Source organism: Peromyscus leucopus, chromosome 4 (genome assembly GCF_004664715.2).
Source record: "Peromyscus leucopus breed LL Stock chromosome 4, UCI_PerLeu_2.1, whole genome shotgun sequence".
NCBI classification, from domain to species: Eukaryota; Metazoa; Chordata; class Mammalia; order Rodentia; family Cricetidae; genus Peromyscus; species Peromyscus leucopus.
In genome coordinates, this window is record NC_051066.1 from 104,411,037 (window position 1) to 104,555,215 (window position 144,179).

General features: G+C 48.2%; 2 long non-coding RNA genes and 1 pseudogene across 2 annotated transcripts; 1 reads left to right on the forward strand and 2 right to left on the reverse strand.

Annotated features, from left to right (window-relative positions):
• Positions 1–387: 387 nt before the first annotated feature.
• Positions 388–945, forward strand: LOC114709523 (annotated as a pseudogene).
• Positions 946–43,760: 42,815 nt separating this feature from the next.
• On the reverse strand, positions 43,761–45,387 carry LOC119087892. Its single transcript, XR_005091402.1, has 2 exons — positions 44,373–45,387; positions 43,761–44,060 (listed from the first exon to the last, which is right to left on the reverse strand). It is a non-coding gene; the product is annotated as an uncharacterized LOC119087892 (long non-coding RNA).
• Positions 45,388–57,363: 11,976 nt separating this feature from the next.
• LOC119087890 lies at positions 57,364–114,921 on the reverse strand. The gene is made up of 2 exons (XR_005091399.1): positions 114,258–114,921; positions 57,364–57,668 (listed from the first exon to the last, which is right to left on the reverse strand). It is a non-coding gene; the product is annotated as an uncharacterized LOC119087890 (long non-coding RNA).
• Between the last annotated feature and the right edge of the window lie 29,258 nt (positions 114,922–144,179).

Below are 144,179 nucleotides of genomic sequence, written 5' to 3' on the forward strand. Positions count from 1 at the left end.
CTTCTGGCCTCCACAGGTACCTGCATTCAAGTGCGTGAACACCCGCCTTCCTCTCTCCCTCCCTCCCTCTCAAAAAATAAATCCTTTGCCCTTGGCAAGCTTTAATCCAGCACTCGGAGCAAGCAGCGATCTTTGTGAGTTCGAGCCAACCTGGCTACCAATGATTCAGAAAGCGCAAAGCTACACAGAGAAACCCTTTCTCGAAAAACCAAAAAATAAATAAATAAATAAATAAATCCTTTACTTTTAAAAAATATGATGGAATGGAAAGCTCATTACACAAAGAACGTGGGTTTTTCTGAATGGAGAAGCAATTCCTACAGGTAAAACCATCTATAAGAACACCATCCCCTGTCATCCCCCCCCACCCCCCATACTTGCGGGTGGGGGGGCCGCACTCCAGCTGCTCTGCACTTGCTCTGTCCCCAGCCGCCACCAAGACCTCATCAGCCATGACAAGCTGTTTTCCAACATCTTCAAGATCCGGGAGATCATGGACGGGCTGTGCCTGGAGGTGAAGGGCAAGATGGTCAGTAGGACAGAAGGTAACGTTGATGACTCGCTCATTGGTGGAAATTCTTCCGCTGAAGGCCCAGAGGGCGAAGGTACTGAAAACACAGTAGTTACCGGTGTGGATGTCGTCATGAATCACTACTTACAAGAAACCAGCTTCACAAAAGAGGCCTACAAAAAGTACTTCAAAGATGACATGAAATCACTCAAAGGCAAACTTGAAGAGCAGAAACCAGAAAGAGTGTAAAGCCTTTTATCACTGGGACTGCAGAGCAAATTAGGCACATCCTTGCTAATTTCAATAACTACCAGTTTTTTATTGGTGAAAACATGAATCCAGATGGCATGGTTGCTTTCCTGGACTACTGTGAAGATGGTGTGACTCCATACATGATTTTCTGTAAGGATGGCTTAGAAATAGAAAAATGTTAAAAAAAATTGGATCTGTTCCCTGTCACTATACCTGGCTGCTGCTTACCAACCATAAGACACTAGGACTTAGGACAAAGGAGACCGATGTCATCTTGAGCTTTTATTTTGACCATGATTTATTTATTTAGAGTGGAGACACTGCTTTTTTCTTTCTTCCTTTCTTCTTTCTCCCTTTCTTTCTTTCTTTCTTTCTTTCTTTCTTTCTTTCTTTCTTTCTAGAAAAAAAAAACATGTCATGTAGGTTGTCTAAAAATAAAGTACATTTGAATTAAAAACAAAACAAAACAAAAAACAAAACCCCAAAAAAAAAAAAAATGCTATTTCTCAGCTGGTTGGTGGTAGTGCACACCTTTAATCCCAGTACTTGGGAGGCAGAGGCAGGCAGGTCTCAGTAAGTTCAAGGCCAGCCTGGTCTACAAAATGAGTTCCAGAACAGCCAGGACTATTACACAGAGAAAGCCTGTCTCGAAAAACAAAAAAAAAAAAAAAAAAAAAAAAAAAAAAAAAAAAAAAAAAAAATGCCATTTCCAATCTGGGGTTCTAAGCTTAGGCATTGCATGTAATTCCTCAAAAAGCACCCTTTTTCCCAGAGGAGAAAACCCAGAGACGAACTGCGCACATCCACAGGCCGAGCCCAGGTGTTATTCGAAGTCAATGAGCAGAGATGGACTCTTTGGTGAATTACGGTAATGGGACAATGGGGGCTAGAAAGAAGAGTACAAACCACACATCCCATAGACAAAGCTGGCCCAGACCCAATACATGATGCGAGAAATGAAGGAACTAGAAGAAAATACAGTTTCTCGTTTTGTAGGGAGGAATGTTTTTATATGGACACGCACAAAAATGTAAAACTGGAAAGGGGAAAAACTGATGAAATGAGTTGCATTTGAAAAATGAAGCTTTGGGCTGGGGAGATGACTCAAGTCCAGCCTGAGGGGCAGAGCTCAGACCCCAAGCGCCCACATGTGTGTCGGTAGGTGAGGTAGCCCGACTAATCTCAGCTCCAGGGACAAGCTGGCTGGCTAGGCTGCCTGTGACGGAGAGATTGGGTTCAGAGAGAGACCTTGCCTCAGGAGAGCAATGGATGAGGGTTTCATTTAGCTCAGGATGTGAGAGGGTGGGGTCCATCACGGAGGGGAGAAATGGCAGAGGTCACAGACCGCTGGGACTCCCCGCGTGTGAACAAACCAGGAGACAGACAGAGGGAAATGCCAACGAATCTCCCTTCCTCCTGTCCCTCTTTTTATTCTGTCTGGCGTCGGATGGTGCCACCTACAAACTGGCTGCGTCTTCCTTCTTCAGTTAACCCTCGCTGGAATCACCCCAAGTCCAGTCATGTTGACACTGAAGGTTTTAATCAGTACAGTCCTCACAGCCAACCCTCCCACAAACCCACCCAAACCCACCTGCGAAAGTTACTTAAAATCAATAGCTCAGACAACGGGCGAAATCCCTAGCTTAAAGGCTGTAATACATCAATTAAAAAACAAACCACCAGCAACCTAAGCGTCCCATGCCAACACAGGCAAAGAGCAAGAGCTGACGGGATGTGAAGACAGAGGCTGGCATCTTAGATCACGTGGCCATCCTGGCACCCGAGGTGTAGAGACCGAAAGACAATATCATATGCATTTGAAGAGAGGCTTAACACCACCAAATGGAAGCAAAAGACAACAGAGATCTAAACCAAGGTTTTACCATTCACGTCCGGGACTGTCACATTTTCCTCACACGCTGTATCTGAAACATGTCTGGAAACTGCATCCCCGCACCTGCGGCTTGCTTCTTAAACAGAGCACTTGTGCCAGGGCGCGGTTTGACTGTCATCTGTCAAAACTACAAGGGCTTCTCCACTACCTGAGAGTCCAGCCTCTGAGAACTCACAGACAGGGATGCTCAAGCAGGTAGGAGCCATGGGCACCCATACAGCTCTGTGGGCAGCGTCGCTTGTGTTCACTGAAGACTAGACACAGCCTCGAGTGTCTGACACTCTGCAACTGACTGAATAAAGAGTGCCGCAGCACACCACCCTTCACCATGTGACGAACTACAGTGTCCCACCTTGTGTGTGCCAAAATAGCTCCGTGGACTCCTGGGAAGTACCACAGCAGTGGAAGAAAGATGGTTTGCCAGAGGCAGGGGCCAGCAAAGTGGCTCAGCAGATAAAGGTGCTTGCCACCAAAACCTGGGGATCTGAGTTCGAGGGCCCAGACCCATTTATAACTGGAAGGAGAGAAATGACTTCACAAAGTTTTCTTCTGACCTCCGCATGTGTACTGTGGCATAGGAACCCCTTCCCCCATGTCATACACACACACACACACACACACACACACACACACACACACACACACTCACACACACTCACACACTCACACTCACACACACTCACACACACTCACACTCACCTATTTCAAAATGACAGACAGAGGCAGGAGGGGCCGTTCTCTGCACACTGCTTTGGATCTTTTATTCGTACAGCATGTGCAGGTTATCCATTAAAATACATTTTAAGGGGCTAGAGAGGTGGCTCAGAGATTAAGCACATTGGCTGCTCTTCCAGAGGTCCTGAGTTCAATTCCTAGCAACCACATGGTGGCTCACAACCGTCTGTAATGAGATCTGGTCCCTCTTCTGGGATGCAGGCACACATGCGGACAGAATACTGCACACATAATAAATACATTTTTAAAATACATTTTAAAATGTAAAACTTAAAGCCCAGGCCCTTTTTCCTCAGTGGCAGGCAGATTCTAAAGGCAAGTAATTAAAACACTCAAGCACATTCTATCCACTTAGACTTTTGGCGGGTCACGCTGCCGGGTGAGTGCCCCAGGGGTGGGGACCGTGGAGGAGCGCCTTCTCCGCTGTCCTGGCAGCACACCTTGGCCCTGTATTGACTAAGTACACACTAGCCATCCTGCAGCTTCCTCTCCATCCTCGTAGGGAGAAGCAGAAGAGAGCGTGCTGGTGAAACTTGAACTGACCAAATGTGCCAGCTGCTCGGCCAGCCTCAGGACTCGGAGGTGTTAATTGATGATAAATGCGTTTATGACCGGGGCTCTTTTCACAGCTTGGGGTCACCTCATTCTACTTCTCGGTTCAGGTTAAAAATAAAACCCCCACCATTTGTCCTTCTTGCCCCACTCCAATTAAAAACGGCACCCTCGGAGGCTGGGCTCCCGAGAGAGGATGAACTCACTGCGGCCCCAACAGCTTTGGTCGGCCATTGTGGCTTTGTGCTCTGTTCCAGCACCGACACACTGGCTGCTGGCCTCTGGATCTGCCTTCGGACTCCAGAGCACTTGTGGGTGACTGCTCTGTGCCAAGCCCCAAGCAGGATGGGCTTGGCACACCCTTTTTGGTTCCTCCAGCAGAAGCCTAGAATGAAGACCAGAGCCATTCGGGGTTTCATGGAGGGGTCTGGCTGATCAAGCTTCCAGCTGTCATCCTGTGATGGAGGTGGCAGCCTGGCTGTCGGGGGCCTGGCCAGCTGCCTGCGGGTGTCAACAGTAAATTCCCTTGCCCCTGGGCTCAAGCACTGGCTTTCCTGGCCTTCTAGGGCTAGCTGGTGGGTCACTGTTTGTTTCTTCCTTGTCCACCTTCCCTCGGGATCCTGCTGAGAGGCAGGTGGTCAGGAGACTGACCGAGAGCTGGCTGGCGCTGTTCTGCTGCTGAGGCCTGAGTAGCCAGCCAGGAGGCAGGAAAGCAGTAGAGGAAATTCCAGAGATGAACACACAAAAGGCTGTGGGGAAAGACTTCGGCCTTTAGCCTACCTGAGCTTTGTTCAGCCAGGACAGCACACTCTGAAAAGCCCGTTTGCTCCCTTACTCGGAAGCGGAGGGTACTAGGTTAATGACCCATAAAAAGTCAGCAGAGACCTCACCTCAGTCCCTGGGCCGCAGGGGAAACATGGCACACCTCCAGGCCTCCTGTGTCTCCACTTTAATAAACTTTCTCCATCCCTGTGACTATTTGTGGGTCTCTGTACAGTTCACTGTAAAGAGGAGAGACCCAAGAACCCGGACACGGCAGCATCTGCCCTCTAGTCCCACATCAGCCAGCGACAGGCACACAGATGCAATGGCTTGGTTACTTTTCTATTGCTGTGATAAAACACCATGACCAAGGCAGTTTATAGATGAAAGCTCTTCACTGGGATTACAGTTGTAGAGCCTGTGATGGCGGAACAGACACAGCAACAAGGAGAGCCGAGAGCTCACATCTTGATCCGCAAACAGGAAGCAGAGAGCAGGCTGGAAACGGTGTGAGTCTTTTGAAGCCGCAACGCTCATAGCACACCTCCTCCAACAAGGCCATGCATCCTAATCCTTCCCAAACAGTTACGCCAAATGGGGACCAAATATACAAACCTTAATCCTAAACAGTCACTCAAGACTTTTAAAAGATGAATTGCCCCATTGACACGGTAGTGCACGCTTTAATCCCAGCATTGAAGAGGCAGAGGCAGAAGGATCTCTGTGAGTTCAAGTAGTTCTACATAATGAGTTCCAGAAGAGTCGGGGATACATAGTGAGGAAAGGGGAAAAAAAAAGGGATGGAAGGAAGAATGAAAAAAGATGAGCTACTAACAAATTCCAAGAGGCCTGACCTGAGATGGTTCTAATGAGTCTGCAAGCATGTTGTGCCCACTGGAGACTTGGTGTGTGGCTATCCTTGTGTGTGTGTGTGTGTGTGTGTGTGTGTGTGTGTGTGTGTGCGTGTGTGTGTGTTCACACTTACAAATGCATGTCTGAGTGCCCATGTGTTAACAAGTGTGCACACACTTGAACCCCAGGCAAATGAGAGCACCCCATGGTAGCTCATGTCTCTCCTGGTCTGCCTAGAATCCTATTCTGTGACTGGACCAGTACTCCCATCTTTTAGACAAAGGAAGACCAGGAGACAACAGCTGCCAGCTGTGTAAGTCCAAACATCTGGGTGCCCAGAGTGGCCATCTATCTGAAGCAGAGGTGTCACAGGTGGGGTGTGTGGCAGATCCCTCAGTGGACGTGGAGACAGCTTCCCATTGTTCTTGGATTCTGTGGGCATACTGGATTCCCGGCTCAGCACGGGCGTGGGGGTGGGGAGGTGGGCAGCTCATTGGCTTTGGCTGGGCAGAGAGCAGCTTCCAGCATTTCTGGTTAAGCCCAGAGGAGAGAGAGCGCTCTCTGAAAGGAAGGAGAGGCGGGGGAGGGGTGTTAAAGGGACCTGGGAGAAGCCTTAAGAAGCATACGCAGAAGTCAGAGTGCAGAACACTCAGCTCACGGAATTGTTTCTTTCCTGGAGGCTAAAGCTCATGGGCAGGTAGCCAGCAGCCACATTAGGATACGAAATGTAATCTGTTTATAATAAGTTTGCAAACTGCCCCTCATTGGTGCAGAGCATGTGGAGGGCATCACAGCCTATGGTGTGGGGACCCTTGCCTGCGGTCCGCAGCAAGCTCACACACGCCAGCAGGTCACTGTGTGTGGAGCCCAGCCTCCCGCACACCTCCTTGCTCAGCCATCTATATGCCTCTGGAGCAGATAAACACGTTACCAGAGACGACAGCTGGAGTGGCTGAGCGCCAACCCCAGCTGCCTCTCCCTCCACCGCGGCTGGCTGCCGGAGGGCAACTACAGAAGCAAAGAAGCAAATTGACCCCTGCAGGTTGGGAGGCACCCCCAGGTCACACAGTCTCACTGATACAGGAAGTTGGGTCCCTTACACCAATATCCTCCTTCAGGGCCTGGCCCGAGCAAGGCGGCAGCCTGGGCAGCTGCTGGCCACCTCTGCCCCCGAAAGGCATTGTTCTTCTGGTGTCTGTCCTTCCCGGTGCCACTGCATCTTGCTTTCCAGAACAATGGTGAGCGAAAACAGCAGCCAGGACTTGTTAGGCATTTTGCTGTGGGCCTGATAGCGTCCAAACATCTCATGTGTTTGTCTTGGTGTACTTACCCAGCAAATCTCCAGGGAGCTGTTAGGCACCATTTTGTAAATGTGGAAATGGGAGTGTAGAGGGCTTCAACAATATGCTCAAACTCTCAGGGTCGGTCAGTCAGTCGGTCGAGTCTGGATTTGAGCCCAGGCGGTTCCAGTTCCAGAATCCAAGCAGCTATCATACCCACCACCTTCTCCTGCCTTGACCCCCTACGTCTTCCATGTGGAGGTCCACAGCCTGAATCCTTCCTAGAATCCCAGCCCCAGAACTGACACTGGACTGTCTCCTCCCACATGTCTTTCTTAGAAACCAAAGAAAAGATTGATTCTAGAACCTTCTTCAGACCTCTTCAAACTGATCCCCAGAGAATATTCTTCCCCTCTATTCAAACAATAAACCTTGTAGCCAAAAGGAAGGGGAAAAGCAAGGGAATTGGAGCTGCTCTGTGGTGGTATTGTGTTCCCAAAATATTGTGTACCCTAATAAACGTATCTGGGGTCAGAGAACAGAACAGCCATTAGATATAGAGGCCAGAAAATGGTGGCACACAGGCCTTTAATCCTATCACTTGGGAGACAGAGATCCATCTGGATCTCTGTGAGTTCAAGGCCACACTGGAAACAGCCAGGCATGGTGACTCATGCCTTTAATCCCAGGAAGTGATGGCAGAAAGCAGAAAGGTATATAAGGCGTGGAAACCAGGAACTGGGGGAGGGGGGGAGCAGAATTAGGCTTTTAGCAGCCATTCAGCTGAGACCCTTTCTGGATGAGGACTCAGAGGCCTCCAGTCTAAGGAAACAGGATCAGCTGAGGAATTGGCAAGGTGAGGTAGCTGTGGCTTCTTTTGCTTCTCTGATCTTCCAGCATTCACCCCAATACCTGGCTCCAGGTTTGTTTTTATTAATAAGAACTTTTAAGATTCATGCAACACCGCCCAAATCTAACTGACCATTCTGTGTTCACCTCTCACCGACTTCAGGCCACCCGCTGCTCATCCTTTCTAAATCTCCAGTGTCCCATCTAGAAGCAGAGAGTCCTAAACCACCCACCACAGTGGCGGGGTTGCTGAGAGAACTAAATGGGATAAGCCAGGCCTGGTGGTCCAGGCCTGGAATCCCAGCCACTCAGGAGGTGGCAGCAGGGGCTCCTAGTAAGCTCAGGGCTTGCCTGGGCTACAGAGTGAGTTCGAGGTTAGCCTGGGAACTTAGTACTCTTCTGTCTCAGAAATCAAAGTAAAAGGAGGATGGGGAGGCAGCTCCTGGGTCCCCAGTACTACGAAAAGTTAAATGGGATAAAACCTGAAGCATGGCTGGGTCCGGGTTTGCACATGACTTGCAGCTCTACTGAGGATGTGGCAACAAACGAGGTATAGCTCAGAGAACACTTGGGCTGATTAGCCATCACCAAGCTCTCAGTTACAGAAAGAGAACGCCCATGAGTCCCCGCTCCAAGAGGAGATTTGGCCTACAGCACACAGACCTGAAGCTCTAGGGACCACATGTGGCTGTGTGTTTCTAAGTCTACTGCTATTTCTGGTGGGGTGGAAAGGGGGGCTGGAGAAATGCAGGGTGTGGCGGTACTGACGGAGAGGGCACATCCCTGTAAGCAGGCAATGAGACTCACCACGAAGCCTTGGTCAGAGGCTCTTTCCCCGGGGGCCTTGGGTCTGCCCCACCTTTCATGGAGGGTGTGTGAACCACCTCTCAGGTACACTGTTTTCCCAGGAATGAAGACATTTAAAGACATAGGCTTACAGGAAAAAAAAAAAAATCCAGTGTCTTCCTCAAACCCAGCACTCTCCAGGAGGCCTCCCAGTCCTTCCCCCAATGGGTCTGCCTTCTATTCCTCACTCCAGTACTGAAAGGACATCTTGTCTACCACAAGGCTACCCGACACACTCTCTCCTTCATCCAGCTTTACTCACCTTTGTAACACGCGTTGCTGATGTCACTTGACCGTTCCTTGTTTATAATAGTGTCTTTGATCACTTGTCAGCTGCTGTAGGAGAGATCTTTATCTCCCCTCCCTGCTGACAATCATCCCCAAAATGACTTCTAATTTAGAGAATACACTCACTAAATAGAAGCTGAGTGAAAAGAAAAAAAAATGAATGGATAAAGGAAGAAATTTACAAACTCAATGTGTGTTCTTTTTTTTTTAATTTTTTTTTAATTTTTATTTTTTGGTTTTTTGAGACAGGGTTTCTCTGTGACAGGGTTTCTCTGTGTAGCTTTGCACCTTTCCTGGATCTACCCCTGTAGACCAGGTTGGCTTGAACTCACAAAGATCCGCCTGCCTCTGCCTCCCGAGTGCTGGGATTAAAGATGTGCACCACCACCTCCCGGCCTCAAGGTGTGTTCTAGTGAGCTCTAAAAATTTTCTTTTTAGATTTAGTTATTTTGTGTGTATGAGTGTTTTGCCTGTATGAATGTACACCATGTGCCTGCCTGGTACCTGCAGAAGTCAGAAGAGGGCATCAGATCTCCTGGAACTGGAGTTATAGACAGTTGTGAGCAACCGTGTGGGTGCTGGGAATTGAACCCAAGTCCTCTGCAAGAGCAACAAGTGCTTTTAAGCTCTGAGCCAACTCCAACCAACTGGGTTTTAATTGTCAACTTGACATAGCCTCGAGTCACCTGAGAAAGGAGTCTTAATTGAGGGATTGCCTAGACCATGGCCTGAGAGCATGCCTGTGGGGGTTGACTTGTTCATTGGTATTAGAGATCCCAGCCCACTATGGGTGCCATCATTCCCTGGGCCTGTGCTCCTGGGCTGTGTAAGGAAGCTAGCTGAGCATGAAGCTGAACAAGCCAGCAAACAGCATTCCTCAGGATTTCTGCTTCAAATTCCTGCTTGAGTTCCTGCCCTCACTTCCGTCAATGATAGACGGTGATCTGTAAGAGTAAGACAAATAAACCCTGCTTTGGGTCAGAGTGTTTAATCACAGCCACAGAATAAAACTAGGACAGCACGTCAGAAGTAAATGGTTTATTTTGAAACATTGTGATTACTTAACTGTATGTTTGGAGGAAAGCTTATGGGGATCACTTCATTAAAATAACTCTTCTTTGCTCTATTCATAATAACCCAAGCCCAAGCTCAGAAACTACTCAGGTGTTCATCAATAGGAATATGGTCAAGTTGTTGTGTGTCTATATACAACTTACAGACACTCAGCAACAGAAAGGGATGAACTATAAAACCTGAGTAGACTCCAAACACAGCATGCTGAGAGAGGGGTTCAGAGACCAGTACACAATTCCTATTTCCATTCATCACATGGCATTCAAGAGCAGCCAAAGCTAATCTAGGATTTTTTTTTTTTTTTAAAGAAAAGCAATATTTGCATGTACCCATAAGAAAGATGAAAACTTTCAATTTCAGGAAGCTGGAGCAGATAATCATGTCCCTCCCTCCTGCTGAGCATCGCTAGGAAATCTGGATATTATTATGTAGGGAAAATACAAAAGGCTCTGGAAGGAGGAGAGAAGACAGACAGACTAGCAACCTCCGGACCAGAGGAACACAGTGGCAGAGAGTTCTCTCTGTTCATTTGTCACATATGGCATAGACGTAGAGCTGAAGAATGTGAGTACCAGCAGACTGCCAGTCCAAACCTACTCTCTCTAAGACCCTAGGAAGGGGTGGCCTAGAAGACAGAGTCTTAGGCAATCGTGTTCCACTCCAGGCTCCACTCCAGAAACACACCCCACAAGCCCAGCCCGTGCTAAAGGCTAAGTGGGGGACCCAGCTTTCCGCTGCCACCAGGGGAACTTCTCTGCTCACCCACCCCTCTCCAGGTTGGTATTGAAGAAGACTGAGTGGAGAGCTGAGACCTTTCATCCATGTCCAAAGGTAACAGGGTTTCCTGGTGTCAGGTGACAGCATCAGGAGCCTAGACTTCTACCCACCAGGAATAAGGAGACCGCCCTTCAGATGCCAGCAGAAGCTGGTATAGAACCTGGGCTTCCACCTACCTGGCTCTAATGAGCTGGTCCCCACTTCCCTACCTCCCCTACGTGAGCTCTGTGTGCCACCACACTCAGCTCCATGTGACAAAAATTTTAAAACATCCATCATAAAGTGAATGGAGGCCCGAGGACCTGTGGGAACAGAACCAAAGCCTGCCTCTTAGGGCACTGAGAGGGTTCTGAAAGAAGGAGGAAGGGCCAGAATAAAAATACACAATGAAATAATGTCTCAAATGTCCCCAAATTTAATAAAAGACATTAGTTTATGGATCCAAAAATCTAGGCAACCAAATCATTTACAATAATATCAAAAAAATATAAAATATGGACCAGTGAGACGGCCCAGTGAGTAAAGGCACTTACTGCCAAGCCTGACAATCTGAGTTCCTTTTCTAGGGCCCAACCCACAGTGGAGAACCAACCAACCAACCAACCACACACACACACACACACACAACACACACACACACTGAATGTAACTTTTAAAAACAGAAAGAAGAGAAATATTTAGGGCAAATGTGACAAAAGATGAACACTGACGTGTATTGACAACCACAATGAGATGCCACAATGTACCCCGGGCTGGGGACAAACCAAAGCCAGCATCTAGACTAAGTGCCAGCCAGGACCCAGAGCAGAGGGACTTTCCTCCAAACCAAGGGGGTTCAGAACTAACAAACCCCCACTGTTCCCCTTTCCCAGGTCCCTCTCCCCTGAGCCTCTGGGACGTCAGTTGTCAGCTGCTGCCTCGAGCAAGAGCAAGCGCTGCTCTTTGGAGAGCGGGGGAGGCTCCCGTTTAGAAATATCTCCTGGACCATCCGCTGCTCAGTGCTCTGGGCTTCCTTTCCTCCTTTCTACTGCTGGGAAGGGTGCCTAATTGAAAGAGAGCTAGAAAACACCAGGCCCAGACCATCAGCATCTACTCTGAGAATCCTCAGAGGACCACACCTCTGACTACAGGCAGGGTAGGGTCGGGCGTGGCTAAGTAGGATGCTGTGTCAGTGAGAAGCCAATACTCTGTGCCAGGAACCCTGAGGTTTTGTGTCTTTGGAGGCAACAGGGCTATGTATACATCCTCCAGGTGGGACAGTAGGGAAGAGAGTCCCTAAAAAGTACTCTGCACCTTAACTGCCCAGGTTCCCATGGGAGACCCTGAACACCCAGGTCTATGTGAGCTTTCTATTATTATTATTATTATTATTATTATTATTATTATTATTATTATTTTAATTTGGAGCATCAGTTCATAAACAGAGCTGTTGGCCTAGAAGCCCTTTGTAAGCCCAGAGCTCCACTACATCAATTAGTATTTTTGCTTTGACTGGCTGGGATTCTAGCTAACAGACCAGGATGCAGACTCATGGCCTCGAGCACAGGGATCTACTCCAGAAGGAGCTAAACTGATTCAAGACACCTAGTTCAGCTACCTACAGGAGGTCAGTTCTCACTGTCCTCAAAGTTTAGTTAAAATTAGAAGGGGGGAAGGAGAGAGAGAGGGAGGAGGAAGAGAGGGAGAGGGAGGGAGGGAGGAGAGGAAGGGAGAGAGAGGAGGGAGGAGGAGGAGGAGGAGGAGGAGGAGGAGGAGGAGGAGGAGGAAAAGAAAGACTCTAAAGATAGAAGTGCCCCCAGGGAGGAATATTACTAAAGATTCACAAATGGAACAATTTTCTAATACCAAAGTAAACATTATTAAATTGTCCTTTAAAGGTGGCAAATTGGTAGGAGAGTATTTTGTTATTCTTTTCAATGAGCCTTGGCTGGGGGTGTGCATTAAAATACACCCTGTGGGGGCTGGAGAGCTGGCTTAGCAAGTAAGAGCACTGGCTGCTCTTCCAGAGGATGTGGGTTCAAGTCCTAGCACTCACACGGCAGCTCACAACTGTCTGTAACTCCTGATCCAAGGGATCCTACACCCTTACACAGATACACATGCAGGCAAAACACCAATGCACATAAAATACAAATAAATAAATTTAAATGCACCCTGTGATAATGTATTATTTATTTCTGCACCCTATCTCCCTGCCTACTTGCCTGGCTGGCTTTTCCTTCAGACTGCAGGTGTTATCCACCTCCTTCCTCTGCTCTGTCTTCTCCGGACAGGGTCAAGAATAAGGGAGACAGACCTTCCTCCCATGCCTGGGTGTTGGGACTCAGCTGTACTGTGGGATGTAAGTGGTGCATACTGGCCTGGAAGTCTCCTCCTGGGGATGAGAAAGGTGTTGGATGCTGTTGATCTGGGGGTCCCTTTCTCTCCTGCCCCTCCCTTTGCTTGGCTATGAAGTTAAAGATAGGGTTCAGCATTTGTGAGTCATGTTTTAGCTGGCTGGGTTTTTAGTTTTCAAAATTGCTGTGTTGTAACACGTAAAAGTGACCATTTATTTGGGGGGTGTGGGTACCAGGGTGTTTGTTTTTTTTTTTTTCATCTTGAAGATCTACTGTTCCATGCAAAGAAAAGGCCCATCTGAAACCGGGTCCCTGCCCACCGGTGGGAGTGAGAAGGGCAGCCAGCTTTTTGGTGCTTCTTGCTCCTTTCGCTGTAGAAATCATCCAGAACCCACAACAAGGGCCTCCCCTCTTTGTTCAGAGCAGCTGCTGTTCGCCCAGTCCTTAGGTTTGCTGGTGGGGTGGGAGTCTCCTGGGTGAAGGCAGGTGAGTCCAGAATGACGTCACTTCCTGCCCCTGCAACCATCCCACCTGCACCAAACAGAAAAGGACACCTGTGAGGAGAGAAACTGCTCCCCGATGGCCTTAAAAGTGAACCCGGTGAAACAGATCCACACCGGTCTCGGGTTTGACACGAACGTGTCACTAGAGAAAACCCACGGTGGCATCGCCGCTCCTCACTTAAAAACAGCCAAGCTAAACTAAGTAACAACAACAACAACAACTTGTTTCCCACACCGCTTGCCCAGCTTCTACCACCAGGCTTCAGCCTGAGCCAATTTCCATGCTTGAGTTATTAACTTATGAAAATAGGCACAAAAGGGGGGAAATGCACAGATCCCCGGCTGCATTATTACTCATCGCCATGGCTGAGTGGGTTCCAGCACAAAGGCGTGTTAGTCTGCCTGCCACTCTCTCAGTTTTGAACAAAATGCAGCTCGCTAATGGGTTCTGCCTCATCTACCTTTCTGTAATCATTACGCGGCCATTCTCTGTAATTTATCCTGGTTTTTTTTTTTTTCTTTTTTTTTTTCCACAAAGAATGTGTGCTTTACTCAGGCGGGCACATGTCTTGTAAGTCCCCTTCATTTGTGGCTGGAAAGAAAGGTCACGAAGCTGCCATTCACTTGGGGTAATGCACCCATTATGCTGATCTTGGCAATATTTGGAAATAGTAATGGATGGCCATGAATAGATTCTCAAAACCCGGTGAATTGGGACAGCGATGTAAGTGATAAAGGGGATCTAGAAGCAGCCAAGAGAAGACAGAATGAGGGGGAGTTTTCCACCCATCCCAGACTGGAGTCGGCTTGGGGATCATGATGGACCACAGCTCCCTGGGCCAGTTGGAGACACCTGCTCATGAGCTGAATGGTTTCAAGTTCCCCGCTTGATCTCCTATACCGCCAGCTTTAGCCTACATTTTGGCAGTATCTAACTTGTGCTCAGAAGTGCTACTTCAGGGCTGGGGGGATGGCTCAGTGGATAAAGTCCTTGCTACTCAAGCATAACAACCTGACTGCAGATCTCCAGAACACCCACGAAAAGCCAGGTGTGGCCATGGAAGGAACTCAATGCTGAACTCTGGATCTTATAGGTGCATAGATAAGTGCATGCATGCATGCACTGGCACACATGTACCATGTGTACATGCATGCACACACACACTTGTTTTTCCCCCTGAGACAGGGTTTCTGTGTATAGCCCTGGCTGTCCTGGAACTCAGAGATCCACCTGCTTCTGCCTCCTGACTGCATGTACCACCACACCCAGGCACAAACTTTTTTTTTTGGAAGAAGACCTATCCTATACTAGCATGAGCCAAGTGCGTAAAGGAACTGAGTGGCATCATGCTTCTGGAATCTCCAAAATTGATTGTAGAAATCAAGGCTTGTCAATGTTTATTTTGGGGGGGGGAGGACAGCCAAAATCGCCAGTGAAGAACACATTAGGCAAAAACTTGAGACTAAGGACACTGGGAAAGCTGGGCCTCACGTAAGGTTTTCAAAAACCAAGTCTGAATCGCTAAGCCGGTGACATGGGTTGGGCACCTCGCAAGCTGTTGCCCTTAGAGCAGCCAGAGAGAAGCCTGTGGAGCCCCCTCCCCCCATCGGGATAGCGGAATCCTCCACCAGATTCTTTCCCAGTCAGCTCCGCAGCTCCCCGGAGGCGGTTAGTATAAGAGCAAGTGTGTCCTTTCATCTTCCCGGAAGTGCTAATGAATGCTTTGGTTTTGTTCTTTCCCCCTCTTTAAGACAAATGCGTTCTCTTCTGCCCTCAGGAAGCTGCTCTCATGCCGAAAGCCAGCCGCTCTCCTTCCCGCTCTGCGGATCTCCAGCCTCTCTCTAAGGGACCCTGTCTTGTCAGGGGGCCTAAGGGCCTACCTTGCCTAGTTCAGACTCAGCCTCAGGGCCTCTCCATACTGCTCATTGCTCTTGGAGCCCATGGCCCACTGCCCTGGGACCCAGCAACATGTCTGAGGTTATCTCAACTCTGGAAGTCCTGGCAGGCACTACAAAACACAAGCACATTACATTTCCATGCCAATGTGTCCTGGGGAGGCTGCCAGGTTCGACAGAATTTAGGCCGACAGCACCCACAAAGGATCTTTAGAGACTGTGCAGCCAAACCCTGTTCACCTTAACTTTGAGTCAAAATCTCTCACTGGCCTTGAACTCACCAAGGGAGCTACAGGGATATCTGCCTGTGTCTGCCTCCCCAGAACCCGGCCTTAATCTAGGTGGGTACTCGTGTGACAAGTACTTTAGCTCCCCAGCCCTGAAACAAAGCAAAGTGATGTGTGTGGACCCACATTGCCAGGGTAGTGGACTAAGGCTGGAAACAGTGTCCCTTCACTCTGCTGGCCCACTGTCCACACCATCGCTACCTAAGGCCTCCATTCCCCTTCCCAATGCTGGCTCAGAGCCACCAGATGCCACTGACCAGAGGACAACACCAACTCGGCTTTACCCAGAGTCCACTGAAGGTAGAAAACAGGGCCCTCATGCAGCTGCAAGAGAAAGGTAGGCCCCTGGAAGACAGCTCTGTGCTCCAGAGTCACGGTGACCAGTGAGGACACATCACAGATGGCCCGATATGCCTGCAAGACCTAGGAGGTTGCTAAACCGTCAGAGGAGAAGAGTGAGGGGTCACCTGAGGACAGTTCTTGGGGACTCAAACCTGAGCAAGCATAACCCACCTTTCCTCACCCCACTTGAGTTATGGCCAGTGTGAGCACCAGGCCACACCTTACTCAACCATCTCTAAGTGATGGTGGCTATAATCAGTTTGACAGCTAGAGCCCCCTGAGAGACAAGCCTCTGCATAAAGCCGGCCAGGGATTCTCACTGAGGTGGGAAGATGCCCCTTAACTGTAGGCAGCCCCCTGCCATGGGCTGGGGGCTTGAGTTGAAAACAGAAAGAAGACAAGCTGAGCATCAGCACTCATCACCCTCAGCTTCCTGAGTGAGTATGCGATGTGACCAGTCACTTCAAGCTCCTTCAGCCAGCCCTTCAGTCCCCCCAGAACGGACTGTACCCTCAAACTGTAAGCAAAAACAAAAACAAACACAAAGCCCATCCTCCCTTAAATTACTGCTTGTCACGTGTTTGGCCCTAGCAACAAGTAAAGTCAGTAATGCTGGTGGCTATCTTGATGAGTTCCTTTCATTAGCTGTGATCTTATCATGTTTAGCTGGTTCCAGATGAACAGATCTAGGTGTATTTTCAGCAGACATCTCTGGAGCATTAACTGCCTTCCCACCACTGTGCAACACACTCTCCAGGCTTCTATTTCACTTGCAAAAATGGAGACTCTCTAGCCAATGAGCAGAACCTGTCCACTCCCCTCCCCTCCGGCCCTGACAGCTGCCACTCTTCATCTCCACAGGAATTTAACTGCTCTAAGTTCTTCATGTAAGTAGAGTCAGACGGTATGTGCTTTCACATGCAGCTAATTTTCATTAACTGCATCTGGACCCAACTAAAACCCCAGCTGCTGGGCACTCCTGTGTGGCGAAGAACTTTCTCAAGCCTCGGGTCAGAGGATCTGTAGTTCTCGGCGGAAGGCTGGCACAGGTGCAGGGGACTAGAGTGTTTGGCTTGCCACCACCACCCCATCCCACTGCCAGCCAACACCGTCCACCAAACATCTCCTCTGTTCTCAAGGTCTCATGCGCCGGATTGCTGTTTGGAAACCATTGGCAAAACCAGGCTGCACAGAACCCAGAAGTGTGTGACACCCACTTCAAGAGTTATGTTTTTTTAATTCTTTCCCTCTTCAAGGAAGGGGAGAGAGCTAAGGCTGTTGATGGAAAAACACACTTCCATGGATCAGCACTGGGTAGCCATGTGCACATCTGTTCTTAACAGGTTTCAGCTGAAAATATACCTAGATCTGTTTATATGGAACCAGCTAAACATGATAAGATTACAACTTGGAGGGTAACCATGCAGTTGGGGGGGGGCTAGGGAGGGGGAGGAAAAACCCATCATCCACACTCAGTCTGTGTATTCGCTCCTCACACTTTATCACAGCCGCGTTGACTGGGCCGGGTTTGCTGTGAATTTGAAAAGCCAGAATGGCTCAAGATTGGTTACAGACAAACTCAAGATGTTCCCACAGCCTCCGGTGTGAGCCTGAAAAGAGACTGCACCTGGGAAGTCACTTGAATTTGAGGAGTTCTGGCCCAGGAGAAAGGCAGCGTGCTAGCTACTCACATGGAGAGGACACGGCACACCTTAAGAAACGACTCAAAAAAAAAAAAATGGGGAAGAAAGATTTCCTTTGAGTCAAGGTTACAGCTAGCTCATAATTGACTTGCTCTGTTGGTTGTTAAGTCTGTGGCAAGAGCATCACGTGGTAGTGGGAGCATGTGGCTGACACCTCTTGGCAGGCAGGAGGGAGAGGTGGGAGGGGGGGTTCCCTTCACTTCCCACTAACGGCATCAAAATTCTGTACCCATCAGAATTCCATTCATGGAGTAGGTCAGAACCCTCAATCACCCAATAACTTCTCAATGATTGGATCCACCAGCTGGACTTTGCCATGAGAGACGTCTCGGGAAGACATTTCACGTCCAAACCATTACAGACACCAAAGCCGCCCAGAGGAAGGGCAGGCGTGTGCCAAGGCCTCTTTCTGCTGGCTCTGTGCTCTCTCAGGGAGGGGTCTTTTGACCTTGACCCTACAGCTATGCTCTGAGGCCACACTGTCAGCCCCAGCACGGAGCTGAGCAAACTGGGCTCCAGCACGGAGCTGAGCAAACTGGCTGGGGTGATTTCTTCGAGTCCTGGTACTCTAGGGGAAAGACTTTCCCTTCCACCAGACTATCCCTGGAGGTGAGGCTGAGATTTACATGCTCACAGGGCCCAGCAGGAACCGAAGGAATGAGGACTAGTGGATGGCTAATAATGGCTTCAGCAGACTAACACCGGGGAGGAAATAGACCCCATAGACCCAGCTTTTCTGAATTGCACAGGGATAGTAATCACTGGGTTTTTACATGATGACTCCACTATTGAAGGCAAATTAAAACCATGGCCCTCCTGTGGCTTGTGAGCCCCTGTGGGTTTTTTTGGTGTCTCCACAAGTGGGAGGAAGGGACCGCATTGGCTTTGCCTGCTCCAGGCTCTGCCCACCAGGATTCCCATCTCCCAGTGCTCGAAGGCCTATCTTGGGCAAAAGGTGTCACAGTGTAGTACCCTTCACCATTTTCCCTATGAATGTCACCAGAGTCCATATCTTGGCTCCATGCTTGAAATAGACAGTCATCTGCAGACATCTACCCGTAATTTATCTCTAAAAATTAATATCAATCTATAAAATGCACCACAGGACACAGGAATAACAGTCACACAGCCTCAGAAACAATCAGCTGAAATTGACATCTGAAAACGTACCTCCCCCTGCGCTCATGCATGCACCCCCCCCCGGGGGGGGCGGGGCTGTGATGGGTAAGGGCTTCATTTCTGATAAGCCTCATGCTGAGAGCGCTCACCTCATATAATTCATCAAAAATCACTTCTTTTAATAAGCAGCCCACAGGAAAACAATTATTGACGTCAGTTTCATGATACTCGAAGTTCTAGAACAAAGAACATATCGCCCACAACTCTGGGACCTCTTAGCTGATACTGAATTTTAATTTAAAAAACATTAATATGTTCAGTTGACGGCAGGGAGGGTACTGCTCCACGGCGTCGGAAAGAAACCGGGAAGGCAAAATATGGCTGACAGGTTGTCTGGATGAACTGTGCAATGTGCTAACATTTGTCTTCTGTGGCTTTTTGTCTGAGGCTTTCAGTTCTGTTTGCTTTTGAAGACAAGTCTTTGCTGTGAGGCCCTGGCTGGCCCCAAACTGGCAGCGATCATCCTGTCCTGCCTCTGCCTTCCCGGAGCTGACATTACAGGTAAGCAGCAGCACCATGGACGGACACTTTAGTCTGGGTAAAGTAGAATCCAAGCTGTGAATAGCCACACAAGGTAGGGACTCGGGGAGGGAGTTTTCTTCCCCTCTGAGTACCCCAACAGCACATCCTTGAAAGAGAACCCAGAGTTAAAACCCCGCACCTCCCCACATGGCTACTGCCCCAGGTTGTGCAAGACAAACCCTTGAAAGGAAGCTTTTGGTTTTTTTTTTTTCTTTTCTTTTCTTTTCTTTCTTTCTTTCTTTTTTTTTTTTTTTTTTTCTGAGCAAGAAACTTGACGCTATTTCCAGGCGATTAACTTAAGAAAGCCTTCTGCAGTGAGGCTAAGAAATGGAAACAGTCTTCTGAAAGCAGTAGATTAATAATATAACCACAGGCAAGGATGTCCAAGTCACCCCCACCAATTCTAAGAGCACTGGCTTCTGAAGGGATGCGTCAACAGAATAGGAACACCAAAACACTCCAAGCCTGTTGACACATGGCTTCAGGAATGGACTGCTACAGCAGGTGACTGTCCCACACCCTCTCTGGACAAGCCTCTAAGCCGTGCTGTGTCAGAGCAGGCCCAACGTTCTGTGAAAGAGTGGACACTTTGCCCCAACCACAGAGCACTGAGCTGTGGCCAGGACCTCTGGGGAAGACACCGGCTTCTGTCCAAGGAGGAAGTAGCTGCCTGGGTCTTGGGAGCCCACAACAACCAGCTTTATGCCCGGGCCAGAGAGTATATGCAGGGGGCTAAGTGAGGCCCGCCACATGTTCTGAAGGAACATCCTGGGATGCGGAGTGTCAGCCCCACAGCATGGGAGCTGAGGCAAAGGCTTCTGTCCTGAGTGGGGTGGGGGTGGCCTAGGGCAGGCTACCGAGTTAGCCACGGGCTAGCAGAGTACCTCCACTTCCTCCAAGGAAGACAGCAGAATGCAGTCTGAGCCCAGGCCCCAGCCCGGCAACAGTACAGCTGCTGAGGCTGGACGAGGCCAGTGTAAGGTAGCGGGCACAGCTGGGACCTCGGGACGGTGCTCACGGCCGTGCACGGGGAAGAGGTAGGTCTGGGTTTTCAGACAGACAGGAGGGCTGGAGTGATAACTCAGAACATAAAGCAAGTTCAGTTCTCAGAACACAGAGTATAAAAAGGCTGGCTCAAATGATGCTTGCTTGTAACCTCAGCACGCGGAGGGAGAGACAGGTGCGTCCCAGGGCTCACTGGCCGGCCAGCCTGGCCTACTTGGTCAATGAAGAGACCTTGTCTCAAAACAAAACAAAACAACAACAAAAACACAAGATGATTAGTGCCTAAGGAAGGATGCCTGAGGTTGTCCTCTGCTTTCCACATACACAGGTATATACACACACACACATACACACACACACACACACACACTCACACACACACACACACACACTCACACACACACACACAAATGCCATACTGTAGAAAGAAAGAAAGAAAGAAAGAAAGAAAGAAAGAAAGAAAGAAAGAAAGAAAGAAAGAAAGAAAGAAAGAAAGAAAAGAAAAGAAAAGAAAAGAAAAGAAAAGAAAAGAAAAGAAATCACCATTGGGTCCCGAGCTGGAAAGGGATGTGGTTGGCGCGCACTTCCCAAAGACCAGGCTTGACTACGTGATATCCTAGTTCATGTGTTCCTGCTTGTACCTTTAGACACTGTCAGTGGACCACTCCCTTGTCCCTCCCCTATCTTCCACACTGTGTCAAGGTCAGTGGATAAACCATGGAGGCCCCTGGCTCACAACAGGTACCCAGGCAGGATAGGTTGGTGTTACTCTTTCTGGGAAAATAGGTGCAGCTCCACTGAGGAGCAGTACATAATGAACATGCCGTATCTTGAAAATAGCATGGTGATTCCAGATTCCAAAGGGAAACTGACAGAGGACCCCCACAGGGAAATCCACTGTATCCCCGAAATGAAGCAGGTGAGCCACATTGGAACACTGACCTCAAGCCAAGACCCCTCCCCAAACATTGGGATGGCAGGTAGCAGAGGTCCCAGAAGAGCTCAAGTGTGCACTTTTGAGACAGTGTGGCTCCTGGACATAGTGCCACCTCAGTCGTCACCCATGTGGGAAGGTGGTGGGGATATTCAGGGAAGCTGAGTCTTGCCTATGTGCCCTTCCCCCAGGCTGGGAGGGCTTCCTGGAGAAGAAGGCGTGCCAAGGCTGGGTAAAAATGGACAGCAGGGCTCATGGGGCAGGGTTCACTGTGCCCTACTTGGGCTGGGGCACATGACTAGTTTTCTCTGAGGCAGCACATTTTCCATTCTAAAAATAGCCCACGATGACCCAAGACATCTTCCCCTCCCAAGGAGTCCCATGGTTCTGGGTTGTTGTTTTCCCAGAATTTTTGTGATTTCTGAAAGCCATGCACAATAAAACCATTATGGCTGTCACTGCCTGTCCAGTGATCCCCCAGACACAACAACCTGAGTACCAACATTCAACCCTTCACTGAAGGAAGAACTTGCCCTGGGAGGTGAGGGAAGCTCCCTTTGACAACTCTCTCTAGTCAGCCTGCCTTCTCCCGCCATTAAGGGATACAGGGGTGCTGTTGAACCAGAAAGGATCAGCTGCCACTCCCCTCCCCGCCCCTCCATGCACACAGGTTGACAGCAGGACATGTCTATGAACCCTGAGGGTTTTGGCCTCTGCCTAGGCCTGAGCTAGCCACAGCTGGAGGAGCTTTTAACGGGACACCGACCGGATTTCTGTCTGCCCTGAAAACCTCCCCATCTCGATTTTGGTGGTATTTCTGGGACATTTAGGACACAATCCTTTTGAAGAGGAGGCACCCACTACTGGTCCGGTGACTCCTGGGATCCGAGTTCCTTGACTGCCAGTTTGCAAGCAAGGGGCTATTTTTACACATCTGAGCGGGGCCCTACTAACTGCTGCACAGGCGCTTCTAGGGAAGTTCACATTTTCCCCCTGGCCAGCTGTTAACTCCAACAGCGCCAACCGGGCACTGGCAGTGGGGGTGGGGGAACTCTGTGGTTTGTTTATGAGACACACAAAATGCACCCACTTTCTCTAAAGGGTTAACGGCTGCAGACAAGACAGTCATATTGAGTTATACATGGCAAAGGGTGATCGGTGGGTGAGCAATGCAGACGAGCAAAAGAAAAAAAATGTAAAAAGGGGAAGATAGGAAAAAGAAAACCGCAAGGATATACACCATCCTCCCACCCCCATCCCCCACCCCCCACCCCGCCGCCCCGTCCACCCCCACCCTCGCGCCGAACATTATATGTACAGGCCACAGATTGGAGCGAAGTTAAATTTGGCTCACAGGAATACAGGAAAGAAAGAAAACAGATCAAGTTACACAGAATCCTATTCAGATTTGGGCTTGGGCCTCAGCACACAATGCCCGGCTAAAGAGAACAAGGCCGCGGTGTGTTGTGGAAAGCTCACACCCACCGGCTTCGCCTTCTCTGTAGTCATCTGCTGGCCTGGCCCTGGGCTGCAGCCCTAATTCCCTGCTCTGCAGGTGGAGACAGATAAAACAAACCAAAATGGTGTAATGGACTGCAGGAAGCCTTTCTTCGGAACTTGATCAGCCTCCAGAAAGGAAACATGCATGGACTTTTCTCCGGACAGCAATCTGTTTTCTTAGGGTGCAGAGAGAGGCCTGGTGGCCAGGGTAAATAAGGTAACCGGTGGCAGGGTTTTTGGCAGGCTGAGTTGCGCAGGAAGTTCGAAAAGACCGCTTCCTACGCTCTGATTCCAACCAAAAGTGAGCTGTCAATCTTGCAGGATGGAGGTGCTTGGAAGGCACCAGCCAGGAAAGAGCGGCAGTAAGGGGGAAACCTGAGTCACAGGTGCGTGCCTGGAATCCTCCCCAGCTCCCTCCGGCTGGTTCACCTGGCTAGAACCCAGTCCCAGAAGCTGGATTCTGCAAATTCACTAACTGGCGCCAAGCAGGGCTGCTGGGATTTAAAAAAAAAAAAACTCCAGGTAGATGTTGGCTGCTCCTGTGAGCAGCTGGGCAGGCTGGCTGGGAAAATCAAATTGGCCGAGTGACCCCTGCATGTAAAGCCAGCCATGAGATGGTCAGGTGTGTTTTAAACAGTAGAGGTCAGACCTTCCAGCAGACACTCAGGATGCAACATGGAGAGGAGAGACCCACCAGTGCTTCCCAGGGAGGGCGGCACGATGGCCTGAGAATAAGGGCCCATATTGCTGTAGTGTGGGGGTCTTTTCAACGCCATTCTATCTTATCCTATTTGAGTTTCTCCTGACCCTAGGTGGGCCAGACAGGGAGAATATAGTTCTCATTGTACAGTGGACGATGCCTAAGTAGGCTACCCTTTGCCTCGGAGAACATTGCCTGGGCTCTGGACAGCACATGCCAGGTCAGGCTGGGTGGCACAAGGTCCTCCTACCTGGGTGTACATCACAGTCGCCAGCCTTCATCAGCTGGTGCCGACTACTTTCCTAAGAATGCTGCCCTTAGGGACTGGAGAGATGGCTCAGCAGTTAAGAACACTGACTGTTCTTCCAGAGGACCCAGGTTCAATTCCCAGCACCCACATGGCAGCTCACAACTGTCTGTAACTCTAGGATCCAGCACCCTCACACAGACATACAGGCAAAACACCAACAAAATAAAAATAAATAAATTAAAAAAAATAATGTTGCCCTTAGTCTGGTGGTGGTGTTGGATGCCTTTAATCCCTGCACTCAGGAGGCAGAGGCAGGTGGATTTCTGAGTTTGAAGCCAGCCTGACCTAGAGAGTGAATTTCAGGACAGCCAGGACACAGAGAAACCCTGTCTTTTGTGTGTGTGTGTGTGTGTGTGTGTGTGTGTGTGTGTGTGTGTGTGTGTTGTTGTTGTTGTTGTTGTTGTTGTTGTTGTTCTAGGGGCTGGAGGAATAACTTAGCAGTTAAGAGCACCAGCTGCAGTTACAGAAGACTCAGATTCAATTCCCAGCACCCACGTGGCTCTTCACAACCATCTGTAACTCCAGTTCCAGGGGATCCAATGGCATCTCCTGGTCTCTCCAGGAAATGCATGTGGTACACAGACATACGTGCAGACAAAATACCCACACACATAAGAATAAAAATTTCAAATTAAAAATACAATAAAGAATCTTACCCTAGCCTGGACCTCAGCAGTGGAGTGAGCATCCAGAGTCCTCAGTTCTCACTGAGCTCTGCCATGGTGTGAGCTCAGCCTGCATTTGAAGTGTGGGGACAGTGTTCAGAGCATCTCCAAGGCTGATTCAGTGAGAGAGCCCATGCATTTCATCCCCTCTTCGGCCTGCGATGTGGATCCTGAAACCTGTGTAGGGCAAAGGTCAACATGAGAACTGTGTCTCCTGCTGTCCGACTTTGCTGTCGGTTGCTGTGATAAAATGCTCACAACCAACCGGGAGAGAAAAGGGTTTGTTTGGCTCACAGGCCACAGGCCACCATCGAGGGAAGCCGAGGCAGGAACCGGGAGAGGGCAACTGAAACAGAGGCTTCGGGGGAGGAATGCTGCTTACTGGCTTGCTCAGACACCTTGAATAGCCCAGGACCATCTGCCCAGGCATACTTCTGCCCACAGTGGGCTGGGCCCTCCCGTGTCAATCATCAGTCAAGACAATTCCCCACAGACACACCCAGGCAAATCTGAAGGAGGCAGTCCCTTGATGGATGTTTCTTCTTCCCAGATAAGTCTAGGTTTGTGTCAAGTTGACAAAAACTGTAACATCTACCGAAACCCATGCATTCAAATCCAATCTCTAGCACTTCAGAATGTACCTGTATGTGGAAATTGGGATGCTATGGATATATCCATAATTAGTTAAGATGGAGTCACTAGAGTGAGCTGGAATGCAATTTCACTACGGTTCTTATTCAAAGGAAACTTGGACACCAAGGCATATACTCAGGATGAATGCTACATAACAATGATGATAGATAGAGATCGGATGTAGCTGTGATGAGCCAAGAATGCTAACAGTTGCCAGCAACATTAGTGGTGTGAACAAATTGACTCCTTCAGCCCATACCAGTTTTGAACTTCGACATATATTTCTATCCTGTGAGCCCTGGTTTGTGGCCGTCTTTATGGCAAGCCCTGCACACCAAGATGCTGAGAGACTAGGCAGGAAAGGGTTTCAGTCTGTACCAAACGCTCATCCGGAGCCGACATCCAGTCCCCACACCAAGCTCTGAAGACATTTACTCTGTCACCAGGAAGGGTCTCTGCTCCCTTGGGAGTGAAGGAGAGACAGTCTGCTCTTTCTCTTTTACATCTCATCCCTATTTGTTTCTCAACAGAATTCCTCTGAAGTGTCTCGGACGTGAGAGCAGCACGCACTTCCTCTTTAGGACACAGACGGCTCCCATGTGAATTGTGGTGCAGAGGAATACCTTTGTCCTCAGCAACTTAAGACCTGGCTGCTTGGTAACTTCCCTTTTATCCCGATGGCTTTTCTAGAGAAATCTGAAAACCATATTCACAGGACTACAGGACAAACCGCAGTCAGGAGCGTGAAGCAGAAGCTCTCTTCATGGGAATGAGGGTGCAGGATGCATCCACAGGCAGGCTTGTGGGGGGTCCCCAACCCCAACAACACACATGCTCATAACGTGAAACTTCTCCCACATGGTGGGAGTGCTTCCCCACCCACCCACACCAGTGCCCTCTGCAGTGCCCACCCACACCAGCACCCTGTGCAGTGCCCACCCACACCAGTGCCCTGTACAGTACCCACCCACCCCAGCACCCTGTGCAATACCCACCCACCCAGCACCCTGTGCAATACCCACCCACCCAGCACCCTGTGCAGTACCCACCCACACCAGCACCCTCTGCAGTGCCTACCCACACCAGCGCCCTCTGCAGTACCCACCCACACCAGCACCATCTGCAGTGCCCACCCACACCAGCGCCCTGTGCAGTGCCCACCCACACCAGCGCCCTGTGCAGTGTTGGTTAGCCCTCAACTTCCCCAGGGCAGCGTGGGACTCCATTTCTGTTCTTCAGAGCCCAGTGACAGTACCATCCTCTTGGCTTGGGGAAACCTTACATAATACACCACCAGCCTTCGGACTCAGGCAGCCTTTCCAGATGCAGGAGGTCCTGGAACTTCAGCACACCTGATGTGGAATGCCACTCTTTCTCTTCCTGATATCAGAAATCTACCTCTTGCTCTGTAGTTCTAAACGCCCTCCCTTTCTTCCTTGCCTCTACCCCAAACTCTTTACTGTCCACCCGAGTCCAGAGTTATTTTCCCTTACTAAGCATTACTTAATGTATCAATTTGGGAAATATTTTTTTTCCTCAATGGAGACACTAGCTTGTCCATGGCTTTTGTTGCTAGATTCACAACAGCAAGGAGATGGACCCAGGCTAGGCATCCATCAATGAACGAGCGGAACGGATCCTTTAAGTGTGGTATATATACACATTATTCAGCAGTTATATATATATGTGTGTGTGTGTGTGTGTGTGTGTGTGTGTGTGTGTGATCTATAGGAAAATGGATGTATCTTGAATGTATAACACTAAGGTAACACAAAGTCAAAAAGACAAAAAATACATGTTCTCCCTTATATGTAGATCCTAGTCTATAATGTATTCTTGTATACATGGAAACAGGTATAAGTGTGGGTAGTCTAAAATCTAGGAGGCCAAGAGAGGGTAGTATTAGATGATAAGGAAGGATAGGGGTGGGTGCTGGCTATATTTTTATCAAGTTTAGACAGGTTAGAGTCATCTGATAGGAGGGGACCTCAAATGAGAAAATGCCTCCATAATGTCAACTTGTCAGCAAACCTGTGGGGCATTTTCTTGATTGATGACTGATGGGGGAGGGTCCAGCTCTCCGTGGGTTGTGCCAGATTCTGGAAAGTTCCTTCAGTTGGTTCCTGAACATTTCAGTTTTACATTCCCATGCTTTCAAGAGAGTCCAGACATCTCCATTCCATCTGCTCCACAGATATCCCCGGCAGTGAGCTGGAGTGGAGTGCTCCACTCCAACAGAACAGGTGGAGGAGCAGAGACCTTGCTTCCTGCCCTGTCTCACAAATCCGCAGCCGCCATGGTGACTTCCATGGAGTGCTGCGCAGCTCTCAGAGACAGATCTGTTTTCAACCCCCGAAGAAGCTTAAAGCGGCAAGTCTTCCTGGCACAGAAGGCAGCCTCATTGTTTTCAAGTCGAACACATGTTTTACATCAAGAGGAGGGCTGTGGTCGGGGTAGGGGAGCTGAAGGGAGATTCAAAGGTTCCTCGGTTCTCATCGGTCTCAGCCTCTTCAAAGCTTCATCCCACTCGACAGGAGTGCTTCTGCCCACACTTGGGTGCTGTGGTGCATGCACAGGGACTAGTCTGCGGGCCAGAGAGCGGATAACAGACACAGACAGCAACCTGCATGCACGTGCCTCCCCTGCAGAAGGGACGGTTCTCTTTGGAGTTTACTGGGCTCCCTAAGGCATAGCTGAATGCATGGAGCGTGAGATCCTGACTGTTCACAAGGCCATCTCAAACAGTGCTGATGGGTGCAATGGGCTCAAGCTAGCAGGAGTGGGCAATTCTACTAAGGATCTTTGCAGGTATCAAGGTCAACAGAGGTTGGGGATATCTGCCTGTCTGTGAACTGGAGTGTAGTGCATGTATCACCAGGCTTCAGAATAATGCACAGGGAGACAGGTAGAAAATGACAAGGAATATTTGTATGATGGTGTTTCTGAAAGAAAGGAGTACAGGGTGAGAAGAGGGGGGAAGAAGAAGAAAAGACAGGGAACAGGAGAAAGAGTGGAAAGGAATTACCTTTATTTACCTACCTATTTTAATTTTCCAGAAAAACTGACAAATGGTCCAGGGACTCTCCCTGTACCTCACACCTAGTTTCCCTGAACTGGTATATTTGTCACCATTAATCACATGCAGTTGAACTGAAGTCTGTAGTTCATTCAGACTTCTCCAGTTTTTTACATAAATGTCTCTTGGTATAGTACCCAACATTTAGTTATCACATCTGACTAGTTCCTCTTGGCCTCGGCAATTTCTCAGCCTTTTTTGTTTTTTTTTTTTTTTTTCTTTTTCTTTTTTTTTTTTTTTTTTTTTTTTTTTTTTTTTTTTTTTTTTTTTTTTGAGACAGGGTTTCTCTGTGTAGTTTTGGTGCCTGTCCTGGATCTCACTCTATAGACCAGGCTGGCCTCGAACTCACAGAGATCTGCCTGCCTCTGCCTCCCGAGTGCTGGGAGGCACCCACCTGGCCCAGACTTTTATTTTTGAAGCCTGTGGCCATCTTCAGCACTCTCTATGAGTACCTGTTATCGTGACACCTCTCTGGACCACCTGACTGTGATGGCGTCTGTGGTTCCCCCCCACTACGAGACTCCTCCCACTCTCAGGTCTGTGGGCCCTCCCCACTACGAGACTCCTCCCACTCTCAGGTCTGTGGTCCCTCCCCACTACGAGACTCCTCCCACTCTCAGGAAGGAAGTCATCAGGCCCCGCCACATAGAGTGGGGAGTTATATTCCATCTATCAGGGTGGAATGTCTAGAAATTATTTGAAATTCTGTTGCAGGCTGGACATTTTCCCATCTTCTTCCATTCATTTAATCAGATACATCTGTATCTAGCTCTCTAGCTCTATGTGAAGTGCATGTTAATTCTGAGTTTCTTAGACTGTATACCATATTACTGCTCAAGTTTCTCTGTCTCCGGCTGCTGAAAACTCTAATGACTCTTGTGCCCCCTGACACGTGACACTGCTTGTTTTTCTAAGCACTCTCTTCCTGGAACACTCCAGTGTACCACGCTCAACCTGTTTATTGTCGGCCTGTCCTCCGGTCAGCCATGGTATATGACGTGGTGTTAAGGCTGGGGTTGTAAACTAAAATCTGACGTAAGGGAACTGGAGGGATGGCTCAGCTGTTAAGAACATTGGTTACTTTTGCCGAGGACTCAGGTTCAATTCTTAGCACACACGTTGCCACTCCAGTTCCAGGGGATCTGACGCCCCCTTCTGGACTCTGAGGGCACTGCATGCGTGTGGTGCACAGCAATACATGCCGGCCAGACACCCGCACACATACAGTAAAAATGAACATACAAAAATCCAGAGATGAAGTGTGTTCTTTGTTACTGTAATAGGATTTTTTTTCAGGCCTCCTCAGCTGACAGAATAAGGAAATACACATGTCTTCATGAACTATCTTGTAGCTAGAGTTTTCCTGCCTTGCCCACAGTCAGGACAAATCTCTGTCACCCGCCAGTCCCACAGCCACTCAAACAAGTAAACACAGAGACTTATATTGGTTACAAACTGTATGGCTGTGGCAGGCTTCTTGCTAACTGTTCTTATAGCTTAAATTAATACATTTCCATATATCTATACCTTGCCACGTGGCTCGTGGCTTAACGACATCTTCACATTCTGCTTGTCATGATGGCAGCTGGCAGTGACTCCCTCCGCCTTCCTGTTTTCTCTGTTAGTCCCGCCTATACCTCCTGCCTGGCCACTGGCCAATCAGTGTTTTATTTATTGACCAATCAGAGCAATTTGACATACAGACCATCCCACAGCACTATCTGGATATTTTGTGTGTAGCCATCTGTATCTGTAGGTAGCTAAAGCTGATTACATACTGATTTCTCTAACACTGAGCTGCTGCCGTGTGAACAATCCCAGCCTCCTCCTCATCTGTAATTCTCACTCTAACAGTGAGAAGCCTGACTTTCACCCTCCACTGTCCAGTCACGTCTCTGTTGGAATACTTAACTCATAGCCTCCAAATGTACACTCTCAAGGAAAACAATTACTTTAAATTTTATTTTTAAAATTGTATGTGTATGGGTGAATAACACCTCTGAAAATCATGTTGGCATTTGATCACTATTGTGAAGCATGAGGAAGGTGGAAGCTTCGTGAAAATGTAGTGTTTACAGGCAGGATCTTTAAGAGAAAATTGGGATAAGGAAGTCATCATCGATTCCTGGTTGGCCTTATGACAGAGATGAGAAAGTGCTCTCTCTCTCTCTCTCTCTCTCTCTCTCTCTCTCTCTCACACACACACACACACACACACACACACACACACACACACACTCCCTTTCACTACGTGTTCCTCTATGTCATCTTGGGATTCTGCCAACAAGAAGGCTATTACCAGTGATGGCCACTTAACACTGAACCATTACTGTAAGACATATAAATGGCCCATGTTATAAGCAACTGGTAGCAGGGAGCATGCCGTTGTCTTGAAACCCTATGCAGCCAGGATGGTAGTGGACCTAAGACAATAGTTTCTCCATGTATGATGGCTAAACTTCACTGAAAACTTGATGGGGTTGAGAATTACCACAGAAACAATCCTCTTGGCATATCTGGGGGGATTTCCTGGATTGAGTTAATTGTGGGCTGGAGGGGAAGGCTTGGCGGTTAAGAGTACTTCTTGTTCTTACAGAGGACCTGGGTTCGATGACCAGTATCCTCCTGCGGTTCACAACTATCCGTAACTCCTGCTCTAGGGAATCCAATGCCCCCTTCTCACCTCAGTGGGTAGCTAGCATGCACGGGGTGCACAAACATGCAAGCAAAATATTCATACACATAAAAGTGAAATACATCTAAAAGAATTTAGGTTAAGTTAGATGAGGTGGGAAAAACTGTGGCACCGATCTCTGGGCTGGGTGCTGGGCTGAAGAAGGGAACATGAGCTGAACACCAGTTCACATCTCGCTGCTGTCTGAGTGATGGCCTGCTGTGACCAGCTGCCCACACCCTCAGCGCTGTGCCTTCCCCGCCATGACGTGCTCAGAACCTTTCTTAAATTGGGCATGGGAATAAACCCCTCTGCCCTTCCCTTCCTTATTCCCACAGAAGAGTACATCACACCCAGGGCCAGGCCGGGCCGCAGATGGCCCAGCTGGGCCTGGCTTCCCCACACATGCAGAGCCAGGTTGCTTGGTTGCTCAGGATTAGGGGCCGGTGCTAAATCAGCTCACCCTGGGGCAGGGTTTGTCAGCTCACACGCTTCCTCCCATCCTCCCCTCCACCACCCTAGCTGAATACTCACGCCACTCCTCCAGTGTCTGACACTCAGGTGCTGAGTCCCTGCCAAGCCTGGAGGGCCCCCCCTCCCCCACAGCATGCATATATCCACAGAAGGGTTTCTGTCAACATGCCCAGGAGAGAAATAACTATTCCATTACAGATCTCATTTTTGTTAGAATTCATCCACATCTCTACATTGTAGTCATAGAAATCCAGGAGGAAACTTCCATCTATCTATCTATCTATCTATCTATCTATCTATCTATCTATCTATCTATCTATCTATTTATTTTAGATGTGTAGTTAAAAGGAAAAAAGACCACTCGGCAGAGACTGAACTTAGAGACTGAGAGACCCAGAGCAGAAGAGACATAACAAACCAAGGAACAGACAACAGCACACAGAACATACACCCCAGGGAGACGACCCCAGCTGCCGTGAGGGACAAGGGCCTGGGCGCTCCTGTCTGAAGATAAAGATCGGCAGTTGGGCAACTGTGTAACACAATGGAGGGTCTTGCCTGTGCAAGGCCATGTGCATGGGTACCAGCTGGTCGGAGCCCCAACCTGGAGAAGAACCGCTGCTTGAAGAGCTAGAAGCTGGCATCGGGTTTCCGAGGTACAAGAGCCCAGCCTACTTTGTGTCCCTACAGGTCTGTAGCTCTGGCAGAGGTGGCCCTCTGTAACGTCACCCGGGGTGTAGTGTCCAGGAGAGGAGGAGAGACGCTTTTAATTTTTTTTTTGGAGGTTAGCTCCTTAGCCAGTTGGGATACTCAACCTTGAGGTCCCAGTTGGCTTTTTATTGGGCAGTCTTCTTCTGATCGCAAACATGATGGACATTTATTGCATGAATTTTGGAAATAGAGAAAAGCAAAAGAGAAATTAAAATGGACCAGCGTCATCCTTCCAGCTAACTAAATTCATATATCAATCAGACATTTTTATTTCCCAGCCGTTGGAAAAATACAGACTGTAAAGAGGAGAAGGAGAGAAAGTGCTTGGATATCAGGACATCAGGGCAGGGTAAGGGGTGACCCACCACCCGCACAGCCTGGGAACACAATGAACACATGGAAAGCGACCCTGCCACCAGAATCCTCAGTACCTCTGAGGAGAAACTGAGGTCCAGACGGTGATGTAGAGGGAAGAAACAGGGGTGAGGCCCTCAGAATTTTAACACCAAACAGAAGTACGCGGTAAAGCTTGAATGTCCAGCCCACAGGAACATTTCCATCCTCTTTTCCAAGTTCAACACTACACACAGTGACAGTCTCTGGCTCTGGGTGGACACTCTTTTTCTGATCTGAGCTATGGTGGTAGTGGCTGAATCTACATATCCGGATGGGGGACACTAATAGACAATGTCCTTGTCATAGCTTTACTGGCAGCATTGGGAATAGGCACCATGAACCCCCAATGACCACATTTTGTCATTTTATTTTTCCTTTGTGTGTGTGCACATGTCAGTACTACAGTGTATCTATGGAGGTCAGGGGATCATGTCAGTACTACAGTGTATGTATGGAGGTCAGAGGATCATGTCAGTACTGTAGTGTATGTATGGAGGTCAGAGGATCATGTAGTACTACAGTATATGTATGGAGGTCAGGGGATCATGTCAGTACTATAGTGTATGTACAGGTGTCAGAGGATCATGTCAGTTCTACAGTGCATGTATGGAGGTCAGGGGACCATGTCAGTACTATAGTGTATGTATGGAGGTCAGAGGATCATGTCAGTACTATAGTGTATGTATGGAGGTCAGAGGATCATATCAGTACTACAGTGTATGTATGGAGGTCAGAGGACCATGTCAGTACTATGTATGGAGGTCAGGGGATCATGTCAGTACTATAGTGTATGTATGGAGGTCAGAGGATCATGTCAGTACTATAGTGTATGTATGGAGGTCAGGGGATCATGTCAGTACTATAGTGTATGTATGGACATCAGAGGATCATGTCAGTACTATAGTGTATGCACAGGTTTCAGAGGATCATGTCACTACTACAGTGTATGTATGGAGGTCAGAGGATCATGTCAGTACTATAGTGTATGTATGGAGGTCAGAGGATCATGTCAGTACTATAGTGTATGTATGGAGGTCAGAGGATCATGTCAGTACTACAGTGTGTGTATGGAGGTCAAAGGACCATGTCAGTCCTGTAGTGTATGTATGGAGGTCAGAGGATCATGTCAGTACTGTAGTGTATGTATGGAGGTCAGGGGATCATGTCAGTACTGTAGTGTATGTATGGAGGTCAGAGGATCATGTCAGTACTATAGTGTATGTATGGAGGTCAGAGGACCATGTCAGTACTATAGTGTATCTATGGAGGTCAGTGGACCACCTCAGGTGCTGGTCCTTGCCTTCCACTGTGTTTGAGTTAGGGTCTCCCTGCTATTTATCTGTACGTGTGTCAGTCTGGCTGGCCCTTGAGCTCTTTGGAGTCTCCTGCTTCCACCTCCTATCTCCCCACAGGGGTGCTTGGATTGCAGACAATCTCTGTTATATTTCCAGCTTTTCTATGGGTTTTGGGATTTGAAGTCAGGTCTCACATCTGAAAGTGCTTTCCCCTACTGGATCATTCCCTCAGATGCCCAGCCCCAGGAGCCCCTTTGTGTGTGTGTGTGTGTGTGTGTGTGTGTGTGTGTGTTCAAGTGCATGCATGTGTAGAGGTCAGAGGTTGATCTCAGGTGTCATCCACCACAGGAATTAATTAAATTACCAAATACAGTCATGGCCATCAGTTCTGTTGACGATGACAGGAAGGGATTATTGCCTTAAGTTGGGGCTTAGCCCCCTTTTTTACATTGAACACCATTCATAAAACAATACAAAGTGTTTTTGAATGTCTTCTTTTTCAACCAGTGATATAGCCACACTGAGCTGTTGTTTTTAAACTAAATCTCAATCTTGCGACCTCAGAGAGGCCAAGGAGCACCCCGCTAACCTTTCTCTTTAGCCAACTTTCCAGAAAAGGGAGTTCTCTTCTGCTGTCCCAAAACAAAAGACCGCCAAACTCAAAGTCCCTCCCTACTACTTCCTATGCACTTCTCTTTCCATTTCCTTGACTCCCTCTTACCCTCTCTGGCTACTTCCTGTCATGTAGTTGCTGGCTGCACCCCTTGACTCAAGGCTGATTTTATTTAATTAACGCAATCTCAGGGTTCACAGTGTGGTCAGCTGTCCTGCAACACTGAGTCCTCAGGGAGGGTCTCAGACTCATTTTAGGACTCGGGGGTCCAAGGAGAGGATGGAGAAATATCATGGGAAATCTGGCATAGCTTTTAAAATAGAGCTGTTGGCTCATGGCTGAGCACAGCCTCAGGGGGCCTTCTTTATCATCTAGATCAGGCTCAGGCTGTGCCGTGAGGTCACAGGACACTAGCCACAGGGATGCACCACTGTGACACAGACAAGCCACAGTTCCACGGGGCTGATGTGTTTTGACTTCCCGCTCCTCACTTCTACACATACCTTCACTCTCACCATGAACATTTGCTGCAAGTTTATCTAGTCAGGCTCCTGGCTACAGAAAGTCCCCTGTTGGAGCCCTGGGGTGCGGGGGAGACTTCCCAAATGAGAAAGCCAAGGTCAAAGCTGGTGAGCGGCTCATGGCTTTAGTGCCACTACCTACAAAGGCTCAAGCTGCCTCATGGTTTGAGTCCAAAGCGGCCTGTGCAGAATGAAGAGGGTTTTCTTTCTCCAAAGAAATCCTAGAATTTTCAGGGGAGAGGGAAAAACTCATTGCCTTTATTTTTGAGGAAAGGAAACTTCAGGGAAATCAGGTCTGCTCTGATTGGCCCTCATGGAGTTTTCCAGATTCCAAGCATTTCTCCTAATTCAAAGTGTGAAGCTGGCAGGCAGTAAGGGTGAAAGTAGGCTTCATAGGAAAAACAGAAACAAAAAAAAAACAGCCTTCAAGATAAGGGTTCAGGGTGGCACTTGAACTTTACAATGTGAACATATTCATTTTCCGGAATTGTAAGTATAACAGAAGAATAGAAGCTGGAGTGATGGCTCATGTCTTTAATAGACTGAGACAGGAAGATTTCCATGTATCTGAGGTCAGCATGGACTACATAGTAAGTTCTAGGCCAGCCTGGGCTATAGAATAAGATTCTATCCCAGAGAAACAATACCATAAACAAAAAAGAGCCATTGTTAGTAACAATGAAAAGTAATTATATAGACATCTTGTCAATGAAAGACAATGCAGAGGCCCAAACCAATCTGGTAAATATATGTGCTCCAACATCCCCACCTAGACAGCTGGGCAATTGTGTGTGTAGCACCAGCATGATATGTGAAGGTATATGCTGTCCAGGGCTAGATTAGTCAGAAGCAGCAGTCCTTTCATCCTATTAGTAACCTGGAGTTTATTGTCTTTAGAAATAGGAATGTACAATGAACAAAAGAAATCAAGCAAAATTATAGTTATAAAAGCAACAATGATTCACATGTACAATGTGTCTTCTGCATGCAAAGAATTACTTAAGAATTTCATATACTGCTGTGGAATAATCCTTTCCTCCACTGTGAAGATGTGTTGCTCTCATTGGTTTAATAAAGAACTAATGGCCAATAGCTAGACAGGAAGAGGTTAGGCGGGACTTGAGGACAAGAAAAAAGAGAGTGTGGGATGAAGAAAGGTGGAGTCATCAGAGGACAGGCAGAGAAACAAAATGAACTTTCCTTACTGAAAAAAGTTACCACCATATGGAAGAGCATAGATAAAAAACATATGGATTAATTTAAGTCATAAGAGCTAGTTAGTAACCAGCCTAAGCTATCAGCCAAGCATTTATAATTAATAATAAGTCTCTGTGTGGTTACTTGGGAGCTGGCTGATGGGACAGAAACTTGTGCTGACAATATACAATAGCTAAAATACTAACACGTGTGTTTAACAGATGAGGAATGTGGGTCCCAGAGAGATTAGACAAGGTACTTGAGGTTCTACAGCTCATGTGCATTGGAGTTAGGACTCAAACAGACTCTTCAGTGAGGAAGTTGAAGCTGTAGTGATTCTCACAGATGAGGGCAGACATGATGGTGAAGTTCAGATGGACTGGCTTCAGTGTCTGCATATTTTCTACCTCTAAACTATAGATCCAAAGCATTTGGATCTTCAAATCATTTTATTTGAAGAGCTCAAAGGAAAGAAAAGGCATGATGTGGGGTTGGAGAGAAGGCTCAGCAGTTAAGAGCACTTGTTGCTCTTCCAGAGGATGATTCAATGACTCGTTTCAGTTGTCAACTGGACGTAATCTAGGCTTACTTGGGAAGAGAGTCTCCATAATGGATTGTTAGATCAGGTTGGCTGGTGGACATGGTTTGTCTTGAGGTGAGAAGACCTTCCCTGAATGTGGGCAGCATGATTTTACCTGGTGGGCCCTGAACTAGGTAAGAGTGAAGAAGGGGCACCAGACAGACGAGCAAGCAAGCAGGAGCAATGCATGTCTTCATTTCTCCTTGTTCCAGGATAGATGTGACTAGCTGTCTCAATTCTTCCTTCCACCTTGACTCTCCATCAGTAATGACACGGAACTCCAAGCCAAAGAAACCCTCTCCTCCCCTAAACTGCTTTTGGCCAAGATATGTTATCACAGCAAGAGAAAGGAAACTAGGAAACCTCAGTAAATAAAAGAGTACTTTGAAAGATCTTGACTGTCCATTCAGCTCCAAACCTTCTCCAAGGTGTGCTTGTTGAGTCCATCGTTTTCTCTTTCTGTCTTCCTTCCTTCCTTCCTTTCTTTTTTCTTTCTTTCCTTTCTTCCTCCTTCCCTCCTCCCCTCCCTCCCTCCCTCCTTCTTTCCTTCCTTCCTTCATTCCTCCTTCCTTCTCTTTCTTGCTTTTTCTTCCTTTCTCTTGGTTTTTCAAGACAGGTTTTCTTTGTGTAGTCCTGGCTGTCCTGGAACTAGATCTATAGACCAGGCTGACCTTGAACTCACAGAGATCTGCCTGTCTCTGCTTCCTTTGTGCTTGGATTAAAGGTGTACTCCACCACCATCCAGCTCTTTTTCTTTTTTAAAAACATTTATATTTTTATTTGTGTGTGTATTGTGTGTATGTGTGACATGTGCATGCCAGTGCCCAAGAAGGAGGCCAGAAGGAGGCATTTGATCTCCTGCAGCAGGAATTACAGGTGATTATGGGCCACCTGATGTAGATGTTGGGAACCAAATTCAATCATCTGGAAGAGGAGCAAGTGTTCTTAACTGCTGAGCCATCTCTCCGTTTCTTTTCTCTCTAAAACATGGTGGATTTCAGAATCACTCCTTCCCAGACAGAAGGTGCAGCTGAGCTCAGAGCACAGTCTAATGTTGGCTTTGATCTCTGCACTCACAGTGGGAGTCAGTCTGTGAACTCTGGGCAGCTCTTTCATGTCTTTGGGCTTCAACAGTGCTTATGGACATGGACGGAAACAAGGAAGAAGTCCTGTTATCTAGAGATTTTCTCATTCCCTGCCTACAATGCCCAGGACCACGAAGAACTCATCAGATCAACTCACCCTGGGAGTTCCCAACATCCCAACACCAGCATCCCACTTATCAGTAAGAATGACGTTTGCAAGTTTGGGTTGATTTTCAAGGAGTGTTCCCAATAAGCAGGAGAAAACTGGTATCTCCATGAGAAAGAAATAGGAAACAAATTCAACCCAAAGTAATGGTATTTAAGGCTTGAATTATGGAAACTGCATTGTATCTTTGCACAAAGTACTGAAAACATCTGAAGATCATTCTTCCATCCCAAATGACCTTTATATGACCTTTGGGTGCTCAGGTGTCTTTAAACAGCTAGGAAGTAGCAGGCCTGGTATTCTCTAAGTTTACGGCTTCCTGAAATAGTTGTCCTGAGAAACCCTAGCTACAGACAGGGAAGGCTCAAAGAGCTATCTCCTACTATAGAATGTTATACAGAACATTTTTTATGGAGGTCAATTTTAGAATATATATAATTTCAAAACCTTAAAATGGGTACAGAAGATCTAGCTCTGATGATGGTGGAGTGAATTGGTTCCTAGTGGTCAAGTCCTCTCTAGGAGACTTTTAAACTCAGAACAAAATGTGGAAAAAGCATATATTTGGAAGCTTTGGGGACAACCGAAGCAGAGAGAGAAGCTGGGATCTGACTTTTGGAAGGAGGAACCCCATTGGGTAAGATCATGTCTGTGCTGCCCTTCCCAAGGCTCCTCCAGTCTGTCAGCAGGAAACTGCCATGAGATGACAGGGGACAGCGCTGGGACCACAGTGACTAGAAAGGGGGCAGGGGGATTTCTGGAAGTACCTAAAAGTTTTAAAGGTGAATAGAGATTTCATCTTCTGCCCCCCCCCCATTAGGAGACAAAAGTTAGAGTTTGAATCCTGCCAACTTTTCCAAAAGAGCCTTTGAAAGGCCCCAGGAAAGTCATAAAATCGTAGGGTGTGTCACACTAAGGAGCAAGGACCATGTCCCAGGGATTAAATTTCTTCTTTCAGTTTAAGGAGAAATGTTAAACAAGGCTACATTAAAGATTACAAAACCAAACTTCTAAAACTTCAAGGTAATGGTCCATAAATAACCACCTGATGTTATCAAAGAAGAACAGAATCCAGAATCTCTGAAACCATCATGAGAAACAGTAACAACAGAAGTTTTAGACAGGCAAGAAAAAATGTAAAGTGATTTGTATCCAAAGGGAAAACACAATGACACAAAAGCCAAAGTATATCATATGTTAGAATAACTAGACAAGGGCATTTGTTTTCCCTTGGTGCTGAGGTTTAAATCCAGGGCCTTGCACGTGGTAGACAACAACTCTAGCACTGAACTAATTGCCCAGCCCCATAAAAACCTTTAGATAGCAATTATATGTTCAAAGGACATAAGTGAAAACATTGCCGTAATGAGTGAACAGATGGAGAATTGCCAGACAGCAATGGATATATATGAATGTACACACACACACACACACACACACACACACACATATATATATATATACATACATACATACACACACACATTCATTTTAAGGTTGTCATACAAAATAATGGGTTTCATTGTGGCATCACCATTCATATATTATAGGCATTATCCTTTGTTCTCATTTGTCCCCCCTCCCCCACTGCTTGCTCCAGCACCTCCAGTTGGTTCCTCTACTTCCCCCACAGTTTCCCATCTACTTCCTCATCATGTGTGTTCCACTATCCTCTTTCTTCCCCACTTTCTTAGCAATACATTTTTAAAGAGTCAAATGGAACTTCTAGAGCTGACAAGACAATAAAACATAAAACAACAGTAAAAATGTTAAATCTTCAAATGAAAATTAAGTAACACTGACTTAGAAGTAACAGTCCTAAACTATAAAACACACAGAAGAAGACCTGGGAAATCCTGGCTGTCTTGGAATAGGCAAAGACTTCTTAGAACATGAAAAAACACTAATCACAAAATTTAAGTGATAAACTGACCATATCAATAAAAATAAAAAAGACATAGATGGTGTAAAAACATTCTAACTCTGTTTAGTCAGTAAAGGATTTATACTAAGCATATATAAAGATCTCCTACAAATTCTTGATAAAGACTATCATCTTTTCCATCATGACTGAATTAATACATGCTGGGCATTAGTGAAGCTCAGCTTTGGCCTTGCCTCTAAAGGATTTCCACAGAAGGTCAACAGGAGGAGGAAAACCCACCCCTATTGTTGAAATTATTAAGTCCACTCCATGTAGTTAAAAGGAAAGTTTATTAGTGGCGTAACTTACAAATGAAGGGATAGGTAGGTCGCAGGATCTGAGGAAGGTGTATCACAGTCCAGCGGTATTCTCTCGAGCTCTGCTCGGTCAACCTCCACCGTCCAGGGTCCCAGAACAGAACAAGAAATGGCCCATCTAGATCTGGGGTCCTCCTTTGGTCCCGCCTTATAGGCGTGACAGTTGCCGAAGCCTCAATGGGGGTTGGAACTTCCAGATCAAAGCTGGAATGGCTACCCACCACATCTCCCCCTTTTTGTCTAAATAAGAAGGTTCTAACCTAATACAAGACTATATACAAAGGAATGGTTATCAAATATTGTCCAGGAATAATGAGGGATAATGACCTAGATAAGATGGAACTACAACCAATGTGTACTCACTGGACATGCTGCCTGTCTAGAACACCCCCAGTGCGATGATACGAGGTCCTTTCTGCCTCTTAGCAGGCAGGGCCCTGAGAAGCTTGCGGAAAACTGGTGGGCTCCTCTGAGTGGAGCATAGGGTGAGTTGGGGGTGCAGCAGGGCAAAACTTAGGGTCGCCCTGAGGGCTGGTCAAGGTCAGAGCCTGGGCTGACGGGTAGCCAAGAGAATGGGAGTTCTTAGAGAGACTCCCGAATCCCTCTCAGACTGGAGGCCTGGGCTCTCTCTGAAGTCTTCTGTGCGTGCTCAGAAGGTCCCTGTTTTCTGCAGTTATATCACTGCCGCGATTCATCTTTGCTAGGGTGTAGTGGTATTGTGATATCGCTCTGTATAAATAAACACTGATTGGCCGGTAGCCAGACAGGAAGTATAGGCGGGACTAACAGAGAGGAGAATTGAGGGAACAGGAAGGCAGGGAGACTGCCTGGAGCCACTGCCAGGACGAGCAAGATGTAAGGTATCAGTAAGCCACAAGCCACGTGGCAAAGTATAGATTAATAGAAATGGGCTAAATATAAAAGTAAGAGTTAGACAATGATAGGCCTGAGTTAATGGCCAACCAGTTTAAATAATATAAGCATTTGTATGTTTATTTTATAAGTGGGCTCCAGGACTGGTGGGACTTGGTAGGACCTGGAGAGAAAAGCTCTCCAGCTACACACCCCTGAACGTGAGCAGTGCCACCCATGGACTGAAGTCCTGACCTGAAGAGAAGAAGAGGAAACCATGTGGGTATCAGCCTTCCTCTCTCTCTACTCCTGGGTCTGCTGAGATGTGAGCAAGCAGCCTCACATTCCACTTGCCACAGCAACAGGGCATCTCAACACTGTGCCTTTCCCTCCACAGTGGGTTGTACCTCCAAAGTGTGAGCCAAAATAAACCCTTGAGTTGCTTCTTGCTGGGTGTTTCAACAACAATAAAAAGTAATACAGGGATAGAATGGACACTTTACCAATGGCCAATAAGCCTGTGCAAGGTAGACAACACAATGTATAATTAGGGAAAAGCAAATCAAAATCACAATAAGATCCCATGTATTAAATGGCCAACATGCTCAACACCACAAGTCCAAAATGATGGTGAGGATGTGAAGCAACCAGAATTCGTAGATTGTCAGCATATGTACACTTCATCCACAAAGTGAAATACTTTATAATTACTGACTAGTAAGTCAACCTATGCTACTTATGACCTGTTGTTAACCTCTTCCTGTGTTTTTAGATGCTCTGTGATGGACCATGAGAACAACAACCTGTGAGAAGATGTCATTTCTCATTGTTGTGACAAAATATCCAACAAAGGCAACATAAGAAAGGAAAGTTTTGATCTGGGCTCACAGATCAGGTGCAGACTGTCATGTGAGACATCAGCTTCTCCAGCCTCCAGTCAGGAAGCCAACATTGGACCCCAGCCCATGAGATGATGCCACCCACATTCAAGGAGAGTCCCCCTGTACTTCCAAGGTGATTCTAAACCCTGTTCATTTAACAAGATTAACCATCACAGTGGAGACTCCAGAGGTTGAGGCCCCGAGGACTCTCCATCCAGATGTTCATTCAGCTTTTTACCTAGGTGTCCCTGGTGATGAGACATGCTGCCACAGTCTTCATTGAGTCATCTCCAATCAAGTAAATTCTTTCTGTAATTCACACTTATTCCAGTGCCGGTTCCCCTAGAGAAAGAATACTTTCCACACTGACGCAGTACCAGCTCTGAGAAGCAATGTGTCTGTATTTTGTCAAATATTATAATTTACTGTTAAAATAAAATCCCACTCTTCTCATTAAACCCTAAAGGTTTTTGAGTGCTTGTTTTCCACTTCCCAGTCCAAAATCCAAGGAAAGTTCTGGCCTCTATTCTGAGAGAGAGAGCAAGCCCATCACCCCATACCCATCACCCCACCGCCACCAACACCTCCAACACACCAAGAATAACCAGCGGGGGGGTCCCTACTCCAGTGGTCCAGGCTCCAGACAAAGGGGAGTGATGTCCTTTCACAGCCACACAGCTCTAGAGGGAGGGCCTGGGATAGTCATCCAGGTTTCCCCGGGGGTTGATCTGGCTTTAGTGCCCAAAGCCCTTCATCCCAGGAGATCCTCAGCCCTGAGCAAACCCGGATGATTGCCCACCTGGCAGAAAATCAAGAGCTGCTGCCTGGAGGCCTGTGTCACCGTCAACCCCCAACTCTCAAGCTGCCTCTGGAGACCTTGGATGTCACAGTTAATACCCTGTCTGCTCCAGCCATTTCTCCCGGATTGAGTATCAGCCTCCCCACCCAGACACATAAGACATACACAGACACACACAGATTCTCCTGGATTGTATTATCTTTGCTATCAGCCACACACACCCCACACACAAACATATAGAAATACACACATACAGACATACACAGACACATAGAGACAAACACAGACATACACACATATACAGAAAAGTAGGCATACAGACATGCACACTTATACAAGAACATACACAGACACACAGATATACAGAAACACACAGACACACACACACACAGCCAGCTGCCCACAGCCCATATCTTTTTAGATTTCCACCACACTGTGGTGTTTTGAATGACAATGCTCCCCATAGTCTCTGTTATTTGAATACATGGCCCCTGTAGATGGGACTGCTTGGGGAGGCTCAGGAGGGCGTGGCCTTGCAGGGGGAGGTATGCCGCTGGGGGCAGGCTCTGAGATTTCACAGCAATGAACCTGTCCCTTTGCTCTCTGCTTCCTGCATGTGGCTTAACCGTGAGCTCAAAGCTGTCCTAGCTGCCACGTCTGCCTGCTGCCAAGCTTCCTCACCATGGCGGTGATGGACTCCTATCCCTCTGGAACCGTGATCCCGAAGAAACCCTTCCTTTGAGTAAGACGCCTCGATCATGCCTCTTTGTCACAGCAATATAAACTTAACTAAGACACATATTCTCCGCTGGACTTGACGGTGCACACCTGTAATCTTAGTGCATAGATCTCTCAGACAAAACAAAAAAAACAAAACACAAAAACCAACTTCGGACACACCGTGTATCTTGGCTTTTCTTGGTTTTTCTATCCAGTGATGTCAGGACACTTCCCATATGGGTCCACAGTTTAAAAGTCTTTGAAACACTTGAGCTATCTGTGAATTTCCTAGAGTTAATTTTGTTGTTTTATTTCCATTGAGGCAGGCTCTCACTGTAAGCCCAGGCTGGCCTGGAATTCCCTATACAAGGTTTTGTAATGGCGAAGCTGACCCAGCACCTGGAGTTATTACTCTATACAGCAAAGGGGACTTGGAGCTGGAGAGATCACTTTGCACTCCAGTCCCTAAACCCCACTTTGTCGTCATCCAGGCCCTCATTAAATGGAGACAAGAAGCCAAAGGAGGAAAGGTGGAGATTGCAGTCCTCCTGGAAGATGGAGGAAGGGTTCCCCAGCCAAGGACTGCCCGCATCTGGGAGAAAACAAAACAGGCAAACCAGAGTTACCCTCGGGCACCCCGGAGGCACCGTGAGGCTCGCTGGTGAAGTTACTTAAGCCCCCTGAACTGTGACAACAAACCCTTGTGCCACCGGAAGCTTCCAAGAGTTGAGGGCAGCGTGGGGAAGAGGAGAAAAGCAAGAGCTAGAGGAACCAAGTGGGTTAGGCCGTGGGGAAAATCAGACTGCCTCCTGCTGGGAAACAGCCTCCAAATCCCCCAGCCTGGAACCCTAAAATCCCCTGGGCCAGACACCCTCTCCCCGCCCCCAGCGCGCCCCAGACCCACCCTCCCGGTCCCATGGAGACATCCAGCACCTGCCCTAGCGTGCCCACTCTCAGCCTGTATCACTTGGGAATCCTGTAAGGCAAAAAGGACGTAGCACCCGCCACGGCAGCTGCAGTGCATGCTGGGAACAGGGCCAGGCCAGCGGTCAGAACAAAGAGGGCTGCTGGGCACCCATCGAGAGTGGGCTCCTGGGAAGAAGCACAGACAGCAACTTCCAGATCAGAGTAGGAGTTGCTGAAGGCTCCTGAGGGGCGATGCTCTGAGGGCAGCAGGCCACCGAGGCATTTACGTCACAGGATGCATGTGTGTGGGCGCGGGTAAGAACTGGGCACTGGATCTTGGGTCACGGGTGTCCCAAGCAGGTGTCCCTCAAAGGATGCTGAAACAAGCCTAGGTAGACTTGAGACGTTTCTTGCTGGCTCATTTCATTCCAGCCCGAAGGACAGGGTGTGGTGTGGGGGAGGGGGAGGGAGGTCCATTTGGTCTTGTTTACTGAAATGGCTTCTCCTGACTGAGGGGGGAAAAAAAAGTCCCGGAGTAAAGGGGGGGGGCGGGGGAGCAGAGGGGCTGTCCTTGGCTTCCTTCAGCTTGTTTGATGACAACAGTCAAAACTGTCCTTCAGACTTAGTCCCCAAAGGCATCAGAGGTTGACAATGACGAATAGAGAGCAGCTGTCCCTTGGCCATCAGAATCACAGCTCCTTCCTCCCCGTGTGGGCTGTGGGACACAGACAGTGTGTTCCTGACAGCTCCGAGGCCAGACAGGCCAGACTCTGGTCACCAAAGTTTGGGTTCAGCCACTCCGCGATAAGCGGTGATGGCCCAGGCTTTCCCTGATGCAGTTGAGCAACTTGAGGCTTGTAACTGCCTTGGGAATTTGGGTGTGCCTCGAAATGAGGAACCGAGATAGGCTCTCACTTCCCAGTGGGGGGCACAGCTCTACTCAAAGAGTCCTTGTTCCCAGGCTGGGGAAGCAGGCCAACGGAGCTTCCTTGAGCCAGGAGCGCCTTTGCAAGGGTTGGACTCCAGTTGGCTCTTCTGCCTGGCTTGTCCTTCTCATTTTCAGGGCATGGAGAGACGACAAGGGCAGTGTCCACCTCTAGTCAGCGTCGCCGCCACCCTCCTCCTCCGCTGCCTCTGCCCAGGGCAACCCCTGGCTCTCACCGACCGCATCTGCCTTTGAATGTCCAGGGACCTTGGGGAGCTGAGGGTCTGAGGGGGACCAATGACTTGAGGATGTCATTCTCAGGGCAGCTGGTACTGGAGGCACAGGCGTATCCCACAGAAAGCCTGGGCCTTGCCACTGTTTCCTCCACACTCAGAGCACCTACCCTGCCCAGCCAAGTAGCCGGACCCACCAAGACCTGGTGTGCACTGGGTCCAAGATATCAGTGGTTAGGAGGGACCACTCAGGCATTCACCCGCCGGCTTCAAATCCTAGCACCAGGACTTTCCTCCATGGATTGTGGCCTTGCTTAAATTCAGTGCCTCAGTTTCCCCCATCCCTAAGTAGTGAGGAGTTTGGAACTTGTTGTAACGCTGTGTATGCGTGTTGAATAACGCGGGAGAGCCAAGGGCCGCACCTGGCATGAGGGATATGAATGAAGTTGGGCATGGTCCTCAGGCATCAGAATCTGAACCAGAGGGCGAGGTTGCTTACCACCAAGTGAGTCAAGGCCCCTTTTAAATAGCTTGCCAAGCTCCCCTGTGCTCTGGCATTGGTGCCCAGGCATGGGCAGATGGCAAAAGCCTTTCCTGGTACCTCAGCTTAGAGGCCCCTTCCCTGGGGGCTAGCCTTACCCAGGTCCTTCTTCTCTACTCCCCTATATCCCCATGGGGCAAGGGTCAATCTTGTCCCCCATATACCAAAGGGGAAACTGAGGCTCAGAGAGGTTGGATGAGTTGTCTTGGGTGGTTAAGTGAGTCAGAGTTGCACTGTGAACTGTCCCTTGCCTGCCTGTTACCTAGTCTGCTCACTGTGGTGAGAGGTGGCTGGATGTCTTTGGCTGCATGGGCCAGGTAAAGGCAGGGCCAGGAAGCAGGCTAGGTACATAAGGCACTGGGACCAGGCTCTCACATCACCATGTTCTGTAGACTGCTAGGCCTGGGTTACCTGCAGGGTAAGTGACAGCACTGTCCCAACACTTCTCCCTGACTGCAAGGGCCCTCCCCCCCATTTCACTTCTGGTAGGGTTGGGCAGACCCTATGTCTAAAATGCTAGGGTACTGGTATTACTTTTAATGATGTCTTGAGATGAAAATAATGGTGTCTTAAACTATTGCCCATTGCCCCAAATGACTAGGCTACCCCATTTTTTTTTATAACATTTTATTAGATCACAGTGGCTCCCCTCCTGTGCATCACCTCTGGCTGTCTATGCTCCAGCGGCACAGTGGAGCAGCTGTAACAGACCGAAGGCCCTACCCAGCTGAGATCATTACCAGCTGGCCATTTTGAACAAAAATTTGCTGAAAAATCAAAATTCACTTGAAAGCTTGGTTCTATAAAGCCTTGACAGCATGGGGAATTTATATTCTAAATCTCTACCGTTTGAACCAATCCAGGTTCTACTGAGTGTACATCCACGGTTGATGCAAGTGTAGACAAGGGTGCATGTGTGTGTATATGTGTGAGAATTAGCAGTAGGTAATGGGCGTGACCTAGCAGTAGGTCTATGGATTGCTAATACTGAACTTGAAGCCAGAGCTTGAGTCAATGGGACATTTTGATTTCCCAGGGCAACCTGGAGCAGATCCAGGGGCAACTGTATGATTCAGCGCCCTCCAAAGTAGAGAGTAGCGAATATATATGGGATTTATTAGATAGCTTACAGGATGCAGTCCAGGTAATCCAGCAGTGGCTTTTTCACACTGGGAAAGACCAAGAATCAGGTTGTTCAGTCCATGAGGCTAGATGTCTCACTGTCCCAATGTAGGGTCCTGAAGAGACACTGACTTCAGTCTGTACTGAAATCCCAAAGAAGTCAGTTCTAATATTGGTGAAGAGATGTCATAGAAAGAGGGTAGATGGCCTTGCTAGAGGAAGTGAGGCCAGGTAGACAAGAGGCAGGTTTTCTTCTTCCATGTCCTTATGTGGCCTGCCACCAGAGGTCCAGATTTGGGGTGGGTCTTACTGCCTCAAATAATCTGGTAAGAAAATTCCTCACGGGAGTGCCCCGAGGCTTGGGTTTTAGCTGAATCCCAGATTCAGTCAAGTTGACAACCAAGGTTGGCCATTATAGCTCCTTCCATCATTCCGAAAGCTTCAGCTCGCTCACAGCGGGGAGCATGGAGATAATGCCACTCACCACCCAGGGCTGCTGTTGTCCGCAAATGACGTCAGATACGAAGAACTCACCATCTGGGGCCTTTCCAGAGCCCCGCAAACCATTCCCAGGAGCACCATGGCAGTTCTTGTGAGGATGCCTAGCATGTGTTAAATGCTCAGTCAGTTCACCCCCACACCAGAATCATCTTAGGCGCCCACCATCATATTTGGAGTACAGATATTATTTTAATAAGATAATCCCCTTTTTTTCCGAGGCACAAATTTGGGTCATCTCGAGACTGTGACCTTCTACCAGCTTCAAATATGCAGCATTGGTCACTTTACCTGCAAACAGGACACTCTGGTGCTCTGTGCAGAAACCAAGGACAGTGGCCTGGGAAGCAGATGGTCCTATCTGAATCCCACAGACTTTCAGTGACCCCTGGGCAAAAGGCAAGGTGTGCAGGACGCCTGCTGGAGCTAACAATGGGACATTTTGATTCCCCAGGGCAACCTGGAGTAGCCCTGCTTTCTGTCATCAGAGCTCTGCCCAGAGACAAAGGGGTTTATCTGCCACGGCCTATAGTTTTTATTGCAGTCAGTTGCCTTGTATATTTAATGGGGTGGGGGGATTTGCCAAAATGGTTACTGAGCCACAGGGGGAAAAGGGGGGGGTTGGGAAGCTGCTCTTTGACCCCGAAGTTGGCGAACTTGCCTCATTAATCAGACCTGTGCTGGAATACAATGTTGTTCATGTTCAGGGAATTAAAACTTGAAGCTAAAATTGTAGCAGGAGGTAACCTGAGTGGAGGCAGTCTGTCTCCCACGTAGATTTATGGTGTTTACTCAACAGTGGATGGGAACTTTCAGGGAAAGAACACCTCTCCTCCCCTCTTTTTTCAAAACACATCGTCAGCCGGCCCTGAGCGATCAAGTTCCCGATTCTCAGCGTGCGGAGCGCACACTGGATTTGATCTTCCCCGTTCTGAACCCAGTTGAAGGGGAAAGTGCGTGGCTCCCACTGGAGGGAGTTGCCTGGGCGGGCTTTCCTTGTCAGAGTCAGCTCCAAGGGCAGCACTTGCGTGGCCCAGGCAGCTCCAGACCGTGCCACCTGCACGCTGTCTGATGGTGAACCAGGAACACTGGTCACCTTGCCGTGCCACATGGTCACAGGGAATTCTTCAGAAAAGCCTCCATGGCTCTTGTTTTGCTTTCAGGTCCTCTGTGGTTTCAGTTCTGAGCACTGATGGCCGGTGACTTCAGAAAAACAAGGGATCCCATTTTTTCAGGCTTTCCCCACAATGGCCTCACCTGCCAGTCCCCGTAAATGTCTCCTGAGTCCTGAGGTTTGAAAGGGAAGTCCTTTTTTGGAAAAGATTCTTTTAAGACACAAGGAGTTTCCTACCACTATGGTGAGTGTGGGAGCCTACAGTACTTCCAGCTCATCTTTGCACCCCCTCTACAGCCAGGCAGGAGGGGGATTTCCCACTTGCTACCTCGCCCTCTGGTTGCCTTGGGCCTGGGGTATTGGAGATAATCATCCAGCTGTTTCAAATTAACTTAACGTTTTGAGCCTTCTTCTTCAACAAACCCATCCCCTGCAAAGCCGTTACAAAAGCGTTTTATGAACACGGACTTAAAAATGCATCCTCAGGCTTACTGGTGTCCAGAAATTTCACATTGCCTAATATTCAGTGTCAACAAGACAGGACCCAAGTAGGAAAATTTTATCTCTCACAGCGGTTCTCACCTCCTTTATGTGGGGAGCCTGGTTGTTGCAGGGTGCAGAAGAGTTTGCCAGCGAAGCCCAGATCTCTTCCCCAAGTGAACTGCAGAGGATCAGAGACCTCACAGTAGCTAGTTTTCCTTCGGGGCAGACTCTTCTGCTTCTGTGCTCCTGGACCTGGGGAGCAGGAATGAGGATGCTAATAATTTACAAGCAGAGATAAGACAGCATTTAGAGGAGGAGGTCAATCAGATAAAAATGCCACACACATACTAGGAATTTAGTCTGTTCTGAAAGGGAAGGACAGGAGGATGAAGGTGAAGATGAGCAGCAGCAGCAGCAGGCTTCTGGCAGTCTGCCTGTTTTTCACACACTTGTGGTTGAGTTCAATCCATCTTTAAACAAGGTAGAGTGACTCATTTCATCTTTTCTGCTTCCTTTTTCTCTTCTGCCTCCATCAAAGGCTTGAAAGCTGTGTTCACGTTGCTCTCAGTTTACCTTCCAACAGGAACATTCTTTGAAAAGCTGACTCTGCCAGACTTAGTTGAATGGGCACATGTACTGTGGGGTGAGGAGGGAGGGAGCCCCAGAGGCTCCCATTGGTCTTGGTGACTCTGGACTTACCCTCATCTGCTGCAGTGAGGATGAGACTTTACCACGACTCGGGTTACAAAGTGCTTCCTTCCCCCACCCACAATTCCAAAGCATATTAGGGATCTTGTCTTTCGACAACACCTCCATGAATCTTGAAAATCAAGAAACTGTCTACTCAGGGAACAGTAAAATTACATGGCAGAGGTGAAGAAAGTCTTCCCAGAGGAAGCTAGTAGGAGAATCTAGTTTTGGGGTGGACCCTGTTGTTCTCACAAAACAGTCTTACAGGATGGCTCCGCACAGCGGTCTCCTTCAGCCTCCTGCCTAGAGAGAGAAGGCTGATACCTTTGATACTGAAAATGAGGCTTACAGTGTGCTCTGTTCTTCTGTCATAATCTCAGTTTGTGATAGGACTGAAGTCAGACCGTGACAGTCGGACCAGAACCAACGGGGAATGAAGTTTCCACCTACTGTACTTAACAACCAGCCCCTTCCTACTTGTTTTCTGAAGAAAAAAAAAAAAAAAAAAAAAAAAAAAAAAAAAAGGACAAAATTGAAGCTTGGATTCTTTAAATTTTTGTTTGTATATTGTTCTGTTCTGTTTTATCAGAGACTTTCTACAGATAATAAGCCCTTAGCCTTTGTCTGTAGATTTTGCTCTCTTTGAATGGGTATATTTACACATTTTAATCATTTTGATTTTCATAAATTAAAATTAAGTCTTTTTGGTTTTGGCAACCCAGAGATTTCTGAAGCAGAGTTGAAAATGCTTTCAATCATGCAAGAGACTGACAATTAGCTCATTAAAAAAAAAAAAAAAAAAGCTTTTCTCCCTTCCTATTTCCTCAAAAGTTACTTCTCAGAAAACAATCCATTTACTGTATGTGCCCTATTTACCAGCAAGGTTAAAGGTTCAGGAAAAGAAAGACTTCAAAATATTTACATTAAAGCAGATGGTTCTGCAGAGAAGAAGCTGTCTCAGCCCCTGACACAGGCAGGGGAAGCGTGGTGGCCACGAGTCGGCCTGTTCTCTTTTTCTCCTGAGAATGTGGTCCTCTCTTCTTTCTTGCGATGTTCATACATCATAGCTAAGGTCCTTAGGACTCCAGGAGAAGATTTGACTGCTGACACATGTCTACTATTTTCTAATGTATTCATTTTTTGGAAATAAACAAGTTGGTGAGTTAAAGTACATAATGTGTCTGATGGTCAGCATGGAGAGCTTCTGCATTCATGACAGGTATTTTGCTCAAAGTTTAACACATTGGCACAGAGATCTTCCTATGCTAATGTGGTTGCTAGGCAATATCTTCTCTAGTTTGTGGATTTGCAAAGCAAGGATCTGACACTACTACTACACACAGCTACTGCACACACCCGTCACACATGCACATGCTACTGCACACACCCATCACACATGCACATGCTACTGCACACACCCATCACACATACATATGCTACTGCACACACCCATCACACATGCACATGCTACTGCACACACCCATCACACATGCACATGCTACTGCACACACCCGTCACACACGCACATGCTACTGCACACACCCATCACACATGCACATGCTACTGCACACACCCATCACACATACATATGCTACTGCACACACCCATCACACATACATATGCTACTGCACACACCCATCACACATGCACATGCTACTGCACACATAACCCATGCACACACATACATATGCTACTGCACATACCCATCACACATGCACACAGCAACTGCACACACCCATCACACATGCACACAGCAACTGCACACACCCATCACACATGCACACAGCAACTGCATACATCCATCACACATGCACACAGCAACTGCACACACCCATCACACATGCACACAGCAACTGCACACACCCATCACACATGCACGCAGCAACTGCACACATCCACCAGACATCTACATACCTACCACGGACATCATGTCCACAAAAGCCACACCCATTTACACACAGTGCAGATACCACACACATGAACTTCACATACTTACACCCATATTACACATATGTCACCCATCTAGGCACACACTCACTACACACACAGGTACCATAGATGTCTACACTCATATCCACCCATGGACCCACCCATACACTCGTGGAACAGACTTGAGGAAGCCTGAGCTAGCCTAAGGAAAGGTTTCCAAGCAGGTCAGCCCTGACCAGACCAGCACCTCTCTGAGCACGAATGACTAGGCAGTGACTAATTGAGGAATATTAATTTTTAATAGGCATAAACAAGCCATCCTGAGCAAACTGGGGACTGTGGACATCTAGAAAGGCCTAGAAGACCAACATGGCAGGAGAGTGGTTGGTATGGAGGGGGGGTTGCAGATGGTTTGTTTTTCCTTTCTCTCGTGTGCCCCCCTCAAACACCAGCCGTGACTTGTGTGGAAGGCTTTCCACAGTTGACCAGTCCATCCCTGGCTCCGTCTTGTCACCGATTCTCAAAGTTTCCCCCGCCCTAACTAGCTGAGAGGTAGAAGCCTGCCAGGGGCCCAGGAGCCTCTGTCTGACTAGCCGCTCCACCTCTCAGCCTAGAACCCTGCAGAATCACTAACTGACTCAGCCCTGACAGCCAAGAGCAGAGGTGACCTTTGCCCCTTTGAAGTCCCCGGGGAGCCAGTGGTCAAAGCAGCGGCCTCTACCATTTTGACTCAGGCAGAGGGCTGGAGCAAGCAGGGCCTGGGACTGCACAGCTCATTGAACTTGCAGGTGTGCCTTGATGTCATTGACCAGGTACAGGCCTTTGGAAGGGCTGCATGGCGGGCAGCTCCGCTGAGCCCAGATACTTTGGATTGCAAGCCAAGGCACGCCATCACGTGTCAGCTTTGTGACGCGAGGTAAGCTGACTCTTGCTAAAACTCAGTTTCCTTAACCCAACAAAGATAACAAGGCTGCCTGCGAGGCCTGGGAAGAGACTCTGAACTAATGTTGGAAGCCACCAGAAGAGAACAAACCAGAGCCTCAGCCTGGGGAGCCGGGATGATGATTAGAAAGGCGACCATTTACAAACCCGTCTACACAGACACTCAGCACTGACACTCACAGGGCCTCTGAACTAGACCCGGCCTTAGGAAGAATGGCCATCTGAGAGCCAGCCCAGCCTTGAAATTGGGCTGCCATTTGAGATCCTGCTAAATCAAGTATAAAAAGAAACACGCCCATGATTACAGAAGTGAGAACCCAGAGAGTGGGCGGGTTGATGCCGAGAGGTAAATTGAGTCTAGTATTTGGAGACTACTGTCTGCCTTAGTCATTGTGAGTCAAGGCCACACGTTCCCTCAACTGCATAAAGGCAAACTGATCTCAAAAGTACGTTAGTATTAGAAAAGATACGTGGTTCTAGAAAGTTCAACCAGAGCCCTTTGCCGGAGGCCTCAGCAAAGATAACCAGGCGATCCTCATCACTCTTGACACTGCATCAAAGAACTCAGTGGGCTTCATTTGAAAGGAGCCAGCCTAGCTCCTTCTGCCTTGAAATGTCCCCTATGGAGCAGGGGAGGAGAAGAAATTGTTCCCTTGGAAGTTTTCAACACCCCCCCCCCCCATCCCGGGTTTGTTTTCTCTTTCTGGCATCTTTGTGAAAACATGGAATCAAAGAGTTCTGCTCTGGAAAGAGCTGCCCAAAGCCCATGCCGCATGTGAACCCTTCTGCCTCAGATGTGCGCGGAGCCCTCGGCTTAACCACAGCCTTGCTGTGGTTGGCATATATGCAGATCTAGCTTCACACCAACCTGCAAACATTTCAGAGATGCTGACCTGGGAGGGAGAGGAAGGAGTCAAAAGACCGGGAACAAGTGTTTCCCAAAGGAACCTATTCTAAAAGTCTGCAGGAGACCAGGCACTCTCCCGTTTCTGGGGAAGCCCAGGGAAGGAGGGAAGCTGGACCACAAGCTTTTGGGAAGAATCTGGTGGTCTTTAGGAGGCAACATAAGTTCTCTGAGAGAAAGTCATTCCATGCTAACCTCATTTCCTGTTTTGACGAGCTTCACCAGCACAGGCGATTAGGGGAATGCCCCAGAAAGTGTGTCTTACTTTCAGTAAAAGCGTTTGAAAGCCTCTCCTCCTATCCTACCTATGTATGGTTTGAGGTGGGCTAGATGTCGGCGAGACTAAGATCCACAGCTGCCCAGACAAAACATCCCTAGAGAAAACCAACTCACAACCTCCGTGCCACTCCTGCTGACCTGCTGGCCAAGCCACTCAGGAGACCCCACATTCCCCAGTGCTTCCTTCCTCAGTCAGGTGTGGTCTGGAAAGACGGCCACTCTCCCCACCAGGATGGTGAGTGGGGACAGCGTTAGCCGGAGGTTGGACGCCAGGGATGTCTTGAGAGGCATGATCTTCCCTGAGGCCAGCATGGCTTTATCTTGCCTGTGCTTTATACCATCTATCACTTTTTAAAATGACTTGTGAGGAGACACAGGAGGCATATTTACCAGACTTGCAGGTCACACAGAGCTCTGAGGAAGAAACACCTGACTCAAGGACTGAGGATGAGAAGGCCACGGTGAAACACAACACACCATGGACAGGCTGCTTAAGAACACAACCTGTGTACGGGTTAAAAAAAAAAATTCTCCCAGCTGTGACACTAAGCATTTGAGTGTGGCCAAGGATGTGAAAAACCAAACTGTCACCTTTTAATTCCCTCCTTAAGACTCAACTTCTTTTAGGGATGCTCGAGTGACATTCTGAATCCCTCCCCTGCAGATCTGAGGGCGCCTCAGTATGAGAGCAAAATAAACCCAAGATGATAAAGTGCTTAAAAAGGGAAAGCTCTGAAATTCTAAATAGTATTATTCTCTGTCTAAGGTGCTTTCCCTCCAACTTAAAAAAAAAAAAATAGAAAGAAATCTGACAGTCTCTGAGTGATAAGAAGAAAATGATTCAGCTTTGGCTTCTCTACATCTCTAACCCCACGTTGGTAGAGCTGGCTCAGCCCTCTCCCTGAGCCATTACTAATTTTTTAATTACATAAATTTTCTGTGTGTAAGTGTTTTGCCTGCATGTATGTATGTGCACAAGGTGAGTGCAGTGCCTGCAGAGGCCATTAGAGGGCGTTGGATCCACTGAGTTACAGATGGTTGTAGTCACCATGTGGGGCCCATTTCAAAAACTGCCGAATCCTTATGGTGGCAGCATTTCTACCTCTCTTCTCCCAAATGCTAAAATTCTTGGATTACAGTAATTACATGTGTAGGTTCAGAAGGCTCCCTCTCTATGACGGGGTCTCCAAAGAGGCAGATGCAAGAATTGTCTCGAATGAATACCAAAGGACAGGCCTTGGACTCTTTGCAGGAAATTTTAAGTTCTTTTCAATCATCTGGTGCAGGGAATGCTTCCTTTGCTGCTGCTCAAACCCTGGCTCAGAATCTAGATAGATGCTTGAGGTAGGAGGGCAGGCCCTTGCAAAATTAACCAACAGAGAGAGCTAGCTCAAACTCTTTCCATGTCCGCCAGAGTTTCTCTTCCAGTTAAGGGCTCACTGCTCCCATGTGCGGGCCAGCTCCTGTACTCCTCATGACATTGCCTTTTTGCGGTATATATGTAAGTATATATTCCCTTCTGAATTGTTCATTATAACAGCTGCACTCACAGGAGACACTCAGCTTATATGAATTAAAGTTGAAAGGATTTAAAAATCAGATCCTCAGTTATATTAAATGTTCAGGGGCCACATCAGCTGAAGGATACAATAACAGACAAGGTGGTCCTAAATCAGTGTTGCTCAGTCTCGTCTTAGCAGTTGTATTAAATGTATATAACTCTGCAGGGCACATGCACAAGCCTATGTTTGGGTCTGAGCTTCTTGTCACCTCGTGGAACTTCATCTCCACTTCCTGTGTGACCCTTCCACATTGCTTCCTTCTCTGCTAGAGCCCAAATAAATGCACCTAGCACAGGAGACATTCTCCAGGCATTCTGCTGAAGAAAGGTGCTGCTAGAGACACCCCACAGAAAACTCATTTCTTCCACAACTCAGTGCTTTTTGACTTTCCAGGAACATAATCAGACAAACTTGGACTTGAGAACAGATAAGCAAGGAGAAGATTGGTTCTGATGAGCATCTGGGTATGAAGATCAGGGAGGGCTTGTGTCCCACCACTCCTGCTGAGTAGGGGATGGAGGATGGCCTGGGTCCTCATCCTACTGCTCCAGCAACCAGCTGCAGAGATAGAGGCTTAGCATCACCATGCAGTTAGAATGTAGATACACCTGTTGCTGAGAAGCACCAAGATGATGGATAACATATGTCTGCTGTACTGAGTGCCAGATGCTGTGGACAATCTTGGGGATAAAACAGCACATCTGGTCCATAAAGAGGAAACTGAGGAGGACAGTGAGACACACAGACAATAGACAAACAACAATGGACACTTCTAATCCTCTGCAGAAAATAAGAGACACGAAATGGAAGGGGTGAAGGTGTCTCTCGGAACTTGGTATTCAGGGAGGCTTCCCAGAGTCTCAACATTTGGGTGAGAACGGGACAATAACCCTGGGCCATTCACCCAGGGCCTCTGTGATGAGCCCCATGACCAATTAGCAAACTGATGTTGAGAGTATAAAGTAGTGAGCACAGCCGCTGAGTTATTCTTGGATTTCTGCTAAGCTTGTAAGTGAAAACTAATAGACTCTTGGAAGGTGACTACAAATGGCCTCTTTGGCGACATTCCCAGGATGGTGAGTGTGTTCAGCTTACAGTTGGGGATGAGAAGAGAGAGGACTCTGTAGAAGGGGTGACTGGCCATTTAACCATTTCAGAGGATATGCAAGTGCCAGTTACAGGATCTGAGTAATGGATTTGGGAAATCAGGACAACTGGATGAAACATCCAGGATATACACAGTTCTTCACTTCTTGAGCCAAGCCTACTTATAAGTAGGCTACACATGCCAGGGAGATGGGAACAGAGGCCATCCCATCTTGTCTCCAGAACATGGCACACAGTAGGCCCCATAAGAAATTTATTATGGATTGAATCTGCAAATCAGTGATGTATGTGGGGGTGTAGAGAAAGTTGGGAAGCAGAGAAAGGGGGAGTTTCCCATTGTAGCTCAAAGTTGAGGTCAATCTCTATCTAGGCCAGTTATCAGCTGTGACCAGGATGAACATGGACAGACATGGACAGATCCCAAGGCTCTCAACTATCGGCCTGCCAACAGTGACTCCAGAGAGATCTTCTAGAAAGGAATAAAAAGCAGAACAAACATGACTGAGTACTGAGATTCATGCTCAACACACTTTGAAACACGCCGTGGTGATCTATGTGATTATGACAATCTTGACATGTAACCTTGAAGAAAGTTACCTTAAGTTCAAGCTTAGTGTCCTTAATCAGTGTGTCTGTATAGCTAATTAACAGACTAGTCCATTTTCTTTAGTTTTGCCTTTAATGAAGATAAGATCAAGACATGAGGGCCCGAGAAGTGGGAAACTAACCGAAGAAGACTATCACCAAAATACTGTAGGCCCATCCCTCACCAGTGAGCACAGAGGTCCGCCAGAGCTCTCCAGAGTTACAGGCCATTCCTGGGGGGAAACCCTTCATCTGCCTTCTAGCTGCGATCAGCAGGCAGCAGGTAAAGGTGCTGCTGGGGGCACGTCCTGGTTTTTCTGTGTCTGTGTCATTTTCGATCAATTGTGTCATGGGGCTTCCTGTTTCAGCTCCCAGTTATTCTGAAACAAAAATATGCAAGAAAAACATAGGTCACTGCCAACCGCACCGAGACAGCCCTCCAGCACATGGAAACCGAAAAGGGAGACAGATCATAAACGCCGTTGTGAGCAGAGGGTCAAATCAATAACACATCTATTCACATAGTGATATCGGAAATCGAAGGGTGGTGGTAAGGTATGACAACCTTCTAAAAACCATTTGGGGGAGATCAGAAAGACAAGAGTACCGAAATCTCACTGGCTTATACGGGGCCACCCTGTTGTGATTTCCCCATGGGGTCTGATGCCCAGGGAGCTTTGAGGCTCTACTTCTGTGTGTGTTCTTGTTGATTTTGCCAGAGACTCACACAGGACTTAGAAGACCCCCCAGCTGATGCCCTGAGCTTCCACCCCCAAAGACCCGGAGCAAGGAATTCCAATTCATGGAGGTGCAGAGCCCCTGGTCACCTCTCTTCTCTGAGACTCTGAAGATCACAGCTGTGGGCTCACTTGAGAAAAAAATGAGACACCCCACCCCCGCACCCCCCTGCCACACACACACACACACACACACACACACACAAACACACAAACACACAACCAAGCAGAGGTCGCAAGGACAGTTCAAAGCTAACAAAAGTTCCAGAAAGACCATGGTTCTATTAATAACTGCATTGTTGCTTGAGGCCCCTGTGGTCAGCCTCCCAAGATGCACCCTGCTTGCAGATCACATTCTCAGCTCTCCCAAACAAGTGAAAGGGTATTTCCAAAGGCAGAGTAGATACAGAGAGGCAGATGGCGCCACGCCCCCAAAGGGCATGCTGCAGACCCACAAAGCCAGCTCTGCACTCTCAAATCTGCTGTACACACACACACACACACACACACACACACACACACACACACACACGCACGCAGGAGCAGTTTTTCCACAAGATGGCTGGGGACAATACTCCCATGGGAGGAAGGTCAACTCTCAGCTGCCCACTGTTTCCAGCTGTGATTCTGAACAACACCGCTGACAGCTGAGAAGGTGGTACCACTCAAAGCTTCCTGGGACGTCCCCCTGTCCCCCTGTCCCTTTTGCAGATGGCCTATTTAAGATACCACCCTGGGTTCACCCTGAGCAACAGTGGATTCTGTACTTCCCGGGGGGCCTTTTGTTAATGACTCACATTTTTTTCTGCAGCATCAGTGGAGGGAGTGGACGGTTTTGGGAATAGCTCCATCCTGCCCCAAGAGATTCCCCCACAATGCTTGGTGGACAAAGGACATGGAAAGTAGAAGACAGGGAGAGCAACTCAGACTGGTGTACTGTGTGTTTCCCAACATGTGTGCTGCTGCTGCTGCTGCTGCTGCTGCTGCACGAAGTTAGGAAGTCCTGCCGAGGGCAGCTTGCCCAGCCATTGACGCCTGACTGGCGTTCTTCTAAGGACCCTCTCTGGGCTGCAGGTCACTAATAGCAAAGCTGCCCTGGGGCTCGATCCTCTTGATACTGGCAACTGTGATGATCTAGTGCCTTTACATCCCTTCAAAGGCCCCTGTTGGCGGTGGCAGCAGGGAACTTTCTGGAAGCTGAAGAACCTGGGCTGTGTGACACCTACAGTCAGGAGGAACAGCCCCCACCCCCGTCCCCGCAGTGAATCTCTTGGGAAAACCAGCTTCCCGTTTTGTGTCCTGTGAGCCAGCATTTTCTGACCAGGCTCACAGTATCCGCCATCTGGCCCAGGATTTCATCTGCAGCGCCTTCCTGGGTGGGCAAAGAGAAACAGGAACTGAGTGACGCACCAGTGGCTGACAGGGGTGGAAGGAGAAACCGGCTTCCTTTGGTTCTACCAGCGAAGCAGAGGCAGCTGCGTACCCTATCCTCGCCAGCCTGCCTCTTCCAAGTGGGATGCAGGACCCAGATGGAACAGCCCAGGCAGCTACAACATGGCGCACCCAGCCAAGCTGGGTACAGAAATTGCCCGAGGTGGTCAGGCCTTACAGACAAAGCAGGCCAGGCATACAGAAGGAGGAAGTGGACAGCCTTCCCAAGGTCACATTGGAAGGGGCACAGCTGGACTGGGGCTTGGGTCTTTCCCACCTAGTTCCCATGGGCTAGTGGCCAAAGCTGAGAAGTTTCCTGAATTCCAGCTCCCTACTACAAGGCCTAGATTAGCTGGCCTGGGAGCTTTTGCATGGAGGAACCCAATTCCTGTGGACCCCATACTGGGTGACTATCTAGTTAACATTGGAGAAACCCAGGCAAGTCCATCCAGGTACTATAAGAAGTTTGTTTCGAATGCTAAATGAAACTCAAGAATGGCTTCCATAATCTAGTGGACACTGAGAGTAGGTAGAGACGACCCATGAGCCTCCGGAATTGGGATGGGCCTGAAGGGGGACCTGGTCACACGTGGGGCCATGTTATTCTCTGCTTTGGTGAGCTTTGCTGTTCTTGGGGATCTTCAATAGTCACTATTAGCACCCCACCACCACCACTATTTCCCCCAAGATGTTCTGAACAGTCTGGGGGCCACACACACCATACTGAAGACAAACGTGTTCACTGGGGACCAGAAATGCAGTCCAGGCTAGCGGTGTCCATGCAGGGAATGAGGCACAAACCCTTGTCACCCCCCTACCCCCGCATCTGTCTTGTTTCTCATCAGGGTTCCTGTGTCCAGAGCTACAGCCATTATCTCCAAGCAGATTTAGAGCTTTTGGGGGTGGGAGACTCCCTTGAGAAACTTTTACAGAGTGCTCCATGAATCATTATTAGCTACACCTGACTCAGAAAGTGACTGTGTACTGTGTGGAGGCTTTCAGCCCCCGGGCAGCAGAGCCCGAGTCTTTCCCAGAGCTGCTCTGACACCCAGCCTCTCTCACCCACCACTGAGTACAGCATCCCATCTGCCAGAGCGTCCTTGATGTGCATTTTCACTCAAGCTTGGCATCGGCCCTCTCAGAAGGATATGCCAAGGCCGTCTCTTACTGACCCAGCAGAGCCCAAAAAGTCCAGCTTGACTGTCCTGCCAGCTTTCCGTCCAGCATCCTGGTCCTCACATGCTAAGTGTCCTGGAATGGCCAGATGTTCGTAAGTAATTCAAATACCAGAGGCTCGAGGATCTTGCACGTTGGCTCACCTTTTAATAATCCTTAGGTACCTCTAGGAACTGCCTCCATTTATACCAAAGGTACAAACGGGCAAAAGAGGGTCTGCAGCTAAAGGTCTGATCTCCTTAGTCATCTTCTGGTCTCATCTTCCCACGCCCTTGTTTCTCCATTTTTGCTAGATAAAAATTATTTTTTCAAAGAACGAAACCTCATGGACACTTCAGCAGATTTATGTAGCCTGACTGGCTTTGTGAGAGGCCACCATTACAGAAAGCCCTGCTGGGCAGTCACTGGTAAACGGCAAGGGCCTCTGAAAAGCTGCATTCACCAGAAACAACCCAGAGCCACGGTCCTTCAGGCATGCCAGCCTGGCCCTGGACAGCAAGCGGTTCTCAATGCAGGTCTCCAGACCAGACCATTTTCTCTGCAGCAGCATGGAATCACCTGAGGATGCATTCGATATGCAAACTCACAAGCTTTCCCCTGGGTCTTCAAGTTTGGAAACTCTGGGGGTAAAGCCCAGGAACTGGGCAAGAAAAGTGTGCAACTCCAAAGGCATCCAAAGCTTGGGGAGATTGTAGGGGAGGCCTCCATCTCCTGTTTTTTCTATTGCACACCTGCACAGCACAGATCTGGGCTAGAGGGCTCTCCAATCCGCGAGGCAGAAATTCTCCCACCTCCAACTGTTCAACCAGCCAAGCCACCCCTCACTGCCTCCTCTCCCCAGCCTACACAGACCTGCTGAGAATACGGGACCCTGAGGTCTCTTGACATTTCCCTTCAATAAAAACAGAACCATGTCACCAGCTCTGCATACCTTGCTGTCGCCCTGGGGAGGAGGTGGATGCAAAGCCACCCACCTTCTAGTCTGGTCACACTGAAGTGTCAGAGTACCAGATACAACAAAACACTTGTACTGAGACAGGCAGGAACCACAGACGGGCAGCTCAAAATTGGCTTGAAAACCGGTTTAACAGCAACAACAAAAAAGGTCTAACCTTGTACAGAAAGTGTGAGAAAAAGAAGGAGAAAAGAAAGGAGGGAGGGAGGGAGAGGAAGCTAGAAAGGTATAAGTATGTTACAGGTAAGATGTTTGTCCCTCGGTTACCATGGTCACCTTTGTAGACATGGGGCCACAGGCAGGGTGGAGTACTTGGGTACTGTGGGGACTTTGAGTGAGTTCACGAAGAACAGGCTGGTCAGAACCCAGTAGAACCCAGGTCCCACTCACAATCTTCCCTGAAGGTGTGAGCACCCTTGCTTTGAGAACAGAACACTGTCACTCCGGCCTCTCTGCCTCAGGTTCCGATCTCTTGAGGGTTTCAGGTGAAGAAGCAAGCCTTGCAGGATCCTGACCAGGACCCCCACCCCCACCCCACCCGCATCCCATCCCCCACCCACTTACCCCTGCACAACTACAGTGCCTGGAGGAAGCCTACCAGCCCAGCCTCCCCCCAGACCCCAGGGCCACAGAGACCTGCACCACAGCAAGCCAATCCAGCCCTGCTTTATAGCATCAGGGACACTGGCCCAGAGGCTACCTGAGGCAGGAAGGAGGGGGGGGCTGCTGCCTGACACCAAGCCATCTGCCCTCTGAGAAATGTGACCTGACTGAATTTAGAAAAGTACCAGGGAAGAGTGTCCTCATATCCTACACAGGAATAGAGTGGAGACAGTCAGTCAGACCCAAGTCCAGTTCCTCTTGGTAGCCCGGAATAGAAGAGTGGGAATTAGGAATCCGCCTCCCCACAATAAAAGTCAACACTGTAAAATAAGCAACTAATTGAAAACATGGCAACTAATTATGTAACCGTGGAAGAGAGCAATTAGTCCAAGGAGAGCAGAGGAGAAGAAAAAGGGGTTTTGTATACCATAATCTTAAAAATAGAAGTCAAAGCTTCAAATCCTACCCAGTTGTCTATTGTACACCCCTCTTTTAGCTGCTGAAAAGGTTAATAATTTTCCTACCGAAACTGAATGTGGGTTGTGAAAGAGCATTAAAATGAAGAAAATTTCCCCGCGGCTGCTAATGTATTATCACCAAAGCCATCGAGTTTCAGTTTGAGTTATTTGTATTTATTTGTGAAAACAAAGATCACATCAGCAGAAGCCTCATCCTAATGATTGTCCTGGAGTGTCTGGGTTATTTTAGAGGGAAAAAAAGAAGACCCTCACATGTATGTACACACACACACACACACACACACACACACACACACACACACACACACGGCAAGTCAAAACAACAGGTTCGAGGGGGAGGATATGCTTAACTCAATTCTATCATTTGAAAAAAAAAAAGCATTGTCTTACGTAAACCATTAACATTTGTTTACAGTTTGTCCAGCTATGAGGCTCCCTTTGTGCGTCCAGTAGTTGAAATTTTTGTCTATTGTATGGCCAGGTAGAGAATCTTTTTTAAAAACACTCTCAAAAGTGTAATTGTAGCCATATCATAATTCCACATGGAAGACTTAGGGGTAAAATACAATTTAAATTCTCCTTTCAAAAGATCAAAATCCTGAGCTTGGAGACATTTCTGAGCAGGTGGGACGGGATGAAATGAGAGGTTTAGGTGCTTTTAACCAAAACGTGTCTCAGATGCCAGGTGAACAGGTTGCTCTCTGAAGTTTTAAAAGAAACCAGATGATGAAGTGGTTAATGAGGCTGTGAGGTGCTCAGAGACTTCTCTGCATGTATTTCCATCACAACATAAACACCAGAATGAAAAAAAAAAAAAAAAAAACCTGCAGAAGGAACCCTCCAGAGGTCTCACATCACCGAACAAACTGTTTTTCTACCTATTTTGTGTTGCGGGCTTTTGTTATCAACCCAATCGGCAAATTGTGGCCAATTTTGTCATGGTGTAAGCAGACATTTTGTTCCCAAACTGTTTTCAACATTTTAGCTACCAATTACAGTCAGTGAGAAAATGAATAAGCCACGATACAAACAGAAAGGGTACTTCTTCTGTACCCAGCTAACCCCTTTTAAGGTTAAAAATGCATAGATGTGCACTGGTAATATATATGTGAAAACAGAACTCTAGTAAATTCATATTCTGAAACAACCTAATCAGCCTTTTGTGGAAAAAAAAGAATCCTTAATGATTATCCTGTTGATTGGATTTTGAAACAGCCGGGAGACAGTCTCTGGTTCTGACCACCATGAGACCCTGAGACTACTCTGTTTAAGGACACACTGTATCATTATTAATTTACAAAAAAAAAAAAATTACAGAAACCTGAAAAAGCTTGAAAATGCAGATGAGACTCCCTGGGAGTCAAATGAATTAAACCAAGGTTTTAAAAAAGAAATCACCAGTTAAGCAGCTATTTACTACTGAAAATAAACGACACCCACGGAGTTCAAGCAATATATTAATATTGAAACCAAACGGCAGTCTTACACCACAAATCATTTCATTAAAAACAAATAAAGAATGGCACCTAGTTAAAATGCAAACGCACGGCTTTATTTGATGAGGCATTAAATATTAAGATCAAGACGAGGTGGAAAACTGCCATGGCTCCCCCCGCCCCTTTTTGTTATTATTGTGCATGATTCCAACAAGACAAGGAGAGTGAAGAAGCCAGAAAGGACCCTTTCCTACAGATTCAAGAATGACTTGGAAGGCAAGCAGACTGTGAGACGCAGGACCGAGTTCAGAAAGCTCTGCTTGTCCCCGTCCCTCAGGTTCGAAGGCACAGCAATGTGTACATTTTTAGCCTTTTAAAATACCAGCATGCCCACACACTGCCTCAGATTAAACCAAGGAGAAAATGACACATTCTGAAACCATTTTCTACAGCTACTTTCCTGATAACACTGAGGCGCTTACAATCAAATTAATGAGTTCTTAAAAGCCCAAACAACTCTCCACAGAGAGACAGCATCGTTCACAGCAGCCTGCACGCCGCTCTGTTTTTCAGGCAATTCTGCAAGTATCAATCTTTGTTATTAGTGTTCAGGAAAACTCGGTGTTTCACCTCTATTTCAGACAAAGACACTGCTCAGTGCTCTGAATACTTAAACTAAGGACTGCTTTGAAAAAGCCCACAGAGACTCCACAGTACTTCCCTGATCTCAAACAATGTAGGAATTGGTTGATTCTTGTCTCGTGTACCTTTGCATAACCCGTTCATATCTGAAAATTCTTTAAGTAGCAAAGAGAGGAAACACCCACAGAGTCTAAGGAGGCATCGTTTCTTCAGAAAGTCAATTTCTTCATAAACAGCCACCCCTAAATAAACAGTGAGGAGGACCCAAGACAAGCAACCTTTAGAAACTCAGGAGGAGGGCTGGACAAACAGATTGTCAGCATGCTCAGCACAAGGAATTTTAAGTCATTAGCAAGGCAGTCACTTTTATTTGTGGTCAACCTAAAAGATTCTCAGTGAAAGGTTGACATTACTTCTGGTACAGAGGAACGGATGAAAACACCAGTGAGCTATTATCTTCCACTCCAGAGTGTGATATTTAGTAACCTGCCTGAGATTCAGAAAGGCTTCAGTCTCCAGTTCTCTCAGTCCTATGAGGCAGTGGCCCTCCAAGAAAGCCGTCTGCCGTGAGGAAAGTACCAGCATTTAACACAAGAGAGACAGAACAACTTTGTAACACTGCTGTGATTTAAAAGTGACCGGGAATTTCAAGACAAAAGAGGTCACCGACATTTGTCACTTTCAGAGAGTAGTTGGTGAGAATTTTACCTTTAGAATACCCTCTGTTCTCGGTCAGCAAACTGAGCACTCAGAACAAGCCTGCCAGGGGCACCTACCGCCCTGGTAAAAACCACACACAGCCCCGTTGCCCTCCCTGTGTGAGACTTGGGAAATGATGGTGGCTTTAGTCATCTGGAAAAAGCAAAGCATGACATGGTTTTGAAGGGCTTTTCTTCAGAACATCTGTTCTTTTAACTCTGCCTTACCACAACAGAAAAGTTCAAGTTCACACTCCATTGTGCTTGTGACCCGGGAATTTCTTAAGAGCAGGGTGGTTGTACAGCCCTCGAGGCTCTTCCTGAATAAATGGTTAAGACTTTTTCTTAAAAAAAAAAATTCATTTTTTTTTGTGGAAAGTATACATAAACATAAGAACTCTCCTGTATTAAAAATTAATGTTTTAGCCCCAGTATTTGACTTGTAACCTAGCTGATTTATTGTTTCTCTTTTTCACACACACAAAAATGAACTAGTCAACACCAAATCTTTTTAAACTTTGTTCTATTTAAAGACATTCCTAAGCATAAGTAAAATATGTTTTTTTTCTCCCATTTACCCTTTTGTTTGAAGTCAATCTATCATTTATAAAATCATGACAGTAATTTTGTTAAAACAACGTGGCTTTAAAGGTTTAGACTGAATCAGATGTAGAATTAGGCTATTAAGCTTTTTTTTTTTAATACAAGATTTTTTTTAAAGATCTATAAATAACTGCAAGTGGGAGGGGGAGCTGGATAGATAGAAGTCAGAGGAGCCCCCCCAGACTCAGAATGCTTTTTTTTTTCTTTCTACAGATAAGAAAATAAAATTGATTGTCAGTGAAAAATTAAATATATAACAAGCAGGAGAAATTTGCAATATATGTAATACTAATTTATGAGGGAAGGCATATTATACTCCTGCAGCCTGACTCGGACCCAGATCACTGGCTGCACAGTGAGCTGGCTCCAGGGGCATTAGTGGATCTGCCCTGGGAACAGGGTGGCTCTGCTGTAGACTCAGGAGCACAGCTAAGCCACTTTGCTCTGGAGGGTGGATCTGTCAGCACGAGTCAAAGGCACCGTGGATGTCGCTGGACCCTGAAGAGTGGCGTGTGCTTCTGAGAGCCACCTAGCCCCTTTCATTGATGTTAGCTGGGAAGCTCGGTTTAATTAGCTGCAGGATGCCAACCAATCTCTTTATCGAAGCCAGCTGAAAACAAAACTGAGAGACACAGCTTGTGGTTTCACAAAAAAAATGTATTTACATGAAGTGTATTTTAAAGGGAGTTCGATCCCCAGGCACGCTGCCATCTGTGATGTGCGGTGAGTTTGACATTTAGAGATGTCAGATGTATCTACCTCCAGTCTATACTTAGCTAACATGCCACCACCCCTACCAGCAAGGCTTGTTTTGCTGATTTCCAGCTTAGAAATCTGAAGAAAGAAAGAAAGAAAGAAAGAAAGAAAGAAAGAAAGAAAGAAAGAAAGAAAGAAAGAAAGAAAGAAAGAAAGAAAAAAGACTCGACATTATTTATTTCACACCAATCCCCTCGTCCCCTCTCACTTCTCACCTAAGATCTGTTCAGAGGGAAGTGGAGCAGTGCGTGACTGGGGAAGAAAAGCCAACTTTCACATGTCACAGGGATGTGACAGAGGGACCAAACCACAGAGTCCAGAGTTGGGGGGCAGAGTTATAGACGACAGCAGGGTTTCCCACCTCATGGCCCACTTCCTCACCCCAAATTGTCTAGGAATGAGCTCTCTACCCATGTGGCTCTCCTTCACTCTTAAAAATGGCCCACAGTGCCTAGAAAAACCCAAAGACACACCAGACATTTAATGTCATTTATAGCTGCATCAAAAGAAGTCACACCACGAGAGCCATAAAAGTGCCTGATAAATACTGGCCTAAGGGTCTCTAACTGGAGAACTCAGATCCCATCACAGGCCCTGGGTCAATGTTTAGCAACCAAGAGTAAAGGCTCACCACCCGTTCACCCCCTGGCAGGTGATGTTTGGCAAATGTGTTAGTCATTGTTCTCTCATTTCCAAATGCCACTTCCCTGCCTAATTTGTTGGGAATGAAAATTGAGCCATAACATACATTAAGATAATCCCTCCAAAGGCCCAAATAGAATCACTACCCTGTAGCCAGGAACAGCCTGAATTCTCAGAACCCCATTCCTGGGAATGTGCAGATACTGCAGACAGGAGGGACATGGTCCCTTAAGCTCCCCACATTCCTTCATCTTCATTAGCACTGTGAGGTTGAGAGATCCTGACCCAGGACCTTAATGCAGACAAGGGTTGGTGTGCAGCGGCAATGTGGCTTTCAAAGGATGTGGGGAGGAGGAGGACAGTTTATAAAACTGTCCCAGCTGATTATCTGACAGTTTGTTTTCAACGTTTTTAAAAAGGCCTCTTCTCTGAGCCCAGAGCTTTCATTGGAAACGCTTTGTTTTTTTGTTTGGTTTTGGTTTTGTAAAACTGGGGTATTATTTCACTATGTATCAAATATATATATAATATACTTAAAAATTAAGAAAGGATTTTAAATGATGTTACCATATATAATTGAAAACTTTTAAAGAATATATTGGTGATGATTTTTTATTATTACTATTATTATTATTATTATTATTATTATTATTATTATTATTATGCTGGGAATCAAATCTCGGGCTCAGTGTGTATGAGGCAAACACTCTACCACCCTATGGGCATCCCCAGTCAGGAGACAGATCTATTGGATCTGCTCTAGACATTACACAATGTATGTACATATCATACTTTTAGGCTTTTAAATTTTCTATTTATCAGTTAAAGTTTTTTTTTTAACTGATAACTGTAAACAAATGTATTCAATAGAAAGAGTATAAAATCCAATGTCAAGCACCACAGTTTCCATTCCAAATGACTGCTCTAACTGTATGGTAATTTTGATGTGTGATATTTTTATTTGCAAGGGTTTTTTTTTTTTGTAATAAGATTTGTAATTTTTTTCAAAAAGGTGATGACATAGTATGTAAATTTTATCTCAATAAAATTATAAAAATTATGTTGTTGTTGTTTTTTTTTTAAAAAAAAAAAAAAACCTGCACTTATATGGGTTGCCCCCAAACCCAGGAGGACCAGGCTCCCGCACAGCCCGTTCTACAGGAAGCTAGGGGCTCAGGGACAGTGACTGGGACCCATGACCATCACTCTGTTCCTGCCTTCATCGGCAAACAGCGCTTTCATTTCTCTCATGAACTTAGAGGCACCAGACTTCACTTCCTAAGAATTCTGTTCTACTTGCCTGAGCTGTGGCCTTCATTCTAGAACTTACAAAAGCTGGGTCACGAATGCCAAGGTGAGGAAAGAGGCGGTTTCCTTGGACCTGAGCACGAGGAGTCGCTTAGATCCGCCATGCCCACAGCCCGGTTCTGCAGGCTCCTTTGTACACCAGGCCGACTGACGTGCTGGGCCAGCACACAGAAGTCCCAGGGCCATCTGATCAGCACCTCCGCTTTACGGATCCATTTTGAGAAGGACAAATAGAGTCATAATACAGCACTTCTGACCAACGTCGTCCAGGCTAGTGGCAACTGCCCGTAAAATGCGTAGCCCTATTTTCCGGTCAGTCTGGGGACTTCTACACCAGGTTCCAGGGACAAGCAGACAGGGAGCCCATGAGCCGATGTGCCCTGCCCTCCGTCCCTCCCTCCGTGGCTGACTTGTTGTTGACACTGTCCCCACTGGTTTATTAGCCTGCACTGCTCCATTGCTCCTACTGCCTGTTGCTAAGGAAAGAACCTTAATTGCCTACAAAGAATAACGGTTGTGGTCTTCTCTCTGCAGTGAGTAGGCAGGCGCCACACGGTTTGGTGACAAGGTAGAAATAACCCACACATTGATTTTTACTTTTTCTTCAAAAGGATAGCGATGTACACCCCACAGAGGGGTGTGTGTGTGCGTGTGAGTGCGTGCATGTGTGCGTGCGTGCGTGCGTGCGTGCGTGCGTGCGTGTGTGTGTGTGTGTGTGTGTGTGTGTGTGTGATATTATATATACAATATATACCCATCACAAGTGTCAGGTAAGGTGCATTTGGAGTGAATTTGATTTCATACTGAATTGCTGACCTTCCCCACCAACCCGGGTGCCTGCAGGCTCACAGAACAGCTTGACTCTGTATCTCACTAAATTGACAGTCTTTATTTACTCCCCCGACCCCAGAGGGGGGAAGAAAGGCAAACCACATTGTCAAATCATTTAAAAACAAACCAAAGGAAAGTGGGTTTCCAAGTTTTAAGCAGATGTTATTTACCCACAATCCATTTCCAAGACGTCACTTGGAAACCAGCTCCCTTGCTGGTACCAAAGGCACATATCTGCTTCTTGCCAGTGATCAGTGCAGGGTGAGCTGTGTCTTCACCCCAATTTACCTCCATCCCGGGGATATGACTGTCCCAACCCTTTTATGTGCCTTTCTGGCCATTGTTGCTGGTGGAGAAGAGCAAATGGTTCCCGTGCAGGTGTTCATACCCCACACTGAAGCCAAGTCCCGATGCCAGCTTGTGTTTTGAGAGATGTCTCCCTCCCTTCTTGCTAGGAGGATGGTACTCATCTCGAAGCACCACACATGCCTTACCCTTGAGGCTTCCTGAATAGTGCACCCAATATCAAGACTGATTTTTCGGGGTGGGAGGGCTTGGTGCAGAACTGCTCACTGAGCCTTCCCTAGGGAATGCTTGGTTCAGAGAGGGCAAGTATCTGTGGGCTGGGCTCACCAATGACGTGATGAACATGAGTCCCTAGCTTGGGACTCAACTATCATTTTAGGGTTCACCCAGACAGGCCCAACGAGATGAATGCTGCTGACAATGGTCAGCTGCCAGCTGTGTTCCCACTGTGTAATAGAAAATTTTTTGAGATAAATAAGTGCTCTAATTGTCCTCACTAGAGGGGGAAACCAGGAGGAGGAGAGTCAGCTTGCTGCAGATGACAGTTAAGTCAAGCCTAAAGGAAGGGCCGCAGTCACCCACAGCCCAGACATCATCCTGTCCTTCTGACTATAAAGATTTCCCTGCCTTTTCACTCAATGTCCAGACTCTACAGCCTGCACAGACACTTCCCTGAACCCTGTGTATCTGAGTACCTGTCTGTCTACTTGATCGGACTGTGGCTTTCCAAGACAGACACTATAGCAGCCCTTCTCAATCCGTGGGTCGTGACCCCTTTGGGGGTTGAATGACCCTTCTGTAAAGGTTGCATATCAGATATTTACATTATGACTCATAACTGTAGTTAAATTATAGCTATGAAGTAGCAATGAAAATAATTTTATGGTCGGGGGTCACCACAACATGAGCAACTATTTTAAAGGGCCGTAGCTCAGCTAACCTCATGTCTCCAGCTCCAGGCATCCTACCTGGAATGTCATGGCACATGTTAGTTCACCTATCTGTCTATCCCAGAGATGAGCATGTGTCAGGATGGGACCTTCCATATGGACATAGGCTCAGATAAAAATATTCTCAAAATCTGTCCCTTGATAGAAAACAGAAAAGAAAAACTACACTAAGATTGTTTATCCAATTAAATAACATTTGCCTTCAGAGGTTTTTGTATGTAATCTCCATAGTCAAAGCTAGGACCAGTCTGACACACCTAATCCAAAGCACTGCCCAAAATTCTGGAGGACAGAGCCCAAGAAAATCTGCTTACCAGGTGAGTGGCATGCAGTGTCAGTCTAAGGTGCATAGCCAGGGGAGGGTTCATGCATGTGGTGGCCAAGGAGGGCACTTTCTGGCCCACAGGGGCTCGGGCATGTTTTTCATAGAAAGCTTATTAGATTGGTTATTTCAACACCAGCACCATTTCCCCTTTGAGCCTGCAAGGTCCCCTCCAGTTCACTGAGTTTTTTAAATATAGCTTCATTTAAAGTCCACAGCTGCCCTGGGAAGTGAAGGGTGTGTGGACTCAGACCCTTCATTTGTTCATTTGTTTATCTGAAAGAGAAAAAAAAAAAAAGCTTGTTTGGGCAGAAGGACCTGGTTAGTGGCCTCTAGGAAACAGATCTCCAGCTGAGAAGAGCCAGAGTCCAGCCTCATCCCCATACCCATGTCCTGGGGCTATCCAAAGGACACAGCTTCTGTTGTTTCAGGAAGGTCTTAGCCCACCCTAAGGGTAGAAAGGGGAGTCAGCATAGCACGGGTTCAAGGCCGTGGAGCTGCTCCCTAGCAGGAGGTTTTGACTAAACTCTGAGAAAATGTTTGGTCTGTTGTTGAAACCCCGACTTTATATCACTTTGGCACACGGAGGGCACTCCATAGGTGTGGCCTACATTTCCCAGTCGCCCAAGTGAGGCCCAAGGGTGTATCTCTAGGGGTTTTAATGACACACTATGAGGAAATGCTTAGTGAGGTGTGTCACAAGCGACAGGCATCCAAGCACATTCTGAACCTCCCGAGGTTAGTATCTTAATGCATCACCCCATATTATCAAGATCTGAAGGAGCCAGGCCCAGATCTAGAAGTCAGACATGGAAGACCAGGAGAGGAAGAAGTGAGAGTGGACAGACCGTTCTCTCCTTTTACTGATCCAAAGTCACTAGAGACTAGTCCCTCCATTTCCAACAGCGTTCAGCCATGGGCAGCCCATGGACTTCTCCCCTGGCCTGTTCCATTGCCCAGGACCTCCTCTCCTCTCCCCCTCCCAAGCAATGACCCATATTTACCCCAGTGTGTCTCAAAAAGCCCAGGAGGCCCTCTACAGCTTTGGGGCACTGTCTCACAGACCAGAAGTGACAGAGCACCCCAGGTTCCCGTGGCCCTGAATTTCTAAAATCAGGGCCTGATGAGCCGCATCTCTAACCCTAGCATTTGGGAGGCAGAGACAGGAGGATGGAGAATTCAAGGCCAGTCTGGGCTATATTTGATTTCCAGGTCAGCTTAGGCTACGGAGGGAAAGAGAGAACGGGGGTGGGGGGTGGGGAGGTGGATAGAGAGCTCAGTTGGTAAAAGTGTCTGCCATGCAAGCACGAAGGCCCGAGTTCGGATCCCCAGTGCCTATGTAAAACCTAGGTGTGTGATCAAGTGTATCTATAACCCCATCACAGGACGGGTGGAGACCGAGGGACCTCTGGAGTTCACTGGCCAGACCGTCTAACCAATCGGTGAGTGCCAGGTTCAGTGAGAGACCCTGCCTCAAACAGACAAGATGATGGGCTAGAGAACTATGGAGGAAGACATGTTGACTTCCTTATACATGTATGCACATGTGTACACACACAGAATACATATTGAGAGAAGAGAGAGGCGGGGGGGGAGAGAGAGAGAGAGAGAGAGAGAGAGAGAGAGAGAGAGAGAGAGGGAGGGAGGAGACAACAGTACACAGGCCACACTCATTTCGTGCCAGATCACAAATGCGGGGGAGGTGACATTTGGAGTAGGGCCTATCTCATCAGCCTGCGGCTTGCTTGTCTCCTCTCCTGGGGGAGTAGGCAGGGCTGCTCTTCCTGGGTCCTCCTGATTGGCTTGCAGCCCTCTTTGGGAGAGTGGCAGCCATGATCCCCAGCAAGGCCTGGTGGGCCCCTTGTGGCACCCCGTGAGGCCACCCAGGTCATTGTGGCTTTTCTGGTCCTTTGCCACAGAAGCAAGCAGGAAGCTCATTACCCGCAAAGGAGGGGATAGGATCCCGCTTGAGCCGCTCCAGGACGACGGCAGAGAAATGTCTGTCACTTGTTTTCTCGCCTCTGCTTCTCCTCCTCCTCAGGCTAAGGGTGCTTTCCTTTGTTTAACTTCATTTCCTTTTAATTTGTCAGTCATTTTCTTGCTTTTCCCCTCAGTGCAGAGGAGCACCCCCCCCCCCAAGGCTTCAGGCATGCTAGGTAAGGAGTCTGCCAGCCGAGCAGGCATCCCGGCCCCTTCACGTAGTTCTGATAATTCTCACGGAGGCTTTGGGAAGGAGACTAATGGGAAGACAGAGGTCCAGAAGAAAAAGGAAAGGGGGCAGTGTTAGGGAAGAGAGGACCTTAGGAAGGGAAAGTAACACAAACACTAACCTCCTGCCTAGAGGAACTGGGAGAGCGCCTTGGCCTCCTTTTTGACTCGTTATTTCTTTCACGGAGTATTTAAAAAGCAGTTACCGAAATAAAATGGGAAAGACTCTTTGGGTCAGACTCCCACTGTTCTGTAGAGATCCATCCATGGTGGAGGTGGGGAGGGGCGGGGGACCATGTCGCAGGAGGGTGGTGCTGTGCTACCTAGCCTCCTGGCAAAGAGTTTTAGCAGCAGGGTAGTCATGGAAGCCAGGAAGGCTTATCCCTGGACTGTAACTGTAGCGTTGGAGCCCCTGCTAATGAAATAAATCTCTGCCTGCAGGGGCAGAGCAAACACAAAGAGCGACTCTGGGGAGCGGCGGGGGGCATCCTTCCAGCCCTTTTCAGAAGTGTGGTTTTAATGGAAAGTGTTTTAAGATTAGTGATGATTCTGCAATTTATCTGAGAAGTCAGAAGAGGGTTTCAAAATGATGCTCTATAGAAATGTGTGCTTGTGACTCCACAACCCCCCCCCCATCCAGTGCTCCAGAGCCCTTGGCTAGTCTCCAGGGCTCAGCTTCCCCGACTGCTTGGAGAAGGCAGGCTCTAAAACTCCAGCACTGCCCCTCAGCCCAGCAGCCAGGCCGAGCGAGCGCTCTCAACACCCCATCGGCCGCTTCCCTTCACTCCAGCCACCATCCCCGTTTGCATCTTCCCGTTCGTTCCTTGGCTTTTGGTTTAGGCCTTCTCTGTCATGTCAAGGAAAGAGGTAATGTCCAACCTGTCCCATCCTACCCCTCTCCCACCCCCCACTTCTTCATCTCTTTTTTTTCTGGTAAGCCCATTTCACACTCTGCTGGACACTCACGCCTCTGCTAGGATGCATATTTCTGATATTACATTCCAGGCCCTTGGTTTCACCCCATTACTCTGGTTACCCCTCTTTCAAGCATGCTAACTTCTTCATATACCTCCTGGGTATCAATAACCTTCATGTGTCGGAGAGCGATACTTTTTTTCCTGCTCAGACGGCGTTCAGGCAAGCTCTCTTTCTTTAATTCTGGTAAGCTGTCTGTCCTCTGTGTCTGCCCCTTCCCTCCTAGGGTTCCCTGTCCCTATATACTTTCCAGCTCTGTATTCCCAACCCTACGTGTGTGGTCCCTTTTAGAAAGAATTTATAACAGGGACAGGATGGGGGTGGTGGGTGAGGTGGGGGTGGGTTTGCACCCGATTGGAAGATAAAGGCTCACCTTGCTAGCTAACGACAAAGGTGGCCGCGGGTCTACGTTATTTCACACACTGTGTTGGGATGGTGTACAGTGTCTAGTCTCAAGTCCACCAGGAATGAAGTCAGGTGTGGCCCGTGTCCCCAAGTAGGACTGACACTGCCTGTGGATGGGAATGGGCCCCTGACTTTTCCAGCAAGATGTGTATGAGAAATCTAAAAACGGTACCGGCTTTCCGGTTGTGATGCCATCTCATTTGGAAAGAAAAAGCCTGTTGCGTTTTGTGTCACCAAGATAATGATGTCACACGTGAAGGCATCTTCAGCCCCCCGCCCCCCGGCCCCAGGCGATCCCTTCATTTTGTCATTACCACCAAGCAGAACTGTAAGAGCTAGCATTAGCCACCCGTGTGCTACAACAAAGTTTCACACAACTTGGAACAGCATTTGCTGTCAAGAACTACGTGAGTTGTCCATCACAGCGACCCACCCCAGCTTGTGTGGAGTTAAGCAGAATTAGTGTCCATTCCACTGACCTGGGCTTTACACACACCAGCTATGGCTCTCGAAGGTGCTTTCTGAGAGGGCAACGTAAGCGGGGGTAAAAATGGAAGGGGGTGTCCTAGAAATGGCAGTGGAAAGAGTTCTCTCAAGTCAGAGAGTCCGTACGGAATTTTGTTTCTGGGGTGTTCGCTCTCCAGCAGATGCCGATCACTTACAGTTTCCTCACCGGGCGACTGGAGAGTTAGCTCAGAGGTAGCGTGTTTCCCTGGTGAGTGTGACGCCCTGTGCTCAGCATCCAGCACTGTGAAGTAATTTCCATTGGTAATTCTCATTCATATACTTCTCTTAGTAAAATGGCCCACTTCAGAATAACAGACATAAGTGAGGCCTGACCGTCCAGGCCTGTATCTCAGCTAGACAGGACAGTCACAGGTTGGCCAGCCTGGGCAGCTGAGAGAGACTGAGACTCTTCAAAAAGGCTACCGCTCAGTGGTAGAGAGCTTGCCTAACCTAGTGGGCATGTGGCTCAGATTCAAACCCCAGAACCTCAAAAAAAAAAAAAAAAAAAAAAAAAAAGATACAAATAAAATTGGCTTAACATTATAAAACACAGGTCAGATCCTACCTAGTTCAAAGTTCACATAAAGCCACGCGGCCTGACATGAAAAACCTCGGGCTTCTCATATCCTCCTGAAAGAGCAGTGGGGTACAGACCAGAGAGCGATACTACAAATCCAATTTCCCAATGAAATGAAGGTCTCTGGCTCACTGGCACCGTGGAGTCTCCGGCTCACCGCACACACAACAGTACATCTCGGGGACACGCCCACATTAAAGGGTAAGGGGTCCTTATCAAGAGGCTGGTCTAGTCACTTCGAGAAGAAATGGTCCTCCCAGGGCCAGGTGCAGCAGCAAAGAACCCACAGCTGCCCCAGGACTAGAGAGTGGCTCCTCAGATTTTTAATTTCCCCTTTAAATTTCTTTTTTTTTTTAATTAAAAAAATTTACACTCTACTACTAAAATAAGTGGGAAAAAAATCACCTCCCTCAGTTAACCAGACCCACAGATATTCAGCTGCTGTACAATAGTTAGAGTAGCCATTCTGAATGGAAGTTTCTATGAATTCTTACAAACCACATCTCGCTCCTAATTTTATTACAGAGTGATTCAAACCCTCAATTTCCACAGATGTATATTTTTTTTAAACTGCGCTAAAATGGATATAACAAAACTGAGCATTTTAACCACATTTCGTGTATGTGTAATTCAGGCCGTCCGTGTGGCTGTGCAGTGGACGTCACCTTTTTCTAGGACATTTTTGTCTTTCCAAACTGAAACTGGCTCCACTCCACAGAGGCCTCTTCACTTCCAGCCCCATCGGGTCCCCAGCCTCCATTCTCTTACTCTGAAGCTGGCTACCCTCCGTACCTCAGAACTGTGGTCACAAATTATTCCTTTTAAACATTAACAACTACCCTCAACAACATAAGCACAGGAGAGGGTTTGAGTTTATGGACTACTCCATCCTTTTTCTGTCCTGCAACAGGTAACTTCCAGTCTGCAGTGGCTGGCCCTCTCCAGGCTGGCTGGTAGGAACGATGCTTTTACAACCTAAAACTCAAAAGGTAATTTTTCTGATTGAATGAAGCCCAGGAGCAAAGACACCACCAAGAAACCTCAGGGCACACTACACTCTGGGTTTCGTAAATGACACACTTTTCAATCTGATACTTTAAAAGTCATTTCAGAAGTCAAATAACCCAGACTGCCACCTCCGACCCACCCCCCACCCCATGTGCGTTCTCTACACTCAATCTGTCACCACGGAGAAAAGCTATTCGAAACAACAGGAAGTTTCTGTGGATCCTGACACGGGCCCCTGGTGACTGTAAGCCTAAAATACAGTGAGTCATTCCTCCAAGACAGAAGAAGACAGAATGATTGAAGTAGATTGTTCAGTATTTCAAAATAAATAGAAGAATTGACAAAAATAGGGGCGACTGTCCTTGTTGACAGAAAAGGCGAGCTGCGTTTTAAAATTCATCTCTAAGCATTGAGAAAGGCAAGTCTGATTTGTTTTGTATTATGAGGGTCCTTTCTGATTTTTTCAGTGTTATTCTACAAGAGGCCTTCAGGGTCATAGAAAAAAAAACACTCCTAGGCAAGCAAACAGTAAATAATACTTTCCCAGGTAAGCTTGTGTGACTTATGAGCCATTGCTATCAAGCAATGTGTATTAAATATAGGTATAAAAAATCATTGGCTGAAAACAAGAATTATTTTAACACGCGGCTCCTGTGTCATAAAGACAACCAAGTGGGTAAGTCGGTGGCAGTTCTGACGCACTGTGACTCCAGAGCACATTCCTCCTGGATCCGCAGAGCCCTGATGTTGGACCAAAGCTACAGCTTGTCCGAGGAAATAATACAAAAGCCAGAGCCGCAAGTTCGATTTAGGTAAATGTCAACTTGTTTTACTTTCTGAACCATCTCTTATTAGGGGTCACTAGCCATTTGATGTCCAAAACCTGAGGTTAAGGAAATAATCATAACTAAAACTTCTCTTCTGGAAGCCTCAGCTGCCTTGTCTCCACGCATGACTCTGAGTATAAAATAGACAGAATAGAATGCCTAAGAACGCAGAAAGTGGCAGCAGCTAGCGTTTGTGAACAGACTTCGTAGGAACAAGAGGAGAGAGAACACAAAGAGTCATACTCTGTATTTGACAATTAATGATTGTTTTCTTTGTTACCTGGAGGCAAAGGTCAGAGGGGGCTTACATTTTAGATGTGTTTGTGGAAGAGAATGGGGAGCATTAAGCTGGAAAGGCGAGAGTAAAGCGCTTCATTCACACTGTCCAAGACTCTCTTGTCACCCTGCTTTCATTAAAAGCAAAAGCTGGACCCGCTGCAGAGGCAGTCCGGTGACCGACCGGTGAGCCAGCCACGGTCCACAGCAGGCTTCATGGCCATACCCACGTCGGGACTTCGAAATCAACAAGTCCCTAGACCACACACCAAGCAGGACATGCTCATTTGCCCGAGGGAAAATAACCATGTTTAAAATGAAAGTATGATCAACACTGGCCTCGGGGCTGCTAAAACGACCTTGAGGAAGTTTCAAACACACCGAATTAGCTCTCCATCCGTCTTCAATTACCAAAGCACTAAAAACCAAAACAAGCTGGTTACACTCGATGCACCCAAGTTTAAAAATGACTAAGCCAGCTTCTGCCATAGAAATCCCTGTGTTTTCACAGGAAGATAAAAAGGGCCCAGCACAGACGCTCTTATTCCACCACATTGAAGGTGGCAGAGCCTGAGGGGACGGGGGCAGCAGCGGTGGCTGTCCCTGGACCCTGGGGTGGGTATTTTATTTTACATCCCCCTTGACCACTAAATATTGTAGCTAAGTGGGAGGCGGCCATGTACCAAACTCACACTCGACTGTGAAAGCCACAGCCCAGGAGAAGGATGATTAAACGGGTCCAGGACAGGCAGAGGTTGACAGCCCCTGGCACCTGAGGGTGAGCATCACATTTTCTAATGAGTAAGACTGAAATCAGCGAAAATGTGTGCCTTCAAGAGAAACATTGCGCATCTGCTCCCCATCCACAGGCCTCAGTGATCCCCAAGAACCCTTGACAAAACGGTGACTCGATGTCCCCCGCACACAAAAGCGGCAGAGTATGTGGAGTCAATTTGACTTTGGGATTTAATTCAGATAGCTTAGGTCTGTGGAAGAAAAGACAGGCAGCTGGTCTAGGAAACAATAGAGACGGTTTGCTTTCTGGAACATTCCATGTAGTGGGACCTGACTTAGGTGGGTGAAGTTCTTGACCCTGAACAGAAAATAAAACACTAAAAATAGTTATGAGAGTACTGCCTGTCTTCGTAGTCAGCCCTAGAGCGTGGCATGTGCTACGTGTCCATGAAACACAGCCAGGGACACTGAGAACAATGGCCCTGTGCCGGGTCCTAAAAGAAACCTGCTGGAGCCTATGGAACAGGGTTCTCTCAGCTGTCATAAAACACAGCACCAACTTCACAGGGAAAACCTCTACCCCGAGACCCTCCCCAGAACCCAGGAGAACAATCATTTATTCAGAATCCTGTTCCTAGCCGAAAGGGTGAACCCAGAGAAGCCTTTTCTGGGGTGTATGATGGGTTGAGAGTCTCTCTCTCTCTCTCTCTCTCTCTCTCTCTCACTCACACACACACACACACACACACACACACACACACACAATTTGTTCTATCATTATTTTTCTTGTGAGACAGCGTCTGATTGTATAGTCCAGGCTGACTTGAGAAGCCCAGGCTGGCCTTCCTATTTCAGCCTCCCAGATCTCTGCCACCATGCCTGGCTGCCTGGCTTCTCTCCCACTTTTTGACATAAACAACAGCAATATTTTACTGGACCAGACAGAGCTCACACCAGCCAGACCTCCGGAGTCCCCTGCTCCTTCCCAGCCAGTCTCACAGCCCTGCAGAAGAAGCTACTGTAGTCTTCCAGTTTTGAGACCGGGCTCCACTTAGCAGCCCACACAAAAATAGAAGAGGGATATGGCAAGACACAGTCCGTGGGCGTCATTGGTCAGCTCATCGGACTGGAGCACTTTGTGAAGTTCAGATGAGGTTGATGGTGCAGGGGACATCAGGATTGTGGGTGCCTCTGGGAACATCCTGAGACATTCACTTAGCCCTAATTCCCCCGGCAGGGACCCTGACAGGCCGAAGGCAGCAGCTGGCCACACTGCAGCTCCTCTGAGCTCTGTTCTCATTTCCAGCAACCTGTACCCCTGTTTCCTTCCTGGTCTCCAGGCTATGGAAAAACACAAGGAGGTGGGACCATTTTAGGGAGTCTAAAAGGCAAAGGTTGTGTGACCTAGTTCTGCCAGCCTCAGACAAGCGGGAAGCCACAGAAGACAGAAGGGCCAGCACAGGGCTGAGGCAGAGGACAATGGACACACCCAAGGGTCCTACTTCCTTTTAGCTTCCGTCTGCTATCAGAGGTCAGAGGCTCCAAAGCCTTCAGCTGAGGCAGGCCAGGACTTAAGGAGGGTAGAGGGCCCAGGAAGGTGCCAGGTTCTCATAATCTTGAAGTGGATCATGAAGCTGACCAATTGTCACTAAATCACTCTTGTAAAAAGCAGAGAAAAATAAAATTTCAGATTTTCCTAGTTGATTGAAATCACAACAGTCTCAGATTATGGCTATTTACATGTCATAAAAATAAACGAGGCGATATATGTTGCTATTAAATTGTGCCTGGACACACACACACACACACACACACACACACACACACACACACACACTTGCAAGGATTTGGGGAAATAAAATATTCTTGTGTATTCAACGTGAAGAATAAAGAAGAAAAAATATATTTTCCACAGGAGTGGCCTGACCTTCACCTCCTTAAAATTCTACAACTTGGTTCGGGACAAATAAAGAGGAAGAAAGTGCTGGAACTCAGAGCAGGGCTCAGGAGTGCCTGCCTAGTCCAAGCCTCGGCAGGAGGCTGTCAGCCCCAGAGAGGCTCAGGCTACTTCATTTCTTTCTCAACACCGCCACCTACAGGGGCTGCCGGGAATAGCACCTCATGGTGCTGCCCAGACGCCCTTAAAAGAAAAACATTCAGAACAATCGCATTACTTTTTTTTTTCTTTCTTTTTTTTTTTCAGCTTCCTGTTTATTAGTATTTTATCTAAGAGCAGAACAAAAGTCTACACGGGGGTGGCATATGCCGGCCCTACTCACAATAACACACACAGTTTTCAAATACAAGGGGATTATATTTTTAACTCCAGACCTACCCCAGACAGGCCTTCACAAACCTAGGACGACAGCTGAAGAATAAGAGGATGAGATTCATTAGCACATAAGATTCTAAAATAGTTTCAAGATTTTTAAAAGAGGGTAGAGGAAAGGCTCCATTAGTGACGTGTTTATTACCCCACAAACATGTCAAAAACTGGATATGGCCCTGTGCACCTATAATCCCGAAGCTAGGCAGGCAGACTGGAGGATTCTTGGGACTTACAGGCCAGCCCATCTGATAAGCTCTGGATTCGCTGACACAACCTGCCTCAATATATAAGGTTGAGAGCCATTGAGGAAGACAGTGACTGTCCACTTCTCACTGCACATGCTTGCGCTGGCACACACAGACACACACATGTGCATACACTTCCACGCATGTCTACATACACATGAACACACAGACACCACAAAAGCACCCATAATCTTCTTAGTAAACAAGTGTGATTGTTTTCTGCATGTCTGAAGGGTCATATCCATGTCTATACATTCTATCAGTGAGACGTAGCCTCGAACACAGTGAAGATGTAAGCATGCCCCCTGTTTGTTTCAGAGATTGGTTGGGTGATTGGAAGGATGAAGGTGTCAAGGTCAAGGTGAAATGTCCATTGATGCTCCCATGCTCAGAGGGGCATAAGGACAGAGATACAGGCATTTCTTCTCACACAAACAAGAGTCTTGACTTGGCTCCTTCCAGCTGTCCTAGAACCACTCTCAATCCATAAACTGCCTTCCCTTAGCCTGGCATGCTGCACTTCCAAGCCTCAGTTTCCAGAAGTCTCAGGGGTGAGGAGCAAACCACGCAGCAGGTGGCCCCAGGCCTGCTGACCTCACATGCCACTTCTCTTTGGTTCTTTTAAAAAGACACGTATTTTCTGAGCATGGTGTTTTGCTCGTGCATATCTATGAGTACCAGTGCATGCCTCAGAAGTCAGGAGAGGGCGTTGGATCCTCCCACCCCCCACCCCGCCCCGGGAACTCGAGCTGTGGATGGTTGTGAGCTGCCATGTGGGTGCTGGGAACTGGACCCAGGCCCTCCTGGAGAGCTGAACCATCTCTCCGGCCTCCATCCATCATACATCCCTTTATCACCCTCGTGGAATGCACATACAGGGAATTCTCATGACTACAGCCAGCCAGCAAGGGGTGGCCACTGCAGGATTTGGTGACCTTCATTGTTCTGGTGATGGCTCAGGTCACCTGAGTCCCCCCAGCACCCTCAGCTGTTCAGAGACTGTCCATTCTGGTTGGTGCATCTGGTCTTGACCAGCCCTATGCAGATGCTTTCCCTATCGGCAGATACATTTCCTGTTAGTCCGCACAATTGAAGACCTTCTTGTTTTCTTATTCATTTTCATGTGAATGAGAAGGATGATATGAAGACCCACTAAAGGGACCCGGCAGAGAGGCTGTGGATAAGAGCATGTGCTGCTGCTCTTCCAGAGAACAGAACTGAGTTCCCAGAACCTAAGTCAGGCTGCTCACAACTGCCTGTGATTTCCAGCTACACGATGCCTGCCTCTTCTTCTGGCCTCTGTGGGCACCTTCACATACTTGGCATACTCATAGAAATAAAAGTAAAAACAAACCTTAAAAAACAAAACAAACAAACAAAAAAACCGCCGGGTAGTGGTGACACATGCCTTTAATCCCAGCACTCAGGAGGCAGAGGCAGGCAGATCTCTGTGAGTTCGAGGCCAGCCTAGTCTACAGAGCGAGTTCCAGGACAGCCAGGGCTACACAGAGAAACCCTGTCTCAAAAAACCAAAAAAAAAAAGAGGCCCCACTAGGCAAGGCTATGCGTGTGTGCATGTGAACATCCCAAGAGAAAATTCAGACATAGAAAAGACTCTGGGTGATTTCATGAGATGACAAAGCCTACTGTGTGGGTGTCTGTCTTGAGTAGGGGACATGTGATATTAATAAATGAGTCTGTCACCTTCTTGTTTTAGCCTCCTGAGTTCTGGGGCCATCGGCATGTTCCATCACACCTAGCTTTTCCAAGAGGCTCTTAATTAAATCAGAGACATGGGCTGAGGATGCAGCTCAGTTGGTAGAAAGCCTGCCTAGCATGGAGGAAGTCTTGGGGTCACTCTCCGTCACCACATAAACTGGACATGTTGACATGCACCTGTAGTCCCAGAAAAGGGGATGTGGAGGCAGGAGGTCAGAAGTTCAAGGTCACCCTCAGCAACACAGTGAATCTGAGAGCAGTCCGGGATACACAAGACTCTCTCTCTCTCTCTCTCTCTCTCTCTCTCTCTCTCTCTCTCATATATATATATATATGTATACATATATATATATAATTAATTAATATTAATTAGGCTCTCCACCTCTACAGGAGAGAGCTGCAAGTGTGGACTCCTCTCTCCTTGGAAAGTGTCCCTGTGTGACTTAACAGTCTACCACATTCAACTAAAGACACAGAGGCGTTAACACCAAAGGACCCAGGGAGCCCCAGTGCACAGCAGTTCTCGTGGGGCCTCTGCTCTTTAGCACAGGGAAATCCTACCAAGCAGGGTCACCCCAGACTGTCTAGCGGGTCTCTTCCACCCCCTTCTACAGTTGTCCAATAACTACAAAGGAAGTCACTGTGGCAGTTACAAGCTTCGGAAATAGCAAGAGCCGCATGAAACTGCTTGTAAAACACAGACAATGAGGCAATGGCGAGAGATGACACGTCCAACCTTTAGCTCGTTGTCCATTTTCAACGCCAATTTTCATCCAGCCCATTTGGAGATACTGATTCCCTCTCCCCCAGGCATCATGTCTTCTTTGGGCTCAGTGTCCTTTGGAGAAAGTTTGAAGACCCTAGCGTGGATGGCCGCCTGCTTTTCACGCAGAACAAACGCTGCAGCTAAGTGTCTCGGTGTTCTCGGTTCCCCAGCTGAAGACCGCGGTAACTCAGGATAATAAGGACTTTGAAAAGGTGTTCACACGGGGAGGCTCAACAAAATTCAGGCCTAGGAATGCAACTTTGATCAAAGCATACTTTTCAAGATGTCCTTGGTGGTCTGTGCTTTGATTTGCTTCATAGACATAACTCTGAGTCAGAGGCATCTGCCGGGGTGTGACATTTGATCTGCCCTGATCTCGCATTTATTCATCATTGAACATTGAGTATAAATTTAAAAGGCCCTGTCATTAGGCTGAGACTCTGAGATGAGACCAACATTCACTCAAGCTAAGGATTAGGATAGGGGTCTCCCATTGGTAGGGGCGGAGGCTTCTGAGCACTGGTGCCCTTGACCACAGGGGACTGTCAAGCTCCAGGTGCCCACGGGCTAGCCTTGCTTGACCTTTTTGCTCTACACATAGACTCTGAACACCACAGCCAATTCATCATCTCTTTTTCCCTTAGGAGACATAGAGCAGGCTAATGGCAGAAGTCTCCACCTCACATGAGGGATGCTAGCTAGCTCTTTCTACACCCTTGCCTGCCTCCTAGAAATGCATAGTGTGGCTTAGAATTCCTCAGAGATCAGCTTGTTCACTCTTGAGCTGACTTTCTGTCCAATCAGAGCGGACCCTCCCGGCCTGACCTCCAGGTAGAATAGTAGTTTCTTCAGGAGCCAATACCACAGACAAGGATTCTCACACCGCCTCGATTCTGGAGGAAGGACCTCCTCACTGCCCCGGGGGCTACAGAGTCTCACTGAGGTACAGAGATCCTCTAGATTGGACTTTAAGTCTCCCGGCCCAGTGGCCACAGCAACAGAAACATTTCCTCTCAGTCTGAAGCCCAGAAGTCTGAGATGGTTACAGATTGAATGTAAAATGTCTCTGCGGGGAATTGTATACTGACAGGCTGTGGAGCCTTCAGGAGGCGGGGCCTGGCTGATGGATAAGGAGCCACTAAGGTCTACCAATCCTTGGTCCTGGTGACACTCCCCCACCACCAGTCCCCAGTTACCCCACCTCTACCCCCACTACCACCCTTTCTGCTTCCTGGTCCACTTCCATGCGAGGATCTGCCTGCCATGGCTTCCTTGGCCACAGACAGAGACGTCCTCGTAGGCAGGCCCTAAACGCCATGGTGGCCTGAAATCTCTGAAACCACAAGTCAAAATAAATCTGAAATCGTTTCTGTCAGATAGTCTGTTACAGAGCCTGAAGGTGTGAGCAGAGTTGGTTTCGTCTTGACTAGCGGATGCTTGGTCCTCACTGGCTCTTCAACATGCTGTTCCCTCTGCATGTGCCTGGGTCCTCACCTCCCCTTAGGAGGACACCAGCCCTACTGAATTAGGGTCCATTTGCACGGTTTCATTTTACCTTCATTTCCCCTCCGAGTACAGCCCATTCCGAAGCACTGAGTTAGGGCGTCGCCACAGGAATTTCGGGTGGGGCATCGCTCTGTCCATACCAAGCACCAGTAACAACACAACATGGGTTGGAGAAGGAGGGCAAGAAAAGGGAAGGAGACAAGCATGGCCACCGTCCAGAAGAGGACAGCCCCACCTCCTTGCTGCTCACACAGCCCAGATACTCCCTTCCCACAGCTACTGTCGGTCCCCTCCACCAAGTCCCTGGGTGCTCACTTCTCCTTCTGCCCCCACTGAGCCCAGCACCCCTCCCCAATGCTCCTCCTCCCCAGGGAACGCCATAAAGGTGGAGGAAGGTTCTCCATTCCACCGCAGCACACAATCAGCACCACGCCAGGGAGCCTGAGGGAGGCTGGAAGCAGGGACCACCAAGAAGTGCGTGGTTCCATGGAAGATGCTTCTCTTCCAGTCAGCCTCCATCCTGGTCAGAGCTGCTGAGGGGCAGCTGGGGACAGCCAGTGCCTCCTCCACCCGTCCTGGCATCTTTTGGCTCAGTATGCTCCAAGTATGAAGGCTTCCGGCTATCTGGTGGGGGAGTTCGAGACTGAACGTCACGATGAAAACAGACTTTGGGGTTTCACGCTTTCACCCTCCCCGAGTTCCCTGACTCCCTGCGTGCTGTTCAGAGTGTTACTGGAAAGGAGATTAAGGGCATGCTCTTTGGAGTCTGATCCGGCTGTCGGCCTTCATATGTAGGCTCTGCCATCTGCCCGCTGTGCCATCTTGGGCAGGCTACTTAACCTCTCTGTGCTTCCCTCTCTCATCTATAAAAGTGAGCCATAATCGTGACCTACTCGAGTGACAGTGAAATGAGATAACTCGCGCATTGAACCTGGCTCACAGCCTAGCATGTTATTTGACCTTCAGGAAACCCGAGCCCGGACGCCATGTTTACTTCCCCCGAACTATAAAATTGTCAACGTCGGAGAGCACTCGCTATTCTTTATGTCGGTGTGGTGCCTGGGACATTATCAACACCCAGGCAATGGCAGGGAAGTCAACAACACAGCCCAACTCTAGTTTTAAAGCCACTTTCCCGTCCTTATTCCTAAATGTTAAAGGTACAATAACACTGGCCAGCCAGAACTTAGAAGTTAATACAGCGTTCCTCCGTGTCTGACTTACAGTTTCATCCTAGGTTTTCAAAGCCAACACCCCACCCGCGCTTAGCGGGGCTGCAGGTGTGAGCACAGTGTAGCACAGTGGTGGAACACTTGTCAACATTAGCAAGGCCCTGAGCTCCACCCTCAGTACTGAAAAACAAACAAAGCCACAAACAAACAGAAAAACAAACGTCCCACGCCTCTGCAGACTAGACTGCTCCCCCCCCTTCATTCCTCACATAAAAACATCCTCCAGTACAAAGCAGACAGCCCAGAGCTGGCCCCTTCTTGGAAGACTAAAAACCAGGACCATGACACTTGTCCTGGGTACAAATGAACGGCAATTTAAACTGCAAATTGGGCTAGCCTCAGAGCACCCTGAAAAATCTGTGACTCTTGCTTCTGAGCCAGAGACCACCTGCATCCTCACACCACAGGTTACGTCTTATCTTGTCATTAAGAAAAGCCCACAGGAATGTCACTGACCCCGTGAACAGACTCAGACTAACATCACACAAGAGGTCCTGTATCAGAGGTTACGTCAAAGAGGTGACCTCTAAGTTGGCCTGGTTTTCACAAAGGCCGGTGGATTTCAGAATATTCAGAGCATATCCCCAAAGGAGCTGAGACCTCCCCACAGGTGGAAGCTTCTCCGGTAGAGGGTTGAGGACATGAATCCACCTCGAGCTGAAGACAGAGCAAAAGGGAGTGTGATCACAAAAGGCTGCTACTCTTCCATGCCTATAAAGAACATGGATTTGACAGTGGAAAACCCTGTCCCCAGGGCAAATCAGTCCTGTATCAAAAAAAAAAACATCCTGGTTTGATTATATTTAAAACACACACACACAGAGAGAGAGAGAGAGAGAGAGAGAGAGAGAGAGACAGACAGACAGACAGACAGACAGACAGACAAAAAAGAAAACCAACAACAACAAAACCTTGCTTTGCCACCTGGGGACATTATCCAGTGGTGTCGGAAGCTGTAAATCTGTCCGACTTTCACATCACTTCTGACGGAATATGCCTTAGCCAGACACCAAGTAGTGGAAAAGCCTTTTATGACACTGGAAAGCTGAGGGGTCCCCAAGCAACCTGTGGGCCGTGCACTCTGTGAACCCTCAGCCACCAAGATTTGGAAGATTCTGGATGATTGAGAAAATGACTAGACAGGAGAGAAGCGGACCTTTGCCTTGGCTCACAGTGTCAAAATAACTCAGCTGGGAGGCCATCAGACTGAAGATAAAAATGCCCTGGCTTAATTTCCCAAGGCTCTGCATGCCACACACCAGGCCCCACCAACAGATTGCAATCTGAATCAGAAATGAAGGACTCTGCATGCCTGTTCACAGAGCGCAGCAGAGAGCCTGTGGCCAGTCCAAGCAACAGGTGTTTTATCTGGTTTCACAATGGTGCCCCCAGTCCCTGGGCCTTGCCTAGGTGGGAGCCTGGGGGGCGCCCGCGTTGGCGTCGGTGGGGGCAGCTGTGAGGATTTTGAGAAACAAGGTCCCACCCACACAGGCTAGGGTTTCAGTTTCACCCAGCCTCAAACACCATTATGCAAATGAGTTGGCCACTTCACCCCACGGGGGCCTTCCTCGCTCTTCACTCCAAAGTTGGGGTAATGTGCGCAGGGGGCCAACGGAGTCTATTTGTATCACATTTAAAATGCCCAGGTGCAATTGGAAGCAGATTCTCCTTTCAGAAGGGCAATCACGAATATAAAGTGGAGAATTAGTCGCAGTGTCAAGAATGAAGCCCTGCGGCTAGTGCCAAGCTTCTCCAGTAAAGGGAGCGGCGGCGGCGGCGGCGGCATGTGCTGGGAAGGAGACAAGGAGCAGGAGGGAGACACCCTCCGTTTCAGAGATTCACTGGCGCTGGTCCAAGGGGAGCTGGGCCCCGGAGAGTGGACAGACAGCCCCGGGCCTGCAGCTCTGCACTGCGAATCTCTAGGCCTGTGGGGTTTAGGAAAACAAATACCCAGTTCACATTCAAGGCACGTTCTAGAAAGTGGGGCGTGCAGTCATGTTATCTGAGTTGCCCACACCTGCAGCTAACGCGAGCGAGCCGAGGTGACATCCACTCAGACAAGAGACCTGCAACCCCGAATCAGGGTTTGTAAGACTGAAGGGTATGGGGGTGCAGAAGCAGGCCTTCCTGCGGGGCTGTGTTAAATGCTGCCTCGGGATTTTCCTTTCATGAGTTTTAGACCAGAATAATTAGATTGTCAGCTCAGATGACCTTGTGAGCCGCGGGTGTGCCTTACTAAGAGACGGTCCAGGTTTCGCCCAGTGCTCCTCACAGGAGGCGTCATTTTCAGGATAATGGCCTCTTTTCTCCTCACAAATGTTCTTCCTTGGCCCCCCACGTACTACTCAGTTTCATTTTCAAGTTTTGGGTAGCACTCACAGCTGCAGTGAAGAGCTGGATGGTTCTCTGACTTAGCCTGAGTGCAAAGAGAGTCTAGCCAGGTGGGCACGTTTTATAAGACAAAAACCTGCAGAGACTCCGGACTTCTCAGGAAGACAAGGCCTTATGCCCCACGAGGTCTGTCTCGATTTAGGATGGTAGGACCGTGCTTTAAAGAGGTCAGGCAACTTTGGCCACGAGAATGGTTGCTGATCTTCACATTCTGTTAGGTCCACGGGGCAAGCAGAACCATTAGGTGCCCTCACTCTGCCCGTGCTCTGAACCCCCTTGACTCTGGAAGGGCTTCCTTTTCCTGCTGTGTGTGAGCATGGCTGCAGCTTCCCAGCCTTGCTCTCTGTGTGGACAGATCGATCTGCTGGGAGCTGGGGTGTGCAGTCAGGCCTTCACAGAGGTCCGGCTGGGTGTTATTAAAGTCACTTTCTCTTCCATGCCATGTACACTGGGGGCCCCTGGATCAGCCACGGCATGTACTCAGTGTGTTTCCACTCTCCTCTGACTCAGCATCTCCTTCGATCGTCATGAGTGAATGAGGCGATTCCACCACCTGTGCCACAAACTAGACCATTTTAAAAAAAACCTGCCCCCTGCTTCATGCCAAGGCTCATAACTGATTCAAGGGCTGAGAAGAAGTGACTGCCAACTGCTCAGCCCTAAACGGGACGCCTCTGTTACTCTCTCCAAAGTCCAGGAGACATTGCAGCAGAAAGTGTGGGGCAGCCGATGAGGAGGCTGTCCGTGAGACACTGTCTTCAACATGGTATGTGCTGGGGTTACCTGAACAAGGCTGGGCCCTCAACATTCCCCCACAGATGGGAGGCCATCAGGAGGCCCCACCCCTCCCCCTAGAGCTATTGGCAATGAATGGTTTCCAGAGGAGGTGACGGTTCCTTTAGCTGCGTACCCATTATGTGGCCTTTGCTCCAAGTCCCCTCCACACATGCTCACACGAGCAACCTCCTCTAAACTCACCGGGACCAAGATACTGCCCTCAAATAAATCTCTAGGAACGTAAGTGTGCTTAAACACACATGTATAAATATATTTACCTGCATATAAAATTTTATGTAGACAAATGTTGCTTCTCCAAACCACCAACCTAATGATGCTGTCAGCTCCATGACTTTCAACATTAGAGAGTAAAATCAGAGAAGATTTGCAGAGAGAGAGCGGCGTAGTCCCGTGGCAGTGGTCTCATAAAACATGGAATGTGGGATGAACACGGTCCAGTGGAGAACGTGTTCCCGGCCTGTAGAAACCAAGGCCACCCCAGAGTAGGTGCTTGGTATGTGCTTTTAAATGAAGGTCAGCAGAATGTGCACGGGAAAAATGCACATCTAACTACACTGGAGAAATAAAAGAGCTCGGTTGGAAAGGAAAGCCGGATGCCTCTGTCCCTGATTTATGCCCTATGTGTCCTTTCCGTCACAGAGAATAGCATTAATGCGGGGAAGACGATCACATCAGTTCAGTTTCTCCAAAGAAACAGAACCCATTGAACATGTGCGTGCATATGTGTGCATGACAGATAGACAGACAGACACAGACGAGGATTTAAGGGCTAGTTCACACAGTGGTGGGACTACAAGTCCTGTGAGCACAGCGGACCAGAGACCTTAAAGGAGCTGATAATGCAGAAGCAGGTCTCTCTGGGGTGTGGCATTAAATGCTGCAAATCTCCAGGCTGTGGGGCTTAGGAAAGCCCAGTGGCGGGGCTTTGAGACCCTGAGACTTTCCTGGGAGGTTAGTCTTTCTATGAAGGCCTTCAGCTGGCTGAGTGAGGCCCGCTAATCTAAATGGTAATCTCATCTTGCAAATACCTTCACAGTAATATCAAGAATAGCCAAGGGTGAGAGAGGCTGGAGAGGGGCTCAGCAGTTAAGAGGACTTGCCGCTCTCCCGGAGAATCTGGGTTCGGGTCCCAGTACCCGCATGGAAGCTTACGGATTGTCTATCACCCCAATTCCAGGGAATCCAGTGTCGTCTTCCGACTTCCGTAGATTCCAGGCACACACCCAGTGCCCTTACATACATGCAGGCAAAACACTTATAAGCTAAATAATTTACAAAAAAAATAAAAACTAAAAACAGAGGAGTCAGCAAGATGGGTCAGTAGGTAACGGTGTTTGCTGCCAAGCCCAAAGACTTGTGTTTAGTCCCCAGGCCCCACATGGTAGAAGAAGGAGAACTAACTCCTACAGATTGTACTCTGACCTCTACGTTTATGTTGTGGTATTCAAGCACCCACCCACCCATACCCACACAAATAAATAATGTGATTTGGAGAGGGGCAGTAAGACAGTTCAGCAGGAAAAGGCATTTACCACCCAAAAAAAACAATAACAGAATTGGGGGCTGGGAAGATGGCTTAGTTGGTACAGTGCCCGATGTGCAAACATAAGGACCTCAGTTTGGGTCCACAACACCTACATAAAAGCAGGGTGTATGGTGGCACTTGTCTAGAGCCCCAGCTCTAGGGGCAGAGGGACAGATTGATCCCTGGAGTTCATTGGCTAACCAGCTTAGCCAAACCCATAAGTTTCAGGCTCAGGAAGAGACCTTATCTTAAAAAAAAAAAAAAAAAAGGTGGAGAGTGATTGAGGAAGGTGTCTGTCCTCTACATTCACTGTGCACACATGTACATACTCACATGAATATGTACATATATCTGCCCATGCACACATACAAAGAATAACAGAATAGCATTGGACCAATAACCTGGGAACTATGATCTAGCGGTTGGCGTGTGCAATTACCACTGCAAGGAAAGCAGATGTCTGGGCCCGGACAGGGGACCAGGGGGATGAAACAGACATGACTTCTGTCTCTGAGCAATGTGCAGCCCAGCAGCCAGGAGCTGAACTCTCGGCTCCACATATTTAAAAAGATTCTAAAATTGGTTGCCGAAACTCATGTTTTAGAAGACGTTGGAAAAGAAGGTCCATGTCCCAAGACCCAGCAAGGTGGGGCACAACCCATCTTATTCTCCTATGGAAGAAACTCAAAGCCAGTAAGCAAAGAAATCAGGAACGAGGCTGTTAGACATCAGTAAGACTCCCCTCCCCCACTCCCCGCCTTCTTTTTAATTTATTTTATTTTATTTAGTACTGAAGATTGATCTCAAGGGCTCAAGCATGCTGGATGGACAAGACCCCACCACTGAATTACAGCTCTAGCCTATTTGCTTACTTCTGTTATTTTGAGACTGAGTCTTATTAAATTCTCCAAGCTGGCCTTGAACTTAATAATCCTTCTGCTTCAGCCTCAAGCCTGGCTCTGGCCTCACAATCGGTCGTCTCTGTTCAGTCATGCTTCAGATTGCTGCCTTCCATCCTGTCCCTCTGCCCCCTGTTCAGTGACTTGGTAACCTGTGAGATCTACTTATGACTGACCTCGGGGTGGGACATGAATCCTAAACTAGCGACTAGGAGACCAGACCCATCCCGTTAGATGGATAATGGCCTAAATCTTCCAGAGTAGAGTTAGTAAGACATACAAGACTTCACACTTTTAAGTGCAACAAGCTAACAAACAAAACCTGAGCTACGCAGGAGCTGGCTTTTATAACATACAGAGAGAAAAAAGAAACTCAATTATTAACAGATGTGGCATGTGCCCAGCAGTTAAGCAAAGGGCCCACGGCATGCTGAAGGGGGACGTGATGACTCCCCTGGACATTCCTTCATTCTGCAGTTTTAGAATGATGGGGACCACTGAAAAGACACAGGAAGTATGACCAGGCAGCAGAGGATCTGTTAGGGGTGGAGTAGTCAAAAGCTTTGGTCCTGGGACTGTCCTGGTGGGACAGGAAAGAAGGTAGATGAATTGAACTCTCCTGTAGCAAGGGGCAGAAGGTGGATCAGAGGCTCGCAAATCTCCAGGGCACAGAGAGGTTCAGTGCAAACCAGAAATTTCCAGCCATCAGATACAGCCTAGACTTGTGGATATTAGAGGAGACCTTGCATCCCAGAGGTCTAGAGGGGCTATGGGAGACCGTCAGTGGCTTCCCTCTAGCGTCTGTGGATCAGGGAAAGGAATAAAGGCTTTGCCGAATGCAACTCTAAGTTCAATGATGACAGCAGAGCTGATATGTTCTGTGCACTGCCCCTGTGCCTAACTCAGGTCCCCTCCAATGAGGGCCGTCATATATAGAGTAGAGACAGTCAGCCTATGAGTGCCCAGAGGACACCTGGACCCACATGACCCCAGCCAACTGGCAAAGTTTGTTTTCAAGTCCTCAGTGATGTCCTAGACAGCAAGGAACATGATAGAAAGCCAAGACTTCACCTTTAACTACAGACACACAGAAACGCCCACTTATAGCACAGGTGAGCCATGGGGAGCTGTGGAAAGAAGCAACTGAACCCAAGTATGACCACTGAGACAGCGTCATAACGGTGCCCAGTGACACAAAAAGGATGACCCCATAAGTGGTTTGGGACAGTACCGACACTGTAATGGGAAGTGTCTTAGGGTTTCTATTGCTGTGATAAAACACCATGACCAAATGACTTCCAGGAAAGTCAGGGAAGGAACTCAGGGCAGGAACAGGGAGGCTATGGAAGGATAATGCTCCCTGTGGCTGCTTCAGCCTGCTTTCTAAGACACACCAAGACCACCTGTTCAGGATGGCACTGACTCCCATGGGATGGGTGCTCCCACATCCATCATTAGTCCAGAGACTGCCCCACAGGCTTGCCTACAGGCCAGTCTTCTGGGGAAATTTCCTCAATTAAGATTCCCTCTTTTTCCAGATACATCTAGGTTTGTATCAAGTTGACAAAAACCACCAGCACAGGAAGTAAAAGAAAGAATATTCCAGATGCATCTGACCCTTTCTTACTGTCCGGAATCAGTGAACTAGGCTATGCAACTGCCCTGCCCTTCTGGACTCTCACAGGTTTGCACGCCGAAAGGCTTACTAAAGAACTAACTCGATAACTCAAACAGACCCTTTGGCTCGAAGCCACAGTTTGAGCTCCAAGCTCTTCTTCCCAGTAGCTCCTCAGACCCCCACACAGTGTGTTTCAGAAGTCAGGCTCTTGATCCTTGCAGCAGTCCCCAGACAGACAGACAGTACACAGCGCCCCCTTCTGGCCCAAGCCTTGCTAGCCCAGCGGGGCTGCTCCAACCTGGGTCACTTCTGCACATAACTTTCACCTGCCTCTCAAGGCCTGGTCCTGCCCGGGCACAGCCAAATCCACAGGAGGGTCACTACCCCATCCTGAACACATAGACCCCTGTGCTGTCTCCCCTCCTGCTCTCAGCCTCTCGTGGCTTAGGTCTTACTTTTCCAAAGTCATCAGCCGTTCTCACAGGGAATGCCTTCCTAATTCATCTCATAGCTATCAGAACTCACCTTATAGAGATGAATTGTTTGCTGGTGGTTCTGGTATGGAATCCAGAGCTCGCAAGGGGGCTACATCCTGGCAAGTGTGCTGATGTTTCTCCCTGTTTGAATATCATTCCTCTCTAATCACCATGAGGGAATATTTTAGCAGCATATTTCAGATGAGGTCAAGAGCATTCAGGGTGGTATGACCATAGGTCTTAGCAGCAAATTTCAAAGCAAATGGCTATTGGTGTTGTTGAGGATGACCACTGGCTACCACATCTGCCCCAAAGCCTCTCCCCTATCTGCCCTGGTTATCTGCCTGGGTTAAAAAGGGTTCACTTCATGCACAGAAATGTTTGCAGGATTGCTCCCCACAGTGTTTGTGCATCAGGACAATTGCAAAGACTGTAGGTGAGGCAGTGTATGGGAACAGGCCTGGGGTGGGGATTTCTGTGGGAGATGCACAGGAGGAGATGCATTCACTTCAAATATGAGCCTTGGTCTGAAACAGTACTGCTCCTAGAATGTTCTTTGTCTCACATGTAAACACAAAGAAACAGAACCCATGACTTCTGAGCCACAGGGCGTGTTGGACTTATTTATCTGCTTATTCTTCCTTGAACAACTTCTGTGTACAGCAGGATGACACTCAGGAGCATCCAACTCAACAAGCAGGGAGTTTTGCTGCATCCAAACATCCAACAGTCATTATTTGCAAAAAGTTGAGTTCAACTAGGATGTTCTTTATCCACTGTATCTTCCCTAATGCTGTCTGGGATTATAGCTACTAACCAGCCGTGCTAAGGATATCATCACACCCATCGTAGCAAAAGGCCGGAGTGGGCCTCTGGCTCTTCTACGGCTGCTGGAGCCATGGCGAAGGTTTCTTACGCTGTCTCCATATGTCCCACGAAAGAACAGCCTTGCTGAAGGGGTGGCTGGGGTACCGTCTGGCAAACAGGTGTCCCCACTTGTTATTGGTGGCTGCTCAGCCAATACACACTTGGGGAACGGAGGGGTAGTCCCCTAGAGGTACTTCACTGATTTTGTAGCACTTCCACATGAGAGAAACTGTGCCACCCAAGCCCAGCCCTCACACGTGGTGACCTCTCCTCTCCTGGGCACAGATGGAGGCCCAGGTGGTGCCATCTGCTCTGGGTGGCAAGGGTGGCCTCGGGTTTCAAAAGTCAACCTGTCTCTTGTCACTCTGCCAGGATTGTAGCTCTCATGCGTCCATTCTTCCTCCCAAGCTCAAGGTACACTCTTTTTCTGTCACACAGGTAAGGTCCCACGCTCAAAGCCACTTCCAAGAGGACTAAGGATCCCCACTGCATCTTCACTGTGGTTCTGCCCACAAAGTGGTTATTCTAAAGCTGTTTGCTCACCAATCACTCCCTCCTCAAAAACCTTCAAGCACCCCCCAAGCATGCAACAGGTGAGAGACTCCCACAGCAGGGTCTGGCAGTCACAGGTCTGTACAGAGGACCTTCCTCACCCACAGCCTGAGCTGAGGTGTCCAGATGTGTCGGTCACGGTCCTCTGCCACGCCATCTCTCCTCTGCGGGATTCTTCCCCATTTCATTTTTATTAATGTTTGAATTGGGTGTGGTATGTGTGTATGCGTGTGTGTGTGTGTGTGTGTGTGTGTGTGTGTGTGTGTGTGCATATGTGTGCGTGTGGTATGTGTGTATGCACCTGTGTGTGCGTGTGTGTGTGTGTGTGTGTGTGTGTGTGTGTGTGTGTGTGTGTGTGTGTATACACAGGCAGAGGTCCGAGGCTGACATGGATGTTTTCCTTTATCAATCTCCACCCTGTTTTATTGAGACACGGTCTCTCGCTGAACCTGAAACAAACTCATTCAGTTAGCCCAGCTCAGCAAATCTGCCTGTTTTTGTCCCCCACCCTTTCCACTAGGTATCAAACTCAGGTCCCCATGCTTAGGTAACAAGCACTTTACCAAGTGGGACATCCTCCCAGCCCTTTTCGAATTTTGAATATTTCAATCCAAATGTCACTTAATTTCCTGATGACTTAGCCCTTCTAGTCTTTCACAGAAGCCATGTTTCATCCTAGATTACATTCTTTGAGACTCAGGTCCCAGGAAATTCTAAAACAGATCGACCCATACGTGGAGAAGGATTTTGTTTTATCCATATCCAGCATCAGCTACACAGTCTGCTGTGTTAGCTGTTGATGAAGTGCATGTCTGCATACTTAGGATCTGTGAGCATAAGGTCCTGAGAAATCTTGCAGTTAAAAAGTATATATTCCGGCCGGGCGATGGTGGCGCACGCCTTTAATCCCAGCACTCCGGAGGCAGAGCCAGACGGATCTCTGTGAGTTCAAGGCCAGCCTGGTCTACAGAGTGAGATCCAGGACAGCCACCAAAACAACACAGAGAAACTCGGTCTCAAAAACAAACAAACAACTATACACATATATCATTTCTATTGGCTCATCTGGTGTGGAGAATCGCATCCACTAGAGATTACACAGCTCACTAGCGCCCCCCTGACCTCCAATACCACCCTCTGCAGGCCTCAGTGCAGTAGAACAACAGGCCAACAGGTGGCCGGAACGTAACACAGCAGCAGGGCGCCTGCAGGTGGATGTGCCCGTTTCAAGGGCTGTCCCGTTACTTGAGCCAAGTCCTGCAGCTGTGAAGCAGAGCACGGGGTAGCTGTGTGGCCCATGAGGTTTTCTTTGTCGTCGTCATAAAGCATGTTCTCTTTAAGTAGGTACTCATTTTCACGCTGACCTCACGGCCACGGAGGGACAGACCCTGAGTTCATATGATGCTCTCTCTGCTCCCAATGCCTAAGACAAAGTGTAGGGATGTAGGGAGGGCCAAGGAGCAGCAGAAGCACGTGATGTGAAAGAAGGATCCAAAACAGAAACCCACTTCCTCATTCTCAGCAGAGGCCTGAAATGGACAGAAAAGGGGGGAGATGCCAACAGTCCACCCCTTGGACACATGTCTTACATGGGGACAAAGTGGTCCACTACAGCCAACCTTCCAAGGACCTGGAGTCCTAGCTGGGGAGACATTCAGCATATGGCATGCTGCTGGGCTAGGCTGTGGATCCATGGCCTCCTGATGGATGCTTTGAGTCATGGGACCGGAGGCCCTGGCCTTGGGGGTAGGAGGCAGAACTTTACCACGAACTCTATCTCCGCCTCTTCACTTATGTAAATTGCTCTTACACCACAGGTCACAAATCAGCAGGAGCCGCTGTTACATTATGTGCTGGTGAGGAGTCCAAGTCATAAAGCCTTCATCTGTGCTGGCTCTGCCTTCAGCAGGGGCTCCCTGGAGCGGATGCTGGAGCACCAGAAGCATCATGCAGGCTCATCAAGAAAGGGATTAGAATCAAAGTCCAGGCCTGGCTACGTAGACATAAGCTCAGGTTAAAAAAAAAAAAAAAAAAAAAAGGACCGTGGAGCCGGGCGGTGGTGGCGCACGCCTTTAATCCCAGCACTCGGGAAGCAGAGCCAGACGGATGTCTGTGAGTTCGAGGCCAGCCTGGGCTACCAAGTGAGTTCCAGGAAAGGCGCAAAGCTACACAGAGAAACCCTGTCTCGAAAAACCAAAAAAAAAATAAAAGGACCGTGGAAGCTCCGTGTTTAAAAAGTAAGTTAAAACAGGGCTGGGAGACAGCTCGGTGGGTGACGTGTTCCCTGCACGAGGGTCTGGCAGATCGGGGAGCTCGCTGGTGAACCATTCTAGCTGGAATGGTGAGCTCCAGGCTGGGTCAGAGACCCTGCCACAAAAAAATAAGAGGGAGAGCACTAAAGTTGACTTTTGGCCTCCACATGACACACCATTGCATACCCACACACACATGTGCATGGGTACACACACACACACATGCATACACCATACACACATACAGTGTTTCAAGACAGGGGCAGCAGAACACTGCACAAAAGCAGGCCTTTCTGTAACTACACAGAATACATGTTCCAGAGGCCAACCTAGCCTGTATCTGCCCTGGGCTCAGAGCTGGAGAGGCAGGACTTAATGGTTTGCGGGTCCTCAAGGAAGCAACTCTGAAGTAGAACGTTCTGGAAAGACTTCTTCAGGCGGTGGCTCCCAGGCTGTCTCTCCATTGCTTCAGCCCAGATTCCAGCCTCTGCCATACTGCCCAGCTTCAAGTCCCCCCATCTTCTGCAGTGAGGGTCTCTGTGGAGTAGGTATGTCCATTCTTACCCGAGGTCACCTTTGCTTTTCCCCAGTTACCGCGGGACCCAGAAAAAGAAGACCCATTTTCTCCTGGCTTTGGCTTAACTATCTTTCCATGCACAGGTACTTGAACCTGATTCTCCGAGTATCCAGTAGTCTCCCAGGACCCTGCCTGGCCTAGGCCTGGCCTGCGTCCAGCGCCGGGCTCTGTCTCTCCTGGGCTGCCCACTTTCTGCCCTGACTTTTCTTCAGATTCTGGAGCAGTGGCTTCTTGGGCACCTCTGTCCTTGGGGCGTCTTTTACCTGGTACTTGCTTCGTTTCTTCATTTATTCACCCACTCCACCCCCATCTTAGAGACATACTGGTGTTTTTTTTTTTTTTTTTTTTCAGTGCTTTAGATAACAACTTCCATTTTACAGTCAAAGAGTTACTAAATATTTATGTAGGAAATGGCTGTGTTTCAGGAGCCCTTGGGGGAAGCATTCCCTGTTCAGCCACAAGAGGATCCCCCTAACTTCTGAAGAGGGCAGGAACCTATAGGCTCCTGAACCCCAGGGCAAGGGAACACCCAGCCTGCAGGTCACTCCAGCCCTGAGTCCCAGCTCCCCACCTCCTGACTTGGAAGTCAGAGTTTCACTTCCTTGACAAAGTATTCATCGCTGAAGGCTACTCCTGAGACTAAAATAACTTTCCACGAAATGCTCAGAAAGCAGCTCCTTGCCTGTAAATGCTGTGACATGTAAGAAACATCCGTGTTTGTGTGCGGTTATGTCTCGTGTAACCGCCTCAGTGGGGCCTGCGAGGCCATCATGGCTCATTTCTGTCATTTCTAAAACCTGACACTCTTTCACTATAATGTGGCACCTTCTCGGTTCTTTAAACTATTTTTTTCTTCAAGTTCTCATGAATTGACGGTTCCTGTTTTTCTGAAGGTGCTGTCGGAGCCTGCATTTCTGAGGGCTCACCACCACTCTGGCTTAACAGCTAGGTCACAGGCCCCAAAGTCCCCCCGCCCCCCATCGCTGTGAGGTTGCCATCCCTTGGGAGGCTGGCTGGTCCTGGCTCTGAGGACACCATGTCTGGGACTGAGAGACACTCGCTGGCCCCCTGATGAGCACTAACTTCGGAGAAAGAGAAAGGAAAGTGGCAGAGCGGGTGAAAGTTCGGATGGCACAGGCGAGACCCGGGGGCGAGCAGAGCTGCAGGGAGCCAGCAGCCCCGGGCTCAGAGCCCCGGGGGGGACCTGGTGAGGGGCACCTTCCCTGGTCCCCTAGAGAGTCCCTCGTTCTGTATAAGGATGAGACGTGTCTTTCCGTTTTCAGTTTTCCCCATTTCCTTGGCAAATGTAAGTCCAAATTCTACTTTTCAACCTCGGATTGTCCTGCCACTTTTAAGGAATAATTTTTATTTTTTGAGATTACAATAGAATTACGTTTTTGTTCCTTTCCTTTCCTTCCTTCCGGTCGTCCCGTGTACCCACCCCACCTTGCTGTCTTTCAAATTCCTGGCCTCTTTTTCTTCAATTGTTGTTACTTTTAAGAAAAATTAAGACAGAGAGGGATTATCTGATTCACCTAAATATTCAAAAAGACTTCTTGCTAACAGACTGACAGCACATTCACTCTCGGGAGACATCCTTCGAGGAGCTAATCCACACTGAGGTGGACCTGGGGGTCCTCAGAGCCTCCTTCTACACCTGTGAGGTACATATGCATATGCTAGGGCTGTGCCTATGGAGTTCCACATAGCAGACAACCGTCTCTCAGGCCAGAGTCCAGAATCAAAGGCTCAGCCTGGCTAGGTGCCCTCCAAGAGAAGGGTCCTCTCCTGGCTTTTTCTCTGTCTTCTTTTGATCCTCTGGCTGTGTCTTGATGCCTCCAACCTCCCAGGCCAGGGCCTGGGTATGTACGTCCGTCTGTCTGGTTGGTGTTTGTTTTCTTTTTGTATGGGTGTTTTGCCTGCGAATCTGTCTGCACACCACATTAGCACCTAGAGCCCAGTGAGGTCATAAGAGGGCGCTGGATCTCCTGGAACTGGAGTCACAGCTGGTTGTGAGCTATGTAGGTGCTGGGAATAGAACCAGGGTCTTCTAGAAAAGCTGCCGGTGCCCCAAGTCCCCTTTTCTAATGCCATCGGCCACACTGGATTAGAGAGAGGCTCACCTCACCCCACAAGACCTTGTCCTCGGTAGTCACATCTGTGATGACACTGTTATGGCATAAGGACATGTTCTGGGCTGCTGGAAGCCTAAGAGTTTTCAGAGACCCAGTCAATCCCAGACACACACTGAGGCCCTAACTGGTGACTCACAGCCTGTGACTCCTACTCACTTCTCTCCCACCAACCCACTCCCCTGAAAGCAACTGTCTTCTGAGTATGCACCCATTTGCTTCCTGTTCTGCCAGCGTCCATGTCCCTGCTCAGAAGGAGTCAGATCAAAGCTGCTCATAGAACGGGAGCTTCAGTCGCTCAAACTGCTCTTGCTGAATAAAGCCGCTCCTCCTTGGCTCAGCCTCCTATCAGCCTGGTCTCTGGAAGGAACCAGAAAAGCTAGACATCGACAACTCCTTATACCCGCATGTCACCCATGGGTGCTCGGAGGGAACCTCCAGGAAGTACCATAGGCCCTGTCTGCACACCAGCGGGGTGCTCAGTGCTCCGGGGGAGTCTCGGGACAGACCCCAGCAGGCTGAGAGCGAGCGTGTCTCAATCGCAGCTGAGATGGTCTTGATTCTGTCGACTTCGTAAACAGCACTTGTGCCCAGGGGTCTCTCTGCCTGTCTGGGTACCTTGTGAAGCACATGGCACTCCATAACAGATTGTCACCCTCAAGGCTAGAGCACCAGCCCCCAGCGGCATAGCTGATGTTGACTCTAACGGAGCGGCTCGCCACTGTGGCCCCCAAGGACCAGGCTAGGGACTGGAGACCAGCCATCATGCTTTCCCTATGGACAAGAGCTTGTCGTCCATAATACCCGCCTCCTCTGGAGGGACTTGATCCTCTTGGCTTGGAGCCGGGGATACAGCTCATTTAGAAGAGTAGTTTCCTCGCACGTACAAAGTCCTGGGTTCAGTCACCAGCACCACATAAACTGACTATGGTGGCATGAATACCGATTTATACAGTTTTACTTTTTATCTTATGGGGGGGGGTGAATTAAAGCTCGAAGTTCTAGTCCTCCATTCACCTCATTCGCAGGTTCAAAGAGACCTCTTGCTTGGCTCAAGGGCCACTGAGAAGGGCAGCCTGAGGTCAGTATGGTAGCCCTGAACCCCATTCCAGGTGAGGCAGGAAGGGCAGCTGTGAAGAGGTGTGGCATAGGACAGCCTAGGTGGCGTCATATCACATCCCACATCCCGAGGCCTTCCCTGAGATTCTCAGAAGTCAAGGAAAGGCTGCCTCAGCCCAGGCCAGGGAGACAGCCATCTTTCCTAGGAAATAATTCATCTCAACAGTGTCTTGGAAAACAGAATCTAGAAATGCTGAGTGTACACAGCCCACTGGAGGTTCATGGTGACCAGGAATTCTGCAGCCACCCTAACCCCTCACTCTCCACTTCTCATGGACCTCAGTTTTCACCAGCTGTGACTCTGGTGAGTGGAATAAGGTTAAACAGGCCTCTAGCACACTCACGGGCATGACCCACTGAGGGTGCCTCGGGAACACCAGCTTCTTTCCCTCCTGCTGCCAGGGCCCTTTCCAGAGACATGTGATTCCCCACCTACAGTTTAAACAGCATGGCTGGTGTCTCTTACTGTCTGCGGGAGATGAAACCAAATCCTCAAACCCCCAAAGAGGTTTGATGGGAGCTTGGGGGGGGGCAGCAGGATAGGGGAAGATGGGGAGGAAGGAGCAGCGGGGAGTGACCATGATTTTACAATGCATTGACTCAGACGATGTTTAGACTGGTGTCTAACACACACACACACACACACACACACACACACACACACACACACACACCTTCTGTTTCAGCAAGGCATTCATCCCCTGACACTGACTTTCACTTGAGTCCCAGAAGTATGCAAGTTGGCATCCGGAAAATCTCATTATCCTTGATGCTGGAGGCAGGCAGGCAGGGGTAGGGTGAGAGGGGCTGGGAAGGCTGCCTGACTTTATCAGCTATGCAGTGGGGTCTCAGAGAGGTGGCCATGTGTCTGTCCTCCCTCCAAGTGGCCATGGCTGTTCTGTCCAGAGCCCTGAGGGTGAGCTTTGTGTTGAGCACATACAGCAGATGAGAAATACTTTGGACAACTGAGTCTTAGGGAGAGTTGTGTCACCCAGCAGGTTCATGGCTGTGGTTGCCTATCTCATCGCTGGGTGGTGGTATTACACTCACTCTGTGTCTCACACTGTGCCCCTTCTCCAGCATGACTGTGAACTTCAAAGAGGCCCCTCCCCTGCAGGGAGATGAGATGAGCCACCCGGCTGTCAGTCCAGCCTCAGCGGGCAGCACAAGCTGGGGGCTGGAGAGATGGGTAAGTGGTTAAAAGCACTTGCTGTTCTCGCAAAGGATTCTGGTTCCCAGCGGCACATTGTGAGGCTCACAACCACCTGTAACTTCAGTTTTAGGTATCTGAAGCCCTCTTTTGACTTCTGAAGACACATGTACAAGTGTGGTGCACACACACACACACACACACACACACACACTCAGGCCCACAGACATATACTAAAAGTAAAATAAAGGAGAAGGTAGCTCCAGCTGGAAAGGCACCTCTGAGTAGAAGCACATACCTGCCACACGAAGTCTGAGACCAGAACTATACGCAGGTAACTAAAGCAATGGTGTGCAAAGGTCGTGTCCCTGAAGGGAGACTTTTCCAGCTCCAGGGCGCAGTCACCGTGGCAGGAAAGACTCACCATCGGGAACTGTAGGCACTTGCTTACATTGCATCCACACTCAGGAAGCACAGAGAGGGATATGAGTGTCCAGCTCGCTTTCTTCGTTTTCACAGTCTAAGATCCCAGCCAGCAGAATGGCGCTGCCAACATTCAGGGTGGGTCTACCCACCTCAGTAAACCCAACCTTTAGAAACTCCATCAAAGACATGCTCCGAGGCTTGCCTGCTAGATGACCCTAGATCCTGTCAAACTGGCGATATTAATCGCCATAGTAACTGACTGCCAAAGCCCCTGAACTTGAAGAGAGGGATAGTCATGGGAGGAGGTTGGCTGAGCATCCAAGTCATTCCCACCTGCCCCAGGCATCTAGACAACCACGGTCACACATTCTATGGCACAATGTCCCCATCACTGACACTTATGCAGCAAGGGCATTCCCTGTCTTCCCAGGGGCACTTGCAAATGTCGGGGTATTGGTAAACTTGAAGGTGATCTTCAGTGAAGTGTTCTGTCCCCAGCCTCCATTAATCCAAATGGTCATTTGATAAAGAGGCCAAGGGGGTGTCTCTCCAACTCCATGTTTTATGGAGAACGTAGAGCTGTGGTGGCTGGTCTTGGGGAATAACTTGGCACACCCGACAAGAGGGATGCTCGATTGAGAAATTGCCTCCATCAGATTGGCCAGTGGGTACGTCTGTGGGGAATCTTATCAATCACTAATTAACACAGAACTCATCCCTCTCTGGGTTAGACCATTCCCTAGGCAGAGGGGCCTGGACTACTTTAGAAAGGTAGCTGAGGCCATTCATGGTCACATACATCACCAAGAACTCAGTAGGCAGAGGCAGGTAGAGATCCCTGTGAGTCTGAAGCCAGATTGGTTTGCATAGTTCTAGACCAGCCAGAGCTAGATAGCAAAACCCTGTCTCAGTGGGGAAAAAAAAAAGCACTGAGCAGTGCTTCTCTGTGATCTCTGCTTCAGGTTCCAGCCTTGAGGTCACTTCCCTCAGTGAGTGACCTGGAAGAAATGAAGAGGAAATAAACACTTGGCCCCCTAAGTTGTTATTAGTCATGGTGTTTATCACAGGAACAGAAAAGCAAACTAGAACATGAGCTAAGGCTGGACTACGACATGAGCCAAGGCTAGACTAAATCAGGGATGCTAGAGGTTAAAAAAAAAAAAGTCACCACCTCAGATACAGAATAAGAAGGCTATGACTTTGCATGTCCCCACAGGATGTGAACAGCCTGTGAGAACCCTGTGGGCCCAGCAGATGGGGTTGGTCACCAGTATCCTGAGCCTTGCATCCAGGACAAGGGCAGCTGGGCTCAGGTGCAGACAGCTGAATCCTCACCAAGGAGGGCTGCGTGGGACCCCGGGGACTGACACCACCCGAGGAGTCGTGAGAGGAAGAAGGAGCCCACAGGCAAGAAGAGAACAGTCCTAAAGTTGGAAGGACCAAGGCAGTAAGGAGCCAGGGCTCAGGGTGTGGCTCAGCAGTGTCCGTGGCAGGGTGAGTGCCCTGCATGTGGTTGCTGGCCATCGGTCACGGTCACGGACACAGCACAGGAGGGCAGACACTGGGCCAAAATGGGAAAGTGGCCAAAAAGCAGCCTGTGGATCATTTCCAGAATCACATCCCAGGGGGAGCCAGTCAGGGACGCAGCAGTGGCTGCTGGGAATGGGAAAGAAGCCCAGGCATGGGGCAGAGGTGCCTGGGGGCTCAGCGAGGGGAGCTTCAGGAGCGGCCCCACCCCCACTCGGGACATTGCAAATCTAAGGAATGAGTTGTGAAGCGAGGCCAGGCCAGGTGGGTGCTTCCGCACCCCGGGTCACCTTGGCTGTATCTGAAGGGATGGTAAAGGTGACTCGCTCATGGCCACCCAGCTAATCGGGAAGAAGCAAGGATTCAGGTGGGAAACCTGCCTGTGTGTGGGAACGCACCCAGTCCAGGCTCTCCCAGCTCACATCCTACCTCAAGCTGCCACATCCATCCTAGAGAAAGCAATCCAATCCCCAATGCCGAGCGCAATCCACTCGGACCCCAGCTCTCTCGTGGATTCCAATCGCACAGAGAGGACCCTGCGCAGGCCGGCTGCCTCCTCACTGCTGTCACCCACCACCATGTTCTTCATAGCCAGTCATCGTGGGGCTCAGGGAAGACCTTAGCAGAGGGGTGAGTCACCGGGGACAGCTCTCTCCGTCCCCAGGTTCCCACTGCTCCACAATTCACACAAAGGCAGTGGCATGAGACTTCCCTGACATGGAGCCATAGAGGATGACATGCTGCTGTGGCAATCTGCCACCCAGAGCAAGGCCCCTACATTCAGGAGGAAAAGACAAAAAGACACCAAAACCCACACTATCAGCTGGACGATTGAATGCCCACTATGTGTGGAACATCTCTAGAAATCCTTCATCCTTCATCCCTTTCCTGTCTGGAGAGTATGGATTCCTGTGTTCCCATTTTACAGATCAAGAAACTGAGGCTTGAGTGTTGAGCAACTTCGAAAGTGTACAGCAGGTAGCTGGCTGAGTAAGGCTAAACTATAGGAAGAATTTTCAACTGTGTTTTGTGGCTTCCTAGGGGACGGACAGTCCAAATGGGACAATAACTGGAGAGAGGCAAAAAAATCTCAGAACTTAAAGGAGTAGTGGTGTGGCATTAAGACAGCCTGGCACCTCTTCAGGGCCCGTTCAGCCCCTGACTGTGCCCATTCTGTGCTTCTTATCAGTAGCCTCTGAATGTACTTTGATGCTTGTGACTGTAAAAGCTCTCCAAAGACAATGTGGAGGAGTCTAAGGCAGTGACAGCATCAGAGCATGGAGCTTCTTTATAACCAATCTAGTCAGACGACAGAGTGGCTTCACATAGACAAGAACACAGCAGACCCCCTCTGTCCTCACAGCAAATACGCCAAGACCTCAGAGCGTGCCTGAAGCTGCAGGGAGCATCCCACACTGTATGCATATCCTGTTTTTTTTTTCAGTGTGATCTATGATTAGGCTGAACTTACAACTTAGACAAAATAAGAGATAAACGATTACTCATGAAATTTCACAGTTATAACAATAAAGTACATAATAAAGGGATCACCAGTCCTGTGCACTGGGACAGTACTAAGTAAAATGAAGGGTATTTGGACACAAGCACTTGCTCCTGGGGCACTCTAATGACAGCTGAAGAACTAACAGGCGGGTGGTATATACACTGTGGATACTCTGGACAGAGGGATTTGCGACTGGGCAGGATGAAGCAGGTCTATGAGAAACTTCATCACACTCTTCCCATCCACACGCAGTTTAAATCTTAGGGATTGTTTATTTATGGGCTTTACATTTGGTGGGCCGGGTTTGCCTGTGGGTAATCAAAACCAAGGAAAATCAAAGTGAGGCCAGAAAGCATCATCGGGGAAAGTACGTATGCAAACCCGGCAGCTTCCGGCCACATGTGGCTATGAATATTTAAATTTTAATTAAGTGAAATTATGGCCAGTCCAGTTCCCGGTCACATTGGCCACATGTCAACACTTGCGGCCACCCCATCAGGCAGGACAGACAGGGTGTTGCCATCGCTGCAGGTTTTGTTGGGCAGAGCTGCCTCAAATGCTTTGAAAAGCCGCGGCAGGGAATATACTGTTTGACTTCACCAGACACCCAAGAGCTGCTCCTTTGTGGCCAGGCAGAGATAGGGCGCCTCTGCATGGTCAGCAGCAGATGGGTAAGGTGTGCAGAGGCTGTCCCCATCAGACTGCAGCTGGCTGCAGGGACGGGAGAGCTCACCACGCCTGAGGGTGGTTGAATCGCTAGCATCAGAGCTGTCAGTCTGTCCCGAGTCCCGGTGGTGTCAGCCCTGCGTGGCTCCTGCAGCCCCTGGTACCACAGTGGACGGCAGCCACCTCAAATGATGAGTAGTACCCTGTGGCCTGATTTCCGTCATCACATTGTCCCAAACTACCTAACCACCCCTGGAACACAGGTCCAGTAATGAGGGAATCTATTCCCCCCGATATCAGGTAGAGAGGGAGGGAGGGAGGGAGGGCAGGGTGCACTTGAAATGGATGAAGCAAGGAGAGACACATTCTACAGGAAAAGTGAAGCCTGAGGAAATTACAGACAGGGCTGGGCAGGCAGCCGAGCTGTTGGTAAAGAACTTGACCTGCAACCCGGAGGAGACCAGAGCTCAATCCCCAGAATCCACACTTTAAAAGCCAAGTGTGATGGTGTACACTTGGGATCCCATCTTTGGGGAGGTAAAGACAGGAGATTAGCCGGGGCTCACTGCCAGCCAGCCCAGTATGTGTTGAGTGACAGGCTAGTGAGAGCTGGCCTCAAAAAAAGGAAGAAAGAAAAAGTAAGCACCTAGTTTTGTCCCCGGCTTCCACTACAAGGATGGGCATGTTGACCAGCGTGCGTGCACGTGCACACACATACATGCAAATGAACAGACGCGTCCACCCTGAAAGTCCAAGGATAGCATGAGAGGGTATGCAGAGGCTCAACCACAGAACCTAACGGTCCAACCTGTTTGCCAAAGGCAGAAGAGAGTTATACTCCAGGTCCACTGTGGCTGCCGATCATCTATAGTTCACAAGCTGCCCCTTGAGAGACCCTTCCCCAAGGCAAAGTTAGTTCTTCCAAGGACTGCTTTAATGATGCCACCAGACCTAGAGAGTTCTATGCTTTGAGCCCGTGGTAGGGGAGAAAACATGAATATATTCTCGACATACTCATGAATCCAGTGTGAATGAAATTTACCATTGCACCAAGGCAGTCATACACTTTCATTTTAAGGTCAAGAAGGCTGCTAGAGCCCCGGCCATCTCCTCTGCATCCAAGACAGGAAGAAGGAAGGTAGAAGAAGTCAAAAGGTTCAGCCAAAGCACCTAGAACACATGGGGGTCCAGAGAAGGAAAGTGTAAGAGCAAAGGTCAAAGGTTAGAGATGCCAGAGTCCTTTCAAGAGCTTTCCCAGCATCCTTGGTGAATCTTCATCTAGTCTTCATCTTTCTAATGGCAGAGGAGTCTGGGAACAGTCTTTACCGGAAATACTGTTGTCCCTGGCAACACAGAAGCTGTTGTTGACAACACAGGAAGAAGAGGATGTAAGACAGGATACTTAACAACAGGTGTGTGGGCCTGTGGAGATGGCTCGCTGGTCAAGAGTCAATACTGATCTTGCAGAGGCCTAGGGTTTGGTTTCCAGCACCCACGCTGGGCAGCTCACAACCCTCCAGCTCAGGGGGTTGGACGCCCTCTTCTGGCCTCCACTGGCACTGCACCCTATGCATGATTTAAGGGAAAAAAAATACTGAAGTCAACTGCATTCACGGGATAGCTCCTCTGTCCTATGAATGAGCACAGAGACAAGTCATTCACTCCTCTGTGACCAGGATCTGCTTTGTAGAGCCTGGACAGAGATCTCACAGGAAGTAACAGGAAGCTTTCCAGGGAGACTAGAAGAGCAGCCCCCTTTTATCTGTGCAGTCAGCAAGCACTTATTCTTTACCTAAAAAAGCAGCATGGTGGCCCTGCCTTGACTCCCGGGGCCTGAGGTGGAGGCAGGAGGATCATGAGTTTGAGGCCAACCTGAACTTCACAGTGAGGCCCTGCTCTGTTCACAGAGGGCGTACTTGGTGCCTGGCTCTGTTCTAGGTCCCTGTATAGCTATTCTTAACTCACAAAACACCACCTGTGGCATCTGTCACTGTCACCCCACACCATCAGATGAGGGGGAGGTGCAGAGGACAGAAGGAAGAAACTCCTGTCCTCACTGGTAGTCTGCAAAGGACACTACCAGGGATGTGAGGAGAAGGTTAGATGAGGCCTTTCTCATTTGGTGGCTGGTGAATACCAGCTTGTCGAATATGGTAGGTGCCACAGGAGCCTGGGAGACAGGAAGCACCCTCCCCTCCCTTGAGTGACTCGACCTCCACCCAGGCTGCAGCCGAGAAGCTGCTCAGACCTAGCTTCAGAGGCCAGGCTGGCATCCAGCTCAGAAACAAAGGTGCTTTTGCTTGGAGCATCAAAAGAGGTATGGCCCCAGGGGCCAGGGACTCTGTTTGTAGAAAATGACCTGACCAACCTCGGAGGAGTCGAAATGGGTGAGTCCCCGTCACCTGGAGCCAAAGCGGGTCATAAGATGGCAAAGGGGTAGGGGCTCTTGTCCTTAACTCTACTTCAGACCCAAGTCCCCTTCTTGTGAGTCCCATTTCAGGGCCTTGCTTCATCCCTCACCACCCCTATCTTCCTCCACCCACTCGTTCATAGACTGTGGCTGAAAGTCAACTGAGTCGCTTTGCTGGGGATTTTAGGGAAACTTTAAAGGAGGCTGACATCCAAAAGATTAACTTTTTTCCCCTCCCCACTTCCTTCCTCCCGTCAGGGCAAAGACAGTGATCACCTGGAGCTTCAGCAGCCTTCTTGAAACTATAAGACAAACTAGAGACAGGAAGCCAGCGCTACGGATGACGGAGCTAGACAGTGGACGAGCCAACTGCCTGTTGATTCTCCCTGGACAAAGCCCTTCCTGCCTGAGAATGGTACAGTTGGGAGAACAGAACCCTTTAGCTGTGTGAGAGCAAGAAAGCTTGGTTCCCTGGGGAGCCACTGATATTTAGGAAATGTTCCCTTATGTCCAGCTGAATTGACAGGCGCCCCTGCAGCCCCCACACACTCGGCAAATTACTCAAGGATACATCTTATGCCATGATGAACAAAATCTCTCTGTTTTAAACATGGTACATTTTCCAAGGGCAGAGGGGCAGGAGGGTCCCACCTCTCCTGTCCCAGAAGTCCTTGTTTGCATATATCAATCTGGAAAGTGAAAGATAGACAGGGAACCCAGGCTGGGTAAGATGCTCTCTCTCATCAGCACCTCAGTCTATGCTAAAGACAACCGGTTGAATCCTCTGAGGCCAGCTGATCATTGGTCCCCATCTCCTTCCTGTGAGCCAGCTTCCTTCAAACTGTCTTTTCTTTGAGCACTAGGATCCACCCAGAACCTGTGGGGAGCCCTGCCCTTGACACACCCCCAAATCTTAGCCATGGTGCCAGAGGTAGAGAAGAGCCCTGAGGCTCCTGGCATAAGAGCAACTTATGGGGACCCGTGACCCCACCCACATGCATGCACATGTCACATCCACAATCCTCTAGCACGCCCAGGCCAGTCTCAGTTCTCGGAGCCTAAGCATTGCACGCAGGACAGACAGAGCACAAAGAGGGTCCCTTTCATAGGCAGCCACTGTGACAGTGCAAAGACCAAAATGACCCAGGCCACTTCTGGCCCCTGAGGGCAGGCATGAGGATGTGGCTTTTGAGACATGGCATAATTCAAAGCCCCCTTGGCACTGGTGAAGAAAGGCTGGTCTGTGCTCTGGTTTGGGTCTTTGGCGTAGCTTACTTAATGTTTTCAGTATGACTCATCTCCCATTTGTGATGATCTTCAAGTAACAGGGATCTAGAGAAGCCAAAGGATAACTGCCTTTGCTTAGCCGGGAAGCATCCGTGCCAAATCCAGCTGTGCCACCGCCAGCAGGTCTGTGCCTAGCGAGCCTGAGTTTCCTGGCCTTTGGCCTCTGTGTGAACACAGGAAGCCCTCCGGGCTGCCTGCTCTTGCCCATTTTTCCTGTGCTGAATGGGAGAGTGGCTCCCTGGCACCTGCACATCTTCAAGGCAGCTGCTGCGTGGACTGTCCAGTGAGACAGTGAGTAAGGCAAGTGGCTGTCTCCTTCCTCTGGTCCTGGGGGTGGTGGTGCTGTTAAATAGAGAGTGCACCAAGTGACTAAAATGGGAACTGTCCTTTGGTAATGATGTTGACAATGAGGAGGAGGAGGACAGTGAAAACCATGATGGTAAACGATGTCACCTAGAACCCAAGGTTTCCTGGGAGGACCAAGGAGCAGTGTCCATTTGCCTAATAAGTAAGCACAATGGTGAATGAAGAGCTCACCGTGGATTGAGGCCTCAGGAGAGACCTTGCTTCAAGGGCAAGATCCATTCTTAGTAGACTATCACAGGGCAGTGGGGCCCAGGACAGATGCCATAGGCTAGTCTCATCTCTGTGGACACGGCTGTCCTGGTAACGGAATATCCCTGCAACTGGGATATGCATCCCAGAATCTTCCCAAGGCTCACAGCCATGGCATTCCCGTCCTTGCTTCCTGGTGAGGAAGACGGGACACCAGGGACTTCAAGATCTCACCAGCACCGCCCCAGACTCGAACACAGAGGTGGTATTGTAAAAACCTCTGCACCAAAGGTCATAGGGCAGGGATCCCACTACGATGAAGACCAGAGGTGGACAAGGCCACAAGCCACAGGTTTGTTCCAGGCCGAGCACACCACAAAGGTCTGGGCACTGTCGTGAAGTTAGGAGCTCTTTCTGTTCGCAGTTAGCTGTCCCTTCCAAACGTGGTCTCGATTCCCGGCGTGGCCTGAGCCCCTGGGACTCCTGCCTGCAGCAACACTCAGCTCAGCGGTGTGGCAAGTGGGGGGCACGACAAAGCCACAAACCATGTGTGCTGTGTGTGTGTTCAGATGTGTGAACACAGACCTGCACCTGCCCTGGCACATGCACGTAGAGGTCAGAGGTCAGCTTCCAGTGTTAGCTATCACCCTTCGCTTTGTTTGAGATGGTGTGTCTTGCCTGCAGCCACGCATTCCAGGCCCTGCCCCCAACCCCCCATTTTGCCATGAGTACTGGGATCACAGACAAAGGTCACCATATCCAGCTTTACACGGGTCCTGGTGATCTGAACTCAGGTCCGCCGCCTGTAATTCTAGCTCGTCACTGACCGCTGAGCCACCCCGTCGTCAGTGCACAAATCATGGTTTTGGCATTTGTTTTCACATTTGTCCGTGGCCTTTTCCTTGTCTTGTTCAACAGCTTTCTCCTGAGACCTGGCAGCCCATCTGAGGCTTGTCTCTCCCAGTAAATGGCAATCAGATGTCAGAATCCTCATGACTGCCTGACCTCCCCCTGGCAGATCAAAATCGACGCCCCCAAGGAACACAGTCCCAACGACACTCACAGGAGGTCTGGAGACACAGAACCCACAGATGGACGCACACTGGGGACCGGCACACGTGTGACATGGGAGCCCATGATGGTGTGCCTGGCCCACAGACGTACTGTGTCATAGCTCTTGATCCCGTGAGGTGGCATTTTTCCGGGTACTTGAACAGCTTACTTACTAAGAGAGCCAAACGGATGGGTCTCCGTAGGAATGGCGGGAAGTCTCTCCTGCTAAAGGGCCTGAGCTGGCACTATTGTTTTTAGCCTTAGGACAACTGCTTCCTAGGCTGGAATGGCAATGACTTCCTTTAAATGTGTTGTAGTTAACTATAAACCTGCAAACCTTCAGAGGGATTGGAAAATAAGGGGATCTGGCAGTGGTGATGTTGCTGGAGTGCCCTCTCCACCCAGTTCCTTCTTTAAGCACTGGGCAAGTATTAACTCCATGGGCCCCTTGCACAGAGGACAATGATCCGGAAGACCAAGGTTTCCACAAGTTGGACAACAGGGCCTGGGGCCCAGTAGCCCCTCTTCAGAGGCTCCCCTCCAATCCTCTAATCTTGCTATCCAAGTTTTGTAGCCTCAGGGTGTGGCCCCTGAGAGCTGGGACCCACCCACAGTTATCTAAACACAGATTAACAGTCTTCATGTAGACCCGCAGAGCTAGCTGGAGAAAGATTCAAACCCCTGCAGTGTCCTGTAAAGCATCCAGCAACCTCAGCGGGTTGCAGAAGCAGTATATACTTGCAGAAGCCACCTTCCAAGTTCACACCTCACCTGATTCTCCCGATCCGCCAAGGTGTGAACAGTCCACAAGGGGATGGGTATAGCTGTGGCTCTAGCCATCCTGGTCCTTCCTAAACACCAGAGTTCTCACTTAACAAGCTCTATGCTCAACCAGAGACGGGACCTGAAACCATAACCATCGGCTCGAGGGCATGCTGAGAAAACCAAACACAGTGTTCCTGACAAGGAGACAGATCCCTCAGCCAAGGGACCCCTCAGGCACATCACAGGAGAAAGCTGGGATTTCTGGCTGTCTCCTTCACACAGGGGCAGCCAATGCTGATTTCCACCAAAGACCAAGCTCCCTCCTGGGCCAGGACAGCAAGTCAATGCTATGCTCAGAGCGGATGAAGCCTCTCTCAGAGCTCATTCAGCTAGGGTGCTGACTCATTCTTAACCCGGGAAGCCCCACACACCCTAGGAAGTTGCTCAGAACAGGATCTGATCTTCCCTGCAGTCTCTCTGCCACTTTTAAGCAAGTTACCATTTTTCAGATTTGCTTAAAAAGAGGCATAACAGTTACTGTAACCGTTATTTGACAGTAAAAGTATAAGCTCATAAGAATAGTTACTATTCATGTGACCTCAGGCCCCTTCACACCCATCTCTTCAACCATCCCCCTCCTGGTTCCCAGCCTGTGGCCTTTCTTTCTGCCTTTAAGCATGATTTCCCACCTGGAGCATTAAGGGAACGGAAGGGATGTAAAATATAGTCCTGAGGCCATTTGCACATGTTCGGAGAAAAGCCAAAATTCTGCCTTGCTGCCGTATTTCTTGCCCTGCAGCTGGACAGCTCAGGCCTGGCTGCTTAGGTCAGTGGCCAGAAGCTGCCCAGGGGCTCTCTTTCTTCTACTTCTCAAGAGTGGAAGCTAGTCCAACCTCAGTGCCCAGTTAACACAACTCACCCACCTCCATCTCCGACCTTCGCTTTGGCTTCTAGCTAGGAATCGGAAGCAGCTTCCTTCCCCGGGCCAGGCATCACTACATCCCAAGCTCTCCTCTGTGACAGCACAAGACACAGTTGGCATTCACAATGCACGGCTGAGAAACTCCTCCAGAGTCCCGCAGACACAGCAGAGGTGGGGTGGAGGCAGGGGGAGCCACTTTTCTGACATCACAGACCTCCAAAGTCTGGGAGAAGCAGTGTCTACCCCAGGACACAGCAGCTGTCACAGCTCTGAGGCGCACGCAGACATCATTGACAGAACGTACTCACCAGGGAGAAGCTGATGAATGGCTCCACCTTCCCAGCCACTGTGCTGTGAAGATCCCAAGACATGCTCAGCTTGCCTGGAAAGTCACTTTGAAACTTAGAAAGCAGCCACTGTAAAGGCACTGGGTCCCCTCCATTCTCAGAGATGTCCACATGATTAAAAAGAAAAAAAAAGAAAGAAAGAAAAGAAAAAGGCGCACACCTCAGCCTTCATTGTCACTGGAACCAGATGACTCATGCTGACTCAGAGGCACCACTTCCTCTCCCGACATTCTCTTCATACTTTGTGAGCAGGGCTGGTCTGATTCCCAGGGTCTCCACCACCCTTCCGGAAAGAGCAACTTCCCAGACCCTGGCTGTGAGAGGCTCCAGCTTACAGCCAGTGACTACCCTCACCAGGGAAGAGGAACTTTGTTTAGCAGACTCGGGAACAACAGAAAATAAAAGGCAGAGATCTCACAAGTAATTGTCAGAGGCACATGGATACTGTAACACGCTGGCTCTCTAAAAAGCAGCTCACGGAAGAGGAAAGAATCCATCTTTGCCGTTTTTGTTAGGGCATCTGGGTTTGCTTTGCACTGATAACACCCATTTCCGTTCATGCTTTCTTCAGCACATAGTCCTGATCTAAAGCCATGGTGCATTTGAGCTGCTTGTGAGGAGCATGTGTGTCCTGAGCATGTGAAGACCTCAGGGACCCGGGCTGCAAGGATAGGCTAGAGTACCAAGGGAGGAAATCAAAGTTATGGCTCTCTAACTTTTAAAAACTACTGAACGTTTCTGTGCAAGAACCAAGAGCCCGCCTCTAAGTCTGAGTTTTCTTTTGAATGATGCAGAGGGCGGGGCTATCTTCCGCAGCCTTGAGCATTTTTAAATTACGAGAAGTACCCCAGAGAAAGCGGAATCCACGTACCACTGAGCAGCCTCTGGTGAGACCAGGTAGGGTTGTTGATCTCTCTATGCTCTGTCCCCCAGAGAAAACGTGCTGTCCAAAGTAAAATCTTCCGGAATAAAAATAGAAAAATAAATAATTTAAAAAAAAAAGCATGGGTCTCACTTTTGAACTGTGCATTCTAGCATAACTCAGGTCCTCTGGAGGAGCAGCCTTTGCTCCTAACTGCTGAGCCATCTCTCCAGCCCCCCCTCCACCAGACCCCCAGACTGTCTTAAGCACATACAGGTTAGGGAAGTGCAAGCAGGGAAGAGAGAGGATTCAGCAGCACAGAGGCAGGAGTAGAAACCCATCCACAGCCTAAGGCAGTGTTTCTCAACCTGTGGGTGGAGACCCTCGTGGGGAGGGGGTGTCAAGCAACCCTTTCACAATGGTTGCCCAAGACCACTGCAAAACACAAATATTAATATCACTATTCATAACAGTAGCAAAATCGCAGTTACGAAATAGCAACGAAAATAATTTCATGGTTGGGGATCACCATAGCAAGAGGAACTGTGTTAAAGTGCGGAAGCATCAGGAAGGTTGAGAACCACTTTGCCTAACAGGATGGACTACTTGGCCTTGGAAACAGCTTGCAAGTAGATTTTCCTTCAAAGCCTCCAAATACCAGCGCAGCCCATCCGGGACTCCAGTGCTGTGTGAGCGGACCTCTAGCACAGTCTGCCCAGACTTCTGAGATTGCTAAATGTGAAAGGAGAGGCTTTTCAGTATAACACCACTCCCTGTGGGCAATCAATTCCATACCCTTAGAAGACCAGTACACTTGGCCCATTTGCAGAATCCAGAAAATAGTAGTTCCTTCCTTTTAGGATAGTATGGAAACCAAAGCTAACGGCAGGGCCTGTAACCGTAGTGAGCTTCCTCTGGTCTCTCGATCCACCGAGCGGGTCAAAGCTGATATCTGATGATACGTGTGGTTTATTGTTGGAAAGTTTTCCTGCCGGTATAGGAGTTGAGTCACAGGCCACAATCAAGAGTCTAGAATTCAGATAGATGAATCGCACACTAAATGTGTAACAGCTTTTCAAATCGAGGGCCTGTGATCAAATGTATGACCATAAGCTGTTATTTAAACAATGCGGACCGTAGTAAAGACAATGATAGTATATGGAGCACAAAGGACGGGAAGGGTGGAGCTCAACCGTTCACAGAGAGTCTACAGATGTGCTCCAGATGCCAAGCTCTGATGCAGGGTCTTGGAAAACAGCAAGGTTTAAAAAAAAAAAAAAAAAAAAAAAAAAAAAAAAAAAAAAAAAAAGGTCCCTGTTCTCAGGAAGCTTCTATTCTCAAGAGATGGGACAGAAAATAGGAACACAGGAAGAACTCCAGATTATGACATGAACTGTATGAAGAATTGCTAGCTAGTGTAAAGTCCTTGAGAAGAGTGGGCTGCTGAGACAGGGATGGGGCTGGGGAAGGAGGGAGGGAAGGGGGTGGGATTTCGTGGCTGGTGTAATAAGAAAGCAGGGGGCGGGGCGGGGTGGATAGAACCAGAGAGGGGAATGGTCTGGTTGGAATTTTCCAAGGACAACCCTTGCTGAAAGTGGAGCACAAGGAAGTCCAGTCAGCCCCACTTTGGTCTGGTGGTAGTGAGGGGAGCTGAGCAAGGTCGTGCTGACAGAGGTGTGGGATGGATCCGGTAGGGCAATGGTAGGTACAGATTGTTCCAGAAGAACTCCCGGGATCCATCTCGGACTTTTGGGCTGAGCAGTAAAGAGGTACCACCTGCTAAGATGGGAGGGTTGAGGGAGGAGACAGTCCCAGTGAGGAAGAAATCATAAACAAACGTGTTCTCTGTTCTGAGCTACTGTTTGGCTGTGCCTAAAAGCCAACACATGGAAATGCTCGTAAAGATGTCGGTACATATTAAATGCTGGGAGATGGCCTGTATTCAAAACGGATTGAAAAGGTAACGATCTAGAGGTGGGACCAAAGGCCTGGCCGGGATGGGAAAGATGCAAGAGATGAGGGTGAGAGATGAGTGAGGCAGTTTGGACCCTTGGCCCATGAGCCTGGAGACAACCAAGAAAACCAGGGCTCCCAGCCAACGGCTGGAGGTTTCAGGAAGGCAGAAGAGGCTGGCTGGCCAGAACTGTGGGGAGTTCCCGTCAGACGGAAGCAGGGCAGGGCATGCAGGGCAGGGCACAGGAGGTCACGGTGACCGGGCACCTGGCAGCCAGGGCTGGGAACGGGAGTCAGATCCAAAGGCAGCACCCTCCAACAGGGCACAAGGAAGTGGCTATGTGGCACTTTGAGGGCTCAGCCAGAATAGTGATATCAATTAAATGACAGAAGCTGGGCAAGGGGTACGTGTCTATAACCCCAGTACTCTGGAGAGAAAGGCAAGAGGATTATGAGTTCAAGACCAGTCTAGACTACGTAGTGAGACTCTTGTCTTAATTAAATACCCCATCCCTGAGTTTAGATGTCGTGGCTACCTGTGTCTGTGTCACTAGGGCTCCCGTTGGCCTGTGGATGGAGAAGACACACGGTGTGAAGTTAGGTGCTCACTAGCACCCAGGACACTATCGCTGGTCAGTGTTCCATCCTTTCCCTCAGTCCTACAGACACCGTAGCTGTAGTCCTAGGTCACGTTCAGATCAGCTGTCTCTGGTTCAGTGAGGCAGGCAGTACTTTTGAAGTTTCACAGGAAAAACTTAAAAGTAACACTGTTATTAATTGCCAAGGCAGTTGTAATTCTTACTTGGAACAGACAGAAGAGCATGTGAAATGACTTCTTTCTGTTATAAACACTATCTGATAACACCAAAGTCATTTCCTATGATGTGATGTAATTACCAAGTTTCGCAGGCTAATATGTCAAAAAAAAAATAAATAAATAAAAGTGTTTAAAACCTGCTTGGTCGGATGCAGACTGCCATGGAGTAGGATGAAGCCTATTTTCTGAGAGACTATCTTGATTGATGGACAAGTCGTGTTGTTGATAGCAGTGTTAGCGTCTTAATTTTCAATTCTCATCATTCATCATGCCCTGACGTCACTCTCAAACACTGTGAATATATACCTATCCCAGGCCCTCTCCATCAGCTTTAACTGGACTGAGAAGAAGTCACACTTCCTGAGGGTAGCTGGCGGGTGGCTGGATTTCATCCAGTCTGAACTAAGTTGGGGATCTTATCTAACTGAGGCTGATTCCAGGCCTGAGAAGAGGTTCCCAGGAGAGCACTGTGGTCCCCGAGGATCACCCCACCCTTCTCGGACCCAGCCCTGCCTTCCAGGCATAGAAGCCTCCGCTGATGCTCTTCCTGCTCACCGGCCAGGCCTGACTGCCTTCCCTGACCTGCTTCTTTCACTTTTGCAGTAACACAAAGCCACGGCTCGGCCAGACCACTCTCTGCGTTCACATCTGCACAGCATCTGGAGTCCAGGTGTGGTGGAAGTCGAAGGGGTTGTCCTCGAGTCTAACAGACTAGGGTTTGGAACTGGCCTCCCAGCTCAGTGGCCTTGAAGACATGCCTGTCCTGAGGCTTCCTGCCCACATTTATAAATGGTGAAAAGCCACAGTCCTGAGAACCACCCCCAATGCAGCGTTCAATGAGGGGGCTCCCCTGGTCAGCACCAGCAAGTGCAGGTCATTATCGAGGCTATGTGATACTTTTGTCTAATACCACCCCTTCCTGGGTCCCTCCCCTTCCTGTCTCCCTCCTGTACCTGGCACTCCAAACCACCTCTTCTTAAGTCGGCCTGCCCAGGGGTGAACAAGGGTAATGGTAACTTAGGTTAGAGAGAAACCTGACATGGACTGTGTGGGCTGGTGGGGCAGCCCCAAACTATGACTAGGCTATCAGGCACTTGGGTTTCTGGTCTGCCATCTGGAACTTGACTTTCTTTAGATGACTCCACAGACCAAAATGGTCGCTGAGACGCCAGCCAGCAAATCTATATTGTTCATCTTGACAGGAGGAGGAGGTGAGGTTCTGTAGTCTCTCCATTAGGAGAGAAGGAAGAAGTGAGGGAGGACAAGAAAAGCAAAAAAAAAAAAGTGTGACATCACTCCTATCCTCACTGCCATGGAGCTTTGCTGAAGCCGCTACTTGGTAAATTAAATTTCTCCATGAACTGAAGCAGGTCTCTCCATCTCTCCTGGCTGCTAGACGTAGACTTTCCTCTGGGCAGGTCACCAGAAATATAGCAGGGCTTTTAGGTAGGCAGGGCAAAGAGAAGGTGTATCTGTCCCTAGCCAGCAGTATCGGCCATGGCCTGGGACGCGGGGTAGCCATCAGTGCCTTTCCGTGGGATCTGATGCAGGACACTGTGAAAGAGGACGCAGCCCCACCACACAGAAGACAGCAGCACCAGCTGAGGGAGGCAAAGGGTGAGCCCAGGAGGGAAGCTGCCCAGGGCTCTGGCTAGGGAGAACCCTCGTCACCTCTGACCCAAGCACATTTACATGGCGGCTCATGTGTGCTGACTCAGCGTCCGTGATGCCAGCTGCCTGTGGTAATGAATAGGCTAAGGTCATAACTGATGATCGTGACACTGGGAGACACTAGGGGCCGTTTCCTGCTCTCTGCAGCTGCTGCCTCCATGCTGCCTCCTCGGAGGGTCTCAAAAGCACCATCTCTGCCTGAAGTCTTCCCGCTCCCCTCCATCAATGCCTCTTTTATTCTCTCCCTCCAAGAAACCCTGTTCAGTCCTGAAGCCCTGACTTCCCAGTTTCCTCTTCTATACAAATTCCCTCAACTCTTGATCCTTGGTGACTTAATGAGCTCCCTCTTTTACTGTAATCCTCTCTACCCCGCCCTGCTACACCAGACCGGAGGACCCAGAGGGAAAATCCCGTCCCACCCACACTGACTCCCACAGGTGACCTTTTGTTTGTAGCTGGATGACTGAATGAAAGCGGTGGAGTGAGCTTTGGTTTCTATGCAAACTACATCCAAACAGGACTCTCTGAGCAGGGCTGCTGGTGTGAACCCAGGGCTGCCTCCACCATCTCTGGGGGGCAGCTCTCCCCTCCAGGGCTCATTCACGATGCCTGGCACACAGTAGGGCCACATTTTGGGCTGTTGGCTCAGGGAGGGTAGTTACCTGTGCGTCCTCATCTCTGATGCATTCTTTTCTTTCATTCTGTGGCAGCTCTTTGGTACAGGGTGTGACATACTGAACTGACAGCTTGTTTGTCTTCCAGGTGGGGCAAGAATTCTGCGCTGCTTTGCTGTGAATGTTGTTCAGAAGTCCATGCAATCATTACCATAAGGGAGGGAAGTCAGGGCCTTGCTAAAAGTCAACTAGACTAGTCTCAGAGCAGCCAAAGCCCTGTGTGATGCAGAAAGAGATGGAGGAAAGGCTGGCGCGAGAAGGCTCCGTGGGTAAAGGCCCTTGCTGCTAAATGTGATGAGTTCCATCCTCAGGACCCACAGGGTGGAAGTGGAGAACTGACTCCTGGAAGTTGTCCTCTGACCTCTACATGAACCATAGCATGCACCATCACCACCACCACCACCACCACCACCACCACCACCACCACCACCACTGCCCCGCCCACCACCACCCTGACATACACACATACACTTTTAAAAAAAAAAAAAAAAAATTAGGGAAGAGGCCTGGCCCCCTTCTTGTTCTAGAAAAGAAATCAAGAGGTAAGTGAAGCTGGAGGGGGTGGAGAAAGGCATCAGGATTACCTGTTGTGAGAGCGAGCGTGTGGTGGTTGGAATAATGCCCCCCATGGGCTCATAGATTTGAATGCTTGGTCACCAGGGAGTGGCACTGCTTGAAAGGACTAGGAGGTGTGGCTTTGTTGGAGAGGGTGTGGTCTTGTTGGAGAGGGTGTGGTCTTGTTGGAGAGGGTGTGGTCTTGTTGGAAAGGGTGTGGTCTTGTTGGAGAGGGTGTGGTCTTATTGGAGAGGGTGTGGTCTTGATGGAGGAAGTGTATCATGGGGGTGGAGGGAGTGGGCTTTGAGGTTTCAAAACCCAAGCCAGCCTAGTGTCTCTCTCTTCTTCCTCATGGATGTAGAATTCTCAGCTACTTCTTCAGCACCAATTCTGCCTGCTGGCCACCATGATAATGGACTAAATCTCTGAAACTGCCAGTAAATGTTTTCTTTTATAAGAGTTACTGTAGTCATGGTGTCTCTTCACAGCAATAGGACTCTGGCAAGGCAGGAAACTCCTTGGGTTGAGAGCTACATGTAACAAAACAGCATGTGTAAGAAAAGTCAGGTACTCTGGAAGGAGGCAGTACCACACAGTAGCCTTATTAAGGGTCATGAAGCTGGAGTCTGGGGTCTTTTGCATCCCTACCCGCCCTGCCTCTGTTGCCCACTACCAATTTCTGGAGTGTCATTCTGTCTTTTAATAAATGTCTCTAAGGCTGTCACTATTTGTGTGTCCCTGGCCCAGTTCTCTGTGTTGAGATACAAGAACCTGGAAACCTTAGCAGGTGCAATGTAGACTCAGAGCTATACCAATAACGTAAGAGGTCAGAACAGAGGAAACTGAGGCCTGGTGAATAAGCCCACAATTCTAACTATGTTGGAGGCTGAGGCGGAGGGATCAAGTTCAATGCCTGCCTGGGCTACAGAGTGAGTCCAAGGCCAACCCTGGCAACTAAAGAGACCTTGTTGCAAAATAAAAGAGACCTTGTTGCAAAACACAAAAAGGCTGAGATGTAGCTCCACAGTAGGTGCCTAGCTTGGGCAAGGCTATGGGCTCAAGTGCTGGCAGCTCCCACGGAGAAAGAAAAGAAGGGATGGAGGAAGTCTTGGCTTATGTCATGTGAAAGTCAGGTGGGATTGTGACTATGTAGAGCTGACCGGAAACACACAGCTAAGGAACTGGCTCCATTCTGTTAGAAATGAATTACCAAAAACTGAACTCAAACTGAAACACTTCCGCCATACAATAGAATATTACCCAGCCACACAAAAGGAACGGTGTTTCCATATTTGTGTCAGTTTGGAAGAACCTGGAAGAACCTCATGCTAGGTGACAGAAGCCAGACACAAAAGGACATGCCGTGTATGACTTCATTTACATGAGATATCCAGAATAGACCCTAATGCAAATAAGAAGGAGTTTGTGGTGCTGGGAGGAAGAAATGGGAGGTGTGGGGGTTTGATGGACCTAGGGTTTCCTTTTGACAATATTTCTGAGATGTACAGAGGTGTTTGTGCACAGTGGGGCTGTTGTTCTAAGTTCCACTACGTTGTCCACTTGTAGCGGTTAATTTTATGTGTGAATTTCACTTCAAGTTCTAAAATCATTTCCCTCTTCAACTGGAGGGCCCCAGACCTTTCAGAAATGGAAAATGAGCTAAAAAAAAACTATGCATAGATAACATGCCCAATCCTGCATTGTCAGCAGCTGCCCAATGGGAAGGGACTCCCTGTGCACAAGCCAGGACCCCAGAGAATGAAGGGTAGGAAGGCTCCAGAAAGGGATAATCTTGAAGGGGGAACTTCCTCTGACTGTTCTAATGGATTTGGGGGAGAACATGGCCCCTCTGAGCATCAGCCTGCTCATCTTGGAATAATAGTGTCATTCTCATACTTACCTCCAGTCTTCAGGGTTCTCGGGTGTGTGGGGTCACTATTTGATATTATTCTCGGATTATGTGTCAGGAATGATCTCAAATGCTAGCCTCCACCTAGAAGCCAGAGACAGCCCACCAAGCACTGCCCAAACTATGACAGCAACTTTACCCCACAGCTTTCCTCCTTGGCCTTACTGATCAAGCCCTTGACTTTTGGCTAGACATAGAATGATTCTTTCTGAACAGGAGATAGGCTATCTCCCTAGCATCCGGGGTAGGCCATGAGCAAGGAAGTGCAGGGTATGAGCTGGAAAGAACTGGATTAGTAAAAGTGGATAGCTGGTCAGAGAATCCATCACAATCCATCTTTGGATTTCTTTTACACAAAGGGTTAAACTATTTGTATCTGGGCCTTGTAATTGCAGTTTCCATAACTGGTGAAGGACAATGAAGGTAGTTGATTCTGTGGACTCTGTCCTAGTGAACATTAACTCTCGGTCACACAGCCCAGAGTTATGTGAGAGGGAAGCCTTGATTGAGAAATTACCTACATCAGATTGACCTATGGGCACATTGGTAGGAGACTGGCCACTGTGGGCAACTCAGTCCCTAGGCAGGTGGTCCTGGGCTATATAAAAAATCTAACTAAGCATGAGCCTATAAGCAGAGCACAAGCCTGCAAGTGACATTCCTCCACAGACTCTGCTTCAGGTTCCAGCCCTGAGTCCTTACCCTGACTTCCCTCAGTCACATAGACTGTGACCTACAAGTGTAAGCCAAATAAACCCTTTCCTCCTCTAAGCCCCATCAGTTTTTAATGTTTGGTCAGGGCCCTTATTCCCTACAGAACTGGCCAGGGGACCACCAGTATCTAGCAAAAGCAACCTCACCTTTTCTTACCAGAAAATATGGAGAACCTTGCCAAGTTCAGGCAAGATGATCATCTCTGAGTCCATAGGACACCTCCCTGGCCACAGGAGTTTCTGGGATGATGAAATGGTTAAGGAAGACCCCACCTGTCCCTGTGTCCCTTTGTGCAGTTGTGTCTGAAATACAATTGCAAAGTATATTTTTAGCCAAGATATTTCTTAGTATACAAAGGAAGAAATTCATCTCTGGTGTATTTTATCGGGGTCAGGGGGTATGCGGATGACCTTAAAAAGTTGGTTCTCTCTTGTGAGACCCAGACCATCAGGCTCAGTGGCATGTGACTCTATCCACTGAACCTTCTTCCAGGCCCCTTATCTTTTCCTTTCTCTTCTTCCTTCTCCTCCTCCTCTGTTTACATAGATGAGTCCACCTTATATAAACAACTGCATCCAACTCTATTTCCTTCATTACATATAACACTAAACATGTTACATTGAAGCATGCTTTTTGAGTCCCTTAGTGCCCAGTACCCAGTCTACTTTCACAATGGGGTTCAGATGGCCCTCAGCAGTCCTCATGCCCAATCTTCAAGACAGAGGCATCTCAGAAGGACTTTAAGAACATCCCTCTCTTTGTCCACTGAGAAAAATTCAGAACGACAGCAGACACAGAAAGACGTCATTCAGATGCCTGATGGCTCCATAGACCAGCTAAGAGCTGGCCAAGTAGCCCTGTTAATTTAGAAGTTCCTTCATGCAGAAACACTCTGGCTTTAACCCAGAGAGGCAGGCTACTACCTCAGCGGTCTCAGATCCCCAAAGAAAGAGCAAAACTATGGAGTGGGAACACTCAGTCTGGCTCTCAGAAGACAAAGCATCATCACAGACACGGTCAAGGCTGCCCCACAGCCTCTGCCCTGCTCTAACAGACTGAGGGAGGCTGTGGGAGCCTAAGGTAAGGACCAGGATAGCGTCAGAACAGACTCTGGGAAGACTCTCCCGGCATCAGCTGGCTTCTCTTTCTGTAGGGACCCAGGGACACAAAGTCAACCTCTGTGTCCCTGACACCCAGAAGCTTCTTGGCACACACGGTGCATTCAGAATAGTTTAATGACTGTGTTTGCGAGCTCTGCTCCATGTCAACATTCAGAAATCCATCAAAGTCACCAGCATTTTCTCATGAAGGAGCAAATGCCTTCAGGCTCACACAGTCTTCAACTGACAACAGGGTGAAGTACTGATAAAATCGTCGTGCACTGAAGATACGGGAAATTGAGCATGCCCTTAATGCATGCACCACCACCCCAATCGTCTGCCTCAGCTCAGCTCAGCAACACAGCACACTACAGTTTGCTTCCCCTTGTGAGCACACAGCCAGAGCTTCAACTACAGAAAGTGTCACCTCATATCAGCCCAGGGAGAAGGCCAAGCTTCTAATTTAGAAGTATGACTTCCATTGAATGTGTGTCTTTTTCTCCTCGTAATAAAATGGAACAATCCTCCGTGGAACTACCCTATGTGAGGTCAAAGGTCATCCATATGTTTCCCTAATGTGGCCTGTGCCCTGGAGTGAGGTTGCTTTCTCCGCTGGCCACTCCCTCTCCTGCCTTGACCCCTGCAGTAAGGTGGACAAAGTTTCAGAAAAGAAGGGTAGAGGGACATGCGGAGGTGGACACTGCACTGAGGGACAGAGGTACAAGTGAGACAGATAAACTTCCCTATTTGAAGACTTCAGCCCAGCCTTCTTCCTCAAACCTCTTCTCCTTCCCTATTTCAGACTCTTTTATCTCCTCACAGTTCTCCAGACCCTGAACTTGAGTTCCTATGGTCAATGCTAAAGTTCAACTGTATGAAGAGGTTAGCCCATCTTCAGTGAGAGGTCTCCATCATGGGTGCCTATCATTCACTTCCGGGAAGATGAGATGATAGCTTTGGCTGTGAGAGACTGTTTTGGACCACACACATACCTGTAAGTCAGGTGTGACTCATGTGTAGAACTGTGTGGGCATCTGGACCAGTGGAGAATTGTTCTGAACTCTCACCCACTCAGGAAGACAGAAATCCCTCTGGTCTCCGTGGCATGGGAGGTTCTCATGACAATAGGAAAAACAGAGCATATACAATGTTACATACTGGCAAGCATGTGTCCAAGGGAAGGACACTGAGCAGACTTTGGCACCATTCACTGTCAACATCACCATCCCCAGTGTCCTCATCTACATGGTCACCTGGATCTCGCTACGCTCCGGGCACTGTGCAGACATGTGTCCTCTCACGCGGTTTTGCAAGAGTCTCCCAGGTGAACAGGGAACATCTCTTTTTGCTTTTCCTGTTTACCAGGAGACACAGCTGTGTCGACGCAAGGGCCCATCTGATGAAGGGAAGTCTTTACTGTGGGCAGAACTTCAGGGAGTACATCTGCCTCTGCAGGGAAGCTGGAAACAGAGCCTCTGAGCTGACCTCTAACTCCAGGTACCTCCTCGTATCCTGGGACTTGCTTGTATGGAATCCCACCCTTAAGCCTGAGTCTGACTTGCTTCTTACTTGCTTCTGTCAAGCAGACACGATACAGTGTCACTTCCAAGATTAAATAATGGAAGACGAGCTCCGTCTCCAGAGCATTTTCTCTTTCTCCTTTGCTCACTTTTGGAGGGAGCTGGAGTGCACATTATACCATAGTCTTATGAAGTAGTGAAGGCCAAGGCCTGACACAACCATTTTAGTAAGCTTGAAGCAGATAGAGCCACCCAGCTGGGGTAGGTGGTGGTTTGAATGAGAATGGCCCCTGCAGGCTCATATATTTGAACACTTGGTCCCCAGTCCATGGAACTGTCTGGGAAGGATTAGGAGGTGTGGCCTTGTGGGAAGAGCTCTCTCTCTCTCTCTCTCTCTCTCTCTCTCTCTCTCTCTCTCTCTGTCTCTCTCTCTCTCCCTTTCTCCTCCTATTTGTGTACCAGATATAAGCGCTCTGCTACAGCTACAGATCCTGCCTCACTGTCACCATGCTCCCCACCAAGATGGCCATGGACTCTAACTTTCTGGAACTATGAGCTCCTAACTATACACTTTCTTTTATAAGTTGTCTTGGTCATGATGTCTATGTTAGTCAGAGTTCTCTAGAGGAACACAACTGATAGAATGGATCAATCTATCTATATCTAGATAGATAGATAGATAGATAGATAGATAGATAGATAGATAGATAATAAATAGATGATAGATAGATAATTGATAGATAGATAGACAGACAAGCAGATGATAGATAGATAGATAGATAGATAGATAGATAGATAGATAGATAGATAGATAGATAGATAGATAGATAGGATTCATTGGAGTTGCTTACAGACTGTGGTCCAGCTAGTCCAACCACGGCTGTCTACTGATGGAAAGTCCAAGAATCCAGTTGTTGTTTAGTCCACGAGGCTGGGATCCTGAAGTAGGCTCTGAGGCCAGGGGAGGAATGGACTTGCCAGTGAGCACAAGCAGGCAAAGAGCAACTTCCTTCTTCCATGTCCTTTCTATAGGCTAAGTGTGAGTTCTCTATCTTCCATTATGTGTCTTAAGCCACACCATCCTCCTTAAAATACTGGCTCCGGAAGAGAATGCTTAGCACGTAACTGATCCTCAACAGAGGGAGGAACGAAGGCCTATGACTTGGTCAGCTATCCTCCGGCACTTCCAGTCTCAATAAATAAAGCACACATGTCGATAAAGGCTGACAAAGAGAAGTGTGCGATTAGATGATTGGTAATTTTACTTAAGTTAGCACTTGCTAGTCTTGACTTTGCCATACACTGGAGGCAACTTCTTGGCAGGCCTTACAAAGAATAGTGTTTCATAGCACCCAACATTCATCATTGAGTAGAAAAGTAAACAAATCTTTATTTATTACAGTGTTCCAATAAATAACACATTAATACGATGTGTGAAGGCCAGAAGCTACAAGTCAACCGAACAGCCTGACATTAATAGGGAAAACTCACGGCTCCTCTCGTAATTTATGGATTCGTGCAGAAATTGGAGCTCATTTCGGAATCAGCTCGAAGGGCTGAGGGAACAATGGTGGCAGCTGCTGAGAGGCTGTGCAGGCTCATTCTTCACTGTCAAATGCAGGCAGGACCCTTATTTAGTCCGTCTAGTTTTTCATTTCATTATCCAAGGCCTTTAACTGGTAGCCGGAGGCAAACTAGAAGCCTCACATTGCGCCTTAATCTAGAGTAGTAATCTATTTAAGAGCTTTTTGCCAACAAGTGACTGTTTGCTTAATTCTAGTTGTATATGGAAGGGGCTGGGAAAAAGATTCTGCGAAATAGAAAATGAAAGCATATTGGGTGGCTGGCAGAGGGATCCCATGAGAGCTGACTGTCTCCCTGTGAGAGCCATTAGGACCCACTAAAGGTTTACGATCAAGGATTTGCACAAACTGGACACTCAATTCCCCCCCAAAGTTATTGACATAACAAGGACAATGCTTTTTCATCCTTTCTTGAAGTCTGGTTTTAAACTCAGAAAAATGAGTCTGGGCTTTCTGTATGGTTTGTTTCCATGTATTAAGCAGATGAACGGCTGTCACTAGGGCCTTGCAGAAAGCTCAAAGGAAATTCTACCCTGGGGCCCAGGAGCATTATCTGGTATTTGTTTTGGCAGCAGTCATTCCCCACAAGCGCTCAGCACCCGTCACGTCACGTTCCCTCCATGTCTGCATCCTCCCAGTCTCCCAAGAGAGAGCCTGAAAGGTCTGTAGAATGGGGTTCCAGTTCTTTGCCCAGCAACATCTCCTTTGTTTCTCACAATCTTAGCCTAAGCAGCAGCATTCCTGGACTGGATTCTGTTACCACCGTCAAAGGGGAGCAGCCCACACAAATACCCAGAGACAGTGCTCAGAAACAATCTCGTTAGAAGGAGACGGGCTCCATGTTGTCTTTGCCAATTCATTCATGAGCCTAGTCACCGGGCAAGTTCTTCAACTAGTCCCAAGCAGCGTTGGTTGTTCATTTCTACCAAATGGCTCTGGACCTATCGTCAGAGGGGACTTAGCAGCTGGAAAGGCTGTTCTTTCCCTCTCGTTCATGGCTCCACTCACAGTGGCCGAGAGAGAACATTTCCCATGCCCCTGTGGACTGGGAGTCATCCAACAGAGAAACCAACACTTCCTTCAGAGGGCGTGCCTAAGTTCTCACGGCTTCTCCTGGCCAACGTGCTATGTCTGGGCAAACAGCTATTCCCTGTGCATAGAGAGACCAGGAAAGTTCATACAAGAACCAACCAGAAGAATACCCCCAAACCACACACACACACACACACACACACACACACACGGACACACGGACACACACACACACACACACACACACACACACACACGGACACGGACACGGACACACGGACACACACACGGACACTCACACAGACACGGACACGGACACAGACACGGACACATGGACACTCGGACACACACTAGGTGTGGGGGATGGAGAGGAGGAGGGAGAGAGGAAAAAAAAAGAGAGAGAGAGAGAGAGAGAGAGAGCTTTTTTAAAAAAATCAGTCTACTTCCCCAGTCTTCAAAAAGTAAAACCAGATTCTGAATAGATCCTAAAACCAGTCTCAAATTGGACTTCAACTGTTAGATTTCTCAGGTCAGACATATTGACACAAGCCCATCATTCAGCAATTAGTATGTGGAAGTAGGAAAATCAGTTGTTCAAGGTCATCTTTAGCCAATCGATCAATCGGGAAATCACTGATCAAAATGGTCTCAGTCCCTGAAGTCATCCAGCCAGATCATCCTCGCATTCCACAAAGGAGTTCCTGAATGTGACATCTCTAGGCAAATAAGTAAGACTCCACAACTATGCAAAAATCACTTGAAAAATATGTTTCCCTCAAGCTACTTGGGCAGTGGGTGACATAGGACAAAGTCCCGCCCCCATCATTAATTTGAAATAGTTAGAATCACTCTCCTGCTTTTCAGTGTTGTGAGAAGATTCATCATCTGTTCACCAGTGTCCACGGGAAGCTGGACCCCTGGCGGGGGCTGGCTCTCGTCCCTCAAAAGATCAAAGGACCCCTCCTTTCCATTCATGCCTCTTTTTGGCCTTCAAAATACCAGTCCCTTCCATTTCCTCCATCACACACACCACAGGCGCCTCACACCAGAGGCAGACAGATGCGCTTTCCTGGAAACTGACTTTCCCTTCCACCAGCACTTTCTCTAAGGCCAGTTCCCAGTGCGTCTGTGACGGGGTGCTGTGACGGGGTGCTGTGACGAAGGTTAGCCAGCGTTTCCACTGCTGTGACAAAATACTCAAAAAAAAGCAGCATACGAGGAGGAGAGCTTTGTTTTGGTTCAGTTTCCCTCCATGGCCAGTTGGTTCCATTGTTTTGGCGCCTGTGGTGAAGGCAGAGCACCATGGTTGGGGTCACGGGCTGGAACAAAGCTGCTCACTCCTCATGGCAGGAAACAGAGAGAGAGAAAAAAAAAAAAGGCTGCCAATGTCCTCTTCGGGGGCACATCTCCAGGGATGTAATTTCCTTCCACTGACCCTCAAATGGTTCTGTTTCTTCCTTCCTTAGAGCTGGTGCCTCAGAGTTCAACACGGAGGATAGTCAAGACCCAAACTTCACTGTGAAGACAAATGCACTAAGAGTGTGCCCGCCATTATCACCATCCACAGGGCTGTGACCCAAACCGCCAAAGCTGGCAGGAAGCTCCGCTGGTCTCTTCTTCCAGAATTTGTTTGTAAGAGTCTTTGTAGACTTGAGAGGTACCCCTTGTAGTGGCCCATCAATCCTTTCTCTCTTCTACAGCCTCAAGCCTTGAGTTTCCTCTGTCTATCAGAAAGGCAAAACCTAACACCTGACCCTGCTGTAGGCAGCCTCCAGCCACCCCGCACTCCAGTCACAAAGTCCCAGGCCACTTTTATAGCCTTGCTGAGCTTGCCAGAAGAGAGAAGTGAAAACCTTCCCACAACTGCAGGGAATGAGCCTGACTGACCCCAGGAACCAAGGCTGCGATGACATTTTACAATCTTAGAGTTTCTCTCACTTGGGGGAACATAAGTTAACATCTCTGCAGCTAAAACCCACTTAGAGAATTTGGGGGTGGGAGCAAATCCACTCATTTTATGCGAGCAGCTAAACTAGAGTGGAAAGTACTCCAAGTGGGACCAGCTGCTGTGGGCCACCAGTTTCTGTCCCGTCGGCCACGTTCTCCACGGTCCCCAGCTCACAGCTCCCCTCATCTGGCCCCTCTAACTGTGAGTTATTGCAGGCTGCAGTGGGGGTAAGGGAATTAGACCATGGGGGACCCACTGAAGTTTCAAAGGCACCATGTAAGATGTGACAAGCAAGGCCACAGCACACATAATCGATCATAAACAAGCCCAGGGGAAAGGGAGATTCCTTCCTGCCAAGATCCTTGGCCTTGGCAGAATTTGTGCGAATGAATCCAGAGTCAGATCCCAGAAGAGGAACAGAATCCTGCCCGGGGCCTTTAAAGCTTTCAAAACTTCGACGCTAATGTGACAAAAGAACACAAAGAACAGAGTGGCTTCTATTTTAAAGTCCGCGATGGTTTAAAAAAGGTTTGGTGGTTTACAGGAGGAGGTGAGGGTCTCGTGACAGGCTTCCAGAGTCATCGGTCCCTGGATGAGTCCAGCAGCGGAGGAGAATCAGAAAAGGAGCCCTCAGGCAGTGGGCGATTCAAGGGCCCCCGCAAAGGGCTTTGAGAGGAGATGGCAAGACCTTGGCCATCATGTTCAAGATTCCAGACTCAAAACATTTAGAGCGGGTGGTCCTTAGCAGGGTCTAACCTCCCGAGAGCCTCAGCAAGGGAAAGGGAGTTGTCAGGGAACATGCATAGGCTGGATATCGAAGATGGCTTGGAGCTACAGAAGGTTCTGGGGCAGGAACAGGGGTAGGCAGGGGCAGAGCTCATTGGAGGCAGAAGAAGAGCTATGGTCACGCCATGGTTGCCACACTGGCACCTGAGAAATCTAGAAAGGTAATGGGAATGGAAGGAGCAGGAAGAGGAGCCGATGGGGAAATAGGAGACCAGATAGATCAGTGTTTGCAACTTGTATTTATAGGACCAGAGAAGCCATGGAGAGGAAATGTCCCAGAAGAAGGACAAGAGGACCAACCAAAATGGGGGAACTGGAGCTAAAGATCCAGACCCGGGATGTGAACTGGAGCAGTTGGTGGAAACTGGCCAAAGCTGTAAGGAGGGATCCCGGGAGATGTGGAGGAAAGGCCAGAGCTCCTCAAAGTGAACTCCCTGGCAGTACTCACTGGCCACCCATGCAAAGAGCCCCAGGCCTAGATCTTCAGCCCATACAGCAACTTCGCAAAAAAAAAAAAAAAAAAAAAAAAAAAAATTCGGCCCCATTTTGCAGATGGGCCTGTGACACTTGTCCAAGTCCAGAAGTTGCAAAGAGGCAGGAGCTGGGGAAAGAGCCCAAGTGTGGGAGGTTGCACGCTGAGTTCTTCCTTCCAGGGCGGGTCCTCCCAGCCTTTGAACAAACGAGATGGGCTGGGCTTGTTACTTAGTTTCCATTTACTAAGAACTTGGTATATATAAGTTTGGAGATGGGAAAACTTTCCAGGTTCCAGGGAAGTTATGAAATCTAGGGAAATTATAAAGTGCACAGAGGTGGCTCGAGCCTCAGCTCAGCTCAGTAAAAGCGCTGGAACCCAGAGACTCTGGAATTGCTGAAATAGATGAGCGGGCAGAGGCCATGGTACCCTGGGCCTGGTCATGTCTCCTTGGACAACAGGCCACGGAGCTGCTTCCGTGCAGTTAATGTCTTGTTGGCTCGGTTTTCTAAGAGTAAAATCAACCCCACTGTGCCCAGCCCAGCACAGGAAGCCCCGAGGACTTTCATTTCTCCTTCCTACACCTGGTAAAATGTGAATGAATTTCCCCAGGGCCACCATTCATTCTCAGAGCTGAAGATAGCATCAGCCCCTTGAACGTCCTCACAAGTGTGGATACCTTGGAGGAGATTTGCTTTTAAATCCGTGCAGGGAACCACACGATGGGCAGAGAGGACCTGTTGGCCAAAGTGCGGTGCACCGTCTTCATGACACTGAATTACAGTCAAGACTGTGCAGCCCCAGGCCCCTCCAGCCTGCTGTGGCCCGAGGCCAGTTGTTGCCAATGGGAGGTTCTGTGAAGAAATGTGGGGACGGAAGGCTCCAGGGAGGCAGGCCAGGTTTCTTCACTCTTTCTCTGCTCCCCCTTGTACAAAGATCTGCTGCGAGATTCTTTTACAAAGATAGACCCCAGCCCCCGTGGTAAACACATTGTTCCACTTATTAAAAAAATAATAATTTTCAAACACTTTCCAGCAACATCATGAATAGGCAGTCAGGTTAACTGAGATGGTCCTGTCCAGTCTGTCCTTGGGTCAAATAGGGGTGTCCTAGTGAATACTGAGAATCGATCTCTGTCCCACTGGAACCTGCCTTCAATCTCAGGAGTCAACTGCACTTGCAGCCACTATGAGAAGCAGGTGGAGTGTCTTCTTTCTTGTTTTTGGCTCTTTTTCTCTCCCTATCCAGAACAGAGTGGACCCTTGTCAGCCTAGACTCACCAAAGGCCTCCAAGCAGACAAGACAGGGACAGTTTTCCTCCTAGGGTGCTGTTTCTGCACACGGGGATCTGCACCATCACGGAGGCTTTGTCTGAAGGTGCCCCAGAGCAGAACACTTCCCCATGCAAAACATTAAATCAATAAAGCATCGTTTTGAGTTGAATGAGTTCTGTCTTTCGTTGGTAAAATGTGGAGCTGAGGTTCCCAGATTTTCCTTTGAGAGCATGAGACAAAGAATGTGAGGAACATTTGGGCAGAGTGCGCCTGTCAATCACACAGTTACGCTTTGCTTAGGAAAAGCCTGAGCCTCGCTGAGCACCCAGCTTCCTCAGCCTTGCAAGCAGCACAAGGCAGGTTTACCAGACCCTTCCCTAACCTCTCTCCTCGCCCTCACGACTGACAAAGATCAACAGATTACCAGCCACTCTGTTTCAGCGGCCTTTCCCCTTCTGCACACGAGGGAGATGAAACCCGAGTCAAGATCATCTCTCGGGACGCATGACCAGATCTTCTCAATCTTGCTGTCTTCTGGAATAATCCTTTCCCTGGTTCCAATGGCTTGTCCTCCGTTCACTGGGCCCCTTTCCCAGCTGGGAGTAAAGGGACTTGATGTCAGTCACAGGTGCAACTGCTGGGAATCAAGGCTAGAAGGAATGGGGACGAGGCCTGTGGGAAAGATGTCAGCAGGTCTGTCTGCTAGGAAGGGAAAGGGGAGGGAGAGAGGGCTTAAAAGTGCTATTTACTGTGAAATCACACTAAACTGCCAAGGAACAAATTTTAAGAAAACCCTAAGAGGGTATAGAGGTGCAGGCACTTGGGAGGCAGAGTAAGGTAGCTCTCTATGAGTTCAAGGCCAGCTCAGTATATATATTGAGTTCAAGGGCAGCCAGAGCTACATGGAGAGAGAGAGAGAGAGAGAGAGAGAGAGAGAGAGAGAGAGAGAGAGAGAGAGAGAGAGATCTTGTCCCAACAAACCAAAAATTAAAAAAATATATATATAATGGAAAAGAAAGAAAACCCCAAAGGATCAAGCTGAGACCAGGGGATAAAAAACAAGAAATAAAAGGCTTCCTAAGGCAGCATTGCCTTTTAAGGCATTAGTCATTTATAGAAAGGTCAAAATATCAGGACATGCTTTCAAAATATATTTACCCATATATATTTTGGGGTGAGGGCAGCTGCCCCTCTTATAAAATGTCATGATCTCAAATGCAAGCAACCACTGGAAACAAAAGCAGTTTGTGTCTAATTCCCCAATACTCTGCTGAGACACCCTGTGTGGCCCATGGACAGACTGGACAGGGCCATCTTGTCCACAGAGAGAATCCCTCAGACCTGTGGTGTACTTGGGTTTTTTTTTTTTTTTTTTTGCTGTTGTTTTTTTGGTGTTTGTTTATTTGTTTGTTTGTTTACTCTTAGGGGGCCTGCCACCCAGCTCCCAAATAAATACACGAAGTTTTATTCTTACTTATGAATACCGGCCTTAGCTTGGCTTGTTTCTAGCCAGCTTTTCTAACTTAAATTGCCCATCTCTCCTTAACCGTGTTTTGCCTCTGGGCTTTTTACCTCTCTTTATTCTATTGCTTTCCTTCTTACTCGGTGGCTGGCTGTGTGGCTGGCCCCTGGCATCCTTCTTTCCTTCTCCTTTTCTCATTCTCTCTCTTCTCTCATTCTCTCTATCTGCCAGTTCCACCTGTTTCTCTCTTGTAGCTGGAGGGCTTCTCTCCAGGTTCCCCAAGCCCCGCAGTCCCACAATCCACTTATAAAATAATCACTCAGACTCAGACGCTTATATCACTTATAAACTGTATGGCCGTGGCAGGCTTCTTGCTAACTGCTCTTTTATCTTAAATTAACCCATTTCTATAAATCTATAGCTTGCCACGTGGCTGGTGGCTTACCGGCGTCTCTACATGCTCTTCTCCTGGTGGTGGCTGCAGTGTCTCCCCCCCAGCCTTCCGCTTCCCAGAATTCTCCTCTCTCCTTGTCCCACCTACCTCCTGCCTGGTCATTGGCCATCAGTGTTTTATTTACATACAGTGATATCCACAGCACTTCCCTTTATTCTTTTTTTTAAAAAGGAAGGTTTTAACTTTAACATGGTAAAATTACATATAACAAAACAATTACCAAGCAAGAATTATAGTTACAATATTAAAGAAGATGTCCTATCTATCTTATATTTGTGAGTTTAAGGTTTTATAGCTAACTTATTTTTTATCATAACTGAGGAAATTACGACTATCTAGTCTTCAACCACATCAAAGACCTGAGAAGGAACATAATGGTACCTGAGAAATGGTAGATGGATGCAAGCAACTTTCGGGAATCTTGCAAGAGTAGACCAAGACAGCTGGCAGCCTGGACAGTCACCTAATGTTTCTCAGCATTGTTGGTGCATTCAAATTGGCTACAGGCCTAGAGTATCTGACAGACCATTTTTAGAAGCAGGAATTTTAAGAGACCATCTTACCCTGTCTTGGCAGAGTACAGTGGTCGCTTTCCTTGTGTCCCGCTTGTCCAGAAAGGACAGCATTGCATTTGTACTGTCAGCCATCAAGGCAAGGGCAGTTCTTTGCCCAGTAGGCCATTTTGTGCCAAAAAGACAAACTTCCAAATGGAAATGTCTTAGAAGCCCAACATTCTCTCGGGATCAATTGGTGCAGCCAGGAGCAATTGTGTCTCACGTCAACAGAATTCTAAGTTATTTAAATGCCATATTCTCCAGGTCTATGAAGTGTTTGAAGATTACCTATCTATCTGAAATATATCTATGTATACCTAGAAGACTTAACTAACATGGCTACAGATATGATTATCATAGATGACTAATTATTAATCTATTTTTTAATTATCCATTACAATTTTAAATGAGTTATATAAACACAACACCTCAAACAAGAATAGAAATATATACATATATAGAGAGAGTATAACAAAATTAACTTCAAGTTTGTATCAATGAACCAAAATTTATACCAATGTAAAACATTTTAAACATAAACTAAAATCTATACCAATGTAAAACATTTTAAACAAGTTATTCTTTAAAAGTAGGTTCATTAATCTACCCTTTTATCTTATCATCTCCATATCCTCCTATATATCATATTATATCCCCTTTTCTTTTTTAGAAAGAGATCACATTTATAATCAACCTGTTTTAAATAAAAATATTGGTTTTTCTCTGTCCCACACCAGAGGGCTCTTCTGATTTGGGACACAAGAATCTTTTAACCATTTTTTTTTAAAGCAATATGTCTGGGTTTAGAGGGGGAGTGAGCCAATTCCACCTCTAAAGCCAGCTTGGTATATTTGGGAATTTGGGCGTAGCATCTCTTACTACTTCCTGCTGGAGGGGGGCACTGTATCTTATGGGGATACAAAGAAAATTTTAGACCTATGGGGTAGTCCGTGAGGCTGTATTGTGTGAACCAGTTGCCTTGAAACCGGTCTGGATGTTGGATCATCTGGGCCATGGTGTCATCGGAGTCCTTTCAGGGGGTCTTGGCTGGTGAAACCTGATGTATCTTAATCTGGAACAAATCCACAGCCTCTGGCTTTCTGTGGAGACAAAAGCAGAACTTCTTTTCCAAAGTAACATATCCTTATATCCAAATTTTGAAGTCAAGGTACTTTTAAAATATACATTTTGGCATAACTCAACAGCTTTTGTAATCAAATGTTTTTCTTCAGTTACGAATATCAAAGACAACATAATCCAGATTCTCTGTGTGGTAGCCATCGTTACGTGGCTTATTTTTTATATTACCTTGAGCCTTGAGCCTATTGCTTTAAACTGTACCATTGTAAGCCTGAAACGGCGCTGTGGCTGCTGGCTCCGCCCACTTCAGCTTCCCAACATGGCAGTGGTACGTTTTCCGCCAGCTCTGGGAGTCATCAAGTCTCAGAAATAGTGGGTCTAAGCTTTTATGAAAGCAGCGTGTAGCCCAGAAACCTCTTTTTTTTTTTTTTTTTTTTTTAAATACTAGTAAAGACTAAATCTACCACACAGCTTAATTTGCCGCTGGTAGATGCCTCATTTCCTCCATACTGCAGTCAAACACACCCGCCAGGAACCCGCCAGTGTTCAAACTTGCGTTTTGCCGCATCTAGCTGTCCGTATGAGACAAGAAGCAGGAACCTGGTTTTGGCTCTGTTTAGAATTGGTTATTAAATATTCTCAGGTTTAAGGTGGAAACTCGAGCCGTTGGGCGCCATTTGTAGCTGGAGGGCTTCTCTCCAGGTTCCCCAAGCCCCGCAGTCCCACAATCCACTTATAAAATAATCACTCAGACTCAGACGCTTATATCACTTATAAACTGTATGGCCGTGGCAGGCTTCTTGCTAACTGCTCTTTTATCTTAAATTAACCCATTTCTATAAATCTATAGCTTGCCACGTGGCTGGTGGCTTACCGGCGTCTCTACATGCTCTTCTCCTGGTGGTGGCTGCAGTGTCTCCCCCCCAGCCTTCCGCTTCCCAGAATTCTCCTCTCTCCTTGTCCCACCTACCTCCTGCCTGGTCATTGGCCATCAGTGTTTTATTTACATACAGTGATATCCACAGCACTCTCTCCTGCCTCAGTATTGGCCATTCAGCTCTTTATTAGACAGACCATCAGGTGTTTTAGACAGACAAGTAACACAGCTTTACAGAGTTAAACAAATACAACATAAATGAATGCAACACATCTTTGGATCATTAAACAAATATTCCACAGCATAAACAAATGTAGCATATCTTAAACTAATATCCACATACTGTGGACTCAGTACCACATGTGGCCAGACCCCAGGAGCTTCCCCTCATCTTCAGGCTGAGATCCACATATTCTGTGATTCTCTTCAGAGAAGAGCTTAGTAGACAGAAAAATGAAGCATCCAACTAGTCATGAATCCACTAATTATAGATATCATGCCAAACTAATGTTAAAAAAATAATAAATACTTGGTCCTCTAAGTGAATCACCAAAGTGAGGTTATAACGAACCATGGCAATAGGCTCTAAAGCAGTGGGACTCAAGCTTCCTAATGCTGTGACCCTTTAGTACAGTTCCTCATGTTGTGGTGACCCCCCAACCATAAAATTATTTTTGTTGCTACTTCATAACTGCAATTTTGCAACTGTTATGAACCATCATGTAAATATCTGATACACGGGACATCTTATATGTGACCCCTGTGAAAGGGTCATTTGACCCTAAAGGGGTCTCAAACCACAGGTTGAGAACCACTGCTCTAAAGAGTGGTTAAAAAAAAAGGCGCTTCTACTTGGCCGGTCTAAGATAACAGGACTCAGCTTCCCCAGTGCTGGTAGGTTTCAAACCTCCCCATATCTCAGCCAAACAAGTATGGACTAATCTGGTTGGTCTGAGCTGAGCCCCGGGATTCTGATGTTTCAGAAGCTTCCTGGGGTGCCACCTCTGCTGATCCATGGACTATAGTTTGAGTAGCTGATATAGAACAATTCATTTGGGAATAATAAAGTTAGAGACATTAGAGGCACAGCCTTGGATCTGCGACTAGGGCAGACAGAGAAACTGTGGCATCAGACGTACCCTGCTCAGCTTCCTGCGGCTGTCAAAGTTTAATCACACAGATGTGTGTGCTCACACCTGAGATGATATGTGCCATATCGCTAACACTGTGCTACACAGAAAGATAAATGTCATGCAATCTCCCTTACATGTGAAAGCCAAGGTGTCAATCTCACAGAGATTGAGAGTAGAGTATCTTAGTTAGCAGGGGACGGAGGCAGGGGCTTGATCACCTGAATGGGATAGGACAGGATAAGATGAGTAACTTCTAGTGTTACAGTATGGTGGCTATGGTTGACAACATTTAACTATATTTTAAAATCACAGGTAGAAAAGATTTTTTTGAGGTTCCTGAAGAAATAAATGACAAATGTTTGAAGTGATAGATATGCCAATTGTCTTGATATGACCATTTATATTGAAATGTATAATGTGTTGAAAAGTCACACTGTGCTCCGTAAATATGCACAATCATTATCTGTCAATTTAAAAAAACGTGCTACAGCCTTTTCTCCACACCCTACATCATGTGGGTAACACATTCAGCCTGGAAGTTTGAGCATTCATTCTGGAAGTTTCCTTTTGAGTCTCAGTCACAGGGGTGACTTTAAAAAGCAAATGCCTGAAACACCTGATATCCAGGCCCAAGTGCCCGACTCTCTGAATGCCACTAACCTCAGCAGACAGATAAGGCTCTTAATTGATATTAACATATTCAAGTGCCAGTGACTGATGCTCCAAAATGATTGTGATGGTCTGGCTTGCTCCCTTCCCAGATCTGACAGCTGCTGACTGCCAGCAATACCAAACAGACCAGGCACCACGGAGAGGAGAATCAAGACAGTTGGGTCACAGCCAGATTCCAAGGCACCTTTCTCTGGTCATGGAATAATTAACTGACACCTTAGATGACCTCAGCCCATAGTTCTCTAGTGTCCCATGATCTTTAAACAGATCCACAGTGGGAAGATGGCTGGAGAGGAAGCAGGGTTAATAGGGTAGTTTTCTACACACAGACTTTGTTTAGAATTTAAATCATTTGCTGATTTTTCTATTAAGCCTTGATCCAAATACGAACAAAATAGAACATGTGGCCAAACAGAAGGCCTGGCCCAGACAATACAGGAAAGAAACAGGCCTAAGTTCATGCTGAGTTTGGGATTCTCTGGGGAATGGGCTTGGGAATCTCCTGACAAGCCCATAGGTTTACACAGAGGATGCTGGCGTGAGTCCTCCAGGGCTCACCCCCTTGCTGGCGTGAGTCCTCCAGGGCTCACCCCCTTTCTGGCGTGAGTTCTCCAGGGCTCACCCTCTTGCTGTTGTAACCAATGGAGAGGTGTCTGGTTTTGGCACCTCGCCTGACCTATTTCAATTAGGGGTCCCTCAGCTTCCTTGTATCTATTTCCTGGGCTTGCCACCCAGGTAGATTACGATACTATAGAGAAGGGATTTCACTGTCTGTCTCTCGCCCTGTGACAGTGGGTGACCATGAAGAAATGAAGCCATTACTGCTGTCATGAGCTTCCTTGAAGAGTCTTCAAAGTGACACTCTCTACACTCCTGATTTCTGATCGCTGTGACCTTTCCCACACAAATGGGGGCGGGGCTGGATTAATATCTAGCCAATATCCTCAGTGACTTCTCCTTTATTTTCTGTGTCTGAATTAAAGGTCAAGATCACAACATTATTCTACCGTTGTCTTCTCAAGGTTCAAGTGTCCCACCTCTCCAGTCTAAGGCAGCCATCCCTCTGGCGTGGTTTTCAGCAATATTATTTTATATAGTAATTTGGTGTTTGAATATCAACTCAGTGATATCCCTCAAAAATCAGAGGGCATTTGTTTGTAATAAGGAACCAGAAATTTAGAAAGTAGATAATCCATATACCCTGAAATTATAGTATTGTGCTACTTAAACTCAAGGGTAGTCAAAATGCCGGAATGCAATCTTGTCCATTTTGTGAGGCCGAATAAAAATCAATTTACCATTAGCATTCATTGGGAACATGAAGAGAGAATGCTTACGTGAGCTGATCCATTCACGGAGACGGCGTAAACCAGTTAAGTTGGTGGTTACAAGGAGGACTTGGATCATGAGGTGTACTCAATGACACACTACTTATCTAAAACATACAGGGCTGTGTTCATTTCCATCAACATCTCCCCAACCCCCACAAAAAAAAAAACTAAATTTCACTGAACAATGGATTGTTACTTGTCTATAAATGTATGTTCACAAAACTGTACTATAAAAGCCATGCTCACTAGTTACATTCAATTGTAATTATCTGAGCATATTTATGCACTCATCGGCATTTATTGTAGTGAGCTGACCATGTGCAGTGAAGTAGTTCACATGGGTGAAATCGGGAACCTCCCCAAACCACTCAGCCTAACGACTGACTGAAGACACTTGAGACCAGGTTTGACCATGTCGCTGATGTTCGCCGTCGCGCACTAAGACTTGTGGCTGAGCATCGCGATGGTTTGCAAGCAGGGTCTTCTGGGTCACAGAGGTGACTCGCTTGTCTAGCTTGAAAGGGGCTGGCACATGTGGTGCACCCGTAGCCACATCCTGAGTCAGAACCGGAACAGCAAGACTGATTTAGATATACTGTATGTGACAGAGCAGAATTTATCTTGCTGGGAATTGACTTCAGAGTCTGCCTTTTCGGGGGGCTGAGCTGCTAAGCAGGGAAAGTAGTTTATTCTTCTTTTCCTTTTTAAAGGTAATTAGTTAATTTTTACGGGTGTGGGAGTTTTGCCTGCATGTATGTCTGTGTAGCACATGTGTGCAGTGTCCACAGAGGGCAGATTAAGGGGTCAGGCCTTCTGGGACTAGAATAACAGGCAGTTGTGAGCTGCCATGTGGGTGGTGAGCCCTTCTGGAAGAGCAACCAGCACCCTTAACCTCTGAACTAACCCTCCTTTTTCTTCTAATATGAAGGAAGATAAGTGATATTGTAAAGTGACCTAAGAGTCTTAGGACCGGGGCAAAATTGTATCTTGTCCTAGACACAATACCACAAATTAGTTATTTTCCTTAAAGTAGGCATATTTATTGATCTCCTTTATATGTGTATACACCTATAGTGTAGGGGTGCTCACTGTGGTGGTCAGAAGGCCACTTGTGGGAGTTGGTTCCCTCTTTCCACCATGAAGTCCCAGGGACTGAACTTAGGTCACAAGGCTTGATCAAGCACCTCCATCCACCAAGCATTCTAGCCAGCTCCACAGATTACTTCTTAAATCAAGCAATGAATACTGTTATCGTTAGGAAGTTCCCAATCAAGCCAAAAACATGCTGCTGAGCGAAGCCCAGCTAAGGGAAGCAGATTTCTGTACTGCAGAGATGGGGCCAATTGTCTAGGCCAAGGAGCCTGAGCTGTGTTTCTGCAGAATCTGAACTTCAACCTGGAGATCTCAAAACAAGAAGAGCTCTTGATCTTTTTTTTTTTTTTTTTTTTTTTTTTTATTCACCTTCATGTGGCCTGGAGTTCAACTGAGAGATCCATTATTTTCCTTAGACTCACTCCCGCCAACACTTCTGATCCCACTGATGACCCCCAAATGCTGCCTGGCACACACTTGCCTTTGCTTTTTCAGACAGGGCCTTGATACATTGCCCTTGAACTTGCTATGCAGCTCAGGCAAGCCTTGAACTCCTGATCCTTTGGACGCAGCCTTCCAAGGGTGCTGAGGGGTACCACTGTGCTCAGCTCACACATTGATCCTGGATAGTCTTCTCTGGGATTTAAAAAGTTTACGGAGTCTAAGTTTCTAGCCAGCTGTATCGATTACACAGGAATGTCATTGCGTGGCAAACCGACTATGGGACTCAGCAGAGGCAAATCCATGTGGAGATACAAGGTGCTGTTCAGTTCTGCTGCCAGGATGTCTATTCTATCCACCCTCTGCTTAAGCACAGAGGACTTGTCAGCCTCTCTGTCCAATAATCACTTACCCATATGGGTTGTGTCTTTTACGTCAGGTCAAGGTTAGGAATCAGAGAGAAGACTTTGGTTAGAGGGGTGGTGCCTACTACCTACTCTGAGTTGTCAATTCGAAAAGAAAAAAGAGTTGGTCCATCCATGCCTGGGTCACATGACAACATGCTGTGTTTCTAGTTCCCAACTGTTTCTTCATCCACAGCCAACATTGTTGGAGGTGCTGGGATACTGCCCCTTGTTCTTTTTTAAGATTTATTTTAATTGTATATGTATGAATGCTTTTCTCCATGTATGTATGTGCGCCACATGTGTGCCTGGTGCTCACAGAAGCTGGAAAACGGCATCAAATCTCCTGGAGTTACAGACAGTTGAGAGCTGCCGTGTGGATGCTGGTGACCCAACTCGAATCCTCTGCAAGGGCAGCAGGTGCTCTTAACCTCTGAGCCATCTCTCCAGCCCGCCCTCCCTTGTTCTTAACTGACTTCTTGATGAAATGAAACAGATCATAAATGAAATATACTCAGCCTACTTACTTACCCCTCATGCAGTGACCGTGGGGCACCTCATCCTGTCCCCCAGAATCCTGCAGCTAATGGAAGATGTGAGCATAATTTTCTCTTCTACCATGAAACCCTTCAAAGCGGAATCTACCCTAGTCAAAATTCTAAGGATGTTACCATTTAAAACTGCAAGATCTTTCCGTTTAGCCTCAGAAAGGGATGATTCATTTTCAAAGTGATTCCATGACCTGCCCTGTTCAAAATGTCACCTTAACCTTTGATTAAAGGAGGCAATGTAAAAAACATAATAATAATAATTAGCAAAAAGCTGAGGATTGCCACAGACTATGACTGTGGTCAAAGCCTTTCCCACGATGCTAGGAAACTGACCTGATTCCTTTGAGTGGCGGAGGAGGGTCAGTGAGATTTCAGAGGGGAGAGAGTGGAAGCACTCAGTAGAATGTTTCCTGGAAATAATATTCCAGGTTTCACCCTCACAGCTTCAGATGTGTAAAGAGCAGAAACACAGATTACAGCTCAGTGGCTGTGCTGTCAGTGTGAGTACCTGGCCCCTGACCACAGTGTGTGACCACACTTCCAAGAGACATGGCCACATTTCATGTTCACTTTGCTTCCCTGCGGCCACAGGATAGAAGCTGCGCATTCGTATTCACTTTGCTACCCTGTAGCTACAGAGAGGCTGAGCATTCAACCGCATGCCTTGTTCATCTTTTTGGCTCTTTGTACACCAAGCCACATCAGCAGGGAAAATGAAGACCAAAACACCAGCACCCTCCATTTTCCAAATATACAACAGCGGCTCGAGCTGCGGTTCACATTTTATTTCTGTTGGCAAAATCGTGTCCTCCCTGCATCATGGCCAGAAACCCTAGGTTGTATCAATTGCCTCCTCCAAAAACACACACACACCATTAGACACATTAGACACAGAGGAAATAAAAACTGCTGATGTTCTGTTTTGCAAGGACAAATTAATTTGCCCCAGAAATGGCATGCGT